Here is a 121896-nt window from a genome sequence, read left to right as displayed (position 1 = left end):
TTTATACTGATTTTGCAGGCACAGCTGTGTTAAAATGGTTGTGTTACAATGGCAAGTCCCTGGAAGAGAGCAGATGGAAGGAGGAAGCTGGACATCCAGTGACAGATCTTCCAGTGAAAACACACTGCCTTCCACGCAACTTACAAGGGCACTGGCTGGCCAGCAGTGGTATCGCATTTATGGCCATCTTCTTTATCAGGCCACCAAGGTCGATCACCATCCAGTCCTTGTGCAGCACATGAGACCACAGGAGACTCTCACTTGGTCCCCTGGCTTAACACAAATGTAACTCATTCACCTCTGCCTGAAGGGTTTTGGTGGTGGCAAAACCTTACCCTACACCAGCTGTTTAATTCCAGATATTTCAGGGCGCTTCTAAAAATATTTAGTAGTAACATCTACTAGATCAATGGAGTGTTGCCAAAGTACTGGAGTGAGACCAGTGCTCCAGCCAGGCAACAATCTGCCTCACGCAGTGACAGAAAGCAATGCTGCCTTGGGAACCCACACAACCCAACCACCTTCAGCTGTCCTTTCTTCTTCCACTTCTGGGCCCTGCACCAGAAAGGATTGAAGGCTCCCCAGTAGAAAAGTGACTCTTTGCCCGTTGGCAGGGAGGTGACTTCTTATGGCCACCAGTTGTGGAAAGGCGGGATTTTTGATAGAGAGCAGCTGAGCGCTGCTGAGGGAGGGATCACCAAAAGGGATCACCTTTTTCCCGTACGGCCTGCCGTGAGAAAGAACAAGCCTATTCCCCCAGATCCGGCACTACGTGACCCTCAGCGGCACACGGAGCGAAGGCCCGGCCCTCGGCCTCCCTCCCAAGATGGCGGGCGCCGCCCTCGCCTCAGCGCCCCCCGCCCCAGCGCGCGAGACCCGCCCGCCACGGGCACGGCCGAGCGCCCGCTCCGCTCCGCCGGGGGAGGGGCGGGAGCGCGCACGCACGTGAGCGCCGGCGGCTCTCCGGCAGTCGCTGTATCCCGCGCTCCCATTGGCCGCCGGGCGAACCTTTCACCTTTTACCCGGCTGCGGCCGCCAATCGCCTGCGTCCTCTCATAGCGTGTGGGGATGCGGGGCGTGCGGACTGCGCAGGGCGGAATTCTCGGAGCGGGGTTGCGCCGCGGGCGCTGGGCGGCCCCCGTTGGTACGGGCGGGAGGGGCGGGGGCGGCGCTCCGTTTGCGTAGCGCCGGCCGTAGCGCAGGGGCAAGGGAGGGAGGGGGAGGCCGTCCCGGGCCCAGGTGAATGGAGGGACCTGACAGCTGCGGGGACTGAGGCGGCGGCGGCGGGGAAATGGCGGCGGCGGGAGCACAATGAGACGCGGCCTGTAGTAGGGAGAAGCGCCGGGCTGGGTCCGGTCCGAGCAGGTAGGAGATGGCGCGCCGGGAGCTGCATGGCGGCCGAGCGCGGGTGTGTCGCGCCCGCTGGCCGCAGCTCCCGCGGCCCCGGCGCCGCCGCCGCCGGCGGGGTGGGATGGCGGCAGCGCGTCCCTCCCTCCCGGGGCCCGGGCGGTGCTGCCCCGCCTCCGCCCCAGCGGCCGCCGGCGCCCGGGCCCCGCGATCGGCCTGGGCAGCTCCCCCGGCGCCGGCGGGGCCCGCTCGGCCGGGCCTTGCTGCGGCCCCGCTCGGCTTTGTCTGTGAGCGGCGCCCCCCGGGCAGCCGCGCCGGAGCCTCCCGGGGCTCGGGGCCCTCCCGCCGTGTCCGGGAAAGCAGTGGCGGGTGGTGAAGCAGTTCAGACTCAGCAGTGCTGATGTTAAAGGCGGTGTAAAAACGTCTTGGCTCTTCTTTGCTTCCTTTCCGTCCTTTTCCAGGGTAAATTGTAGGCAGCAAGATTAAAGGCAGACCTTCTGCTGTGTGGATGTGCGTGAAAAGTGCAAGGTTAAGAGACATATGTTTTTGCACAGGACTTTGTTGCTGTGTTAGGTAATATAGATGTAGCCCGCATGAGTAGAAAATAGGGGTGGTACTCATATATAATAAAAAAATGGTATTTTTTGTGTGCATTACGCTTAATCAGAATTTAGTGGTTCAATAAAAGTGACTCTCAAAGTGAATAGTGAATCTCGGTTACCTGCTGACAGTCCAGAGGATGTTTCGCACTTCAGATCAGCTTTGAGTATTTTTGATGTTAAGATTTTGGTCTTCAAATTAGGTGGTTGGCTCAAGTGGGGAAAGTGTGTAGGTTGGGAGATTGTCTTCCGTTTTCTTTCCGTAAACGTGTTAATCAAAAGTTACCTTTGCAGACACTCAGTTTGCCCTGTTTTACTGTATTTTATGTGTTTTCTTTAAATAAGTCACTCTGGATGCTCTGTTGAAATGCTGACTGCACGTGCGTGTTCTGTAGGTGGAGGTGGTGCTTGTTTTAGCAAGTTCATACAGACACTAACTGAAATTCATTTCATAACTATTCCTCTCTTAGAAGAGTCTTTCTTATTGCCTATCTCCACACTGTGGTCCATGAACTTTGAAGATGCTACTAGCAGTTTTCAGCTGGAAGGTGTTTTTTTTTACATGTTTAATAATTGGGTTGTTACTTTATTAATTGGTAGGGTTAAAAATATGTATATATTTATTCAGAAGCATTGACCCTGAATTAGCTACTGCTGTTCTTCAAAGCATCCTGATAATTCCGTTCTGTGAAAGTGGCAGGTCAGTGCTTGGCAGCCACAAAGCAATTAATACGAGATTTAGCAATTAATTGAGAAGGCAGTGACATCAGTGTGTGATTGTATAAACCTGTTCTCAGCCCATGTGTTTAATATTAAATGCAGTTTGGGTATTTTCTCTTTATCTCCCTTCTAATTTAGAGAGGTTGTATTAGCCTAGGAGAAGTGTAGATGGAAAACTGACTAGGGCTTTTCACATGAGGAAGGACATACCAGTGAAGGGATAACAAACATCACAGAGGGAGTCATGAAGAAAGTAGAAGAGGGAAGTGTTGATTGATTGTTTGCTTGTTTCTCCTGTTTTTGAAGGATTTCTGTATCCTACAGACTGAACACAAATGCGATACTCCTTTACACTGTGTGTAACTGATAGATGTGGTGCATCAGTCTATTTGGAATGCCAGAAGTTTACCAGACAACTGAAACAATTAATTTGTAGTGAAATTCATCCCAGGCTCTAAAAAGCAGAGGATCTTTTCAGTCTTGGCAAACACAAAGGTGGCTGGTCCTTGGAAGGTACTTCTGCCTGCCCTGCAATTACACAGCTCCATGCATGTCCTCCACTTGTTACTGGTAGGGGGAAGCCAACCAAGCTGTTTTGTCTGTTATATTACACTAATGTTTTTCTTTTTCTAGGAGTTATACTTTTTTCTTTCTTTCTTTTTAAAAATACATTGTTCATCTGTAGCATACAAATGGAAAAAACCTAAAACCTGCCGTTCAAAAACAGATGTATTTTCATGTTTTTTGGTGGTTTGTTTTTTTTTTTGTAGACAATACATGTTTCTCCTTTCCCACCTCAAAAATGTGCAAAGTACTTTGCCACTTTTTCAGCAAAGTGTATGGATTTGCTTCAGCACAGGTGCTCAGAGTCTGAGTGTATCTGATCTATTCTGGCTTTCAGTATGAACTAACTAAATGTGCATTGATCTGTACTGAATGCAAATTACTGCAAACCAAATGAAAACACATGCATTCTTAAAAGAGCAAGGAGTTATTAAGCAGAATGGATAAAACAGCTGAAATAATTTGATTTCTCTTCAGATAAGCTCTAGAATAAAAGTGAGAGCAAGAATTCAGGAAGATTTTGAAAAGGATTCTGGGGCTTTAGGGTCGATGAGCATTACAGTAAGTGCCAAGACTACAGACAGGTTTTTACTTTGGGGCATAGGTTAATTTATTGATACCAAAGGGGGTTTTGCCTTTTTTGCTTTTATATATTCGCTATATTCTTTACATATATATTTGTAGCTCTGTAGCCTTTTATTATATTTGTAGCTGGTATTTTGCCTACTCCATTGGACAGAAAGACAAAAGAAATTCCCCAGTGGCACCAAGCCCTGGGGGTCCAAGGTTAGATCCTCCGGGAACTGCGGTCAAAATGACTTCTCCAGACACATTTTCATGAACAAAGTTTAGTTATTTTCCTAGGGGGAGTTTCAGAAAAGGGTAGAACCAGGGGGGAATTACCTCATCACCTATGTCTCTAATTGGGGATTCTTGTAGGTTATGCTAAGTTCTAAACATACAGAAATTGTATCTGCTTTATTTTATGTGTGCATCTTTGGCACTTTTCTTCCAGCATGTTGTGCACCATAAGGACCCTTGTAAAGATGACCCCTTTTTGTCACCTGTGTCTGGTTTGTGATTTTAGGGCCAGTGAAAAGGCATCACTATCAGGCAGCAAGTAGAGCTTCAGAACATTCTGAGATAGATTGTTCTGTTGTCCATAATTCTCTCTGACCTTTTTCCCTCTCATGTAGGTAATACAAACTAGGGGGTATGCTGAGCCTGGTAGGTTGTTGGCAGAACAGCAAGGTGGCTCCTGTGTCCCAGTGCCTGACTGTGACCAACCACCAGCCATCTGTATCCCATCACCTTCATGTGTTCAAATAAATTCTTCAGACTGATAGAAGTTTGGTTTTATTTATATAGATATTTTTAGGAAGTGCTACTTTTAAAGAAAGTAAAAGTATAATTAGAGTGTTGTACAAAACAGAAGCTTCTGTAAAATGGTTGGAATGTGCTTTTAGAATGCTATATCCTGAAGGCTAAGAATAGTTGGAGTAGATCAGAAGGCATGATTTTGCTTTACACCTTCTTGACGTCTATTTTTTCATCCTTTAGCCTTTTGTGAGTACCTTATGTATTGTGAGAAACCAGAAGAGAAGAAACTTGTTGTATAGTAAAAGCTAAAAGTTCATTTTTTAGCTGAAGTTACAGTCTTTTTTGGCATTTCAAGTTTTGGTGTCTAAACTGTATTGACTGGGGGGATATGGTGGCTTTAGGACTGCTACTAAAGTAAACATTCTAGAAGACTTAATCTAGAGAACAAAGTAGTGCCCACTTTAATGTGTGCCATATAATAATATTAGGTAAACTCTTGGTTTTGATAGTTCTTGCATGCTTAGCTAGTAACATAATGCATGTTGAGTAGTATATTTGGAATTCCCTTGTTATTTCTGCTCTGTATTGCAGACTGCATTAGTTCAATCAGTTTTCCATTGTATTTGTTACCTTCAAAATCATGCAGTCAAGAAGCAGAGAACTGAAACTTGTGTCAAGGAATTTACTTATTTTGCTGCACAGCTGGAGGTGTTGAAAGGCTGTTCTCTGATGGGAAAGAGAAGAAAGGGCAATATTTTCCAGTTTCTCCTGTTGTAAATACTCCTGGATCCAAGAGACTTCAGTGCTGCTTGTCGTGATCTTTCCTGAAGTGCAATACACTTGCCAGTTGTGATCTGTGTTTTGGTTGGCATGGGTGTTACTAGTGAGTTCCTTCTTACCAAGACAGAAAATCAAGAGTTCTCTCTTGATCTTTTGTAGTAGAAAATCTTGGTTTGCTGTGCTTTCTTCTCTTTATGTCAGGGACTCAGTACTTCTGTGATGTAAGCTGGCAGGATCAGTTTCTGCCCATGTTTTAAATATTCTGTTATTCTTTATAAAGGATTCATTCCTTTGGGTTCATTGAATGAGTGTGAGAGATCTGAGGAGCACCAGGGTGGTTTCTGACTTGAAGGGTTGGTTGCTGGAAACAGGTGGTCAGTTTGGGACTGACCCAAGCTGGCCTTGGGATTTTTCTTTGTTTGTTTTGAATATCAGTATCATTGTGTTTTTTCATTTGTGTAAATACACATATAAACATAAAAAAAACCCGACCCCAAATGCATGTTTGACCCAACCCCTTATTGTTAGTTATTAAAACCTGATTTCTGATGCCTGTGTCCTCTTTGGATTCTGATTCTTGATAATTTGTCAAGCCATGTAGCAGCCTTTTCCTCAGCTGAGATGCTAGTAAGTAGCTGGGTAGCAGTAAAGAAATTGGTCGTAAATATAAGAATTTCATGATTCTGTTTTTGAAAACTGAATTGGAGCTTTAGGCCTGCCCACTTATTGATTGCATAAATCCCTTTTTCTGAGGAAGTGAGGTAAATAGATTTTGCTTTTTAAAGTTCATTTTTTTGATTCCACTGAGGTGATTTAGCTATGCAAGCATGTCTGGGCTGGCTACCTTTGCAATTCATGTTTCTCTTTCGTTTGCAAAGTCTCCTTGGTTTCTGATCTAGACCAAATTCCTTACAGCTTTCTTTGAACTGTTACTCGCCTTTTATCATCTTTCTGCTCTATATTTTTTGTTCAAGCAGAAATTAATGAAAAAGGCTTAGCTATCTATCTGAAGGTGAAGTTGCCTTGTAGTTTGTAGTAAAAACTTGTAGGGGTGGTCAATTCAGACAGCACTCAAACCATAGAAGACTTAACTTCTCTCACTAAATTTTGGCAAGTTAATTCAGGTGTTTTTGTTTTCACCTCCTCTTTTGTGTTTAACTTTCAAGTGCATAAATAAAAGGCTTTTTTCAGATATTTATATTCTGCATACCTTAAAACATTTAAATGTATTGAATCTTACTTCTTAACTGGGGCTTTATGAATTAATAATATTAATTTATAGTATATCTTCTTTATTCAGGATATTAGTGTCTGGGATCAATCTTAAGTAAGACTTTTAACTCCTCACTGAAGCTGTGTCTTTCTGAGCAGGCAAACTTGTTCTTTGCTATATCTTCATGGTCAATGGCTACCAGCTTTGTTTCTGGAAGAAGACATAAAATGAATGTGCTTACAATACAAGCAAAAGTCTGGTCAGTTGTTTTTTAGTGACCCACAACCTTTGCCATCTTTCAACTAAAGTCAAATACCCGTATTGTCAACTTGCTACATAACAGAGGTCAGATCCCTTCTTAACGACGCTAAAATTTGTTTGGGGGCAAAAAAATCTATGCTTCTCCCTTTGCCCCTAGCTTCTGAAGATAATTTTTCATGGTTCTTGCTGTCTAACATAGTGCTATCTCAATGACCTCCAAGACTGTAGAAACTAAATTACTATTGGAGATAGATAATGAGCATAAAAAAAGAATACTGCTTCTTATAACAAAAATACCCCAAACAAGCACACATGTAAACCTCTGTTTCTGGTGTGTGTTTTTTGAGTCCTCAGGATGACATGTGTGTTCTTGTCATTTGTTCTTGCTGCTTATACTTTGCTGTTGGTGTGAAACAAAGCAAGAGGAAAATTGGAATCTGAATGTTTTCTACCGGTTTAATGAACAGAGTCAGCGTGAATGGCAGAGACTGTAAGGGGGAAGTGACAGAAGCTTGTTACTGAGAGCCATGGGATTATCTTTGTATCTTTTTCATTATTTCTACAGTTACTGCCAGCAAGATCTCATGGACAGCCTCACAATTTTTTACAACTTGTTAAAAAAGCGTGTGAGGCAAGTTTTTCTTTTCTTCATTGTTCCTAAAGAATATTAAACTCTAAAGAGAGATAGCGAGCTGTGAGTGATAGGGCAGCAAGAAACTGTCTGTATACTTTCAAAGATTATAAATCAAAAAATAAAAACATATCCAGGTATTTCCAGAAATGTATACCCAGTCTATCCATAGGTTTATATAGTGAATAGATAAGTTGATTTGTTTACTGTGCAATCAGTCACAACGGCTCTGAGTTAATTAAATCTTCCACCACAGAAGTGTGGCTGTGCCACCTACTGAGGGATTTGAAAGCAATGGGTTTGAGGCATGATGGGTGATGAAGCTCTGGAGGAGAAAGTGTGTAGGTTTTAGGAAAGTAAAGCATTTTTATCTTCAAGTATTTAATTGAAAAAAGGATTGGAGGAATGCCAAAGACATTTATGAGCTCCGTGGGTCTTTGAAAGATGTATGATCAGCTTCCAGGAGATGAGCAATTTTCCCTGTTGTAATCTTTGCATAGTTAATGCTTTGCTGTGTTGAAGTTAAGAAGGTAAACCTGCCTTGATTAATAGTCAGTTATCTGGAAAATGGTCTTCTAATGACTATGTGTTGCCTAAACTGAGTACAGGATGAGTTTTTAGTGACAAAACTCATGATTCGTTGAAACTCTCTACTGGCCAGTTGTTATCTCAGCTGATGAGGATCTGCAAGGAATTACTGGACAATTTTGGGGCATGTGTGACTGGCATAAGGATGAAGCAGGTGCTGATTTCTGGCAGGCATTTGGAATAGTGTGCCACAAGTGCTACTAATGTGTTCATTGTCAGCTGATAGGAGTTGTTCAAACCCTTTATCGGTTCATCCTTGTACTGCAGTCTGCTGCCTGTAGGTGTTTCCTCTGGCACCATTTAAATAATTTTGGACCACACAGGAAGAAGTTTTGGGGTTGGAATTTTTACTGATCTCTGTAACACAGTTCAGCAGCAGTTGGCAATAGAGAAAAGAAGCTGGTGTCTGATTTTAAATTGCACAGTCAAAAACCTGTTGAATCCAATTTCCTTGTTTTCTGTAATGAAGGCATTCAAGTGGCTGTCAAAGTGGATGGCAACCTCCTCCTCATGGCAGCTCTAATACTCCTCTGATCCATAACTACTTAATTCAAATTGCTGAGCCAGTAGAAAACTTGCCTTGGTCAAGGAAAAAAATACCACTTGGTTGTATTGTCCTGAGCTATTTTTCTGCCAGAAAGTCAGACAAGTGTCAAAGCTGTTAGAGAAGGGAAGGAGCAGTGACAGTGGAGTTCCTTCATTGAGCACTAGGTTGTCATCAGATTGGATGTACAGTCTCATGAAAACTAATCTCAAACTACTACTTCTCACCAATTAATTAAAATAATTCTACCATGTTTTTCTCAACTTTATACTTTCTCACTTACTGTTAATAGCTACTGTTATAAACAAGTGTGCTATGACAGTAGTTTTGTGGGTTTGTGCATGAAAATCAGTTGTGGTAAATCCAGGATAGGCACAAAGTGAGGGGAAAATTATTCTATGAAAGTTAAATAAAAAAACAATTGTATTAACAACTTCTTTAGTTGTTACTAATAGTACTTCTTTAGTTGTTACTAATAGTACTTCTTTAGCATGTACTATTCTGAGATATGAACTACTTTTTAATAAAAGTAATAATATCAGTGCAGTAATCAAGATGGAGCACTTAACAAGACTAATTCATCTAAGAAACAAATTATTCTGTGTGATTTCTTTCATTCTGTTATGGTCTGAGTCGGCTGTGGTTGCAGATGACTTGGGAACAGTTGTGGGGGCAGCAGGTGGATTGAAGAGAGAGTGAGGGTGATGCTTTGGGGGTGTAACAGTGCTTGTACAAAATGCATGGTAAGCTGTCACCAGGAAGCCTTTATTATGCAGTGTTTTGTCTTGCTGCTGAGTGAAAATGAAAAAAAAAGTGATAAAATTAAAAGAATCTTTCCTGTGCTTTGTTTACATCAGGAATTTATTTCTTCTCTGATTGTTTTGGAAACATTTGTACAACCAGCTGCAGATTTTTATAAGCATATTTGAGGAAGTAAAAGTGAAATACCGATCTGGTGAAATGATGGGATGTAAAACCTCTGCACATGCCGCATTCTTAATCCTACTAAAAGAGGAGTAATAAGGTCACTCTTCTCAGTGACAGCTTGCTCATAAGGATTTAAGGCACTCTTGCTTTTCAATGTACTTTATTGCTTTAGTTGGTTAGTCTCAGTTTCTCTAGTGTCTTGTCTGCAACAAGGTCAAAATTCTTAAATTAAAAATCACATACCTTTAAAATTTTATTTCAAAACTACCTTCCTATTACAAGTCTTAGAAGCCTAGATGTTGGTTTTTGGGATTTTTTTTTTTTTTTTTTTTTTTTGCTTTAGTGGTTTGGTTTTTTTTTGGGTTTTTTTTTTTTCACCAGTCTTAGTATGTATTTGAAGTAGCTTGAATTGTAAATTAGGAAATTATGAAAAAGGTAAATTCTTAAAGTCAGTAGTTAAAGAGAAGTGAGAGACTACCTGTTCTGTGTTGAGAAAGCAGTGCTGAGGAAGAAGAGAGAAATCTCCATTGAAAGTTAGGCATGTAATCTGCTTAAGTCATTCTGGAAGTCATCAATTATCTGCCTCTTTAGGCATCTTAATGCATCTATGTATGCCTACTCAAATAAGCTGCTCATTAGCTGATGAAAGCAAATGATTAGTCAATGAAATTGAAAGTCACTTGTATTTAAATATTTATTCTGAATAATTTCAACTTCTATTATTATAAATGTAGTATAAGTTTGCATTAATTGAGTTATAAATTCTTTCCAAATACACCAGAGTATGCAGGGGGAAAGTTGTTCTACATAATTCAGTATAACAATGAATAAGGGTAATGGTGTGATTGCTGCAACGTTGATGGCTGTGATGCTATTCTTCTGCTTAGTCAGATGCCTGTGTTGTGAATCAGCCTAAATGTTATCAATATGGATGCAGTCATTTCTAAGGAAAACTATAAAAACAATGTAAGTTCCCAACTAATAGGATAGTTTTGTAATAACCCTAGATTTAAGTTTTCCTAGTATAAATCTGGGATGCTTACCAGTATGTATCAAAATTGGGGATGTTAATACCTCTGATTTAATTGGATTTGCTGTATTGACATGTTAATGGTGGAGTAATTAACTTTAAAATGCTTGATTATTCCTTCTTGATAAAAGAAATTATTTCATATATAAAGAGTTACAGTAAGGTTTTGGGGTTTTTGGTTTGTTTTTTTTTTTTTTTTTTTAAATCTGAAGTATCTCTGCTTTTCCAAATCTTTGATTGCATTCATGTCTTTTTTGGTTTGCTTCTAGAATCTTGCACTTTCCTTATTCCCTCATAACTAATTCAAGTTCTTAGTCGCTTGCATGCTCTCAGTGTTTCTTCTGATCCATCCAGTCTGACTGTGTGTTCATTACTGCTGCCCTTCACTTCTGTGCTGCTTCGTGGATGTCTTCAGAGAGTCTGGGCTTGATTGATCTCTGGAGAAGCATAGTCTGACCTGCTGGAATTGGTCATCTGCAGGGTACTGTGAGAATAAATGTGGGTAAGAAAGTACTCTTAATGCAGTGCTCATCATTAAGTGCAAGAGTTGATGCAGGTGCAGAGCTGCCCAGACTGCAGGAGTGATACAGTGATAACTGTGTGAGTTGGGATGTGAATTTGAATTTTGTTTCCCTCATTCAGAATGGAGGAGATGTGTTCTACTGCTTATCTCATTCTTCTGTCCTTTCAGGTCATTCCTTGTCAGCCACCAGGAATGTGCCTGCCAGGCTGTTGCTGTGTTCTTATGGTAGACCTTAATAGATCCAAAGCAGGAGCTGAGCACAGCAGCAGCAGAAAGGGAGGTAGTCCAGGCTCTGCCAATGCAGCTGCTAGGCAGCCTCACAGAATTTGGCTGCATTTTTTTTCTGAAAATTGAGAACTATTGAATTAAAAAAAACACCTCAGAGGTTTTGCTCATACTTGCTACATGTTGGCTACTGTATGTTGCTGCAATCAAGCTACTGTACTTCTGGTAATTAGATGATACCAGGCATAATAATTGGTGGTTTGGCAACATCAATGCAAACTACAGCTAATGTGGTAAGAACAGGAAGGATTTCTTTCTTTCACTTTGTATTTTCTGGTTTTTAAAAACCAGGATTTGTGGAGCCAGTAATCTTGAATACAGCAAAATCTGCCCTGTTGTTTTTGATAGGAGTCTCTACTCAAACTTGTATGTTTGTGTTCTGCTCTGAAATGCAGTTCACAACTGACTGAATTGCAGGACTGTGTTAATACTACAGAAGAAAGGAACTCTCTTCAACTAATGGCTGTGGACTAGGGTCCTGTACATATGTGTGTCTTTTTTAATGTAATATTGTGTCAATAATACAAACAGGGACTGGAATGGAAACGAGTTTAGGAATATATTAATTCTGAGTTGTGCTTAGTGGAAAAGTTAATTGACAGGTTTACTACTAAAGTAACTTTGTTATATTGCTTCCAGAACCCAGCATAGTGTCAGAAACCTTCAGTTGCACTATTTACAGGGATTTAACTCCTTTAAAACATTATTTCTCAGGCCTGAGTAGTTTTAGATAATAATATAAAAAATTGAATTAACAATAATTTAGTTTCTCTTTCCTTCTAAATTGCCTCTATAATAATTTTAAATGAGTATTCAGTAAATACTATATCCAGTATTTACAACTGCTTTAATGTCTGGAACAATCCTGTCATTTGCATATCTGGGAATGCTTTTGTATATATGCCGGAATAGCTCACTCCATTCTGGAAAATTAAAGATAAAAAGTTTCCTCCACCTTCATGCCTCCCAAATATTTTTTCAAATGATTGCTGTAGCAAAGCAGCTTATTTCAGGTTTTAGAGCTTTTGTTAGCATTCAATGAGCAGGAACAACTTACATATATTTTTTTTAACCCACATAATTAAGAGTATCCATCACTATATTGTGTTAGCAGACCTAATGTAGAAAATTGGAGTAATACTGCTCTGAACTGTAATCTACGTTTGGCATAAGGAAAAGATACCTATCAATATACATTCAGAGAACTCTCTCAAGTACACCTATTTTCTCAATTTATTCTTTTTTGTCCTGAATTTGTTTTGCTACTGAGCAAGATTGATGGATGAATCAGGGATGGGTCTGTTTTCTGATGTGGATCTCTGCAAGGTTTAGTGGTGCTTAGTTGCAGCAGGATTGGAGCTAAGGGACCTTTATGAACTGGTTAAACCACCTCCTCTTTTAGCAGTGAAGTGTGTTTGACCTTGTTCCAGCTTTCGTGGTTGATCATAATATGAAAAGCTTTCAAAGAAGGAAAGAAAATACAAAGCTTCTCAGTCAATATTTGGACACCTCTGACCCCACATATCGGGGAAAAGAAACTGTCCACATGGCATTTTGTAGATCTTAAATATTTTTATTTTTCAAATTCAGTTAGGATTCCTTGTTTACTCCTAAACCTTAGAATTTGATTTAAGGCATCTATTAAAAAAGAAGCTTTAATTGAAGATAAAAACCTTTGGAGTTACTTAGCACAAGAGGAAGTCCTCAAGTCTGTACAAATCATTCCAGTTTTTCCTACCAGTAGCTCAGGACTGACAGTACACAGAACAAACATGTCTTATCATGTAGGTATTTTTACCACTTTGCCTTAAATAAGGGATTCAGCACTTCTGTCGCTATCTTTTTGCCAAGTAAATTAAATATTTTTGATTCAGCTTCAGTGTTGTGTGTGTTGTTTTGGAAGGTCAGCAGTGCTCCAGATAACCTGTGGTATGAAATTGCTATATGAGGCTTGGAGCATTATACTGGTAAAATGTAATATTTATGGCTTCTCACCACTTTTGAACCCCAGCCAGTGTGGAAATGTTTGCTTTATTGGACAATATTGAAAAATAAAGATTGCATTAAAAGATCAAAGCTGTTAATTGGTAAGATCTGCTGAAGTCTTATATTAGTTTAACTGTAAAGAATGTGAAGGAATGCTCATGTCCTTGTCTAAGTGTATGTATTTACATACAGGGAAATAACTATAGCTTCTCCACTTTGGAATTGAGTCACATTATTTTACATGAGGCACATTTATTCTGCTCGTGTCTTGTGTGAGAGCCCTTGCAATGCTCTTAGTTTGCCACAGAGCATTTTCATAGGACTGTAGAATTCCACATGATTTAGGGAAAAGACCCCTAAAATCCAGCTATCAATGTAAGACTGGCCAGTCCACCCAAAGCCACGTCCCTAAGTGCCACCTGGACACATTTCATTAAACACCTCCAAGGGTGTTGACTCAACCTGGTTAGCATCCTCACCTTTACATATTCTTACATATTCCAAAAGAAAAACAAAGACAAACCCAACAAGAAGCAAACAAAACAAAAATAACAACCTAGTGGGCCTGTCTTTGAAAGTTAATAAACATATTTTCTTCCAATAAAATAATCAAGTATGTGTTTTGGTTGTTGTGGGTTTTTTTTCTCTTTGATGAATTCTCGACAGCTGAGGAGCTTTGAATGTCCTCTAAATTTGGGAGGAAAAAGGTTTCTTTGTACTACATATTTGTATTAATTTAATACTGACTTCACCCCAGCTTCACATTAAAGAAAATTTCAGTAGTATGCCTACAAGTTCACTTCAGGGAAAGGCCACGTGAAGCCCAGTAGTGTCACTGGTGAGAAGTTGTTCTTTTTTCGGATGAAATTGAAAACAGCAGAACATAAAATGTGGAGTAAATAATGTGCTACTCAACATATAATACACATTTTAAGGTTGCACTAGGAAGAGTTGGCTTAATTCACCATTGATGATAAATACTTTTTTATTTTGTTAGTATTTTTATTGAAACTAGGGCTAGAATTTGAGCACCGGTTCTTGGGTGGTACATAAATTGATATGGCTGACTGCAGTAGATGTGATCACTCATTTTAGAATTGCTAGAAATTATAGAGCTTGATTTACAATCCAAATGTTTGCTGGCCTTGCATCGAACAATTAAGGACTTCAGAGAAAGCCTTTTGTAATGTAGGGAACTTGGTAATTTTGGATGTTGTGGCACAGTGGTAACAGTGAACTGTTGAATACCCCTGTTTTGAGGAGCTTGACTTTCAGCCCCATGCAGAGAAAGGGTTTATGTTTATGCAAATAATGGGATTGAAGTCTCCACATGGGGTTATATTCAGGGGGCAGCTGCTGCTTTTACTTATCCAAAGCAAGAATAATTAATGCTTTGGAACTGTACTTGCCTCACAGCTTGCCCCCAAATTGGGGAAGAGAGAAATCCCTGCTCTAATGTCTGCTTAATTGCCTTCCTGTAGAAAGACATAAGTGCCTGAAAAGCTTGAACATAACCTTTAAATTAACTAAATCGCCACAAGTAAATAATTTGGTACCCAAGTAAATGACCAAATGATAAATAAATTCACAGATATGGTCAGCTATCCCTACAAGTGATACTGATATTATAGTTACCCATGAGTTAGAATCTACACATTGAGCTGCAGTTTTCCCATGCAGCAAAAAGCCCTCAAATATGTGGCATAATTTAATTCTAATTGCTGTTAAAACCAATGCATGTGTTTCAGAGTGTTTGTGTAGTTCAGATTTTTTTTTATATTTAGAGAGGTGTGTGCCCTGGGTATAATTTTTTTCCTGACTTCCATGAAGGCTTAGGTCCTTGGATGTCAAAGAATATTTTGCTTTCAAATTAATCTGAGGCAGTAGGGATTTTGTACTATGGTTTCTGATGTAACTTTATCGTTTGTACCATAATAAACCAAAGAAAAATAGTTGAAATATTAAGTTGCTGAAATAACAAGGAAGAAAAGGATAAGTCCTGTTCTGTAGTCACCCCTTCCCCCCTGCCCTCAGCTACCAGCTGTGATTATAGAGGCAAGATGCTAGCCTAGATGTACTTTTTCTTCCCAATAATAAATGAAGTTTTTACCTTACCCCCTAAAGATCATGCAGGACTTTGTTCCTGCTGGAATTCAGTTGTATTGCCTAAGAATTATTCACTAAATAAACCATGTGATTTAGTGAGTTCAGTTGCATAGAACTTACTACAAAATAACTTCATTTTCAAGTTGTTAACAGTCTCCATAATGACTTGATTGCTCTAGGTACTAGTTGTTTAATTTCAAATTGTCAAAGATGTTGAAGAGCAAGAACATTGATAGTCTTTCAGATTCAGCCTGTTGCTTAGTGTGACAGCAAGTGTTACCCTGTAAACTTCAGTTATCCTTTTCCTGACCATCCTTTTTGAATAGCAAGTTAGGTATCCTATGAAAGTGATTATTTTCAAGGACTGAATTACAATCCTATGAAATAAAAATAAAACCTGTTGATATATTTTGTGTTCTTTTAAATATTTGGATACTTGGTTTTTGCATTAGTAATGTTCCAGTAGCAAGTAGTCAAGATGCTTGAAGATCTTGGCTGAGATTTGCAGAAGTAACTTGTGGTTGCTTGCAGATTTCTAGAGCGCTGGAGATTTGCACAAGTGCCTGCTCTGTCACTTCTTGGATGCTTCTCCTGATGTCTTTATAGGAACTGATTTCTGTTTTTATGTTAATGCTTTGAGTATTTGTTGTGTTTGTGGTGTATTTCAGAAGAGTGTCTGTCTGCTTATCTTAGAACTCTTTCCTTCTACCTGTTGATAAAATACGTGAATATTGAGCCTTTAAAAGGTGACATTTAAAAAAAAGGGGGAGCCTTGCTGTTTCACAGAAGGCATTGACATTGCTAAACATCAGGTTTCTAAAATGTCGCTAATTTTTCCTTTTTGTGTTTTTTGCTTGTTTTTAACCAGATTCTCAGAAACTATAGAGCAAAATTAAACACACATATATATGCATGTATATATGTATGTATGCGTATATACATATATATACACATATATAATATTGCTGATTTTGTTCCTTCTGATGCGGTGCGTAGTGCTTTGCGGGCCGTGGCTGCAGCCCGGGGTGCCGCTGTCCCTGGGCAGTGCCCGCGGCCGCCGGGGAAGGATCGCGCCCGGCTTTGTCTGGGCGGGTGCAGCAGCGCCATTGAGATGTTAATGGCACAGACGCGGCTGTTTTGTGCTGGACCTTGACTGCATCTCAGGAATGTGGCCTGTCTGGTTTTAGGTTGGCATTCAAACTCCTGCCTGCCGATCAATTGGTTCAAGCCCGGGTCTTTGGCTTCCGTGTGCCGAAGGAAGCGGTTGTGCTGGTGGAGAATTAGATTTATATTCTTTTCTGGTTCTCAGATCTTACCTGCTGCTCTCTGTGCTTTGTGCTTGCCATCTGCCATTTGGCAGTAAAGTAAATTTGCTCTGTTAAGCCACGCATGCGGCAGTAGCTTTACTGACAAGGGTTGAACCTTTCTTTCTGTTCGTGTTTGCTTTTTGCTGGGGTGTCCAAATGCTGCGTTGTTCCCTTCAGCTTCTCTTGCAAATATGTAGAGTGTGGAGTATATTTCTATATTTTTACCGTGGATGTGGCAGTTTTCTGTTGTTGTTAGGTTATTTTCTGGTTCAATGGAATATATATATTCTGGTTCATGTTTAGAGGCAGTGAATAAATGAATAACCTAGACATAACAGGAACATGCTACAATAAATCTAAGTTCTACTTACTGCATCTTAGAAGCAATTTGCTGTATTTTTTGCTTAAAATAAAGGATATATTTATGTATGCTGCAAGCACAAATTTTACGTATAGCCCAGGGAATTCATTTTTTGTCAGTCTATTTTGTACATGAATGCAGTATCCATCAGATTTTCTGTGCTGCATTCCTTTTGTATTCTTATAAAATAATAATTGTTTACTTTGTTTTCTGGAAAAACATATGTTCTTTCAGATGTCTCTCTTAAATGTGTTGAATAATAATTTTCTTCTGGATTTTCCTACTGTGTTAGGTGAAACATGCATGGAGCACAGGGGAGAAAAGTGTGAATGTAATTTGCCTTAGCTAGCAATTACTTCAGCAGATAAAACAAAACATGCAAATATCTCCTGAGCACGTAAAGCTGATCTTTCAGACACTGACTGTATCCCTGGCCAAAAAGGGGAATATGATAATTAGATTTTGAAGGACCATGTGCTCTTGCTACAGTGCTAAATATTAAAATGCAAGAAAGCAGACTAACTACCACATGGCGCAGTTGATTTTAATGGCAGTTCATGGTAAAATGCTCTCTCTTTATGTTACCTTTTAGGTTACCTAGGGTGAAACAAAATTACAGGATTGGAGACTCTGGAAAAGCTCAGCATCAGCGTTTGAGGTAAAAATGAACATACTGAACTAATCTTGGGAGTGTCCTCTTTGTTAACTTTATGGAATTGATTGGAGGAGAGATTTTCATCAAGATCCATTTTGTGTTTAAGTTTTCAGTATTGATTTTAAAAAATTTGGCTTCACAATCTCTTTTTAGGTCTGGCAAAACTCACACTTTCAGGTGTATGTATTGTGCAATTTTCTTAAATTTTTCGCTTTAAGAAGACTCTTGATCTGCTGAAATATGGTATTTTTGCTTTAAAGTCTAGTTTTACATATGTGTGCACATATATATAATATATTCAGTATAAATATACAGTATTTGTGTTTGGCTAATATATCTAGAAATTCACTGTCATGAATTTATCTGTTTCTGAATTTTACTTCTGTGGTTAAATCACCATCTTAAGTGCACTGTATTTTTTCTTTTACTAAAAAGACCAATATACATCAAGAGAAATGGGTGCTGCTTTTTCATGAGTTGACTGTATTTCTTGCAATTTTAAATTGAAATAGCTTAAAGAAGTTTGAACTCTGGTTTTTTTAATGTCTTAACTCAAAGTGAAAATACATGTGGATGGAAAAAGCAGTACAGTTATAAAACCAGCAAAATTGTATCACTCTACTCATGTATTTCCCACGTGAGCCTAGTAATTAATGAAAGTAACCTAGAAATAGGACTGGGGAAGTATGTACACATTTAAACTAAATTATCTTTTAAATTTTAGGTTCTGATAGTAAATTAAAATAATTCATGTTCAGAGTGAACCTAAGTGATTTGTTTCTGTCAGCAACTTGTGTTGTAGACTCAACACACATAAATGCTTTTAAGCAACTGAATTAACTGCAATTAATCTTGCTATTGTAGTTCCCTTTTCAAATAATTTTTATGGTTCATAGGTTTTTGTTCTTGTTTTTTTTAATAGTCAAGGCTTACAAATTATGTGATTACTCTACAAGCTGATATCATGCTGTCAAAATGCAGTTCAGGAAGCATAAACACAGAGACTGCGGAAATTAAAACGGTAAGACCGAGCTTTGTGGTATGGGAGAAGCAGGTTTTGATGTAACATTGCACTGTGTTCTCCTGGCTTGTATTTAAAGATGCTTCAGAACCATAGAGTAAAGTAACTTCCATATGTGAGTTTATAGAAATTGACTGAATTTCTTTGGAAAGAAAAACGAAAGTAGCTACTTCATTTTATTAGTAGAAGTTTAGATGTTTACCATGAAACTCTTGCCCTGATACTTCTTATGAAGTTAAATATAATCAGAAATCTATTCAGTTTTTTGTAAGGATGTTTGTGTGCTCTTCTTGTGGATCTTATATTCAAATGTGATTGTGTTGGTGAAATATGATCAGCTTAAAAAAAAAAAAAAAGACTGGGCACAAGGGGTTAGAATTAGAATTGAATTCATATGTTGTTCCAGGTAGGAGATACCAAGTAAATGGTAAGGAAAAGATATGACAGGTAAATTAAGGTCTTAGTTTCAATAGTATGCTTCAGTTTGAAATATGAGTACAGCAAAAATAGGCAAAGAGGCTATCTGATTAAAACTACATAGCAGAAAAATGTGCTTTGATAACATAGGGAAGACAGAAATGTATTTTGTTCTGCTGTGCTCGCCTTGCATCTTAGATTCATATACTTCATGTTTTATCTTTTGTCATCTGTTAGGGAGGTGAAAGGAGTCTGCATAGCACCAGTTCTACACTGCTGATTAAGCAACTGCATAGTTAGGATTGTTGCACTGGCCTTGTACACATCATTTTAATAAATGAAAGTTTGTTCCAGAATCTGGCTGCAGGTCTCTATTCTTTAAAGCAGAAACATCTCATTTCTGAATGTTTATTCTGAGTGCCTCATGCACTGGTATCACTGCAGATGTGCTACAAAACTGGTTTTTGTTTTTACATTGCATTGCTTTACTTGTAAATGCACTGCAGCCTGTGTGTGTCATGCTGATAAATACTGGCATAATCCTTTTGCATTTGTGCAGCAGCACAACTTCCATGTGAATGCTGACTTTCTGGCTCTGCTGGTTGAGGTGGACTGAATGCAGCACAAAGTGTTTATTGGGCTTTTGCCCCAAGTCCAGGTTTGGTCATACTGAACACTTCATGAAGGACTTAAGGGGTTTTCTGAGTCTGCTGAGTGTCATGTTGTACTCCATTTCTCTCCTACAAGCAGACATTTAGGAAGTGTCTGCCAGGAATTTCACCTGTTAACTGTGGTACTGCTTGTAGAAGTGCTTCAGAATCAGCTCATCCAAATGTAGAGCCTCAATTTAGCTTTTGTTTTAATAAGCTCTGTAATGAAACTTTTCCTGGACAGCAGAAAGCAGCTGTTGTTGTGCTGGTATGCCTTGGTAGGCTATTAAAGACCAATGTGTCACTGGTTATGTATCAGAAGAATAGAAAAAATAGAATTCTTGCAGTCAAAATTAATATTCACAAAGTATATTTCTGATTGTGCTAGGGAAACCAGGGAAGATGGTCCTTAAAGGAATACTTGTATTTGAGGTTTGTAAGTGTCTACACATTCCCTTCTTGGAAAGGAGCACATCTGAAATACATTTTTTTTTTTTTATTTAAGAGTATTGTAAGACCAAATGTAAAAATTGCTGTTAGGCAATGCATGGGATAAAGATCTTTGAAGGATGAGAGAGAAAGAATGTCTCATAAGATATGTTCTGTGTTAAAGAGAGCACAATACAAAAGAGATTTCTGATTCATCTTACTGAGTAATATTGACAGTTGTTTGATGTTTGAATTGTGGACTTTTTCTTTGGCATGTAAAACTGAGAGTGTTTGGTTTGGGATTTTTAAGTTCTCTTAAGAGAACTAAAGTTGCCAGAGTAATATTAACAAAATCAACTGCTTTTTTGGAAGAAGTAGTGTGCTTTTCTGGGCTGTCACTGAAAAAGTCAAATCCTTTTAAAAAGTACACTTTGTTTGAAAGAAAGCTTAGAAAGCAGACAACATAGAAATATTGCAAGTTCACCAATTCTTGCCTTTGAATGCTTACAATGTAAGTTGGTATGGAACATTCTCAGTGACATTTTACATTTTGTATATTAGCATTTACATTCATTTTCAACTCTGTATTTTGTATTTGTAATATTTTACATTTTTTCTTTTTATTTGGTCCTCCTTTACCCAAGTAAGAATTCTCTGTGTTAGATCATTCAGCAAGTTAATATTTCATGTAGCACTTGAACATAGTGCGATAAAGAAATTGCATTCAGACTCTTCAAGTGTTCATGTGAGAGAATTTTCAAGCAGCAAGGTTCTATTAATATTTTTTTATAAATTGTGGTTTATTTCATTTAGAGTAAGTGGATTATTTTTACCTCTTGAGGCTAACGTGTTTTGGCTGATGCTGAGAGTGTTTTTAGAGGATAAATTAGACATTCCAGGACAAAGATGAAATCTTAAAGCATCAGAAATAATGTTTGTATCACAAGGATTATATTCCGTACAAATTTACAAATCAGTATAGAAAACAAATTAAATACACTGCAAATGGCAGTAAGAAGTTTTTGTTGTTAATTGGAGATGATTATAGTTTGCATTAACTTGTGAATACAGCACAAGCTAAGCTCATGAATGGTGATAAAAACTTGAAAGTTGCATCCCCAGGACACTGCTCTCTTCTCTGTGCACCTCACTGCCATTCCAAAAATCTTTTAAACTGGCCTCCAAGCAGGAGTGGATCCAGGATGTCTCATTGCAGGTGAAGCCTCTGGTTGGTTTGGCTTGTATTCCCTAGTGCAGTAAACCTTGAATTAAACCTTTTGTGTGCCAGGGGATGGCTTCAAATTGGATATAGTCGTGTGACTGAAAAACCTACACCACAGCTCCAGATTTATTGAAGACTGGAAAAAATTGCTGTTGCATGTTGTTAACTTCATTTCCAACATTGTGTATTTTTCTGAAAAACAGTTCTTTAAACGATGGAATAAGGGGTTAATTTTGGCTCTGCAGTTCACGATCTGTTCACATAAATGTGCGTTAAAACAAGGACACTAGGTTGTGAATTCTGCTCTTAAAACCCTCAAGATTGCTGGCCATGAAACTGGAACTTTCTCTATTATTTAAGTAGACCAAATAAGCTTGAGCCTTACCCAGCTTCCATAACTAGTCGAGAGTCACAGGAAGTATGATTTGTTTCAGGTGTTTCTCACTCCAAGTTGAGCTTCAGCAAGTTCTTACAGTTTGTTGTTCTGTCAGGTTTCAAAATAATGCAGTGAACAAAGACTGAACCTCTTAAAAAGTGTCTTTATTACCCAACACTGGCTGAGCAGGACTAGTTTGACTTTTTGTTACACTTCACTGTTAGCTGGTTTCAGTTAGCTCATGTTCAGTTTTCTGTCCCTAGATTCTGAACATATGTGCTTACCTCTCAAATGTTTTCAATTTAAAATCTGTTCTTCAAGTAGATGTGCTCTTTTCCTTTTTATTTCTAGATGATCCTGTTCTGCTTTTCTTTTATTGAAGAACTTGATATTTTTCCTTGCTATTGAAATAGAGACTCTAGAATGATACAATTACTGCATTATTCTGGCTTACTCCCATAATAATGTTGACATTGATCTTGTCAGATGTTATATACTTCCAATACAAATCATAGAAATGAGGGCCAGGACTAGGAAATCTTAGTATAGCAGAAAGAAACATTGATTTGGGTGGATAATTTTTTCTTTTTACCTGACTTTGCTTAAATTCCCTCTCTGTATATGTTCTTTCAAATATGTTGTGACTCATGCAGGCTCTGCCCAGGTATGATTGCAGTGGCCCACAGTGCTGTTTTGGTACACAGAAACCAAAGTTGTAGTTTAGAGTATATGTTGTTTCACAGTCTTTCCAGATAAAGCTGGAGCCATAGGTGAGCATAAATCCTCTTACTTCTTACAGCAGGGTAGCTGAACTGGTATCACAGTTACTAGGTGCATAGCAAAAGAAGTGAATTATTTGTAATATTGGATCCTGTACTTGTTTTGTATTAGCAGCCTTTTAAAAACGGTTGGTTTTCTCTCCTTAATTCCCTTCTGGTGTTGTGATATAGCTATTTTATATGTTCCCAAAGTTGTATTTATCATTTGAAAAAGAAACACATGGCAGGTGGAGCAGTAAACAAAGAAGAGGAGCTGCTCATCTAAAGTGATTTATAAATAACTAAAGTGGCTGGGCTTATGTACAAGAATGATTGAGGAATCAGGTTCAGCTTTTACTATGGAAAACGTTTGGTTACCTGGTTCATTCTAGCAATTATTATGACAGTGAGGTCTCATTTTAAACAAAGCAAACATTAGTTGTTTTTCACCATTTACTCTGTGCAAGTAGAGAAGTATGATTGAGACTGTTTCAATGAAATCCTGTAGTCATGCACAAGACCTTTGTGTTCTTCAGACACTGCAGGGGGTTTGAACAGTATGAGCCAAAACATCTTTAGTTGTGCCAGATTAGAACACTCTATATAAAGTTGCTGTAGTTGCCTTGTTAGAACCTCCATGTGCTTGTATGCATTCTTTGAAATGTTTAGAAACAATTTAAGAATCTACAGGAACTTTTTTTGTATTACAACTGAAATGAATAATGACATAATACTGATTTTGTGATTTATGTAGACTGTTCTTCTTTATTTACAGCTAAACAAAGCAATATTGATCCATTTTATCTGTTTAGGTAATATGAAATACTTGGGCTCAAATGGTAGCTTACATTACAGGAGTGAAAAGTAAATGAGGAGGTTGCCATGAGTTTGGAGATCATTCTAAAGCAATTGAAAAAAACATAAAATGTCAGGCATGTTCTTTACTATGTCCTGTGGTAATGCACATTTGTTCCTTTTGAGTTTTTTTAGGATTTTAAAGCTTCTTCTCACTATGACAGTTTTGGTGACACTCAAAAATATCAGACAGTATTCCAGTGGTATCAACACACTTTGTATATTAAAGAGGAACATTTTGGATGGAGGGGGAAGTGTGTTTATTGCTGATCCTACATTCAAGAAGTTACATATATCCTTGTTCACTTAGTAGCATGTACTACTGAATGTTTGTCTACAAAAGATAAATATGTTTTTACAATAGAGCTGTGTGTATAATGTTATTTCAGCTTAACCACACTGTCCTTCAGGGCTTCCCCTGCCACTTAAACAAATTGAGACAAAGCTTTATCTGACCACTTACTGTAAAGTGCAATTACTTCTGACTGCAGGGGGAGTGATCATGTAGTTCAATGTATTGCCTTCTCTTTATTTTACAATATTTACCTGAGATGGAAAGTGAGATCATTGGTTTAATCTCTTTTTTTAGGGCTTCCTATAATTATTTAATACTAGTTTAATATCAGTGTCTAGATATGGTCCAGATTATAATATTTAATTTAAAAATATTAACATATAACAGTGCAACAGTGTTATGAATACTTTTCTTAATTACAGAATTACATTATTACTAGGATTGGATGGGACCTCTGGAAATCTAGTCAGTGCCCCATTTTTTATTTAATTGTACTGCTTCCTTTTTTACTCTCTCTCTTCAGTTATTTCTGATAACCATTACTGGTTCTGTCTTAGATAGCATATTGTACTTCTCTTATTTTATTCCTTACTGCACATCTGCAAAACTTTAGCAACTTTCCTATTGTATAGAAAAACAAGAACATTTCAATGCAATAAAATAATTAGCTTTTCCTCATGCCTTTTTAATGAATTATTAAATATTAATACATCATCAGTTTTATGCATTTTTCAACACATATTGATGCTAAAATTAGTATAGAGCTTGTAGGAATTTTGAGGGAAACTAACTTTTGAAGATACTGATTTTTTTAATAGGGTATGTATCCAATTTAAGGAGGGATAGTATTCAAAATTTCTTAGATTTCATGTAGTATGTTTCTGTGTACTTCAGCAATATTTTTCTATATCATCAGGCCGTAATCACTTTCCCAGGCTAAAGGTTTTTATGTTGTGGGGTTTGTTTGTTTGTTTTACTTGGCAATTTTTTTGTTTAGTCTTGTTTGTTGTAACCTTGATAATTCCTGACAAATAGCAGATGTTGTTAGCACACGCACCCTGATGATAACTTCATAGCCTCAGTAGAAGGTGTTCTGTAGTGCTCAATTGTCATGAAGTTCTGAATGCTTTGTTTGTTTATGAATTACAGTCTTCTTATGGAAGTTGGTGGTTAACCTGGTAAGGATTCCATTCTCTATTAGTCCTTACTATAGTCATCAGCAATTACCTATAATTCTGCCAGTTCTTAAAAAGAATCTAATCAGAATCTGATTATTTGAAAATACTGACATTCTTCTATAGTTTCTGTTCTTTTCCTAGCAATTAGAATAAAATTCCTGTGTATTTATAGCTTTAATTTGTCAAAGGCCTTTTTGGTTGGAAAGAAAAGTGGAAAATCTGATACTTGTGCCTGTGCTGTAGATTTCAGTGTTTTTCTTTCCTGAAATAAAGCTAAGACAGCTTTACTTTTAAAGCGTAAATTTAAAATGAAATTCTGTCAGACCATAAATGGAACTTCATATTAAAATGTAAGTGTGTAAATCCAAATGCCTGTAATGAGCATTGTCTTATAAAGTACAACTCCTTTTGAATTTCTGGGGTACTTTGATAAGCATACATCTTCAAGTGGAGAAGTGCCTGTAAATTTAAAATTAACATTTTCTGCTGAAAATAGTATGAGAAGAAACACTTCTGTAAGTAAAATCAAGTAATGTCCTTTTCTTGATAAAGATTTTCTCTTACTGCTTGAGATTGCAAGTGTATCTAATGCCATTTCATTTTCTTCTCATAGTAGGCTGTGCTGGAACAAAAATGCAATGAAAGAAACACTGGATGAATGAATGAAAAGCCCTGCTTTGCAATCCCTCAGCATGGCAGGACTGCAGCTCATGACCCCTGCTTCCTCCCCAATGGGTCCATTTTTTGGACTACCATGGCAACAAGAAGCAATTCATGATAACATTTACACGCCAAGAAAATATCAGGTACTAGTGGTAGTACTAATACAGTAACATCCAAAAAAGTACAATTGAATCCATTAATTAATGGAAAAAGAACAAGAGCAGGTGGAGAATGTGGTGTGATGCAGACTGTCAGGATGTGTCTCTCAGCTCCACTTGTTAGGAGCTAATTCTTTAGTTTGGCTTTGTTTCACATTTGTTATATCCCCTCTTCCCTCTTCTAAGTTTGCTCTAATGAGCAGAACAGCTTTTAAGCTGAGTGTTCTCCTGCCACTCTCTGCAGAATGCTGCTAGGGACAAATAAACTGTGCCTGACGATTGAATGCATACATCATGTCTCCTTCCACCTCTCACTTTGTCTTCCACATGGTATACTAATTTTGATTTTTGGTTCACATCCTGTTCAAAGCAGCCCTCTAAAGTCAGAGACCTCATCAGGGTACTCTGATTTTTCACCTTCAGGAAAACAGTTCTAGAATACCAGTTCTCTTTATACTGCAGAGGTGCCCAGAAGCATTTTGTTAGCGTTACTGAGAAACTTGGATCACCTTCAGCTAGTCTGCTTGCTTATTGGGCTGAATTGATGTGTGCAATTGGATTTAAAAGCTGTAGTTTCTTTCTTCATGCCATGTATATAGCAACAGAATCATCTATTAAAAAGATACATGCAGAAAGCTACCTGAGAGCAGATTGTGGTACTGAAGGATTTTAGATTTAAAAGCTGGGCTATATATAATGTGTTAGTATTTTTGAAGGCTTGTGAGAACACATTATTATGAAAGAGATGTGTTAATTGTATGGCACTTGAAAGATTTCAAGTGATACTTGACTTTATCTATTGACTTTATTAAATTTATTTATCACTTTTGTTGTTTGTTTTTTTTTTTTTTTTTTTTTTTTACTTTTATTGAGTTTATATACCACTTTTGTTATTTTCTTGTCAGCTTTTTCACTGCATTACTCTAAGTAAGGACATTCTTATTTTTTAACCTAGGTTGAACTGCTTGAAGCAGCTTTGGATCATAATACAATAGTCTGCTTAAACACTGGCTCAGGGAAGACTTTTATTGCAGTACTACTCACTAAAGAGCTGTCCTATCAGATCAGGGGAGATTTCAACAAAAATGGAAAAAGAACTGTGTTCTTGGTCAACTCGGGTAAGAGGAAATATTCCTAAACACACTGCTAATACTTCCGTGGAATATTCTGTAACAGCAGTTCTTTGAAAGCAAAGCTGGGAGAAACTTTTGTGTAAAGCCTTCAACAGCAAGGATGTGATACCTTTTATCTTTTGTTTCATTGTCTTTTTAATGTAATCTGTTTATGTATATAACATGTTCTGTTTTCTAGTTTGCAGTTAAGACATTGAATCTGAAATGCAATTTAGTTAGCACTCTGTTTCATTAGTATGGTTCTTCATAGAGGCAGTTGCCATGTGCACATGGTTTAACATTAGACTAAGCTAAAGAACACATTATGAAATGTGGTGCTAGGTTATGTGACACACATCATACACATCATACAAATTAAAGTATGAGAAGACCTTTATGTAAATGAGATTTATTTTTTTTCCTTAAGCGAATCAAGTTGCTCAACAAGTGTCAGCTGTCAGGACACATTCTGACCTTAAAGTGGGAGAGTATTCGAGTTTGGAGATAACTGAATCATGGACAAAAGAGAAATGGAGTCAGGAATTCTCTAAGCATCAGGTAATGCATTAAGTAAGAACTATAAGCAAAGCAACAGAGAGGTTGGATCAAAAGTGATTCCTTCCAATTATGCATTCAGTCTTCTTTAAAGAGAAATCCAGCATATTGGTATATTTGAATGTTAATTTTGAGGCAAATATATATAGGTGTTTTCAGGTTGTTTTTAAAAAGCCATCTCTAAATCCTTTCTTTTCAATCTCCCTGACTTGTTCATTATGTCAATTGCAGAACAGATTTTGAGTATGCATTCCGTACTTTAAATACTATTAAAATTTTATTAAATTTTAGGGGTTTGGGGTTTACTTTCTGGTAAAAGCATTAGTAATGCTTTATGGAATATGTCTGAGGAACTCTGACAGAAGGAAGTGTTACCATACTTAGTAAAGTTCAAAATGAGTGTAAAAACTACGTAATTTTATCAACAAACTCAATTTTTGTGTGTCAGTGTACAAGAAATAAGTTTTTCTTTAAAAAGAATTCTGATAGCATCCTGCTTATATTACTGCTGCAGATAGTTAAGAACTTATGAAGAACTATCTTTTTTGCTGGACACATGATGATGGGACACATATAAGGACACTAACTTAATTTATTAGGATTATTTAATGATACTTGTTCTGTGTGGTCTGGTTGCTGTTGAGATTGTCTGTTGTATTCATTTTTTAACTAAGCACGTGCCTGGAGAGATACAGACATCTATAAATACACCCCCATCCAGAGAGATGGCTTTCTCCAGTAGAGAATGTTTTAGTCTCTTTTGTCCTGGTGTAGGTATATCAGTGGGGATTGGTATTTGCCAATGCTGTCTCACAGGACCTGCAGAAAACTTTTCCTTCTTCACCTTGACCTCTGATAGCTTGTACTTATCTTGTACTGACATGTTTTTCCTTTCAATCTAGGTTCTGGTTATGACATGTCATGTTGCTTTGACTGTTTTGAGAAATGAGTATTTATCCCTGTCAAATATTAATCTTCTGGTGTTTGATGAGTGCCATCTTGCAATCCAGGATCATCCATACCGTGAGATTATGAAGGTGCATTTATTGCATGAATGTTTAATATACTTGGTTGAGGAAGAAAAGTGAGTGGGAGAGCTGGAGAATTGGAAACCAAAAAAGATATTAGTGGAACCAATGTTAGCATGTTACTGGGACTGTGAAATTACTGTATTAACACATCAGTGATACTGTGTGGTTGAAGAATAATGTATTTACTGTATATTTACAGTGGGGATTAAAGACAAATCTGTCTTTAACAAAGAAGCTAAATTTAATGAATTAGGGGAATTTTTAAAATTCATCAATAAAATATTTGAGTTAGGGAATGAGATATGCTAATCACTTTTTATTATTTTTTAAAATGCTTATCTCTAAAGGTATTAGTGGGGCTCTTTCCAGAATATTATTGGCTCCATGTTGTTTTTGGGCATATAAGTGAGAGATACCTGCATAATAAGTATCTTTCCAAATTTCTTTTCAAACGTATGTACCTTTTTATATGGCATGGAAGTATTACGTTATGTATTGTAGGTATGACAAGAGTATTCTGTTCAATGCTAACTGTTTCCTTTTTTCCATGTTGTAAATACTTACCTTTAAATGTGATGGCTGTTTAACTTCCAGTCAGTAGAACAGAAAATATTAATTCAATGTTTGGGTCCTTTTGCAACACCTGCTATCGAAATAAAAGTTTCCAGCCTAAGCATCGTAAATTTCCAGGTAAATTAGCAGGATACCTTTTGTAATTAATTTAATTTGATTTGATTTCACAGATCTGTGAGGATTATCCATCATGTCCTCGAATTTTGGGATTAACAGCTTCCATTTTAAATGGGAAGTGTGATCCTGCTGAGTTAGAGGAGAAGATCCAGAAACTGGAGAAAATTTTGAAGAGCAATGCTGAAACTGCAACTGATTTGGTGGTCTTGGACAGGTGTGTTTTATAATGATTGTTGCTAAATTGATGCCTGCATTTTCATTTTAGATAGAGGAGTAAACCAGTAGCAATATTTAGTCTTCTAAATTTTAGAAAAGTTTGTGTGTATATGATGCTGATATTCCATTTAGGATGGAGATAGAATGTTAAATGGCTTTAGAGTATAAAGGTTGATTGGTCTTGGTAGGGAGCGATTTTCTGTTGTTATAAAACAAAAGATACAACAAAACAGATCCTCTAACGAAAAAACCCAACCCAAAACAACCAAAAAAAGCCCTCAACACACCACCAAGCTAAAAACCTGACATTTCACAAAATACTTCTGAACTTTTAAAATGCACTCTTTTGTGTGGAGTGTAACTGTTCCACATCCAGTGTATGCCATAATGTCACTATTTAGGAAAATGTGGCAACATCCACAGTACAAGGTTCTCTTAATGCAAGAGAAGTTGCCTTTTTTATTTCCCCGGAAATGCATCGCCTGGGTTTTAAAGGCTAATGAAAGATAGAGGAATATGAGAGGAGCTAATAAATACTTAAATAACAGAGCAAGTGAGTTACAGAACCTAGAATCCTGTGAGTGTTGTTTAAACTAAGGGTGGTGATAATGGAACAACCTGTTGTAGGGGAAAGTAGGGTGAAATGATTCCTATGTAGCATGTTTTCTTCTACCACCTGTACTGCATTGTTGAGTTTCAAGTTAAGTTAAAGGTTGAAAGTTATGGAACAGGTGTTTTGTCCATGCATAAGCATTTTAAATGCATTTTTTTGAACTTGTCTGAACCATTTCCTTTTAAGCATTTCCTGCTGCCATTCAAGAATAAGAATTACTTTACTTGTGTCAATGTATTTAGAGAGATAAATTTACATTATGTAGATTGGTTTTCTTTTGTATCGCAAGAGAGTGCACTATTGAAAAACAAGTGAAGATGTTGGTGAAGTAATTAGAATTTGCTTAAATTTTCCAGTATTTGAAATGAGAATAGCAATATTAGCCTTCTTTTTAGGAGTGTATTAGAACAGCATCTAGATTCAAGTAGTTCAGTATTTTGGGAGGTGGAGGTTTTTCTGAAGTGTTTAACTGTATAATTTTTAATTATTGATTCATGGTGGGGAAGGAAGTGTTCTTGAATACATGTCATGTTGCTGTTGTGTTTGCTGTATAACCTTAAGAGCTGAAATAGCTCTGGCTTTCAGAAGCTGTGTTTAACTTGATCTTTGCCCTCATTCAGATATACTTCTCAGCCATGTGAGATTGTTGTAGACTGTGGACCATATACTGATAAAAGTGGGTTGTATGGAAGATTATTAAAGGAATTGGATGAAGCACTTGCTTTTCTGAATGACTGCAACATATCTGTACATTCAAAAGAAAGAGATTCTACCTTAATTCCTAAGCAGGTAAGGATATCAAGAAATGTGAGAAACCTGGGAATAGAAACCTTACTACTGTTTTTCTTTGCCATGTATGTTACATAACTGAAACCTCCTTAGCTAGCCATCCTTGATGATCTGAAACAAAAAGACTTCTGATTTTTGTGTTCATTAACATGCAGTTGTTTCCATTAATGAGTGGGGCTTCAATATCAAGCATTGATTAGAATTCCATTTAGTTGAGATTCAGATTTGCTTAAAGCATTAAAACAATTTTGCACCCTGATGTTGTAGGTCCTTATCTCTGAAATCAGGAATTTTACATTTTCACAATCTCCTATGATCTTTGAATAATTCAGTACAGAGGAAATAAGGCTTCAGCAAGAATTTGGACTCTTCCCTGTTGTATTAAAAGTTGGTAAAGGAAGAATTTAGGCCAAAATTCCAGCCAGAGATGTACAGTGTCTGTAATTTATCTTAGAACAATATTGCACTAGTGTCACACCTTGGACAGAATTTGAATCTCAAGTCTTACTTGACTTCTCTGTGTTTGCCCCTGTGTTGTCCTTTGGCAGAGGATGGTCCATAAGGTGTGGAGTGTTCAGCAGGAACCTCTCACACAGGGGGTCCAGGTACCTTTTTTAGCCCTGCTTGGCCTTCCTGGTTTGGAACTGCCTGCTAAATGCCAGCTGTGTAGGGATTTAAGTCTTTGAACAAGAAGTCAGTAGTGAATCACTACTGTGGCTATTCCTGTAACAGTCCATGAGAAATTTGGAGAATGTATTTCTTTCTTCAGCCCAAAATATTTCCTTTAGCATTCTCAGAAACTGGGGACTCTGACACTGTCTATAAAATATTATTTGTGCCAGAGGGAAAGATGGTACATAAGGCAGCCTATCACAGTGCATGAGAGTTGGAAGTCCTGGTTACTTTTGTACTAAATTATAATAGGCTAAAATACATAAGGAATGCTGGCTGGAGGCAATCTTCATGACTTAGAGAGTTCAGAAGAGTTGATTAACTGCTCTGCATCTAAAGCCTGTAGCCCTCTGTGCTTGTTTTAAACCAGTAGCTCTCTGGAAGATGGAGACACCCATATTAAGAAAAGAAACAAGTTTCAGACTGAGGTGCTTTATGTCTTGGCAGTGTAGAGTATTAAACCTCTATATTGCAGTTACACCTAGTCTAGATAGTTTTGCCCTCAAGTCTTAGAACTAATAAACTCCACAGAGGATAAGATAGCATCAAGAGGATGATAGCCTGTTCTTTATTTCCTCACAGAAGGGAAGAAGGAAGAGAAAGCAGCAGCTGAAAACCAGTGTCCTGTTATGGTACCATTGTAGTTCTTCTGGTACAATATAGGGCATCCAAATGATAAGTCCTTTTTGTAGTGTTATCAGTGTACCCCATTTCTGAATTCCTAGTTTATTTTCTGACAGCTTCATTCTTCTGGAGGAAACAATCTCATAAGATAAGATTATGATGGTACTCTACTGCCTATTCTGTTTCTATGAATAGGATATAGTTTTCTCTTTTTTACTATTCCACCCACACATACTGTGTTCTGTTTTTCCTAGGCTAGAATTCCTAAGGCTACCTTAAGGCCACCGTGCGACTTTCTGATTAAATACTTCTGAAACCCTGCCAGCTGTCAGTAGTAAATAAAGTAAAAAATGCCCAGTAAACTGTTTATTCTATAAGTTCTGTGTTATGTAGTAAAGATAAGAATTTTTGCTTTGTTTATCTAGCTGCTTCAAAAAGTATTCTTTTTAGTATAAATTTCAAATTGCAGTTGTAAAAAATGACAAAATTTTGATTAAGTTTGGGGTTTTTTGGAGATTCAGAAATGTACAATTTGAAGTTGATTGGTAATAATTTTAAGGGGAAGGGGGGAGGGGAACTTGCTCCATTAGAAACACCAAATTTCCCAAGGTCATCTAAATAAGAAAAACAGACTTCTGCATTTTTTTAAGTAGAAAAATTGCCATAATCCTTACAAAGACTTTGCTGTAAGAGAAAAAAAGCCCCTAGTCTTAAATGAATAGTTCATGAATGTACTCTTTGAACTGATACTTGAATTCATTTGTTGTAGATATTGTCAGACTGTCGAGCTGTGTTGGTTGTTCTGGGACCGTGGTGTGCAGATAAGGTAGCTGGGATGATGGTGAGAGAGCTGCAGAAGTATATCAAACATGAACAAGAGGAGCTGCACAGGAAATTTTTATTGTTTACAGACACTTTCCTAAGGAAAATACATGCACTCTGTGAAGAGCACTTCTCGCCTGCCTCACTTGACCTGAAATTTGTGACCCCAAAAGTAATAAAGCTGCTTGAAATCTTGCGCAAATACAAACCATATGAACGGCAGCAGTTTGAAAGTGTTGAATGGTATAACAATAGGAATCAGGATAATTACGTATCTTGGAGTGATTCTGAAGATGATGATGAGGATGAAGAAATTGAGGAGAAAGAGAAGCCAGAGACTAATTTCCCATCTCCCTTTACTAATATTTTATGTGGAATTATTTTTGTGGAAAGAAGATACACAGCAGTTGTTCTAAATAGGTAAAGCTTTTTATTTAACAAAAAAAATATTCTGATGGAGAAAGGCAGACTTAGCTGCCAGGATGTTAATATCATGAATATGTAGGGGATTTCTTTGTATTTTCAGAACTCTTTTCATAAAGTTGGTTTAGGAGATCATACAGAATACTTCTAAAGCATATGAGAAGAGTGTATGTCTTTGAAAGTTGTACTCAAGGACTTGTTTCAGACCTGAGTTTTTAATTTGATTCCTTTAGAAAGCAAATTGTTAAATACTGTACTAAACCTGTAAAATAAGCATATACTGATTTGTTGTAATTGGCCTTTAGATTTATATTTTCAATGGATGTTGAAAATTTCTCTAGCCTACTGAGTTCAGTACTTCTGGAAATCTCACCATTACCCTACTAAATCACAATATTATATGATCCAAGTCTAGAGAAAATCAAATTTACCCTTGCACAAATATCTCTCAAGATTTACCAGTACTGCTTTCACAGTTGATGTTTATAAAGCACCTATTTAGTCAAACACTGAGTGCTTTCTTAAAGTCTCCACCAAGAAAAATATGAATGTGGGAGTATTTGCCAACTGGCAGTATTGTAGTTCCTTATCAGTTCTTATTCTTGAATATGATACATGTTAGTTATGTATAGCACTTAATTTTTAAAAGCCATTTGCCACAAAATGTGAATGACATGATTGATTCACCTATCCTGGTTTTGGTTTTCAGGTTTTTTCAGGTTTCTCTGATAGTGTAGCAAATGTCCTGTGCCAGGTGTTCATTGCATTCTGGGTACCTCTAAATCTGACCCCTCTATTGGTACATTTTTGCTTGAGTTAATAAGTGCATAACACATCCTTTGATCTGCAGACTTGCCTATGTCAACTTCTGTCAACTTTTATCTTTTCTCTTTTCCTTTTTTGCATTTTAAATATGGTCGGATAAATCTGCAGTATGAGGCAAACCAAGCTGTTCAGCATAATGAACATATTCTGTTAATATGTCCTGAAGAAATGACATTAACAGTCTTTTGCTGAGCTGAAATGAGTATTTCATTACCCTATAGGGAATGAACAGAATTCTGAAAACTTTTTTCTTCTCTGTTCTGTTATGAATGTGATTTAAATCGTACTGGTTTTCCACTGTGCATTCATTCTTGTATTCTGTGATTTATACAATATCCGAACTGCTGTTGAACCTGACAAAATACAGAGTCTAGATTGAATAGATGATCAAATTCTGCCATCTTTGAGCTTTAGGCACCTTTTGTAGAGGTTATTGGCAGCAAAATATAAAACTATATGTAACTTTTTGTCCCCTTCTGAAGGCTAGCTGCCAGACTCTCAAAATGCTCCTTTACCTCATGTAGCACCTGATTTCAGAACACATGATATTGTATTGACCATCAGAATGGAAGCCTTTGGTGTAGAAGCTCACTGTAGGCCTTCTTCAGCAGAGTGCATTTGATTTCAAGAGCCTCTGCTGATGACAGCTATACCTAGGCTATGTACAGGGGAAGGACTCTCTACTGAATGAGAAAGTCATGAGTGTTTGAATTAATGTATCATAGCTACTGCCAGTAATGGAACTGAGTTCAAACAGAAGTATAATTTTTCTTAAAACACAATTATTATGGTATATTTAGAATACCATTTTATGAAATCTAGGTTGGGCAAAATTGATGGCATGAGTTGTACTTTCTGTCTTTATTATTGCACTCGGTGGAGTGGCTCGCTCAGTGTTTAAGTTGATGTATACAGTTCAATTCTGATGCCTATAAGGTTCTTTTCAGAATAGAAGACATTTTCTAAAGCCCAGTTCCCTTCCATTTGCATTGTAAGTGCCTCTTAGCTCCCTTAAGAGAAGGGTTTGAAAGCAGAAGTTTGAAAAGCAGAAGTTGTGTTTGAAAAACACCACCTGTTACCTACCACAAATAGTTTTTTTTTAATCATTAGTTTGGAGTCCTGTATGTTTCTCAGGAACTTGGCTAAGATTTGCAATGAAGTGTTTATTCAGATGCTTTTTATTGTCTATTTCTATACAAGTAAACTAAAGTACGAATGTTTGAGATGTTAAGTAGGAACTCAATTTGTATGACCTCACAGAAATGTCATATCGAAAAAGAAATAAAAAAATATTTCTATCCAATTATTAACCCATACTTTCTTAGACTGTGTCTCAAGAGCCTGGACTGCATACAGAAATCTAACTCCAAATACAGAAATGTAACTCCATTTGGCCTTGAACTAGCAAAGCACATTTGCACTTCAGCACAGGAGGGTCCTTCTAGTCTTGTTTCCTTAAGGATGGCAAGTTGTATGCCTGTTTTCTGTCCTCTTGCCTATCTCTCTGTTCATTCCAGTTTTAACAGATTGCAAAAGAGGAGAGCCTTCAAGGTTTATGTTCCCATAAATTTTGTTTAAAATGGGTACTAGGAAAGGGGGCCAGACTTGAGTAGTTTCCCAAGGGTAGAAAGAGCAGGGAGAGCTTTGCATTTTCCCTCTGTTTTGGCAGCAGCTTGCTGGGCAGATGGTAGGCTTATAGCTGGGGGCTGGCACAGCATCCATCTACTTCTGTGTGAGACAGAAATGCTAGAGACTTTTTGGGGAAAGGTTTGAGTTACTGCTGGAGGTGTAGAGAGAGACAGTCTGTTCTTTGGCTGTGGGGAGCATCTGGTAATGGACATGATAGATGTGTTTTGAGCAGAGTAGTAGTGGGATGGCTGTAGTGACACATGCAAGGGATTATTTGTTGTATATAATACCTTGATTTTTATTGGCTATCCTGTTCACAAGCCTGTTGCAGTTAAGTAATTCCAAATTCTGTTCATCCTGAAAACTGATCGACTACTGATGCTTCAGCATACTTACTTTGATTGCACACTGTAATTGTGGTTCTAAATCCATAAATGCCTCATTTTTAGATTTCATGCATTATTTAGGTGAGCTATCTTTTACCTTATGTGTGAAATCAGAACAATGCAGAAGCCAGCCTTTTCTGCTTCTATAACATAAAGGATAAACTGAGTGGAAATAAAGTGAGAGCATGAGAGTTCCTCACATCCCTGTCAATTACTCCTTTAAAAGAATTGTATTACATCCTCTATTTGGGTTAATTTCACAAGTAGTGAACATCTCACTCTGTAGGCTGAGCATCACCCCTGAGAAAAACAGGTCAACATTTTGTCACCAGTGTACTTGAACAGAATGTATATTCTGATAGTAAGTATAATTACAATCTTACATTTTAACCTAGAAATTAACATTTTATACTGAAGAAACATACTTTTGTTGAGGAAGCAGATACAAATCTTCTAAAATCAGCTAGAGCCTACAGAAAAAGATTAACAAAGTAATTTTGAGTAGAGTGCTTTAACAGCAGAGAGCCTTAATAGATTGGTTTAAAAATATGGAGTTTTAGCATGATAGGTCTGAAATGTGTGTGAAGCACAAAATGCATGAGCTCTCCATGTGTTTCTGTATGCAGTCTATCTTGTGATAACCTTACAGTGGTTTTTGAGAAGACTGCAGTCAGTTTACGTGTTAACATGACTTAATTGTCGTGCTTCCACATTTCCTTTTAACATAGGTCGTATAAATAATAGATTTTCCTCCATTTTGTAGGTTGTGTAACTTCTAAAAACATGTGTAATATTTTTAGGTTGATAAAAGAAGCTGGCAAGCAAGATCCAGAACTGGCTTACATCAGTAGCAATTTTATAACTGGACATGGCATTGGCAAGAACCAGCCTCGTAACAAGCAGATGGAAGTAGAATTTAGAAAACAGGAAGAGGTAACTTCAAGAAAAAAATTAAACTGGCAATACCCTTTTTGTGTGTGTGTGTGTGTGCCTTTGAAAACAAAATAAATCAACAGGCAGAGTCTGGGGCACAGTCACTAGAAGTTTATAGCTTTTTTTGGACAATAATGCTTACTTATTGGAGATACAGCTGTTTGTAAAACAAAAATATGTTTGGAGACACATTGCACAAACAAATTAAAACTTCATGTAAATTCATGTTTATATCTAGTCAGATCATTATCTAATTTTTCTGCATTGTGTTAGTGGTAATATAATATGTTACAAATGTAAAGAATGTCAGGCTTACTGACATTTTCAGTAGTTCAGCTGATTTTAATATTTATCTTTTCTAAATGTGAATTTGTTTAATTATTAAATGTTAAAATGTTTTAAAAAAACCCTGATTTTACATTATTAAAGCTCATCCTGGCTGGGTTGTGCTCCAGACACCACAGTATTAGTATTGTTTCATATATAGTATAAATATCAGAAGTGCCAGTTCTAGAATGAGCTCTGTCCCCTGAGGATGCTTCAGCCCTCAGGAATGTTTAGGAAAAGATGATGTCCTGAAAATACAATTTGTTTTTTCATTAATACCACAACTGAAAACTTCTAAGTAAATAAGGGGGATCCTCTCCATTCCTAGGGGTTATAGTAGCTTCTTAGACACCTGTGATACCTAATTTTATTCTTAGAAATCTGCTGGTTCTGATAAATAGTCTTGTTATGTTTCTGAAAAGATTCTTTGTAATAGTTTTGTGTTTCCATGTCTGGACATGTTTTGGGAGTGTTTGAGCCACTCATCTTGGTTTTATTATCTTTTGTTGAATTTCATGATGGAAACAGATCTTGTAAAATTTGCCTTCCTTACTTTTGCAGGTTCTTAGAAAATTTCGAGCACATGAAACCAACCTGCTTATTGCTACTAGTATTGTGGAAGAGGGTGTTGACATACCCAAATGCAACTTGGTGGTGCGTTTTGATCTGCCCACAGAGTACCGTTCCTACGTGCAGTCAAAAGGAAGAGCTAGAGCACCAATTTCCAATTACATTATGTTAGCAGATACAGACAAAATCAAAAGTTTTGAAGAAGATCTTAAGACATACAAAGCCATTGAGAAGGTATGAGGTGAAAGGAATGGGCCTAGGATTTTTTAAGTGTATCTTACTACATTTTCAGGGAAAAATCTCTCATCATGTTCTTTTCTTGAAATGTTTAGATCCTCCGAAACAAATGCTCAAAATCTGTTGATGCCAATGAAACTGAAACTGAACCCATTGTTGATGATGATGATGTCTTTCCACCCTATGTATTGAGGCCAGATGAGAACAGTCCAAGGGTTACTATTAACACTGCTATTGGACACATAAATAGGTAAGAGATATATTCACTTCTTACTTCATATCGTTGACTGAAAGATTTCTTAGTCGATCTCGCAACATGGATGCATGGGGTATTATACACATTTACTCTTAGGCACCTTGACAGAATCTTCTCTCCTAAAAAAAGTGGTCACAGAGGTTTGAAGGGATTATTTGCTTTCTTTGTCTTTATCCTACCAGAGGTTCTAGCTCTGATAACAAATATAGTGACATTGATTCCTGTTTAATTAAATTCTCTGAAAACATTCAGCTTCAAAATGTGTAGTAAATTTGCATTTTTGCTCTTGTCAAGCTAGTTTTAAAAATAAATAAACAAACTGTTAAAACAGTAGTTAAATCTTCCAGTTCTAATATTCACACTATTCCCATCTTTACAAACAAAACCACAGTAACTGAAGTCCACCAGACAGAATGGGAGCTACTCAAATATCAACTCTGTAAGGGAATGGTAATTAGAGAAGGTTCTCAGTGGAAGACAAGACAAGGAAGATGATCGAGGGAGCTATGGACCAGTCAATGTAACTATAGTCATGTGGAATGCTGTGGACAAAGTCCTTGTGGCAATGGTTTTTAGGTCCATAAATAAAAAGGGGTTGGCAGAAACCAAGTTTTACTGAGGGATTTTTATCTCTGGTGTCATGAAGTGGTTGACTATGAAAAACAGTGAATGTCATTTACTTAAGTAAAGCTTGTGATGCAATTGCCAAAGTACTACCTTAGCAGCTAAATTCTGGAGATGCAGATCACTTTGATGGACTGTCTGGTAAATAAAGCCTTTCAAAGCAGTCGGATTTGAAGCATGAATGGCAGATGGTAAATGGTTCAGAGGCTGTCTGGCAGCTGGGTGTATGTGGCATTGCTTCTGGACTGTTAAGAGATCCCGCACAGTTTAACATCAGGCTGTTGTTATTTAATACCAAGCTGGGAGAGAGGGAAGTCAGTACAAGGGAGGAAAGGCAGGAGGGGGAAACCATGATAAACAGGAGGAGTAAGACAACAGTAAACTCAGGAGACATAATGGGAACCCTGGGACCTGGCAGGAAACAGCCTTGTGCATCATTACAAGGTGGAGTGACCTTTCTGGAGACCAGGTTTGTAATAAAGGACTTGGAGGTCTTCTGCTCAGAGTTAGTTGAATGTGAGTCAGTAGTGTACCTTTACAGTGTACATCATCTTCTCTAGCATTCATGCCAATACTGTGAGGTTCCACTGAAATGTGTTCAGGTTTCAATTTGCACGTTTTGATGATGTGTAAAATGTTTTGTCCCCTCAGGTACTGCGCTAGATTACCAAGTGATCCATTTACACACCTGGCTCCCAAGTGTAAGACCTGGGAACTGCCTGACCATACATTTTACTCTACTCTCTACCTGCCAATCAACTCACCTCTTCGAGCTTCAATTGTTGTAGGTATTTGGGCAAGGAAAAGCATGGAAATACATAAATATGTTGGGCTAAGAATGATCTGTGCCTTTTCTAGATTTAGTTGCATTGTTGGTAATGAAAGCTAGATTTTTCTGTACAGTACTCTCTAACTGGTTTTAGATCACTGTGTGTTTTTGTTATAATTCATTTTTCATCAGTTACTTGTTATGCCAAAGGCAAAAATATTTAGATATTCTCCCCTGTACATTGTTGTTTCATGCACTTGTCCTTTATTGGTTTTGATCACTAGTATAGTTGAGTTCTTGTAATTTTGGTTTCTATGGAAAAACAAGCCTGAATATCTTCACAAAACTGCCATCAATGTGGTTTTTACAAAAATTTTGCTTGCTTGAAATGTTTGTGTTACGCTAAACACAATAAGTAACTTGCTAGTAAACCACAGTTTTTACAAAGTGTTTAAATGTTTATAGGGCCCTCCAATGAGTTGTGCAAGACTGGCTGAGAGAGTTGTCGCTCTTATATGCTGTGAAAAACTGCACAAAATTGGTAAGAACTAGAAAAACAACCTCTTTGTTAAAGTGTATTTTACAGATGAGAAGTTGCATATGATATGGACGTTATATATGTACATGCCCTTCTCCTGTAGCCATCTATTGCCACTTGCTTTCGCTTGCCTTGTTTTGTGATGTGGTCACGTACTTAGTAATTTAGCTTACACTTGTAAGCTGAAGTAAATTTTCCAGGGAAATCTGGTTGCTTAACAAATTTCATATTAAACAGCAAAATGAATATTAGTACAAGAGATGAAGATTTGGGCATTGAGTATACTTAATAGGGAAAAAAGTCTTGTTCTATAGAGGATACTGATTATAGTTCAGGGATCGCATCCTGCCGCTGAAAGAAAATGGTTTTCTATGTGAATTGTGACAAAATGTAAAATATGCAACCCTAAATTTATTGGTTTCTCTACTGTATTCTAAGACATGGTCCAAAAATAGAACTTTGTAGTTCAGCTTTTTTATCTAGTAAGGATAATGGAGCATGTTCTTAATTGTGGAACATTTTAAAGATAATTCTGTGTTACTGGTTTTTTTTAATGAAGTATGGAAGTATTTATGTATTTTTAAGCAAAAAAGAATTTCAGGCCTGGGATTGGTATTTTTTTTCTGAGTTAAACCATTTGAACACTGAATTCATACCAACAAATATACCCAAGAATGGCACCCTGATGGCAGCTCTACCCAGTGTTGGAAGTGCACATTCAACAGCAGTGATTTACTCTTTAGAATGATAGAGAAATATAAATTTTCTCTCTTCCTTTGTATTACTCCATATGAGTGATTTTAAAGTAAGTGTGTTAGTCAGAGATCACTTTTGGGCAAAAAGAATTTTTGGATATTTTCATTAAAGAATTCAATTTTTAAATTAAATATAAGACTTTTTTTTACTAAAAATAAGCATTTGTTTTTCTCAAAATTCAGTCTTTATCACTCTTTCCGCAAAGTTGCTCTTTTGGAGCCTTGCAGTAGTCCATGTATTTTAAAACTTTACATGTGAGGTGTTTTCACAAGCAGTTTCACTACTGTGTAGTATCTGAAGGAACCAAGATTTGGTTGTTCATAATGCTATTTCTTTGTACTCTGTTGTAATATTCAGGTGAACTGGATGATCATTTGATGCCAGTTGGTAAAGAAACGGTTAAATATGAGGAGGAACTCGATTTACATGATGAAGAAGAAACCAGTGTTCCAGGAAGGCCAGGCTCTACAAAACGAAGACAGTGCTATCCTAAAGCTGTTAGTATCACTTACTGCTGTCCAGATCTCTGATCTAATACTTTATGTACTAATAAGACAGAATTGCCAACTCTTAATCTTAGCTGATCAGAAATTTTTACAAGTCTTGTATTTACTTTGATGTTCTGATTCTATGGAAGCCTGCAGTGCTGCCTGAGTTTATGGTACCACATGCTTTGGAAGCATGCCTGTAAGCTCAGAGAACATTCACTTTCTGTAGGGCTTGTTGGCAAACACTTATTTGCCTAGTGTGAAAATAACTGTGAAGAAAACAGACCTGCATTAATAATCTGTAAAATCTGTACCTTGTTACTGGCTTTCAGGACAAATAATTGAACACTAAGGATGTGCCCCAGGCTTAATACAGAAATATGTTTGGGGTTTTTTTGGATGCCTGGTTTACTGGTTGAACACAGAATTTCATATTTCCTGGTTTAAATCTTAGAATATCAAATAAATATACCTGTATTTTTTTATTACTTTTAAAGTAGTTCTAAATATTATAATTTATAATATTATACTTGATCTGTTGAAAGAAAGTACAGCTCTGTGTTAAGTAATGTATTCACAGTCTGTTGCAACAAGTTTCAGCTACACCAGCTTGTAAAATTGGACTTCTTAAATGGTATTTGGGGGGAAATTGGAAATACTTTAGGAGAAAATGGAGAAAATAAGCTTTGTAAGAGTATTTTGCAACTACTCTGGAACCTTCCTTTTTCCTCTGCAGTTGTTACAGGTTCTGTCTAAGGTCCTTTGAATAGGACAGGTAACTCAGAATCTGATAATCTTTGCATTTCACAAAGATGCACAGTTTGCATTTTTGCACAGTATTTCTTGTTACAAATGCTTTTCTCTGTCCTTTTACCTCACCAGTGATTGGAGTTGGGGTGATTCATAAAATGCAAGATTATGATGTCTCATTCAGAGGAGTTGATTTGTCAAGTGATGCATCATTCTTTCTCAGTTATTTCTTTTTTAATAGGGAATCTAAGAATACTTTCCTTTGCCTTTGTCCCAGCTTCTCACATCTGGAAAAGAAGCTTTGGCAAATGTTTAAGGTCTGCAAGATCCTCTTGGGTTTAATGTAGTTATTAAATTTATGAGTAATTTTCCATTAAGCCAAGGCCATAGTTTTACTGCAGTGTAACTTTAAAATCCAGGACTACATGTATTGCACTTTACTTTTAGATAAACAGGAGGATAATTTTGAGACCTGCAAAGTAATGAATTTCTACCAAACATGAAGCATGGTTTCTTAACGTCCATGACAAATATGAGCAGCAGAATTAAAAGTGCTTGTGGCTGTTGCAAGTATTCACATCTGCCAGCTAGAATTGTAATGAGAGAACTCACATAGTGTAGTACCTGGATGAAAGGGCAGTGTATTGAATTTTGCTTGTGTCTTTGTCCCAAGTGTATCAAAACATTTTTGATACTTTTAAATAATTCTGCTGGAAAAAGAATCTGTGTTAATGAAGATGTAAGTTCAGTCAAGCTTTTTTTTTTTTTTCCTGAGTATGTACACTTTCCTTTTTTTTTTCCTGTTCTACTGTTATGTTCCAAAGGTCTTGGACATAAAATGTGCTCTAGTGTTGCTGGTTAAATGCAGACATTTGCATCAAAGCTTGTTTCAATCTGCCTAAAGTGAGGAGAGGCATGTTTTGCCTCCATCTACTACTGCAGAAAGGAAGGTTCTAAGCATACCTGAAAGCAAGATTAAAATACAAGCAAGTTTAAATGGTGTGATCCAAAGCCATAATACAACTTTATAAAAGAGGAAGGAAAGAGAAAGTAGCAAAGTAGGAGAATGCCCAGAATAATTATGAGAAGCACAGGAAAGGGGCTGCCACTACCCTGGTGCTGGCTTACAGAGTGTGATGTGTCTCTCTGGTGAAGTCCCTCCCAGAGCCACAGTAGCAGGACCAGCACAGGGGGGAAGGGGGCACAAGCAGCCAGCACCTTACCTTAGCAATCTTTTGAGGCTGCTTGTGTCCAAATGCACTTAACACCAATATACCTTTATTTGAGGGAATGATTCCATGTGAAGAGGCATCTTCAACTTTGGGGGCAGACATTTGAGCTCCAGTATCGACTTGAAAAGTTACAGGAACTTTATGGGGACTGATAGGACAGGTTGTTAGTAATTCTCCTTTAGAATTTTTGGTAAGTTGTCTTGTGAAAACCCAGCTCACCTACTGAGGGCAAAGGAAATCTCATGGCTGTTATGCCAGGCTGCTGCCCAAACATTTTTGATTAAGAAAGAAAACACTGCTTGAGCCCAGAAAAATTTTTTTTTGTTCCTTATTTTTAACAATGTGTTTCCAAATAAACCTAAGAGGACTTATCCAGAGAAAAACAACTAGGTGGACTTTGCTGATTTTTGTCATGTTAATGTTTTAATTTTTTTTTTCCAGATTCCAGAGTGTTTGAGGGATAGTTATCCCAAACCTGATCAGCCCTGTTACTTGTATGTAATAGGAATGGTGTTAACGACTCCTCTACCTGATGAGCTCAACTTCAGGAGACGAAAGCTATATCCTCCTGAGGATACTACAAGATGTTTTGGCATATTGACAGCCAAACCTATACCTCAAGTAAGGAACTGTTTCCTTGTTCTGCATGCCTTGCAACGTGTTATTTTCCATATATACTTCCTCCCCACCCAACAGAGTGAAGAGTTGGAAATGCCCATAAATTATGCTTGTATCAGGTAATCCTCAGAAAGTAAGCAACATTGTCCATCCAGTCAAGTCACCACTTCTTTTTCTGCCTTTAGAGATGGAATCATCTATTTTTGCCAAACTTTTGGTTTAGAAATTTAGTATTTAGCATTGGCAAATCCAAAATTTCCCTCCTTTCTTGTATGAGATATGATAGGAGTAGACATACCAGCTATGGAGGTGGCATGCACTGTACTACCTTATCTATACAAAAGCTAAGGTAACAAATTCTCTCAGCATTCCTAGTCTGCAGCAGCAGCAGAAAAAGTGGGCTATGTTAGTTGAAATTGACATCTCTTGCTTCAGAAATTTTTTAGTAGGCATTTTCTCATGGTGAGACTCAGCTGAAGAAGATTTTTTCAAATGGTGTTTTCTGCTGTCCACATAAGAAGATGTTAAGGAATATTCCTGGTTTTCCCATTTCTCACTTCATAATAGAAAATACTTCCTTTTCTGCTTAGCTTTAATAAAGAGAAGAACTGTAAAACACAAGGAGAACTATTGAGAAAACCAATTCAGTCATTCTTTAACCTTCAGAGTCTCATCTGTAATTGAAGGATCATCACAGTTCAAAATTCTGATCCTGTTTGTTCCGATTTGCTGTAGAGTCAGTCAAGCATTACCTCCGAATCCACACTAAGCAGACAGTACTCTGTAAAGGAATCCCACTTTGGATTCTCTTTTGTGATTTCTTTCAATTTTGTTCTTGTCTAGATTCCTCACTTTCCTGTGTATACTCGCTCTGGAGAGGTTACAATATCCATTGAACTTAAGAAATCTGGTTTTACTCTGTCTCTGCAAATGCTTGAGCTGATAACACGACTCCACCAGTACATTTTTTCACATATTCTTCGTCTTGAGAAACCTGCACTAGAGTTCAAACCTACAGAAGCTGATTCAGCCTATTGTGTTCTACCTCTAAATGTTGGTAAGAACAAAAATTTTAAAATTTGCAGCTTGTCAGAAAAGTTCAGCCTAGAAAACTGAATTATGCATTTTCCTTTTTAAGTTGATGACTCCAGCACTTTGGACATTGACTTTAAGTTTATGGAAGACATTGAGAAATCTGAGGCACGTACAGGCATTCCCAGTACACAATATACAAAAGAAATGCCTTTTATTTTCAAGTTAGAAGATTACCAGGATGCAGTTATCATTCCACGGTGAGTATTCTACATAGTGTAGGTGTGTATCTGTTGTATTTATACAAATACTTTTAATAAGGGCATGTTAGTAGTATCTGCAGCAGAATTGCTTTTAAAGAACTGTATGCTGTTAGTCTGAAGGTATGTGGTAGCATTTCAAATAATTTAAAGATTTTTAAATCAGTAGTTAATCTTATATTAGTAGGATATCCACAAAAAAATGTTGCCACAGTCTGGCTTTAATTTTAATATTCTGCCTGTAATGCAAGAACTTCACTGTCCTTGAAAGGCTTGTGAATTTACCTTGTTATGTATTTAAGGCTTTGTATTTTAACTTTATTTAGGGGATGACTTGGTTAAAATGCCAGTTTAGACATGAGGTAGTACAGTATTTGTATGTAGAGGAACTCAGAGGAATTCTACTGATGCAGAATATCACTTTGGAGACCAGATGCTAAAAATCCAAATTATCAAACTTTATTGTTAGGTGTTCTGAATTAAGAAATTATCATTTTCAGCATTACTGTTGTCCAGAGCTTGATTTTGTATTATATACTGAAGACCTAAATCCTCCATTTAATTTAAATGTTTATCTTGTAGAGGAAATTTCACAGATTATAGATTGACTTTATTCATCTTTGTCTTAAAGCACATTTCTCATTTAGCATTTGAGTTAGCTAGATAAGTGGTTTCTACAACAAAAAGAACCCTCATTAACCAAAAAACTCTAGTGCACTGTTCAACTGTTAATCTCTTGACTATGTTAGAACATGAAGAACTTAACAAAAGCTTTAATGCCAAAATATTATTTTTTTAGATACCGAAATTTTGATCAGCCTCATCGATTCTACGTAGCTGATGTATACACTGATCTTACTCCACTGAGTAAATTCCCTTCCCCTGAATATGAAACTTTTGCTGAATATTATAAAACAAAGTATAATCTTGACCTTACCAATCTTAACCAGCCACTGCTGGATGTGGACCACACATCTTCGAGGTAACAACAGTCATATTTTGTGTCTGATGTTTGTAGTTTGACAGTAAAGTGCCTTTTTTTTTCTTTAGAATATGGGATAAATCTGAGGATTTGTGTCTTCCAAAATAGTTGCTGGTTTGTTTTTTTTTTATTGAGAGATACTTAACTTGTGTAACAAGAACCATGAATTGAATCTGGTTTTTCCCAGAGATAATGGTGCTGTCACTTCACAGCGCTTTGAAGTTGAATACTAAGAAACTTAAGAAATTTAGGCTAGAAAGTTGTAGTCATTAATTATGTACTTACACCACAGTATTTTCACATGGTTTTTAGACTTAATCTTTTGACTCCTCGCCATTTGAATCAGAAGGGAAAAGCACTTCCACTAAGCAGTGCTGAGAAGAGGAAAGCAAAGTGGGAAAGTTTGCAGAATAAACAGGTAAAATAGAAGCATCGAATTCAAGTGGACTCTCTTAATCGTTGTCTGATGGCTACCTTTACCAGCAATATTCTTTTCTTCCCCCTCCTCTCCCAGATACTGGTTCCTGAGCTCTGTGCTATACATCCTATTCCAGCATCGTTGTGGAGAAAAGCAGTTTGCCTCCCCAGCATCCTTTACCGCCTGCACTGCCTTTTGACAGCAGAGGAACTGAGAGCTCAAACAGCCACTGATGCTGGTGTAGGGGTTAAATCACTTCCTGCAGATTTCAGGCATGTATTTTCTCAATAGGTATTTTTCAGTATGATCTGTAATTTGCAAGAATTTGCAAGGTGGAAACAACTATTACTGTATGGTTTATGAAACTGGCAACTCTTGTTTAACTCATAACACTTTTCAGTGAAACACAATTGAAAAATATTTGCTTGTGAGAAGTGAAGTTACATGTTGCAGTCACTGTTCTTTTCAAAAGGCTGTGGCTTTTTTAAAACATGTATGTGCACGTAGAGTCTTCTTGTGTTCTGCTAATATTTTTTGTTAATAAATCTCCTGTTTATCTTTACAGATATCCTAACTTGGACTTTGGATGGAAAAAGTCTATTGACAGCAAGTCCTTCATCTCTCTTCCTAACTCCTCTGTAGTAGAGAATGAAAATTACTGTAAGCACAGCACAATTGTAGTCCCTGAAAATGCTGCACATCAAGGTGCTAATAGAACCTCTTCTGCAGAAAACCATGACCAAATGTCTGTGAGTTACAGAACATTGCTCAATGAGTCACCCAGTAAACTCCAAATTGATGTCTCGGTAGAACTTGCAGCAATTAATGGTGTTTCTTATAATAAAAATCTTGCCAATGGCAATTGTGATTTAGTTAACAGAGACTTTTGCCAAGGAAATCAGCTGAATTACTGCAGGCAGGACATACCTGTACAACCAACTACCTCATATCCCATTCAGAATTTATACAACAGTGAGAACCAGCCCAAGCCCAGCAATGAATGTACTCTACCGAGTAATAAATACCTTGATGGAAATGCTAACAGATCTACCTCAGATGGATGCCCCATAATGGCAGTGACCACCAGTACTTCAAAAGCTATTAATCTTTCAAAAGACAGAGCAGATTCTGAAATGAGCCCTTGCAGTGGGTACTCCTCAAAAACTCTCGGTCCTAATCCTGGTCTCATTCTTCAAGCTTTGACTCTCTCAAATGCTAGTGATGGGTTTAACCTGGAGCGGCTAGAGATGCTTGGTGATTCATTTTTAAAGCATGCCATCACTACATACTTGTTTTGCACTTACCCTGATGCTCACGAGGGACGGCTGTCATACATGAGAAGCAAAAAAGTGAGTAGAAACAATCCATTCATACTGTGTAAAAGGCATGCTGTAACAAGCCATATAAATTACATTTTCGCTGGAAGGTTGAATGGGAGCAGGTTGATTTAATTCCACAGCTTTGTTCATTACACGTTGAGTAGCATGCACATCAGGAATAAAAATTCAGGTCTGTGGGCTTCATGTTGCCGTAACTATGATTGATTGAAACTGTTTTCTGCAGTTCAGTTTGAAATATGAACCATCTGATTACAAATTGAATGAAACTAAAAGTTCTGGATTAGTGAGAACATTTGGTGCACTGAACTTCTAGAGCTGTATTGAATAGAAGCTCTTAAACAGCAATGCTTGAATGAAGGATTGAATTAGCAGCAAAGAGCCTTAGTTTGCTTCTTTACTTGAACTTTCCTTTGTTTCCTCAAGAAGAAACTTCTCTTGAAATTTTTAGTGTCTTACTTAAAAATGAAACAACAAAGAAATCTTACAGAACTGTTGCAAAATAAAACTTGTGGAAGTATTTTAGAGTAAATGTAAACAGTAGGGAGCAGAGTCTTTAGTTCTGCTGCTGCTAGAAATATCCACCATAAAAACTTTTCTTTGTTTTTTCTTCAAAATGAATGTGATAATTTCAATTAAATGCCAGAGCATTGACTATTGACCTCTAATAAAATGCATCACTCCGAAAAGGAAATGATTGTATAATTTTATCTTGGAAAATAAGGAGGGCTAAATAAGTTGCACTGTTCAAATAAAAGAAGTAATTGAGTATTCAAGTTCAAATTTCAAGAGTTTAAAACATGCAAAGTGCATTTAAAAAGAGAAGAAAAGATCAATGGTTGTTAGTTAAAAAAGAAAAGGAAATATATTTGTATCTGAGAATGCTTTTTTCCCTTCCCTTTAAAATACTTATAATCATTTTAGAGGCTATTAAAATAACATCTGGATTATGACTCCATAAGTGTTATATGGAACTGTTTTAACACTTTTTGCTGCCAAGGTTTAGGTCAATCTACCTATAAATAATATTTTTCATTCCCAATGTAGTCTGAATGATGATTATTTATGCTGGTAATAAATGACACTTGTACAGGTACTATTTACTATTATTTTAAAAGTAGCAATCAGTTTGTTTTGTGAGGAGAATGTAATATATTAAATTTCTTTAACTGAAACAGTCGCACCTAATATGCTTGGCCTCAGGAAAAAAAAGAAAGGAAGATGTGTATCTTGCTTTGTTTGGTTCTACTGTATTCAAAAACTGAACCCCCTTTTAAGAGTTGGAGAAAATGCATAATAATATAAGATCCAGCTTGACTCATAACACTTTTTTGGTCCTTTTGCCTTTTAGCCTATTTATGTATATGTATGTCCAAAGGTTTATCAGAATGTTCTTCTTAAAGGTCAGCAACTGTAACTTGTATCGCCTTGGAAAAAAGAAAGGACTGCCAAGTCGCATGGTGGTGTCGATTTTTGATCCCCCGGTCAATTGGCTTCCTCCTGGTTACATAGTAAATCAGGACAAGAGCAACACTGACAAGTGGGAGAAAGATGAAATGGTAAGAATTTATTTAACTGTGTTGACAAGTAAACTTTTGTGTGTCTGTATTCTTTTGGCCCTACCTCATCCTACCACCCCCAGTTACTTTGCTGTTCTCAGCAAAGAGAAGGTAAATCCAAATTTCTAAAACTTCTCTGTATGAAAATTAGAGGAAAACTGATTCTAACCAGAACCTGAAGTAAGGAAATTTATTACACATCATCCAGTATTGAGTGTAGGTATTAATGGAGAAGCAGAGAAGAAAAGCTTTTCTGCTGATATTTAGTCTGCTCCCAGGAGTTTTTCAGAAGTTTCTGTTGGAAATTTTAAGTGATATTGCCACACTGCTTTAGCTGTAATATGTTCAGGCAGAACACTGTCTGCTTTTTAATAATGAGTTCACCTTTATAGAATATATGAAAAAGAGTTGATGTTTTTCATAGTGCTGAGGCGGATTGAAGAGTAGAACTCCCTTGAGATAATGTTCAATATTGATGGCTAGTGGCTGCACCATGGGTATGACTGAGAGCTGCTTCTCAGGTCAAGTACAGTGCAGGCTTAAGCTCTCTCACTGTCTGACATCCTCACTGTCTTGTCAAACTCTTCACAATGAGAAATCTTAATGAGGAAAGGTTCACACTATTTTCTGACATTCTAGGAGTAGGAGAACATGTTCACAGTGATCACAGCGTCAGTAATCAGTAACACGACCTTGAAGTATTTCAGACTGGTTTGGAGCTCAGGGGAAGGAGGTGCAAGGACATCTTTCATTTTCCCAGTTCTGAAGACCACACTCAGGCTCTAGAACCACCAGAGGGCACATGAGAGTACTGTTAGGTGGATGTGCTGTGCAAATAAATGTTTATTGCAGAATAAAACAACCTGATTATTGTGGTTCTATACTGTGCCAAGATTTCATTTCAGAGAGACTTTCTGCTGTACCTTTCTGGCAAATGAGATAGTACATTTGGGACTGGAGCTAATTGTTGGTTTCTAGAAGGTTTCAGTTTTCCACAAGTTTCAGTGGCCGCTTCCACTGTGATAGTCACTGTTTATTTGTATATAAAACATATGATTTCAGACAAAAGTGCAGAGAGTGACACAACTAAATAGTGGGGGTAGGGATTTGTGCCAAGTAGATATTTTGCTTTTCTGGTTGCAAATTTCATTCTCCATCCATGGGCTGATGGTCTATAATTGAAAATAGAGATCTCATTATGACAAATTATTACTAAAACATAGTAGTCAAATGTTAGTATTTATCAAGCTTTATTAAGGGGAAGAATCTTTCTTCATTCATGCTGATTTCCAAAAGAGCATTTAAAAAGCACTTAACCTGTATTTTGCATCGCCTTTGAATTGGCAATAACTTGCTGAAAATTAGTCAGGTATTATTTAAGAAAAAAAATCATTCTTCTGGGGTTCATAGTTGATTTTTAAAAAAAATGCTAATGACAGAAGAATTAATGATCAGAATTGCTTTCTGTTTCCTTTAGCCATTGCTCATCCTTGTCCCTTAGAATTTTTTTCTAATGTACAAGAAATAATGTACAGACAATGTTAAGATAGTTCACGTAGCTGTCCTGCTACTTACAGTTTCATTTTAAGAAACTTGTGAATGAAACCACAGTAAAAATTTATAATTTGTTCTATTTTTGTAAAACAGATGCCAGAATCTGTTTTGGAGCATCCATATAGATGTGTCTCATTCAGAGATACGTCTATTTTATTTCAGTAGTAAGTGTGACGGGTGGTGTGTAACAAGAAAAAGGCAGCACTTGTCCTTGTTGGGACTGGTTAAATTAATCTTATTTTAAGTTTTATATTTCTGCAAGTATCTATAATAACTATCTCAAATCCAGTTTTGATATCTCTTTCTGAGCAGTTTAAGTTACAGAAGTCCCTGCTGTGTGTGTGAGAGATAAAGAATTGCAGCAGCAGGAATTCTTTCAGTAGAATCTCTAAACTAAGAACTTCTATAGCCACTTTTTTCCCCTCTCCTCTGATAACTGAACCTGACTAAGCCTGGTCCGTCCCAGTGAAGAACACTGAGATCTGTTTGATCCTTAGGCAGTTTTAAGTGCTGCCCAGTGCCCCCTACAGCTGCCACCCATCCACACCTCTGGATGGGTGTGCATTTTGCCCAAAGGGTAAAATCCCCCATAGCAGCATCTGGTTCACACATTTGCAAGATTGCAATATGACATGCATAGGTTCAGGGCAGATAGAAGCTGTTTCACTTGATCCAAAATGTTGTTGGTTTTCAGAACCCAGTCCAGGAAAGTGCTTTGAATCTGATCTTGCTCCTATCAAATTCAGTGGCAGAATTCCTGCTGACATCAGTGCTGCTGTGTTGAGCCTGTTAATAGTCCTTTTGATGTTAGGGAGACTACCAGTGCATTTAGCTCAGCACCTTTAAGTGCTTTCCTGGATAGAGGCCATGACAAATTGTAAAGAATTATATAGTTTGGGAATATTTGTGTTCAAGTTTTAATTTATGTCAGTCCATACCAATTTGTTCATTATGAGGAGGGAAAAGACATAAGATGTCATTGATTTTGCTGTTGGGGGTGTATATGTAAGTATTAGAAAATTGATGACAATTCTTGCCTTCTCTTTTGTTAGTTAGGGCTAGAAGTATAGCTTGTGAAAAAAAACCAAAAAACTCAAGAAAGCCCCACTGAATTAATTTTCTGTGTAGAAAGATGTAGGAAAAAATCTTCAAAATTGCATTGAGGATTTGCATACGTTTGTAATAGCCTTACTTAGCAGCTTGAGAGAAGGATGCATCCAGAACTTTCTTATACTTCCTAAAATTCGTTAATTTAGAATTTTCTGTTGTTTACTTTGGTGTGCAAGTGTACAGTGTTTAGTGGCTATAAAATTCATTGTGTGTCCCTAACGTTCAAGTACAAGCACAGGTTCCCACAAAATGCAGCATGTGCTGTGTGTAGAACACGCACTGCTGTAGGTTAGTAACAAATAGTTTGTATTCCAGGACAATTATTCCAGTCCTTGTTTTGTGCATCTGATCAGACAATGTACTTATGAACATAAAAAAAGCAGTGTTACAATTAGGAGATACTTCTCAAATCCTGTTTTTCTGATCTTTCTGCAGTAAAAGTGTCTCATTTCCCTCTTCAGCACCCTCTTTTTTTCTGTTTTTTCATAGACAAAGGAAAACATGTTGGCTAATGGTAAACTTGATGATTATAATGATGATGAAGAGAATGAAGACCTAATGTGGAGGTTGCCCAAGGAAGAAACAGACTTTGAAGATGATTTTCTGGAGTATGATCAGGAGCATATCAAATTCATTGATAATATGTTAATGGGATCAGGGGCTTTTGTGAAGAAAATTTCACTCTCACACTTTGCAACCACTGATTCAAACTATGAATGGAAAGCACCCAAAAAGTCATCCATGGGTAATGTTCAGTGTTCATCAGATTTTGATGATTTTGACTATAGCTCTTGGGATGCTATGTGCTATCTGGATCCTAGCAAGGCTGTTGAAGAGGATGATTTTGTAGTGGGCTTCTGGAATCCCTCAGAAGAAAACTGTGGTGTTGATGCAGGAAAGCAGTCCATCTCCTATGACCTGCATACAGAGCAGTGTATTGCTGACAAGAGCATTGCAGACTGTGTGGAGGCCCTGTTGGGCTGCTATCTGACCAGCTGTGGTGAAAGAGCTGCTCAGCTTTTCCTGTGTTCATTGGGGCTGAAGGTGCTCCCTGTAATTAAAAAGACTGATTGGGAAGGCACTCTGTGTGCTACCAGCGAGAACTGTAACAGTGAGCAGAAAAATCTTTCACCAAATTCTATTGCTGCTTCTGTAGTTAATTCAGAGCCTTCTCTGTGTAAAGACCTGGAGTATGGCTGTTTGAAGATTCCACCAAGGTGTATGTTTGATCACCCAGATGCTGAAAAAACCCTGAATCACCTTATTTCTGGTTTTGAAAACTTTGAGAAGAAAATAAATTACAGTTTTAAGAACAAGGCTTATCTTCTTCAGGCATTTACTCATGCCTCTTATCATTATAATACCATTACTGGTAAGTTGTTTTCAAAAAGCTCTATAGTTTTTTCTCCATACTGCATATGCAAGAGAAGTAATATCTTGTGTTCTCATGTATAGACTTTTTTAGACATCACATGTTACAGTAGTCTTGGAATACAGTGTCTTAAAAATAGTGCTTTGCTTACTGTTTAGAGGGGGATGCTTGTTCAATTTGTATCTCAGTGATTATTCATATTTTGACTTGATGCAGATAAAGTATATTTGCTGAGACCTCATCAAGTTTTGAGAAACAGCATCAGTGATAAATGCTCTATCACTAGCTGTGTATGACTGACATTAGATCTCATTTAATGGAAATAAATTCTGGTAGAACTCTGGAAAATTGCCATGTACTTCAGGAAATAGCAGTCATATTTTTCGAATATATTTAGCAAATTTGTTCTGTAATTGAATCCCAAGAATGTTACACTTTGTACTTCTGAAGATGAACTGTAGACTACAGCTTTTATTAGCTGTTTAATCTGTAGGAGTGCAGAATGGGGAGACTTCCCTTTGAAGCTGTGAATTCAAAGTCTTAATTTAAGTCTAGGCATTTCATTGAGTAAATATTTAAGGTCAAAATTTGGAGTAATTGTCTAAATCAGACTAAATACTAATTTCAGATTAACGTTTAATGTTTCTGTCCATGATCTCATAAAAGATTTTACAGCAGTAGAAGTTTGTATTTCTGTGATCTTTAATTGCTCTTGCTTATACTAATTGATGTAATATTTGTTCATTCTAAAACCTGCATGCATTTTCTACAATAATATGCAATCAAAAGCAAACCATGGTAAAATTCCAGCCCTATTTGTAGTGACTGGCAAATTTCTTTGCAGTCAGCAGTCTGAATTTTTCCCATAGTGAATTGGACCCTTATTCCAATGAGTGAGAAAGCTGTACTTTCATTAAAGAAATAAGTAATTTTTAAATGCTACTGCATTGAGAAACAATTCTGACAAAATACAGAAGCACTCTTTTGGTTTTTTGTTGTAGGGGATATTACCCACATATGTATTTACTTTTTACAAATATTTCACAAAATGTATTGAAAGTAAATTATGTATTTATTTTTAGACATACATGATAAATATATATACACTACCAGAAACCTTGAGGCATAGTGTCCAGTTAAAATTACATTGTTGAAACTGTAGGAAAACTTCAGATTTCATTTCTGTTTACCAAGTGAGACAGCTGTGAATAGCTGTTACCTGTAACTTTTTCTCTTTAAGGCATAGCTAGCAGTAGAGATCTGGCAGTGTCATAGGTTCAGCTGGAATAAAAGCAACTTAGTGCTAGTCAGTTCACTCTCATGGTAACTTCTTACTCGTTTGTCTTCTTCCTTTTCAACCTACCTACCTGTATTTGCGTTCAAGAGGGTTTTTGCTTTTGTTTGTTTTAAAAATAGATGTCCTTAGCTCTCTGTTCCCATGTCCCCTGGCAACTGTCAAAAAAGCAAAGGCTTGACATTTTTAATTTCCAGTTTAAAAGACATATCCTAAAAAGGGATCTTTTTTGAAGGTGTCTTAATGTGTGGCAAATCAGACCAAAAATTCAGATTTTCAGATTAAAAGCAGTATTCCCTTGCTTTTAATACATTGATTTTTATATTAATTGGGGTTATGTTTTAATTTTTTTTAAAGTTTTAACTGTTACAATGCTCAGATCAGCCTGCTGGCAGAATCTCATAAATTTACTTTCTGATGTTTCTCAGCACTTGATGACCTTGAGTAAAAACATTATTTGATTATAAACACAGCTGTTTTTCTAGCCTACCAAATTAACATTTTGTTCAAAATTGGCTTTATTATTAGCTACAGCTCCTTTTCCTGATTTTTTTTTTAGTATTTCATTAGGAATCTCTTTAAACACAAGGATACTTCTTTTAAAAAACAGATTGTCTTCTCTGACCATTGGTTAGTTTGTGGAATTTACATGGCACTGTACCAAACTTCTTATCCAGAAAGCCTGGAAAAAACGTGTGTCTTAAACTTAATTGTGGTGTTGTACATTCTTTTATTTCCAATGCTTTAAGATTGTTACCAGCGCTTAGAATTCCTGGGAGATGCAATTTTGGACTACCTCATAACCAAGCACCTTTATGAAGACCCACGGCAACACTCTCCAGGAGTTCTCACTGACCTGCGATCTGCTCTAGTCAATAATACCATTTTTGCATCATTAGCTGTAAAGTATGACTACCACAAGTACTTCAAAGCTGTCTCTCCTGAACTGTTTCATGTTATTGATGACTTTGTGCAGTTTCAAATGGAAAAGAATGAAATGCAAGGAATGGATTCTGAGGTTAGTGGAAGTAGAAGAAATATGTTCAGTATCTGATTTGAAGCATGTCATTGGATTTCTTAACATTTTTGTAATGTTTTATGCATAGAGCAGCCAAACAAGCAGGCTCCCAGTAGTAAAAGGATGCAATCTGCAAAGTAAAATACAGCCTTCAGAAAGTATAAAATCAGTTAGAATTTACAGCACTTAATTAATTTGAAAGCCATTTGCCTCTAGGTTTTTCTGTGGCACTTCATTTTAGTTGTTGTTTTTGCTCTTGTGGTGTTAGAACAATGTGGGGCACACACTTAGCTTGCTGCTTTCACCAGCTGATAGGAAGCACTGCTACAACATGAAATTGTGGTGAAGAGTTGCTAAATCAAGTAGTGCTGACTCAGGGTAGGCTATCCCTACAACACCATGAACAAAACTACCTTGGCACAATGTTGGATTGTTAAATATAGTACACTGACAGGAGATTTCTGCTGTTTTTCTTATGACTTCTACTGGAGATGTTGCTGTACTATACTTAAGTATGTCTGACATGCTCCTAAAGGCATTCTGCAAGCCAGGGAAACATTATATGCATCTTTCAAGTGAGCTACTTGAAAAATAGTTTCACTGAAGACCTGCAAGTTCAGGGAAAAGGAATCTTGCGAATCCCAAAAGAAAGGCTTACAAACACTCTGGAAAGGAGATAGGTTCAAATGAAATGCAATTGAAAAAACCAGAAAATCGGGAATTTTCATGTCTTCAAAAAATAGGCTGTGAGGAAATCAGCTGCATTGCAGAGCACCAGGTCATATTTTGTGCTGTGCAGGAAAGCTGATGATAATGAACTTCTATTTTTGGGAGAATGTGGTAAAAGTAATTCATCTACATAAGATGGTTAGGAAATCTGTGAGAACAAGGATCTTGTGAGTCAAGTTCTAATCAAGATCTGGAAGACAGGGACTACTCATTATCCTGCTTTAAAAGTGTTACCCAATAGGTGTCCATAATAATTTGTCTTCTGAAAAACTGACCAGTCTTTTAAAAAGTATTCTGTCTGACAACATGCCAGCACTAAGTAAGCATGTTATTTTTGTATTTAGTAGGGTTTTTTTTTCCTGATAGACAATTTAAAACTTTAGTAATCAAAATATTTCAGTCACATATGTGTTCACATCCCTTGCACTCTGTTGCAAAGTGAAAACCATGTTTTAAGGGAAAAATTCGTTAAACATGAAATAAGAAATATGCCCCTGAAGTTCAGATAATAGAAATTACCTTACATTAGAAGATCAAACTCTTACCTCTCTTGTTTTATGAGTGAAAAGGCTAGGAACTTATTTTCAGAGCTTACTGTGTTGGTTTTTGCCTTGTTCAGTTTTTGCAAGTATGCAAAAAGAAACTTTCACCAAAGTTGCAACCAAATTGTGTGATAGCTGTTTCAAATAAAATCCTTGTTTCACTCTCCCTCCGCCTGCTCCCTATCTTGGTCTGGCACTGAATTACTGAAACTCTTATTTCATCGTTTCATGTAAGACTCTTTGTTTCTGCAGTTCATGCCAGCTAGACTGCTTTCCATGTGTATCTCCACGTCATCTGCTTTTCTGTTTTTTCAAATCTCACTCATGAAACATCTGTCCCTTGCCTTACAGCTCTTAGTTTTTCTCTTCTTCTGTTATTTCAGTATAATGCAAAAGTGCTTCAGTTTACATTTGGTATGAAGTGCCCTATTCAAAACAGTTGGACTTGGTTTTTAACATCAAAATTCCCGTTTGTATTGCTCTATGTGTCAGGTCTGACTACTTGTTTGATTTATTTCAGGTAGAAATATTGGGTGGAACACATTTATGAAGTATTATGGTCACTCTCTTAAGAGAACTGGATTGGATTTTAAGCCCCAAACTGAGTGAGAGTGTAGCTGCTGGGGAGAAAACTGACAGAAACTTACTTCTCTTCAAGCAGAGTAGCATAATGGTCAAATCTTTGTTTTCAAGTTACTTTGTTTGGAGTTAGGCAAATGTATATTACGTGTGTTTAAAGTGTTTTAGTAAAGGATTAGATTAGCTCAAGACCTTTAAGACATACACTGAAAGTTTATTTTTGATAATGAGAATAGATTATTGTCTTAAATTGGTAGCATAGAAGAATACACTGCCTGCTGCATTAAACACCTAAATGTGTCTTTTAGCTCAGTCTGGTGGTGGTGTTTTTCAGTTATTAATGTCTTACTTTACTAGTGCTTGTTTCATGCTTGTCTTGGGGGGTAAGTAAGGTAAGGAGAGGTACATGCAACTTTCACCCAGAGACTGGACTTAAAGAGATTTTGGAAGTCTCTTTTTGGGAGATATATGATGCGTTAACTCTTCCTTTGTTATGGGTAGCTTTCTGGTATTAACTGATGGAAGTCTGCTTCTAATTGGGAAGAACAGACCCATGGTGAAATCCTACAGAATTATCACAGAAGGAATTCACAAAGTATGAAAGTATCCTGTACACAATGGTATTTGGGATTTTTTTTTCCATATTTGAAAAATGATATAACCAGCAGCTTGGTTTCACTGGGGAATAAAGCAACAGTTTTGCTGTGGAAGGTTGTCAATTAGAGAAACTTAAAGGAAGGAAGCATCACAGGATATAGGATGTAGGAGATCTTACACTTCTGAAGATCTTTGTTTTACTGTAAGTGAAGCAATCATTTCTTTCTTTCCCCCTCCCCTTCTCTCTCCCTCCGTCCCTTGTCTTTTTTTTAATTGCCAACAGCTCAGAAGATCTGAAGAAGATGAAGAAAAGGAGGAAGACATTGAAGTACCAAAGGCCATGGGGGATATATTTGAGTCCCTTGCTGGTGCCATTTATATGGATAGTGGAATGTCTTTGGAAATGGTTTGGCAAGTGTACTATCCAATGATGAGGCCACTAATAGGTATTGCCCTTTCATAAAATTACTACTAATAAAGTGCCATCTGCTATGAAAAGAACAAAGCTAATCTTTGTTTTTCACTTTTTTTATCAAATAGAAAAATTTTCTGCTAATGTGCCCCGTTCCCCAGTGCGAGAGCTGCTGGAAATGGAGCCAGAGACAGCCAAATTTAGGTAAGAATATGCTTTCTAACATACACACTGACAGAAAGTGTTTCTAAATTGTGCTTCATGAACTACAGAGAATTTTTAAATGTCACAAAGTACTTGTAATTTCTTTTGGACTAAGCAGCTAACCTAATCACCATTGTGTACACTGTTCTTTTTTTTTTTCCTTGCATAGCTTTCTGAGAAATGTAATGATTTCTGTTTAATTTTACTGCTTTAACTTCTGTAGAAAAAAGAATGTAGGTCTCTAATTTCACATTACCTTGCCTTGGCAGTAAGTAATTCTTGTGTATATTTTTGCAGTCCTGCGGAGAGAACTTATGATGGGAAGGTCAGAGTTACAGTGGAAGTTGTAGGAAAGGGAAAGTTTAAAGGTGTTGGCAGAAGCTACAGGATTGCCAAATCTGCAGCTGCGAGAAGAGCACTACGAAGCCTCAAAGCAAATCAACCTCAGGTCCCAAACAGCTGAGACTCCTCTTAAAAATAAATGAAATGGGGAAAAAAATAACATACAAATAAAGCAAATTTTTAAAAGTTGATGTTGAGAGGAACAAATTGGAAGACAGAATTTAAAGTTTGTTTGATAACAGAATAAATAACAAAACATTTAACATGTATAAAATTTTGGAACTAATTGTAGTTATAGTTTTTTGCGCAAACACAATCTTGTCTTCTTTCCTCACTTCTGCTTTGTTTAATCACGAGAGTGCTTTAATGATGACATTTAGCAAGTGTTCAGAATAATTGTTGTCAGGTCTTTTTGGTTTACTTTTCTTGTCAGTACAGCTTTGCTTAGTATTAGAAGGCCAGGGAGCTTATGCCTAATGCAGTTGCTAGATTTATATATATAGTAATCTTGGAATTCTTCAATCTGTGCACTAGTGCCAGTCATAAAGCAGTTGATAAACTGTACTGGATGATTGGGTATAAGAAAGATTAAGTGTGCCAGTATTCTCCTTTTTATTTTCCTTTTTTTTTCTCTCCATGTCATCTTTTTACATTAAGATGGCATTCCCAATCATTATTGCACTTATTTGTTAGGGACAGATTTTAATTGAAATGGCTGGCATACTGGTAAAGTGAAACTTCGGTTTCCTTATGCCACACAGTCTTGCATAAAAAAAGGTTCTTGCCTTAAAAATAAATAAACCCTCATTAATAATCTTTAATTTCTGATCTTTTTTGGAACAAACTGTTTTACATTCCCTTCATTTTCTTATGCATTTTACAATGATACAGCTCTATATTTACAGTACAACTCATTACTATAGCTGTGACTTATTACAGGATTATAATAGAAATTATATTCATATATATGTAATTAGGTTATTTTTAACAATTCTGAGGAGGTGGTTAGTCTACAGTTTTTTTTATACCATAAACAAAATATGGTCTTTGGCTAAAATTCCAATTTTACACAAACCTGCAAGCTAGATAGTTCCAATACTGGAAACAGCAACAAATAATTGCACAGTGCAAACTGTCACTAACAAAACAACCTTAGACATATCACACCTAAGATATGCTGCAGATTTTATAGTCAATTGGTTACGTATTTAACAAACAGAGCACCTTTACACTTAGAGATATTTCCACGTAAATTTCTTACTGTACTTTTCAGAATTGCATGCATATTTCATCTACCAAAGCTGTGCTGTTAAATAACATGAAAGTTGATGTTTGAGATATAACTGCCGTACTTTTGATACATCTGTGATTTAGGTCCTTAATTTAGAGAAACTAGCTCATTGATGTTTTGGTCTACTGGGAGCGTGGGGGGAAATCATACTTGTATTTTTTAGGCTTTGCCTATACTTCTTTAATTAGATTTTTGTAGGCACTCTTCACTTAAATACCTCAGTTCTTTTTTTCTCTTCTTTTCCTTTTTATTTTTGCATGCATTGGGTTTTTTTCTGTTTTGGTGCTATGTTTATATATTATGCTTGAAATTTTAATTTTTTGCACTGTAACTATAATACCTCTTAATTTACCTTTTAAAAAAAGCTGTGGGTCTTGTATTCCCACCAGTATCAGTAGAGGTTTGCTGCAATTTTGCCCTGTTAATTATGCTTGAAGTTTGAGAAAGCAGAGCAAGGTGTTTTAACGTTTTCCAGCACAATAGTTTGAACTTGATGCTGTGTCTTATGAACTAAATTACAAACAAATACTGTATTTCCTGCTTTTAAACCCTATTCCTTTCCTCACAAATGCACACTAAAACAAAACAAAAACTGTCAGCTCTTGCTTTCTTAACAAAAAAATAAAGTAAATGCCTTAGTGACAAGGGGCAGACATTAAGCTTTTCTGAAATACAGTTTTCAAAAGTTCATATATTTGCTATCTCAGTCACTTCTCAGTCTGAGAAAAAGACTGTTCTTGTATTTGAAAGCTGCTTGTTAAAGGAGTCAAACCAAGAATTAAAATACTAGCTTATAAAAAAGTCTAGTATTTGGTACTTCAGTCATAAAAGGAGGTATAAGAACAGCAAGTAGATGACAATGGTGATATGGAACAATAAAAACATGCAGTCCAAATTCTCAAATGTAAATTGCTTTGCGTTAGCTGTTTAAAAAAGGTCACTGATTTAAGCTGTAGCTTGCTCTTTGTAGTAGGACTGAATTTTCTTAGTGAAAATACATGATTACTCATGTCAACAATTCTGTGTTTCTGGCCTCACATCAATCAGCAGATTAAATCAGACCATCTAGAAAGTCTTAAGTAGTTTTAGTTGCATTATGAAAAGCTAAAATTTCAGTTATTCTTTGAATGCCTAAAATTCTTACTGATTGTTACAAGGTTATAGATTCTCAGGGGTTTCAGGTAATTGTTAGCAGTGAAGTGGTTATGGAGTGTTTGGGTGCAGACAAAATCAGCTGAACCTACTCTGTGTTTCAGAACAGTTTAATGATCACTTTGTTACTAGATAAAGCGTATGAATTGGACATCTGAAATGTGTAGTGGCTGACTATAAAGTAGTTGCTGCTGCTGATGCATTTTTAAATGCGTTTTAAATGCCGCCATTTTTTCCAGTGTGACCTCATTGAAATACTTTTTATCCTTTGAGGCAGAAAAATCCATATTAGTTTCCATGTTCCACATCTGTGTGTTTTACCCTACAGTTGATATGATTTTGGTACTGGACAGTATACGCTATTAAAGACCTAAATCTGATCATTTGAAGGTTGGGGTAGAAATCACTTGACATGCTATAAGCACAAGTGTAAGCGGACTGTTGCAGCCCATCTTCAAAAGCAACCACACAGGCTCATCATAAATGGTGTGGGGGTTAATTGGCATGAACCTTGGGGTTTTTTATCTAAGTCCTGTTATACTGTACTTTAAACAGTCCTCCTAACTATGCTGCGTTTTTATTTTTATGGCTTTTTTTTTGCGCTGTTCTGTTCATGTAGCACAAATAAGCATTGCACTTGGTACCATGCTTTACCTCATTTCAAGGAAAAAATGCTTAACAGAGAGGAAAAATGTGGTTTGGCCTTGCTGCTGTTCTGATTTAATGACTTTGAAAAAGATAGTTTTTAATGCCTGCAATGTGTCATTTACTTGCACAACTTAAATAGGTCATTTGTAACGTCTGTGGCATTTTTACTGTACGTGGAAAAAATACAACAAAGATGTGCAACAACTCTTGATTGTATTTTAAAGCTATTATTTTTCTACTGCATCATTTTACTGTTACGTGAAGTAATTAAAATTAGAATGACCTCTGATTGACACTCCAGTAATTATCTCTGAACAAACCAACATTTTACACATATAATGTAATTTCTGGGAGAAGACAGCCCCTAGTAATTTGGTCAACCTCAACTAAATCTGTCCAGTCTGAATATTCAGTGCTCAGTAGTGACTTCTGAAGTGTTTGTTCAGCTTGATGCTGCTAAAGTTCCATACAAAAAAAAAAGCCTAGTATTTTTAAGTCACATTACACAGTAGTGTGTTGCAACTGCCAAGTGCAGAACTTGAACAAGAACCAGTTTCAGTGCTGGGGGGGAATAGAGTGGTGGCCCAGGGATGAGGTGCTGGATCCTCAGCTGGTGCAAATTGATGTTGTATCATTTTAGTCAATGGAACTGCATTCATTTACATATCTGAAGATCTTGTGCTTGTATGTATGTTTCAGAGTTTCATTTTTCCTCCTTGTGAGCAAATACAGAACCATCAACTGGAAAATGTGGGGGGTTTATGTTACTGCATATGACATAACATATGCTACATATTCTATGCATTTATCTGTACAGAACATGAACTCTTTGTATCCCGGTCACAGCAGCACGTGCAGTCCAAAAATGACAAATAGCATTGTGGTCTGCTGTGATACTGCACTTGACTCTGACAGTATTCTGGGTTTGTTTTAGATGGGGTTCCCCATGAACACATTCTCACAGAAATCTCTGTATTTTTTATATGAATGAAGCAAGAAGCATTTTGATTTTCGGTACTTAATTACTGACATTGATCCTTTTTCAATTGCTCTAATATTCAAGAAGTTAATTTCTTTACTTTCATATTAGATTTTAAACTTTAAACACTACAGTTCATGACCATCAAATGTAATCTAAATATCAGCTATAACTCAATATGAATTATGTTAGCAAATATCTAGAGGTCATTGTAGTATACTCCACTAGCAGTTAAAAATTTTATCAAAGCTAACTACAATTCTTAAAAATAAATTTCATCCAATAAAGTCCTTGGGGTTTTTCCTCTTTTATTTGAATGGCAACCACAGACTACTTTAATTGCTTTGTAGATGCACTCAGAATTTACTGCAGCAGCAAGTTAGCGAGAAAAATGTTTGTGAACAATAATTGGAAATTGCAGGCATTTTTATTGTAAATAGTGTGACTGAAAAGATGGTTAAAATCAAGTAGAAAGAATAACAAATATAATTTGATGGACAATAAAATATTTACCATCACATGCTGCAGCTGTCTTTAAGGGACATAAAATGTAATTCATTCATACTGTAATCATGCTGCAGAAGTTTGCAATCTGCACCTTATGGATCACAATTACCTTTAATAGTTTTTTGTAATAATTGTAGCTGAGTATATCTCCAATAAAGTTATGGTCTGTTCACCTTGTATTGTCGTTTTGCTTTTTTTAAAATTCCTGTTAATATGTCCATAAATCTTCCAGAGTTTACAAAAAAATTGCTGTTCAGTCCAAATTTTTTTTTTTAATGGGAAAACATTTGTGAAAACAATATTTCTTCACCTTGTTTAAAGACAAGTCTGCTTGTCTCTTTCCTCTGATGAATGAACTGTCTTCAGAGCTATGTGAAGACTCTTAAGGGACACTCATGTTAAAAATGATGGTGTATATGGTACAATTTGATCTCTGTGTTGACTGTTATACCTGCAAAATGTCTCTTGGAGCTGGGAAGCCCCAGAGCACAAGGGTTCTGGAACACAGGTTTGCATGACTGCCACATGGTTTAAAAATGTTATGTTAATTTGACCTAATAGTCTCAACATTAATAACGTCAATTTCATTATTTTTCATTGGTTTCTGTTAGTATTCTGCTTATCCTGAAAATTGGCAGTGTGTTTGTAGAATGTTTTGACTGGCACAGCAGTGTCACGTATCTTTTATGGAGACAAGTCAGACCTACCAGACAAAGATCAGGAGTCTTCCTTTCTGAAATCTTCACAATGCAGCAGTCACTTGTTTGGCATCTGCAGTGAGCATCTTTTACTGCACATTTTGTCTCAAGTTATAGAGAAAAGCCTGCTAGGCTGCTGGTAGGCATGGTGACAGCTTTTTCTTGGATTTGGAAAAGGTGCCTTTAAGGGCCAGGCCCTCCGTTGTGTGGGCTAGTAGGGATGACAACACAGCACCCTCCTCCCCAATTCTAGCAAGGGAGTCAAATGAGAAAACTTTCCCCAAATTTTCTGCAGGAAAATTGGTCTGAAAATAATAATACTAAAAATTGTTTGAGGATGCCATTATATCCTGTTAATTGTGGTAAAATGAGGTAAGGGATGGCCGCCTCATCTGGTGTCTGCAAGAAAGTGATCCATCCCTTTCCTTGCTGAGTAGCACTGTGAAGCAGATGGAGTTCTCCAGAAAGTCAAGGTGCAAGAGCAGTAGAGGTTCTGCTTCAAAGGCATCTCTTTTAGTAGAAACTTCAGTATCCTTTCCAGTCCTGCATCCAAGACATTTATGAATTTGAAGAGCAGGGCCAAGGATGGAGCTTTGTGGACCCCAACTAGTCACAGGTCCCCATTCTGATGTCAACCCTTTGTACCTGACCTGTGGGCCAGTTGCTCACCCAGCTGTGTGCTGGACATTTTGTCCAGAAGAACTCTTTTGAGAGAGAGTATCAAAAGCTTTACTGAAATCCTAAAAGATTACATCTACTGGCTTTCCTGTATCAATTATGTAGGTTACATTGTCATAAAAGGAAATCAGGCTTGATAAGCAGGACTTCCCGTTCGTGGAGCTGTGCTGGCTGTGACCAGTGAGTGACTGTGTTGCCTTTCAGGAGTTTTCAATACCTCCCTGAATAATCTCCATAACTTTACCAGGCACTGGAGTGAGACTGACAGGCCTGTAGTTTCCAGGGTCCTCCTTGCCCTTCTGGAAAATGAGGACAACATGCACCAGCTTCCAGTCAGCTGGGACCTCTCTGGATTCCCAAGACTGCTAAAAATTATGAAAGATTCTGAAATTATGATGTCATAAAGACAAAATTATGATGTCATTTTGTGATGACATCAGCCAGCCCTTTGAGGATTCTTAGATTAATCCCATCAGGCCCCATAGGTTTATAGGGATCCAGCTGGAGCAGCAGATCCCTCACAAATTCAAGGTTGACTGGGGTTTGACCATTCTCAGTCATTGTCCTCCAGCTCAGGGCACCTGAGACTCCTTTAGTCCATCACTAATGCTGAGGACAGAGGTAAGGAATGCATTAAACACCTCTGCCTCATTTCTGTCCCTGTTTGTGAGGTGACCATCCTGATCCTGGAATGGGCTGATGCTGTTTCTACGCTGGCTATTGCCATGAATATATTTGAAAAAACCTTATTGTCCCCCATATTTCTGTCAGCTTCAACTCCAGCTGAGCTTTGGCCACATGGATTCTCCCTCCAGTGGCCAGCAGCATCTCTGTGTTCCTCTATGTCACCTGACCTGGCTTCCACTGGGTATGCACCTTCCTTTTTTTTTTTTGCCTTATTTCCAAGTCAAGCCTTCTGCCTCCCCTGCTCGACTTCCAACATTTGGGAATTGTGTGTTCTTGTGCCATTAGGGGGTGATGTTTAAAAAATGACCAGCACTGATGGACCCCAGCACCTGCAAAGACATTGTCCAAGGAGATTTTACTTACTAGTAATGTGAGCATCCTGAAGTCTAGAGTTGAGGTTTTGCTGGTGCTTTTCCTCGTGTCACCAGAGATTTCAAACTTCATCACTTTGTGGTCACCAGTCTCCACTTGGTTTGTGGGATCCTCTCTGCTGACAAGCAGCAAATCAAGGAGGGTGCCTTTCTGAGTTGGCTCACTTAGGACCTCTTTCACAAAGTCATCCAGGTTTTTTAGGAATCTTCCGGCCTGGGTTGTACCAGCTGTGTGATGCTCCCAATTGATTCCTGGCAAGTTGAAGTTCCCATAAGGACAAAGGAACTTGACTTGAAAATGACACTTTGTTCCTCAGAATAATTTGTCATTGCCATTGTCCTGGCTGGGAGGTCCATTAGAGACTCCCATGATGACATCCACATTATTTGTTCGCTTCTTGATTCTTACCCAGAGGCTCTCAACTGTGCCATTGCCAGCTGTGATCTCCATACATTCTACCATCCCTTCTATTACCTGCAGTACCACTGCCTGCCTCTTCTGCCCTGCCTGTCCCTCCTGAAGAGCCTGGAACCATCTAACAGGCCATTCCAGTCACAGGACTCATCCCGCCAGTTTTCACTTATGTCAAATCTCTGGGACTAGGCCAAAGCCTTCAGCTCCTCATTTGCTCCTCATGGTGTGTGCATTAGTGTAGAAACATTTCAGGTGTGGTGCAGCTTAGCCAATGCCTGGTGAAGCACATTGAGAGATCCCGTTAGTGCTCCTTTCCTCAAGTTCTGGCAAATCATCCCATCACTCATCACTGGTGAGCCTGGTTTTGCCCCTTTCCTTCTTCAATGCCAGTTTAAAGCTCTGCTCTCTGTCCTTCTGACAATCCTCAGTGCTCACCTCATAGGAACTGAAGAGAGAACACACCTGTCTATCTGTGGAAGAGTCTACAGGTACTGGTTTCTCATCTCCTTATTACAAGAAAAAAATGTGTTTCATAATTGCATCAGTTGAAATAAGATGCATTTGGTTAGCTGTTATTACTCTCAACTAAGATCATACCAAAAAAAGGAGTTTGAAAACTGAGAGGAGCAAGTTTTGGACAATGTTTGTCTGAAAAGAGGCAGTAACAAAGTTCATCATAACTCTAAATCCAAAAACACAGAGTGGGTTTGGTGAATGTATGGGCTTCCCTTAGCACTGCTGCCAGAGTCCAGGTGCAGGATCTGTTCCTTAGAGGAAATCTCCATGTCAGTGGACACAGGCAGTACTGACATGTAAGCACGTTTTATTTTCCTCATAGCAGTGATTAGGTCTTTCCTTATTGTAGAATGTGAATAATAATTTCATTTTGGTGAGTAAAATAACCAAGAACCTTCCCAGTTTTATGGAAACAGTATCATTTACTTTGCTGCTTAACCATCTCCACTTACCTGGCTTATACTATACTTTTAACATGACTTTTTATGTGTATTTTATTGGAAGTCTCATGCTAGCTTTTAAATTGAAGTAATTTTCTTCTGTTAGCTTGAAAATTTCCTGTAGTTCTGAGTTCCTGTCTGGCTCTCACTGAAGTCACTGGGAAGGCATCCACTTGGGGTCTGTAACTTGTGTGCATTTGAATTTAACACAAAGGTCCTTCAGACATGATAAGTGTAAATTCCAGATGTCAAGCAAAAGGTGAGAGACACAGGGATGTGCAAAGGCAGCCTCTGCTGTTCTGCTTCTATTTTTTCAAGCTTTTCAATAAAATGTGGCACACTCCCTAGCTGCCTACTCCTGAGATAACCCAGTCTCTTCTCCCAGGTAACAAGTGACAGAACTAGAGGATACGGCCTTGAGCTGTGTGGGTTGTTGGATATTAGGAAAAAATTCTTTACTGAAAGAGTGGTCAGGCACTGAAACAGGCTGCTCAGGGAACTGGTAGAATCACCATCCCTGGAAGTGTTTAAAAGGCATGGATGTGGCACTTGGGACATGGTTTTGTAGTGAACACAGTGCTGCTGGGTTAATGATTGGACTTGATGCTCTCTGAGATCTTTTTTACCCTAAACAACTCAATGATTCTATGACAATTCAGGCATGCCCTCTGCAGACAGTGTTGGGGCTAATTCCCACCCATTTCTGTGCTGTCAGTGGAGCTGCAGGGCACCATTTGGTTTTCCTGGCTGAGATCACCCTCTCAAAATGAGGTGAGTTGAATGAGAATGAATCCTCTTCCTCCCTAACCTCAGGATGGCACACAGGTGATGACATGGATCTCACAGAGTAGCCTGAAGCTGGAAATGTTCTTCCCGGGTAAGTGATGGAACAAAGAGAAAAGATTTCATCAGAGGGCAGCATGGCCAGGGAATCACCTGTTACTCCAGGACCACTCTCATCTCTTGCCAAAGTGAGGGTCATCCTCTCTTCTTTACAGCCACTTGGCCTGAAGCAGGGGAGATGGACTGCTGCAGCTGTGCTGGCATTTGTAATAAACTGGTGCTAAGTTGCAGACTTACCTAACTGAGGCACTGAGTTCCATGAGGAGGCTGCAGAATCACCAGTCCAGTCCTCAACTGTATATTCCTTTTAAAAAGTAGTTTCCACAGAAGTGCTTGAGTGGCATTTTCACATCACTTGTAGGGTAAGGCTTTTAACTTTACTTAGCTTCTCATCTATACAGCAACATCAAGAGAAGAGCAGAGGAGAGCTATTTGTATGTGTTGCCTGTCTCACCACCATCATTAGGCAAAAAGCAGCAAACACCTCTTGTTAAGCACAGACATCTGCTCCCATGTTCTTATACCACAGCCACCTAGGTCAGTTATCTTTACTTTTGTGTATTCATTCTCCAGTTACCACCTGACTTTAGACAAGACCTGTCTGTCTAACGGGTCTGAATGGAACCCTCCCTGAATTCAGTAGAGCCTCGGGAGCTTGATGGTTAAGATTAGAGAGTCATAGTTTGGAATGAAAGGGATCTTAAAGTGTAGTTTCACCCTGCCCCACAATGGTCAGGGACAACTTCCACCATCCCAGTTTGCTCATAGCCCCATCCAGGCTGGCCTTCAACACTTCCAGGGACCAGGCATCCACAACTTCTCTGCCTATTCCAAGATCTGCCCTATTCTCACACAACCACACCAATTTATGCTATTTTGCAGCACCAATTTCAAGTTAAGAAATTATTGCTTTCAGGGTGATTCTAGCTGAAATAGCAGAGCACTATGTCCCTGCCAGCAACACTCACCACCTTTTTCCCAGCTTTACATAGTACATGTGCTCTAGGCAAAAGAGAGCTCATTATACAAACAAGCATGGCATAGGCAGCTGTGCTCCCTGTCTGGCTGCTGTGCAGGGCTGTGCCAGCAAAAACCTCACACAGAACAAGGGCAAATCTTCCTGGGACTCTGCCTCAACAATGGTGTGGAAATTGCTCCTGGTGGAGATGGGAAGGGATCTGTGGAACATTTAGTAACCACCTTTTGCTGGACCAAATGCCTTTGTTGGATTTTAAATGTTGCTCTTTCTGTGGAATCTGTCAGTAGGAAGGTTCCTGCACAGAGCACTGAATATACTGCCTGTCACAGAGGGCTGAATTCCCAAAGAACTCCCCTCTTCTCAGCCGGTACAACAAGGCAGAGAAAGGCAATGAGACCTTTCCCATCCACCTTGCAGGGCTGAATCTAACACACATCCTTGTGCATGCACATTGAGAGGGAAATCCTTATTTTCCTCAACATTTAATTGCAAGCTGTTGAATTTAATGTAAAATAACCATACAGCAACCTCTGTGGAAGGTTTCTTGTAAAGTGATGTTGGTTTATTGGCAGGTAAGCTAAGGTGAAGGGTTACTTAATGCAGCAGCTGAATAAATCACAGCGGAGCCTTCTGGCACATAGGCTGTACTAAACTAGATGCGAGTACATAGTCCATACTAGATATACAGCAGCTGTTTTTCTATAGGATACTGTGTTGATGTGTGTCAGGAAATCCCAGAAACTGCAATCACTGAGGCAAGGAGTGATGGGGGACCTGCATAAACACCTGAAATGTATCAACAAATAGAGAAAGGTGCAGACTGAAAATATGCTGGAAGAAATGCCAAGATTCAGAGACACTTCAAATATACAGAGGAAAGAAAACAGACCTGGGCAACCCAGCAGATAAATAACACCCCAGAAAGGGGTGAGCACTGTGGGGAAGAGCTGGGCAGTGGTGGAAACAGGCAGAACCAGACTAACCTAGTAGGCAGGGGTAAATCCATTGGTAGTGATTTAAGCCAGTTTTAAGCTTCTCACTTGATTTCCTTGTAAAGCTAAATCTAATGATTCAAAGTTGATTCCTTGCCTGGATCAAAGAGGGTTAGAGAAGGTCCTGAATGAGGGTGAGCTGGAGAGACTTGGGGCTGACATGAAGGCATAAGAGATGACTTTGGCAATTATGGTAGGTATGAAGGAGATGAAGCTGCAGTTGGAGCCAGCTGAGGAGCACAAACATTTTTCAGTGGTGTAGGTAGCAGCAGTCTTTGACAGGCAACTTCTAACTGAGTAAACAGCCTAGCAAACATCCATGCATTTCCTGACCTCTTCTAATATTGCATTATTTTTGTACAATTTCATCCCGTTGCCCACCACAGAGATATCTATCAGCACGCTCCCATTTTCCTGTGGTTTCCTAGAAACACAGCTGGGGTTATCTCTGGGGGATCTGGGCACTGCAGGTGGTGATCTTGGAGACAGAGCCTTCAAACTTTCAGCTCAAGCCCTCACCAGCCAGAGCTGCACCACGGGGAGCTCATCCCTGTATCTCTGTCCATGGCCCACTGCCTGAGGGCTGGAGCTGAGGGCTGGCCCTGCAGTGATGGCAGGATTGCTCACAGGGATGGTGGGATTGCTCACAGTGATGGTGGGATTGCTCACAGTGATGGTGGGATTGCTCACAGTGATGGCGGGATTGCTCACAGTGATGGTGGGATTGCTCACAGTGATGGCGGGATTGCTCACAGTGATGGTGGGATTGCTCACAGTGATGGTGGGATTGCTCACAGTGATGGCGGGATTGCTCACAGTGATGGCAGGGTTGCTCACAGTGATGGTGGGATTGCTCACCAGTGATGGTGGGATTGCTCACAGTGATGGTGGGATTGCTCACCAGTGATGGCAGGATTGCTCACAGTGATGGTGGGATTGCTCACAGTGATGCAGGATTGCTCACAGTGATGGTGGGATTGCTCACAGTGATGGTGGGATTGCTCACCAGTGATGGCAGGATTGCTCACAGTGATGGCAGGATTGCTCACAGTGATGCAGGATTGCTCACAGTGATGGTGGGATTGCTCACCAGTGATGGTGGGATTGCTCACCAGTGATGGTGGGATTGCTCACAGTGATGCAGGATTGCTCACCAGCGATGGCAGGGTTGCTCACAGTGATGGTGGGATTGCTCACAGTGATGGCAGGGTTGCTCACAGTGATGGCAGGGTTGCTCACAGTGATGGTGGGATTGCTCACAGTGATGGCAGGGTTGCTCACAGTGATGGCAGGATTGCTCACAGTGATGGCAGGGTTGCTCACAGTGATGGCAGGATTGCTCACAGTTATGGTGGGATTGCTCACAGTGATGGCAGGATTGCTCACAGTGATGGTGGGATTGCTCACAGTGATTGCAGGGTTGCTCACAGTGATGGCAGGATTGCTCACAGGGATGGTGGGATTGCTCACAGGGATGGTGGGATTGCTCACAGTGATGGCAGGGTTGCTCACAGTGATGCAGGATTGCTCACAGTGATGGTGGGATTGCTCACCAGTGATGGCAGGGTTGCTCACAGGGATGGTGGGATTGCTCACAGTGATGGCAGGGTTGCTCACAGTGATGCAGGATTGCTCACAGTGATGGTGGGATTGTTCACAGTGATGGCAGGATTGCTCACCCATGATGGCTAGGGCAAGAATGCCCCAAATTGTGCTGAGTCCTGCCACAGCTGCCTGTGCACCTCCCTCACCTGCAACTGTGATCGTGCCTTTTATACGATGCTCCTGAGACCTGGGTATGATTTTCTGTGCTCCCCATCCCCAGCCATCATCTCTGTGTGTCAGTGTTTTTAGTGACTGAGCACAATGTGCACAATTCCTCTGCTCCCCTAACCCTGCTCCACCCCAGAGGCAGCTGTATTTCCACAGCGAATGAAGCAATTCCTGTATGCATGATTTTAAAGTGCTTTGGGACCCTTTGGAAGAGAAGGTGCAATTGTACAAGAACAAGATATTATTAAAACAGGAATCTGTGTAATAGGTGATAAATTTTGATACTGTATGTTTAATATAATATGACGGTTGTAAATCCAGTGAATTACCATAGGTATTTGCTGTGCTGTGTGTTTATGAATTGTTTGGGCAGGTGTTTTTCAAGTCCCAGTTTTTCACACAAAACGTGAGTTATAGGACAGTTTAATAATATTCCTTACTAGACTCCAATATGCTACAATTAGCTGCAGAAATGTTATCACTTGATGGTTGAGCTTGGTGGCTGATTAAGTTCTTGTATAAGAAGGTAAATTAAAAAAGCAGCAGAGAGGAAAAGAGACCTGCACAAGTAAGCTTTTAGATCTGCCTTTGATCTCTTGCAAGCAAATATCTTTTAAAGCTGCAGAAATCAATATTTTCAGTGTTGTTCAACCTGTATTTTACATGTGCTTTCACATAAGTTAGAAGCAGACTATTTGGACTGCAATAATGAAATAGTTCTCTAAAAGTTTATATTCAATAGTTAAACTATTTATATTTATTGATGTGAAGGGATATCTGTACTGCACATGTTACTTGGATCAAACCTTGTAGTATAGCTTTTAAATCAGATCCAAAATAATGTAATTCGGGATTACATACAGTCAGAATTTCTTATTTTTATTTTTTACTGACTTCCACATAAAAAGGCTTATAAGAACTTGAAAAATTTTTTCCAATCTCTGAAGAAGAGAGAAGCTCTATTTCACTCTCGCATCTGTTTTTGTTCCATGAGCTAAATCTCAGCCTGATCTGATGTTATGCCAAGCAGCACAGTATTAAACTATGGAGAGGTAGGGTTGAGGAGAGCTTTAGAGGCTGAAGAGCATCATCTCCATCACTGTAGGATTTTGTGAGTGTAAACCAGGCTGTCATTAGTTTTATGAATGCTTTTTGCTGGTGTTCTTTGGAGTGTGGAGTCCTTTGCTTGCTAAGCCAGTGTTTCAGCTCCAGAGGGGTGGATGTGACTCCCACACCTCCATGGCCATTGCTGGCACCTTCCAGAAGAGCCGAGCTCATGGCTGGGTGTTGGAGGTTCTGTGCTCCTGCTGCTCCAGCTGATGTCCAGAGGGGCTGAAAGTCCTTGGTCATCACTGCCCAGCTCTCCAAGTCCCACCCCACCAGGGCCCATGCCCTCCTGAGTGCCAGGAGCTGAGCACCACAGCATCAGGCCCATGGCTGAGCACCACTGGGTCTCACTGGTGTGAGGCTGCAAGCTGGTAGCTGGGATGGTGATGCTACAAGCTGGTAGCTGGGATGGAGTCTCACTCACACATTTTCTTTCCCCTGAACGGTGTAAGGAAGGCGCCTGCAGCCCGCCCCCTCCCCACACCGAGCCTTGTGTATGTGTAAAAGCTGCCCTTGGCCCCAGATGATATGTTTGCATTTCATAATTGATGCTGAACTCGAGGCAGATACGAAAGGACGATTTTTTAAACAGATGTTGCAGGTCACTTGTAAGTTATTTGTCAAATAAGTTTCAGAGCACAAGCCGCTGCTTTTGCCATTGTAACCAAAGGCGTCTGCTGTTCAGCAGCAGTAATTACAAAGCCAGGGCAATGCAGGGAAAATTCATCTTATTTAAAAGTGTTTTAGTGTCACCAAACAGCTTGCTATGCCATTAGGTGAGTTTTGCTAGACACATTCAAGTTGAGGATTTTAATTTGTTTGAAGTATTCTCTAAAACAGAATTATGTTGGAGTTTACGTAAAATGAGAGAATGACATGAAAAGTTTTAACTTAAGCAGCAAAATATAAAGGCTAATCTTATTTAAAAGTAATATGTGTGTCTTGATTGAGTGCCCAGATACACTCAACTGGGACATTTTAGTGGAATCGGTTCTAAGCTGTTACACTGAGTTATACAGCGTAGGTTTTCCTGAGCTCACATTGCCAGACCTGAAATACTCTTGTGGCTGCATTTAATAAAGAAACGAAAGTCTTGGGTAAGGGGATATGATTTTTTATGACAGAAGGAATGCAAATAACTTTTAGTCTCATTGCCTAGACCGGGTTTGGTCTGATTTGATGGAGTTTAATAATGACTTATAACCTGTGCTGACAATGTGCAGACCCGCACAACGTCATTTAACTCATTTATTCTGCTTGCTGTAAAAACAAAGAGATGGCAAATAAATATATGGAAAGTTCATTGTTTGTCAGAGGGCCCAAGCCAAAAGTTTTCAGTGACCTTTTAAAATATGGTCCCAGGCTAGTACTAAAATGTCTGTCACTCAGCGCACACACTTGCACAATTTGGCCTTTTAACCCGTGCATCTTGTTTTTCTCTCTTTCAACTGGTTGTATGAATTTCAAATCAGCTGCAGCTATTTAAGTTTTTGCATTGGAGGATTACTGTAAATTGCAGTCTGACAATTACAATGTACAGCGCACAGGAGAGTTATTAATGGATAGGCCTACTGATGGCCTTTCAGCGCTGACGAGGGCCTGGTGTTCCTCAGCCCTAATTAGATCCAGGGGTCGGGCTCTGTGGATGAGGCAGGGGAGGGGGCGGCCGGGGAGCGCCACTCTATCAGAGGAAGATATCAATTGATCAGAGATAGTTACTATCGGCAACGTCTAAATCTCTAATTCACCTTCTTCTTAATGACTTGTATTGGCTTAAGAAGCTAAGTCACTTGACAGCACGGAGCTCGGCTGACAAAGCTGTGCAGGTGGTTTTAATAGAGGATTCCTGTTGCTTGAGATTTCACTAAAGACGGAGCAACAGTTCAACAGACACAACAGAGGCCAGTAAAAACCCTGCTCTGCTGCTCTGCTCTCTGAGGGTACCACTGGGGCTCAGGCTGCTCTGAGCCACCACTCCCATTTGCACCGCACTTTTTCCCTTTGCAGACCTGAACAAGGGCTTTCTCTGAGGTTTCAGTATTTATTTTAAGGAACGAATCTTATGTGGGCATAAATTATATGTGACAAATGAAAACCCTTTGGAGAGGGAGATTTATTTATTTATTTATTATTGCCCTATGAAAAATGTTTTCCAGGGCATAATGTTCCTGGAAAATGAAATATACTTTTAGGACAAAGAGAGAGTCTAACGCCCAGGAAAAACCAGTAAGCTTTGTAAAAGCTGAAGACAGCAGTTGTTTGCCAATGATAAACCAAATGCAAACCAAGTACTTAGATTAGACATGGCTTCATGAACCAAAATGTCAGCTTTTTAATGAAGGAACCCAAGAAGCAGTGGGTTTGTGCTTAGATTATCACAGTGTAAATCCAATAAGAGACGGGCACCTAACACCCCAAGGCACTGCTGATCCAGCCCTGTTCCTCTCCAGAAGGATTACAACCACCTGCTGGGAAGCTTTCCATGCAGTAAAGCTGGTAGCCAAACTGATATTCACAGTATGTCCCAGAGACTTTTTATTATTATTATTTGGATGATCTATACACATGGGAAATACAGGTTTGAGTCTGTTAAGGCTCTTTTTGGGGGTAAACATTTGTTTAAAATCTTGTTCCAATCTCTTAACACATATTGAAGTAAAATCTAATTGAGTAGATCACTGGCATAGGCAGAACTTTCTGTTGTTGTTCTTGAGGGAGAGCTCAGCAGAAAAGTACATCTGTGGGACTTTGCATTGTAGCCTTGAGTGGAAACATATTTATCAGCACAAAGCCTGCTATTTTAAGCTCTTCTGGAACTAGCAAAACTGATGGACATTTCTTCTGATTTCACCACCAGGTTCCTGACCTCATTCCCAATACCACTTCTAGGTTCATGTCAAGGTTTCTACTTGTGAGCCATTTTATTTCCAATGAACTTGCAACCCAACTCTGTAAGCTGTGGCTTTGCAGCTCTTAGGCTGAGGACCGCTGGCCTGAAGTGTTAAGAATAAATACACCATGCACCTGTAGAGTGCTGCTATCTCAAGATCTCTAAGCGCTTTCAAAACTTGCTATTTATGATTTATAAAGCTCTGAGTGTTCTATCAGAGGAGAAAACAAAGGCAGGGGAAAATAAGTAACTCACTCAAAAGCAATAAATTGTTAAATGGTTTGTGATTTGCCCAGCCCAGTTTGTAGACTGAGCTAGAGTATGGATTGAAATCCTGATTCTTTGATACTAATGGTGACAGAATCACAAAATTATTTAAGTTGGAAAAGACCTCCAAGATCATGAAGTTCAATCTTGGACTGATCACCTCCCTGTCAACTAGACCACAGCACTAAGTGCCATGTCCAGTGATTTCCTGAACCACCTCCAGGGATGGTGATTCCATCACTTCCTGGGCAGCCTAATACACAACTCCTTCAGAGAACAAATTCTTCCTGATATTGAAACCTCCTATGGTTTGAGACGGTGTCCTCTTGTCCTATCACTTCTTGTCTGGGAAAAGGCACCAATCCCCACCTAGAAGCTCTTTTCAGGTGGTTGTAGAAAGCAGCAGGGTCCTTTCGGAGCCTCCTTTCCTCCAAGCTAAACACCCCCAGCTCCCTCAGCTGCTCCTCACAGGATTTGTGTTCTGGACCCTTCCCCAGCTCTGTTGCCCTCAATGCTCCAGCCCCTCAATGTCTTTCTTGTCCTGAGGGGCCCAGAACTGAGCACAGCATTCGTGGTGTGGCCTCACCAGTGCTGACAATCATGGGGACAATCGCTGCCCTGGTCCTGCTGGCCCCACCATTGCTGGCACAGGCCAGGATGGCATTGGCCTTCTTGGCCCCCTGGGCACAGCTGGCTCGTGTTCAGCTGCTGTCAGAGGGCACCCCCAGCTCCTTTGGCACCAGGCAGCTTTGCAGCCACTCTGTCCCAGCCTGTGGCACTGCCTGGGGTTGTTGTGGCCAAATGCAGCAATTGGCCTTGAACCTCTGCTCTTGGCCTCAGCCCATCAATCCATCAGACCCTTTGGCTTCAATGTGCTCAGGAGCGTTTTCTTTTGCTTTACGTAAGGATGGTACCCAGAAGCCCAAGTCACAGATAATTACCACATAATTATAAACTTTTGTCATTAAAGTGAGAGCTGTCATTTTGGAGCTGACTGACCCAGATAGGTGTCAGTGTCATCCTGAATTTGACGTGGATGTGCCAGAAGAAAGCTAACTGGAGAATGGTGCTGAGGAGGAGGGCTGCTTTTCTGTACAGTGAAGCAAAACAAAAGAATGGTGACAGCAGTTGTCTTCAACCCAAAATGTTCCTATTCTGCCATGAACAATGAGGGATGCCCAACAAGTACTTTTGGGACAGATGTGTAGGGGACCTGTTTGTTAGAATAAATTGTTTTATTTTAGAATTGCCTGTGCTTATGCCCTTAGACTTCTGCTTTTTGTGTTTGAAGTTATGTGGTGAAGGGGAGGTTTCTTCCCACATTTTTAGAGTAATCCCTACAGTGAAAAGATATTACTGACATCTTTGGATGCTATTATTTAGTCACAAACTACTGGCAGTGAGGGCAATAAGCAGTGTGGGTCTTCAAGGTCCCAGCACATTCAGAAAGGTGTTTTCCTCCTGTCATGTGCCTTGTGTCATCTGCCAGGTATTGGTGCTGGGGCAGGCCTGTGTCTCCACCACATTGTCTTCAACTGCATGTGAAACAGACAAAAATCAAACTTCTCACTGAGGAAGAATTTGGTACCAAGAATCAAGCACAACCTGTTCTCTTGCTGTCTGTCTTTTTTTATTATTTAATTTTTCAAGTATGGTTTGGAATATTTCAATTTATTTTGGTCTCCTGTTTGGGAAACTTGGTGAAAGAATTGTTGGGGAGGTAAAGAGCGAATCTTGATCACTTAGACCTTAAAGGTGACAGTTTTGGCATGTTTTGAGGGCTTGAAGCAGGGGGGGCACATTCTTTGCTCATGTTAAAAGGGGAACTTCTGCTGACTCAGTCAAGCTCTGTTCGTTTTGGCAGACAAGATAGGGCCCAGTGGTTTGCTCTGTAATGGTTTCCATAAGAGACATCTCAGCTCACTCCCAGTACTCTGTGTGGTGTGAATCATTGCAATCTGTCAGCAATTTTGAGCAAGGCTGTAAGCACCATGAGCTGATCAGCTGAGCTTTGCAGAGAGTCTCTGTCTCTCACAGTCACTCACTTTGCTCTGGCAGTTCATCTCTTCCTACAGGGCAGTGTAATGTGGGAGCTGCTGGTGTTAGGCAGCTCTTCCCCCTTGTGCTTGCCAGTCATGACTGTGCCCCACCATGTAACACTTCAATTCAAGCATGCTTGCTCTGCTCCATGGCTTTGAAGGTAGTTCAAAGAAGCAAGCATGCTCTCTTCCTTCATTCCCATGAGCTGCTGACCTTGTGATAAGCTGGTCACAAGGGAGTTCATGATTGGTGGCCGAATTCTATCATGGTGCCCACGAACCATGATCAAAATATGATTTTCTCTGTGGATTGGGACTTGTGTCTATACTTCATGCCTCTTCCCCAAGTAAAAAAGTTTGCTAATTCAATCTTTAGTTCATATATATCTGTATATACTCATTTACGCACACACGCTGTAAGTGGGTGTGTACGTGACTTGTTCTCCTATGACTTGCAAGTCAAACATCTGATGACAAAGCAAAGGAAACCACCAGCTCTTCAGCTTCTGAAGTGAGGCACTGCTGCAAAAAGTATTATAATGAATAACTGACTTCTGTCTTAGTGGTGCCTTCATCTTTTTATTCCTTTTTAAAATAAAGTCTGTTTTGACTGTTCTGCTGTACTGTTAACAGACGGATACACTCAAAATGTTGGCAGTTAGGTTCAAGACTGGATTAATATACGTTTGTTATTTTAATAGCATATCCAAAGGCAAATATTCCTACTGGACTCCACCCTTCAGCTGTGAAGCAGATTGTAAATCAGTCCCTTTTTTGTTGTTTTTAAAGTAGTTTAGGGGCTTTAAAATGGTATTTAACATTATTACAGTCTGCTTGAATATTGTACAATTTCTAACTATTTCTTCTTTTTTTTTATATCCACTTTCCTGCCACTCAGAAGCTTCTAAAGAAAACAGTGCAGTCACTGCTAATGCCAAGGTGTAGCAAAAGTGCTTATACTGTTCTTGATGACTGTTGTCTCCCAAGTATTTAGGTGCTATGATTTTTGGCTTGCTAGGAAAACCCAACATTTACAGAGGGAAAGAATGAAGGCTGGGTTTTCAGACTTTGTCTTTAAGGCTGGAATGGGTAAATTTGTCATTTCACCATTCCCTAGGAAAGCTCCAGTAGGCACAGAGCCAATGGTCCTTGTCCCCTTTGCTGCCATCCTTAATGTATCCCTAAGACTGTGGAAAAAAATATTCTGCCTCTGGAAATATGGAAGGAAATGGCTACTGGATCAGGAGCCAGCAGTTCTGACACACATCAGACACATCCATCAAGCACTCCATGGCCTGTGAAAATTATATCCTAAAATATCCCTGTTCATGTGTTTCTATTTTGAAATTTCAGTCTCTGGGTTTATTCTCTTTCCTCAAAGTCAGAGCAATGTTACCTGGGTGTTGGAGGAAACTGGTTTGTGAGCTGATCTTAGATTCTTGACTGATTCTAAAAATAGGGCCAGCCTATCCATTAAGATAAGACTGAAACTCTGGTGACATTAAGCACAGTTATAATAGCTTTGGTGTTCTGGTCTGCAAAAAATGCCTATCCTGTCTAGCAGGGCCATTGTGTTGGTCTGGTCTCTCAGACCTGGGTGAGAGGTTCCAGGCTATCAGATGTCACCTCCCACCACGCCTGAGCAGCTACTGTCCCCAGAGGGAGAGAACAAGTGAACATATGAAGTTTCAGAGCTCTTGTGATAAAGCTTGAGTACCCTGGAAAGCAAATCTGCTTCTTGCTCACCTCGTTCTCTTCTGATTTCATGTCCCTATACTCTCTTGTGCTGCTTGTTTTCCTTTTCTTTGCAAGGCTCCCCTTATCTGGACTCCTGCTGGATCTCATGTTCCCGTTCACATCCTGCCTCTGTGCTGTGGAGGGATCAGTGCAGCCTGTGCTGGGACCCTCAGCCTCACTGAGGGGCCAGCATCTGTGCACAACATGCTGTGCAAGCCCAAGGCTGCTGGCTCTGTCAGTAGCATGTTTAGACATTCCCAAATGAAAGGACTAAAAGGTGAAAAAGATTATCATTTTTCAATCCCTGTAATCTAATCACTGTGTAGGCTGACATCCAACCTTGCTTTCCTGCCCTCCCAGCACTGTGTTCCTGCCCCTGCACACTGAGCTGGGCAAGGGAACTGTTCTCATCTCGGCCTGTCTTAAGGTATTTTTCTGTTTTATGGTCATGTTAGCTTTAAGCTGGATCAGGTTCCTCATCTGATCTACTGCATAAAAATTTCAGGAGCTGACACAGATCTCCTGTGCCCCTGGCTGTGAGTTTCTGTGAGACCTGTGGCCATGTGCTCCCAGCGTGTGTCCCATCACACCAGCCATGGCAGTGCCACCAGGAGCAGCTGCTGCCCTGCTGCTTGGGTTACTCAGTGAGCTGATGTGTCAGTGTAGAGAGTGGTCCTGTGGTCCCAGCACAAGGAACTCGTTGGAGATGGTTGGCAGTGGACAGGTGAGGGAGAGCTGGGCCATCTCTTTCAGGTGGACAGTGGGCCAGAGTAGGTGTGGTGTGAAACTGGACCTGCATGAAGGCAGGAATCAAAGCACCAGCTCAGCATCCTCATGTCAGACACAAGCAAGCATTTAACAATGTGCCTTGAGGGTGGGACAGAAGCAATTTACTCAATACTTCTGCAGGTAACAGTCAGTGTGCTGTGGCTGGCTCCCTGCTCCCTGTTCACCCCCCCCCCACACACACACACAGACACACAGACACACACAATGACTTCTTTGTTGGAGTGGAAAAATGCTCCACGGGGAGCTGCACATCCCAGAATGCAGCTCTGCTTGTGTCCAGAGCTGTGATGGATCACTGTGGGGAACCTTAAATCTCTGCAGCGCTCAGATCTCTATCAAAAATGAGGGCAGCTGGAGTACGCTCCATTTAATGTAAGCTGCATGTATAGCTGGATTCCTTACCACCTTGTCAGTGCCACCCCCAGCTGCCAAGGCCCAGAGCCCCTGAGTCCACTGAAACCAAAGGGAGGTGAGCATTTTCTTTGACTTGGATGCAGGTATTTTAAAGGGAACATGGGAAATAATTAGCACATAATTAACCTGTGGAACTTTCTGCCAGGAAGTATTACTGAGGCCAACCGCTCTGCAGGGTTTGGAATTTATATGAATAATAAGAGGTTCAAAGTGGAAAAGGTATCAGCCTTCAAAGTAGGGAGGAGACCATTAAACAAAGTGAGTTAAGGAGATGGTTTTCTTATGAATAGATTATTTTCTAGTGGTCTGTTGTGGGATATCTCTCACATTCCTGTGAACTCTCTGAGAATAACTACTGATGAAGACAGTAGACCACTGGTCTGATCCACTCTGTCAAGTACATTTCCTATTAAATACACAGTATTGCAGATGTACTCTGGAGCTATTAGAGCAGCACTCACTCTGGTTCTTTCTGTGCTCTGGAAAATAACTGCTTGTTCAAACAATGTAAAAAACAATATCTTATTGTGTCCCAGATCTGTCACTCTTGTAGATTGCCATTATACAAATGGTTCATTGTCACTTTGTCTCACTGGCAAGTTGTTCACTAGAAATGAAAACATATATATATGGAGGAAGCCAGTCTGTTTGGGGGGTGAGCTACATGCAGCTGTCAGAACAGATCAGACTGGGAGGCTGCCCTGCCAGGAGGGACCTTTGCAGCTGTCTGTAGGTGTCTGGGGAAAGAACATAAGCAATGGAGTTGGTGAAGAGTTATCCTTCCTGGCAAACCATCCAGTCATGGGGCTTCATACCTTGTGGATTCCTAGTGGAGCTTCAGGTTATGTCCCCACCACAGGGATTAATACAAACTTTTAAAAATTTTTATTTCTTCTTGAATCCTTTTTATAATTTGGCCGTCACTACATGCTGTAGCAGTGTCATCCCATGTTGTCTCACTTTCTGGGTAAGAAGGTGCCTCCCCTTGGTTGTTCTGAGCTTGCCTGGCGCAGCCCCATGGGATGGAGTAGAGGGAAGAGTCTACACACGAGATACTATGGCCCCATGGGCATTTTTTGTACCTTCTTCTTCCTGCCTCCTCACAGCTTTTCACCCAGCAGGTCCTGAGGCATCCCAGAGCCTCTGCTGCTCCCTTACTCTCCTCTTCCAAAGAAGAGCTGAAGCTCCTCTAATCAGATGGGCTCAGCAAGAAACACAGAATCACAGAATGTGTCCAGACAGCTCTTGAACACCTCCAGTGAGGGAGACTCCACAGGCTCTCTGGATATTCTGTTCCAGTGTGTGGTCACTGCACAGTAAAGAAGTTCAAAGTACTAATAGAGTATATTAAAAGTTCTAATATGGTCTCCTTTTGCTTTTGTCTGTCCACACGTAGAAACCCAAAGAGGATTGCAGCTCACGAAAACTGTCCAACCCAGCTTGAAGCCAGCAGCCTCAGAGCTCTTGTAAAGGATGGGAATGTGCACACCAGATCTCCATGGGCTCCTCAGCCTTCTGCTGCCATCACTGCCCTGTTATCAGTACCCAGCAAGCCAGATAAGAGCTACTCCTGCTGCCTGCTCAAGCCACAGTCACACCTCCAGGCTGCAGTATAGACACACCCTGTCTCAGAGTCTTACTCCACATGAGTTCTCCCAGTTTTAATAAATTTGCAGTGAAATATTAAACACTGGCATATACATTTTTTTTGGCAAAAAGAAGCAAAAGTTGGAATCTGAATTTAAAACTGTAATGCAGCAAGTGGACATGAAGATTTATGGGCTTAACAAACACATACAACTTTTGGGACATGCCTAGCAGACATCATGCTTTTAAAATGTCACAGTTCATGTAGTTGTCACTTCAAACACTGAGGAAGCTGGCACTCCCCAAGTGCCAGCAAGCTCTGACTGGACAGTAATAAGACTCAGACGTCTAAAATTAAAAACTGTCCCAGAAAATGTATAACTTCTTAAAGACCTCATTCTGCATGTTTTATAGCACACTCCACTTTGCAAAGAAATGGTTGTCTGATCAGCTAAATAAAAATGAGATGTTTCCACTATACCTTCAGCAGAGGAAGCAGAGCTGTTTGTAATGGAACAGCTTCCATGGGCAGTGTTTTGAGCACTACTGATTGAAAAATGTCTTCTCCTTTGAGGTTTGCTTGCCTTTCTCTGACAGATGTCTAATCAATGATTCTGAAATGTGTTTTACACTGTGACCCTTCTGAACATAACTGATGAATAGGATGTATTATTTTGCTTCTGCAGTTATTAAAAGCCTCATTTCAGTTCACAAGTCACAGTTTTTCTTTCTGCTACAGCATTTTAGTTGTGTCAGCTTGGAAACCTCATTGCAGCCTGTTTCAGCAAGCAGGGTACCCTGACCTAACTGAGACCTCTGGTACAGATAGGCAAAGTTTGTACCAGAAGCACAAACTTTGAGAAAAGACAAAGCTGCTGCCATTCCCCTCCTAAGAGCAGCTGACAGGCACCCCTACAGAAGCAAATTTCTCCTGCTGAAATGTGCCACTGGTAAATGAGCCTTTTCTTCAGTTCTTCAGAAAGTTAAAATAAATATTAAAACCCATAATGCAAGAACAATTTTTATGAGCTCCAAGCAGACTTCGCTCTTCAAAGAAACTTGTCTGTGTTTGAGTTTGAGAACTTAAACATACAATTTTTCTGGTGAGCTGAGGCAGGAGAATTCTGGAGTGAATTTATTCTATGCTAGCAGGATATTCTGCTGATGCACAGCATTAAATAATTATAGATCAGATGTTTTAAATGTTATTTTCCATATACCTGGGTGCAGTTTTACAGCTAGCTGTTGCCTCCTCATCATCCTAGAGACGTACTGGTTGAACTGGATTTTCCCATCATTTTGCTTTGTGTTTCCTTAGGTCAGTCAGGTCAGTTCTCTCATCCAATGGCCTCAGCTCCTCGAGTCCTGCTGGGAGCACAACAAGGCACAGGTACACGTGGCTGAGCTCAAAGGAAAGAACAGTTCATGCCCTTTCAGGAGCAGGCTCAAAATCACATTTTTCAGAATTCTGATGCAGATGTTGAACACTAATTAGTGCACTGACTACCTTGTTTCACTGAATTCCTTGTTTCCCTTGATGCCTCCAGTCACACTTCCAAGCCAAAGGTTTCTATTGGGTATGGTGGGACTTTACACTTTGACTTAATTAAAGCACATAAGAGAAGCACAGCTAAGTCTCATCTATAAACGTGGAACCATGCTAGAAGCACATTAGGATGAACAGTTCTGTTGTAGTTTCCTCTTTTTTCTATGAAGAGTTCCTTTGGTGAGGCAAATGGAAATAAAATGGAAAGGAAAAGAAATATTCTTCCCTATGGAGATGAAGAAGAAAAATAAGAAAGCCCATTAAAACCCCAGTTTAAAAATTAAAAAGACAAGAAAAAATTCCTGCACTTGCCACCACAGGACACAGCAAAAATGAGTGTTGTCTGTCAATATTAGTCAAGTTCCTTTTCTTGTCTCCCTTCCAAGAACTGAAGACACAGCAAGAGCAGTGATGCCAATGCACATCTCAAGTTTACTCATCTCCATTCTTTCCTCTGCCAAAGTGCCTGGCTCTTAGAAAAAGTTCATGAAAAGTTCAAGGATTACTAACCTGTACACAGAAGGACTGCAATAAGAGATTTTAATTAAATTCCAGAGTTGTTATTGAGTTGGAGTATTGTCACAACAGACAATTATTGGTTTGGAGAATTTGGGGGTTTTTGACATGCAGCAAAAATCTAAGTAGGGCAAAAAGAAACTTTAAAAAAATGAAGAAAGGAAGAATCTCCAGTCTTTGGGTTATCAGATCCTTTTTGCCCAGGGTTTGCAGCAGGCATGTGGCGGGATACAATGTGGTACAGTCCTTGTTGAACTATACTATACAAATACTGGCCCAAAAGAAATTTTGTGGATAACTTTCTTCATGTTTGGGTGGGCAAGACTCCTAGCCTGTGGCTGCAGCTGGAGTGCTGCTGCTCTAAGGATGATAGCAATTCTATCAACCAGGGACACAATGCACAAACCCACAGCTGAGCTCACAGGTTTGCCTTCCCTGGAGGGGTTACCAGGAGAGTCCATCACAGGCCTTTTAACAGCTCCCCAGGATTCGGAGCCACTTCTATCAGACTGAGTCCCACTGCAGGATCCTTGAGAGCACAGGAGTCAAAAACATGAATTGTCCATGTATGACTGCATGTGCTGCATGTCCTTCCCTTTCAGCCCATGTGTATCACAAGTTTCCTGCTTCCAGCCTGGCTGATTAGGTGTGTGGCTGGAGCTGACCAGCTAGGTGGGATGATTTCTCTAATTGCTCTTCTGGGAAGACTAAACTATTTCCCTAGCTGTGTCCAATGAGGCAGCCATGTATTTGACACCCTCTCTTTACAAGGAGATGACAGGGAAAAATATTTGCTATAGGGTGTATTGGATGGATGGATTAAGCAGAAATTTGGAGATGGAATAAGCAAGATATTTAGTAAAGGTACAAATGTGTGTGTTGAAACTCTTACATTAAAGGCCTATGAAAGATTTGAGTTATTTTATTGTGCTGCACTAGATACCAACACAAGAAGCAAATGGAAGAGTGTTTCATTGAGAGTGCTTTGGGTTCCCACAGACCAAAGGGATTTTGAAGCTGACCTGAGGTGAGAAGAAAGACTTTGGAGGAGCAGGAGGTCTCTTGCATCCCAATGGGCCTCGTGGTGTCATGAGAAGTTTTCTGGAGGATCTGCAGTCCCTTCTGAGAGCCCATGGGGATGTGTGCTGGCTGGGATGCTGGATAGGTCATGGAGAATGTTTGCACTGGCACATCCCAGCACTGAGCTCTGTTAGCTCACACTAACCCCCACAAAGAGAGGACAAAACAAGCTGTCCCAAAACATGGCCCCTGCTACCCTCTGCTCAGCAGTGTACATTTGTCATCACAAGGCATTGAATATTTAATATCTCACAAGACTTGTCTGGCTTCCAAGGCCCTTACGTCATGAGTGAGATGCAAGGCTTTGCAAAGTGTAGAAAAACCTCTTTAATCCCAGGGACAGCAGTCCCAGATTTTCACATTGCTGCCATCATATGTTTCTCCTGAGCCCAGAAAAAGTCAGTGATTTCTCTGATTTGTCCATTAAGCTGTTCCATGCCCACAGGATGTCCAGCAGTTCTTGGTCCTCCTTCACCAGGTGGAGAGGCTGTAGTTCTTGCTAGACATGTCCACTGAAATTAATGCAGAAAGTCACCCACACTCTTTTGAGTTGTGAAGCAGTACTATAATAAAAAAAAATATAGATTTATGGACAGGACATGCTTGCATGGTGTATTGGTAATAGCTTTCTCCTTGTAGAAATATATATTCAAAAAATATAAAAATGTTGAGCTGTCAAAAAATGATTGAAGTAGCAGCTAACTATTATTTTTCAGCGTAAAAAAGTGCTCATTTGCCACTGACTGTCTTCTCTTGATGTAGTTATCCCCAATCAGGCTAAAAGTGCCAGAATTACAATATAATGTCTGCCAATTCAGCCTTACAATGGCTAGATAATTATAGAGCAAGAAAATACTATGTCTGGAAGGGTGTTAACTGAAGAGCAAGGGGGCATGTAAATAAACTTGACAATGATATTGAAAGGCAAGAAAAAGACACTACCGGATAATAGCATTATTGTGTGCAGGAGTTATTTACATGCAAGCAGAGCTTGTCACAAGTAATGAGAATTAGAGGAAAGCCCCTGCCCTTGGATACCAAGCACACCATAGAATTCTTTGTCTCAAGAATTCCAACATAGAAGCTTAATTTTCTTTTTGTGCTGCAGAAAAGTGGGGACTGCATCTTCTGACTGGGCCTAAAACCTGGTCACAGTGTCAGCTTCCTAATATCAGCTCTCCAGGCAGGTTCCTCTTCAGAGGGCAGTCAGCTCCAGAGTACAGTGGGAGGGGGAACATGGGGCATGGGAAAGTGCTGGGGTTTTTGTAGAAACCATGTGGTTTTGGTGGTGATGGAACTCCAAAGAAATAACCACAAGAGTTAGCTACACCAGGTACTACTCTGGCCTTGCCTTCATCATCAAACAGTGCTTACAGGAAGATAAGGCAAAATTTCCATGGTTTTCATCAGACACATTTATGGCTTCAGAAGATCTTCAGCCTCTTTTATGTGTAAAAAATATTAAATTGCAGCAGAAAATCCTGCATCTTTCACCAACTTAAAATAACAGCTACTGCAAGGCACTAGTAGAGTTTGCCTATATCTGACCCTGCTCTGTCCATTTTCTGAAGTGATTTAACATCTCACTGTACAAACACAAACTTTCTCTGCTATGGCCTGTCCTGAGCAGAACTTATGGCTGCTGCAGCTTATTAATTGTTTGAAATGTAGATTAGGACAGATAGCACACTGTGCTAGCACAACCCCATTGCATTCAGTCTGCTCTGAGCATGGACAGAGCGAGGCAGTGTTTGCCTGGAAAACACTCTGTAAATGTTCTTTTCCCTAAACTAAAAGGAAGGCTTGTACAGCATCCAGCAGAAGGTCCTGCTCTGGGACAAGGTCTTTTATCTGCACTGAAAAATAAACAAGAATCTTATCCATAGCTAATAAATACCTTCAGGATTTGGCCCATAGAAATGATAAATGGAATAGGTCTGTCAGATTATGAAGTGTACATAAGACTTCTCAGGTTTTTTTTCTAGCTGTGGCTGTATGTTAATGGAGACACGATGTCAAAAGCTACCCAATATTATGATATCCAGTATATTGCATAATGCCCCACTGTGTTGGTAGGGGGAAAAAAAAGAAAGCCTGAATAATCAATATTCCTTAACTTCTGAATGAAGAAATGTAAATTTCTAGATGACACAGAAAACTTTGGAAGTGGAAGCAAGCTCATTATTCAGGTTGAAAAGCAGGAGAGCAGGCAGCAGTTGCCCTGCATTTTTAAGCAAATGAAACACATGGATTATTTTTAAGTCACTGTCCCAATTTTGTGAGGATTCATTGCTGTTCCTGCACAGGAGAGATTCATCCCACTGCCTATTCCCCCTCTCTGGAATCACATTGTCTCCCTGTAATTTTCCAACAAACACTTCAACATGAGAAAAATAATTTTACTCCCCATTTTTCTTCTTTATTTTTTTTTTTTAATGAAGGGTAACATGTGGGAATAAGAGGGAAGAAGAGGCTGTGTGAGGAACCAGCAGGTGCCCCCTGGTTTGCCAGTGGCCAGCACAAAGTGTGCTGGCTGGAATCTCACCTACAGGTTTTTGAGCAGCATCCCAGGTGGCATCCTGCTGTGTTCAACATCCTGTGTGAGAAAAGCTCTGCCCCTCTCCTTAGGAGCCATTTCCCTGCTGAGTAAGTCTCACACTGACAGCTGGGAGGGAAATTGCAGTCACCAAACTCATCCCATTAAGAGCTGTTTTCCATCAGGGCAGTCACAGCTCAGCTGTGACCAAGGCTGATGTTTGCACTGCTGGTGGAACGCTGCCTGTAGGTGTGTGCAGGGGTCTGGTGGTGAAACCACTGCCTGGATCACCTGGCTCAGCCTAGGGAGAGCTTTCAGCACCCTGCCTGCTGTCCTAGACATCTGCTCACTTCTCCCCACAGTTCTTCACAGCCGCCTCTCAGTTCCTGCCTCAACTGTGGTGCCAAGGCTGCCCATGTGGCTCTTTGAGCTTAAAAAGAGCTAATTGTTGCAGGAAAGGGAAAGAAAGTAGATTTAAATCAGATATTAGGAAGAAATTCTTCACTGTGAGGGTGGTCAGACACTGGCACACGTTGTCCCAGAGAAGCTGTGAATGTCCCATCCCTGGAAGTGTCCAAGGCCAGACCAGACAGGGCTTGGAGCAACTCAGTCTAGCGGAAACTGCCCCTGCCCATGGCAGGGAGGTTGGAATTAGGTGATCTCAAAGGTGCCTTCCAACCCAAACTAATACCTCATTCCATGATAAGAGCAAAGTTTGAACATGAGTTTCCACCTGGGGAATGCACAAATACAGCCTACCACAGCTGTGCTGCATGGAATACCTTCCAGCCCTTCCCTCTAATCAGGTTTCAGATGTCTACCTAGGGATACGTAAATACTTCTGAATCTGGCTTGAAGTGATAAAAGCACCTCAAACCCATCTATTTTCTCTGCAACAGGCCACATCCTCCCCAGCTCCCTCATGCTGAGGTAAAGCAGCAGTGTCCAGGTCTCTTGCTGTCCCATATTGTCTCTCCCAGTATTTCATGGACCCTTCCCAGGGGTGCTGCTTTCTCTCCCTGTGCCCCTGTGTTGCTCTGTGCATCATCCCAAGGCAGCAATGCAGGGGGCTGCACCCTCCAGCCCCACACAGGGCATTTCTCCAGGTGCCTCTGAAATCTCAAGCAAAGCATGCCTGTTCTGCCATGGGGGTCACCCCCTCTCCTCCTCCTTTGCTGTTGCCTCTTTTTCCTTGCCTGCCCATGGCTGGGGCTGGAGCCTCCTCCCAGCCTCCTGAGCAGCCTTGCCTTGGTGGGGCACCTCTCTTAGTGTGCTTTCTGGTAGGAGACCTTGAACACTGTACAGCAGTGCAGGCTGTTCCTGGTGGTTTTATGCACCTGTGTAAGATTAGAGGGGTGCCCAGAGCTCAAAAGCATCATTCAAGGTAACTGCAGGGCTGGGATGAGCCAAGGTCTCAGAGATTTCAAGGTTTCACATTGATATCTCCTGGTGATGCTCCCAGCAACTAAGTTCTTTTCAGCTCCTGTTTCCTTCAAGAGAATTGTATTGCTTTATACCCTTCAAAAGCTGACTATATTATGTATTAAAATGGCAAAACCACTGATATCCAGGTGGATCTCAGCTGCTAAATCTCTTGGCCAGGCATCTTACTCTGAGCTCTTCCTTCCCATCTCAACCACACCTGTGTGACCTGGAGGAGTCAGGTTTGTGGGCACTGTATAAACAATCCCCTTGGGAGTCTGTCTTCTTTTCCAGGCACTTAAATACTTACAAGGCTCTGGCCTTGTTGCACCTTGTTGCTCTGGTGCTTATTGGTACCTCAACAAGTCTATATTTCTTCATATTTCATCTTTTTCCAGGGGTACCCAGAGTTTGGTAGTACTGAAGCTGATGTCTCTGCAAATTCTCTAACCAAACAAGCTGGTTACCAAACACACTGAGAAAATTAGCAACCTAATAGTACAGTTCCTTTATGGCCTTTCAGTGTGTCCTTTCATTTCCATTCATTTGGAAATAATGTGATTAAATGGCAAAGATAAGAACCTGTGGAGTCACCAGGCCAAACACATTCCTGGTGTAAGGCTGAAGAATTTACACTTGGGACAAGTTTAGCTCAGTGGATTTAGGTATGCCTCTGTTTTCCACCTCAAAGAACTCTCAGCTGATCGGAAACACATCTCAGGACAGTCATGCTGCCATGAAATGAACCCACCTTTCATGTTCTCTAAACCTGAAGACACACTAAATGTTTTGTGTTTCTTGTCAAACAGCCCCCAGAATGCTGTATCAACCTGCATGGTTAACTCACCCATGAAAGCTGAGGTAGCTGACCTTTTAGGATTTCTGCCTCTTCAGGCATGCCCCAGTGAATGGAAGAGAGCCAGGGCAGGGGGGATAAATGCACCTTCCTTCCCAGAGGGGTATAGCACAGAGAGCTGTGGAAAAGGATTCCAGACTTTCAAAGCATCTGAGCCTCCCTGTGGAAGGGAGCTCAGGGGCCACAGAGAATGAGGAATGCCCTTGAGCAGGACTGATGTTGTTTGCCTTTGGGCCAAGCACATGACACAAAAGCAGATTGCAGTTACCTTTCTGTCCTCTCCTTATCATACTGCCCCTCTGTTGTGAGGCCAGTGTGTTTAATCCCAAGGATCTATCCCAAAATATTTAGCTCATTTTGTACATATTACCTTCAAGTAATCATACACCACTGAGTCATACATCATGGGATTAACAATCCTACATATGGTATAAACAGAACCTAAATAAAATCCCAGAAAAAGGATATTGCCTTTTAAATAAGTCCTGACAGCTGTGGAAAATATTATGCCCCAATACAACCCTCCCATACGACATACATTAATATGAAGAGAACCCCAAACTGTTCCTCTGGATATTTTGTAAGGTTTTATTTTATTGTGGATTGGACATATTGAAGTAAGACTATAATCTTATTGTGCTCTGACCTGTGCTTTTACTGCACTGTATAAACAGCAGTTACTATGTTAGATGGAGAAATGTTTACAGAAAGAAGAAATAAAAACAAACGGATTTATTGTGTTGCAGAAATTTGAAACAGGGCTGAGAGGCTGACCATGTGTTTTGTGCTTGTAAGACCTTTCCCTGATGGAAGCAGACAGCTTAAACATGACAGAAGCCCAGCGAGGTCCTGTGCTATCAAGAATAAAATGCAATATCCGCATGGCACCGGCTCTTTCCAGCCAGCCTCGCCTGCAATCAAAGCCCTTGATATGGCTCTTGCTGTTGTCTGTTCACATACTGCAGGTTTGGGGTCTCATTTCTTTAATAGATTTTGAAATTGTTTTTAAGTGCTAGTGAAAAGTGCCAGATTGACAGCTCCGGAGTCTGGAGCCCCTTTTTAACCACAGAAAGAGTTCAGCATGGGAAATGGCCAAACAAACTTCCTTCCCCAGCCCGAGCCACAGCCCCATCCGTGCCCGAGAGGAGAGAAGCACAGGGGGCTGTCCTTCTCCACAGGCTTCTAAAATGCCTTACAGCACTCAGGACAAGCAGCCACCAGCCTTCATGGGCTGCAGAGAAGTCACCAAGGCACCCAAAAAGCCAGTCCACATACACAAACCACTGGGGAATGCGAGTCCGAGTTTTGGGAAAGCCGTTCTCTCTTTCAGAACTTCACTTTTTCTCAAGATAAAAGTCATTTGAAAAAAGTGGACTTTTTCACATCATGATTTGGTTTCTTTTTTTTTTGTTGACATTTTTACTGACAAGGGTATCAAAATCAATGCCAACATGATCATTTAAATTTTTCGTTTTTCCAAATTCTGTGTTTCTGGCAGAAAGGAACACCAATAAACATGTCAGTGATAAGAAGATTGATAAAAAACACCATATGCAAAATCTTCAGCTATAAAATACAGAAATGAAACACTGGCCTGTTTTCATCCCTACAAAATGGAAACAATTTTAAAATTTTTTAGGATTTTTGCTTCACGTTTCAACCAGTCTTGTGATCTTCCAAGTCAAGTCTCCACAGACTTCTCAAAAAGGAAAAAAAGGGAAAAAAAAAGTTTCCTAGGATGAAATCCTGGCCCCATTGAAGTAATCTGCAAAGCTCTACTTGAATTCAACCCAGCTAGAATTTCACCCCTTATTTGTACACTGAGAAAATCTGATCTGGCCTTGGTAACACATAATAAACATGGGACCCTAGGATGCCATTTTTAGTCACTTTTCAGAGGAGAGCTGTGCTTTAATTTATTTTGTCAAGTGTTTCCACTTAGGTTTTTCCTATTAATGCTTCTGTTACCCGCTGCACTGTAAGGTTATACCTCATATAAGTCCTTCTCCCTTAATAGTTGTGGTGCTTTTGTAAATGTTACTCTCTTTAATATGTGATTTCAGAATAATGAGTGCTTGTCAAACTGATTTCTTGCTGTCTTCAAAGAGTTGGATGTGTTAAGCAATTTGCACTAGCAAAAGGCATGATATGACTTCAGATGGCAGCCACACCCCAGAACAGGCTGAATTTTCCAGGACTCCTTCCCAATAATCAGAGGTCAGCTGTCTGGCCATTAAAAGGATGCTTCAGAATTTGTGATACTCCAGTTGAATTCTCTCTCTTTCAGACCCCCGTTGCAAAATGTCTCAGTGTACATGAAAAAATGATTTTCTGAAAATAACTGTACATCAGATAAAACCCTGAAAAATTCCATGAGCCACCAAGTATGACAAGAAAGGTGACACACATCCTCTGCAGGAGAGGAAATCATAGTCCTGGTGCTGTTCTTGGTAACTTCAAGAATAGTTCATAAGATTAAATAAACCAGGAATGTAAAGGGATTATCAAGAAAAAGAATGATAAAGTTACCTGATTATTTTTTTTGCTTTCCTCAGTGAACAGCACAAATCTTCCCCTTAGAAAAACTTTCTTGAGAAGCTCAAGACTAGATGTTCTGAAAAAAAGCTTATTGACAAATACCACTTTTTGGGTGGAAAATTTTACCAAGTAACAGAAAAACAGTTGTATTAAAAATAGTTTTTCTAGAGCTAAAAACATTCAGGTTTTTATGTCTAATCCCTTGTTTAGTCCAGGGCTGGGGCAAGCACTGGCTGACCCTGCCATGGTCCAGCTCCACTCACCCTCCCAGGAGTACCAGGCTCCAATCTCTCACTTTTCAGGCTGTGAGTTGTCATCCTCTCAGTTTATGGTAGTTTTACTTATGGAAATGGTGTCACTATATCACATTAAATGTTGAAAGGAGAAGACATCAAGAAATTGTCATATTGATATAGAATCCCAGGAAAGAAAAGATTTTTCTAGTATATCTATATAGGTATTTTAAATGGCTGTTTGAAATTGCCTGGGGAAGCCTTAGGGAGATGTTTAACTCATTGAATGCAGGAGATGGTAGGAAAATAAACATTAATTACACAGCCTTGTGAATTAAATGTATTTTAGACACATGGGAAACAGGGCTGGGAAGAAATTCAAAAAGTTACTTATTCCAACTTTCTCTGCTGGGGTGAGATCAACTTTATATGTCCTGTGGAGTCTAATCAGCATTTTCCTATGCAGGTGAAGTGATCAGAAGTGTGTAACCTATGCACATGGGCATCTGTCCTTGCTTTCAGACAGCAGAGCTCACACCTTGCTGTGATACAGGCAGAAATGGGTGATTCACCTTGATGCTTAAAAAGCTTCCTCAGCCAGAACTGAGAGCATTTTGCAACACCATTTCTTGCAGGTCTGTTGCAGGATTATGACTGAGAAATATTCAGAAATGTATGAGCTGATAAGGTCTTCAAAACCTGCTTTATAACAAAAATTGAAACCAATGCAACCTATTTATTTTGTCAGACAGAAACTGGGCATGGTTGCAGATGAAAGAGGAACAACTCCAACAGCTCACTGCTGCTCAGAAGGATAGCCTGGGTGCCTGCTCTCTCCTCTGGGGGCCACCAGCACACCCAGAATCCATTATGGGGACAAAATTCTGTGTATCAGATAGGTCTTGATTTTATCAGTGCAAAGGAAATACAAATCAGTGTCTGCAAAGGGAAACTTTAGAAGGCACTGAGGTTTTCTTCACAAAAAGAGGCCAGCTACCTCTGACTGCTGGAACAACTTCTCCAAAGCTGTAGTGGATTACCCAAACTGGAGATCTCTGTTAACATTTTCCAGCTTAGCCGAAGGGTTTTTGTTTGGCTCAGGAATTGCTTCTTGGCCTTTGTTGTTTTATGGCCTTTGTTATATCAAAAGTCAGACTAGATAATCATAACAGCCCCTTTCAGCCACCAGAACTTTGGATCTATTATACAATTTTAGGAAATCCCAGCCCTGGCTCCCAAGAGTTCCATGTGGTCCTGGTGAAAGTCAGTGGGGAATATTGCCTGCTGAGGTATGTGCACTCCCTGTACAAATAGGTACTGTGCACAAACAGGAAGATAAGTGAGCAATTGTGTGAGTATGTGAATGAAACAAGATAATGCACTACAGAGAGAGCGATAAAATGAATCTCTGTGTAAAACCAGCCATCTAATGGAAAAAGCAAGAACAGATGGTGAAATAACTCCTAAACAAGCTGTTGCTTTAGACTCTGGCCATCCACAAACAAGTTGTGAGAATTTCTGATCCATGGTCCAGTGATTAAAGAGATGAAATTCAAAGGAAAAAGTGGGGGAACAAAAGAGGGGGGAAAAGAATGCATAAAACCCCAGCCCAGTTTAAGTTTCATAGTGAAATATCAAAGCAGTATTGAAGCATAGGAATACCGAATGCCAATACTTTATTTTTATGTTTTGCATTTACTGAATCAGTTTCAATTGTATGAAGCTCTCTGCCCTTAAGCCCTATGATATAAATTTTATTGGATTTAAAGGAAACAGATTGGGAATCTGGGACAGAAATATATATATATTTTACCAGTGCAGATTTTATGGTTTTGCCAGAGGAAGCTTCAAAACCATTTGATGTGCTGCTTATGTAGTACTACTCACATATTCAGGAATTGAGGATGGGAAGAAAGAGAGAGGTAGGGAAAGGCAGAGAGATCTGTGCAAAGAACAAGTAAAGTTCTTCCCCTGGAACCAATAAAGCAATCAGAGGCTGCAAGTGTGCCTGGGGACATGAGAGTGAGAGGCTGAAGGAGGTGGAAGCGGTGGAGAGAGGGACTTGTAGCTGCCAGCAAGGCCAAGGAGTGTTTCCATCGGATTTTTCTGTGTCAGTCTGAGTGTTAATGCTCTAACCTCATCATTGGACAGTCGGCTGAGGTGAAGATGGCCATTAACACCTAATTGCCAAAAGCCTGCTGGTAGAAGAGCAGCCAGAGGCCCCTTTGTGGGTGCTGCCCTGGAGGTTTTACCCCTCACACTCAGGAGTTGCTGTCTAGCGCCTTCCCTGCAACCAGCGCCTTCCAACCCCCTGGGGACACAGTGGAGGTAAGGGATGTTTCCAAAGCTTGAGTTGTTTATTCCTGCCTCACAGCTGGCTGCCAAGAGGGAGGAGAAGCAGTACAACCAACACTGCATCTCTGGCTCAAGCTTTGCTCTCCACTGGATGTTGCAGGAGACTCTTGCACTTTGCTCAGGCAGAGGACTTGTATGGAAATTGGCCTTCAAGCCACGCTGGAGCAAATCCAGGAGAAGTCCTGGGCACTAAAAGGAGTCCCTCTTTTGCCTCCTAAATATTTCCCAGGTCTCTAAAATAGAGGAGCCTGGGGCACCCCTTCAGTTTTCAGGAAAAATGTGAGCATTAAATTGAAATCTGCTACCAGTGATCTGTCAACAGTCTTTGTCACCATGGTGGGGAGTGTGTGCACATCATACATTCACATTTTCCAAAGATTGTCTGTCACCTCCACTCCTACCTCCCACCAAGGCCTTCCAGCTGGGATGATGGCTGTACCACTGGAGGACTTAGGCTGCAGCTTCCTCAACTTTAAAAAGCAGTAAAATCCTAATCCCTACAGAAATCTGCTTTACAGAGAGGATGAGCAGGTCATTGGTCATAACTCCTCATTCTGCGTACTTGAGCTGTGTGTTCCTTGAGTTGGCTGCCAGCAGAGCCAGCTGATGGTGCTGAGCCAGCCACCCCACAGCAGCAATCATCCTTTGGGGTGTTACAAGGACAGGGATCTAGTCCCTACTTTACTCTTCCAACCCCTGCATGGGAAAAGGTAGAGAAGAGTAAGCTTCTTCCTGGAGAATGTAAGAAAATGTGGAAGGATGTGTAGAAAGTAGGGGAAGAGCTAATATTTCCCAATGGTTTGGACTATCTTGGTGTTTCCTGGCCATGGGGAAGCTGAGGAAGCCACAAGCCCCTGAATTTCCACAGCTGGGGTAGGTATGGGCAAGAAGATGAAGTCTGTAGCCATGGCTGTGTCAGCTGTTGATCTTGGACACAGAGGAATTCAGATGTCTCCATCATCACTGTTAAATGGACCCCCCTACCACAGGGTGGGAGAAATTGAGTTGTTCCTGAGGGAGAGGAAGCAACAAGAAGCAGAAACTGAATGCAAAATGGGACCCAAACTGCCCTTCTTGAAAGATGCAGGGCTGGACATTTGGTTCTCATGGTCAGTGACAGGTCTACAACCAGAAGTAGCTTTGTGTTTCCTGAGTATCCCTAGAGCTGCTCCAGTCACAGGGGGGAAATGGGAAGGTAGAATAGCCATTGGAAAATGAAGATTATGGAGTTGTGTTTGTGGAGTTACTCAAAAATATTCCAAAAGCTGTGCCCAAAGAGGCAAGACCAGGCAGTTAAATTCTGTGACATCAGTGGGCATCACACAGCTCTGAAATGCAAGGCTAATATCTTAAGTGCCTTAAATTCATCAAAATGACTATTTCTGTAAACATATATACTGCGGAGTAATCTGATTTATTTGGGCATTGGTCATGGCAAGTGTTTACTAATGTCTGTTTATGCTGCCATCAGTAGGTACTGTTTTAAGTCACTCTGCCCTCAGAGTTTACACTCACTCTTACACCAATGTGTCATCATTTATTTCTCACTAAATTTTATGTATGTAATGTCTTTAATAAGAGATAGACCCAGCAAAGAATTTCTAGAAAAATATTTTTCTTAAAACAAGTCCTGAGTTCAGCTGTTGGTCTTCTGTGGCTGTTGTAGAGAGGAACTTTGCTAACAGTGATGTTTTTATGAAAAAAGAGTGGTGAGCAGACACCAGAAAATATCAACAGAAAGCAAAATATAACCATGCAGAAGGGTTCATTAACACCTATCCTGTGGTAATCCAAACAGAGGCAGTAAAAATAACGTACATGAGAAACTTAATGCTGGATACTTTTAATAACTTACTAGAAGTATTTTTGACCTGTTTTTCTTTTTTCTAGAAATAAAAAAAAATAGATTTTTTAAATTCTTTGTCCTTCTTCTGAAGAAGCCTGTATTAGCCAAGAATTGTTTTTCTGGGCTTCTTTCTGGGCTTTCTTTCCTCTTTCAACACTGAAACTGCATTAAGTGTTTAAAAATCCAAAGGAATCATCATGAGATTCTGTTTATAACCTGAAAATCCAAGACCAAGAGTTCCAATAATTCATCCAAATAAACATATTAAGTAAAAAAAAAAAAATTTTTTTAGTTATCTAATTTGAGAACTAAATGTATTTTGTGGAATGATCTGGAACAAAAATAAAAGGGTAATTTCTGCTGTTATTAGTGGGATTTCTCAAAATCACACTGAATATACCCCACAAGTATCATGATAATGTAAAGCCAGAATAATACATTAATGTTTTCCAGTGGTAAAATGTTTTACTTTCTTTAATTTAATTCACTGGACTGTAATATCTAGGGTCTGAAAAGAAGATTATTCCTATCCAGTTTGGAAAATGTCATCCTGTGGTAGAGGAGGGCTAACCATAATGCTAGTAATACCGGACAGAAAAAACAATCATCCATGCAGCAGCTGAAAGAAAACAACTATAACATAAAAAAAAGCTTTACTATTAAATTACAACGTGTAGTAAAACTTACACTCTGAAACAGACTTTCTTGCGCATAATCCCGATTAATAAAATGGTTGAAGGGTTTGAATATTTTCTAGCTGATGGCTCTGACAAGTTAAGGCTAAATATACATTGCAGCAACCACCGTTGCATATACGTTTCATGCACAAATGGAGAAAATAACATGTTGACTGTAATTTCGTAAGACCAGAGGGATCAGTCTCAGATTCATATCTTAAGATAAAATGGTGCAATTACCATTGCAGTCCATCTTTCTGGAATATCTTCAATCAAAGAAAAGTCAACCATAATTGTGGATTTCAGTGGAATATAGATGTAGCAAAAATGTCTCAGACCGCTGTGATTACATCATCTGCATCTTGAAGATCCCGTGCATTCACTCCCCAGCCCAGCACAGCCACAGCTCTCTCTGTGCACTGGGAAGAGCCCAGTGACACTGTACAGATGAAGAGAAAACAAACAAAAGCCAGTCAGGGCTTACAGGGATTAGTGTGCCAACATATGCAGGTTTTCCAGCATCCTCAGGGAATGCCTGTGAGGCTCGGGGGTCCTGACAGTGGTCCCACCCAGGAAGCTTTGCCCAAGAGGGGTGGTGGAGGAACCTGGACTGATGCAATTGCTCATCAGTGGGTCCCTCTAATGGGACCCTCAGGCCAGAGGAGACTCTCTTCCCATGGCCAGTGACTTCTCTTTTTGACTTCTTATCCTCGGGGAGCAAAGCAAATGAAAACAGACCTAGTAAATGAATCCCCCTGTTGGTAAGGCAGGGCTAAGGCACTGTTTCCCTTGTTCCTACTCCTGCAGTGTGGATGAACCTCACTGGGATGCTCCTGTCCTGGCATCTCCTGCCAGAAACTTCTCCCTGCTTTGGGCACAGACAGTTGGACCTGCTGTCTTCAGGACTGTCAGGTTCATGATGGACAGAAGAGAAATGAAAGGCAGGGAGATGGTGGGGAACAAAGGAGAGGACAAGAAGGATCCCCTAACACATTACCATCCCAAGTTTTTGGTTTCTTTGGCATCCCTCAAGGTGCTGTGTATACATTATGTATCCTGCTTCTCAGCCACATTAGACCAATGTGATATGCCCATATGGTGCCACGGACACCTTTTATTTAATCCAGCTTGGAAAAAAATGCAGTGCCACAGGCATCTCACAGACTTATGCAAGTTGTAATAATCACAATTTTAATTTTTCCCACAACTTTGAGGCTTAATAGCTTTAAAATCTTACAAGTTGTAAAAACAATTAAAGCAATAATTTTTAAAATAAGCAGAATGGGACCTTCAAAAGAATGTGAACCTTTAACACTTCATGGTTAAATAAGGGCCTTGTAACACAGTCACTTGAAGGCCAGCCCTGAGAAAACGCAGAAGCATCCTGTGAATTTGTTGATGCTAGTTCAGACAGACTGTTTATTTTCATGATTTCATGGAGGAATTTTAATTTAATGAGTGTTTTATACACTAATGTAAAGCATAGTTTCAACCCTATAATTATAGTGTCAAAATATTTCTGCTTAAACAGCAGCAGCTGACTACAGAAATGTGATTTACATCTGAATTGTATCAGGGGGACACTGCTAAAAATAATCAGCATGTGCCTTTTAATTGAATAAAAAAATTAACAAAGAATATCAATGTATTTCTCAGCCTAAGTCTTTCTGCCTTTCATATAAATGCTTATCTTATTTGCTTATTGCCTTTTCAGGGCTAGGATTTCAAGAAAAAGTGTAGGCACAGAATGGCTGTGTGTCATTTTGCCCACCCGTTCCTCCCTACTGCACACACAGCGATGGGAAATTGCATGAGCAAATTGTCAGTTCCTGTCATTGAGAGCCTACATTTTTTGAAAATCTCACCATTAATCTTTCAGCTCAGTTTTAAAATAACCAACTGCCATCATGAAACAGGTTTCTCATGCTGCTTAAGGCTGTCAGCAGGTTTTGACCAGTTCAAGCCACATTTTGCTCTTGGAATGGGGTTAGAAACCCTTTTGTAGTTGCTGCTGCTGGAGAATTCATCTTTTGAGGTAATGCTTAGGGCAGCTTCAGATGGGAGAAATCTTGGTAGTGTGTTCCCAGTCTGTTTGCACCACTGCTCCACCAGAGATGGGAATACAGCCCTGAGCAGTGTCCTGGTCTTTGTCTGGCCCTTATCCATAAAGCAGGATTATTCTCTGTTTGTCTTATAGTACCTTCTAGAGGCCCTGGGTGAAATGGCACGCGCTGTGCTGGGTGTTCCCTTCACTTCCCAGGCATGGACAGCCTCTTCCCCAGAGGAGCCACAACCTACAGGCCAAGGCACACACAGGAAGGGCCTTTATCCTTATTGTGGAAAAAAAGGACTGATGTTGAGTCTACATCTACATCTACAGTGGCTGGAAGGGCATGGGATCCTTCAGAACATCTGCCTCTGCCATGTGCTGGCTCCCTGTTGGGAATTTCAGCCCTCTTGAAATGCTGTGTGCTCACAGACCCCATTGTAAGAAAGCGAGGAGCAGCAAGCCAGAGCTCCAGGGGCTGTGTCTGCACTCAGGTCAGCAAAGGCAAACCTGGGAGCACATCATAGTAGACCTGCCCTCCAGTCTAGAAAACTTCCAGAAGTATGTGATTCTTATCTATGATGGAGCAACAGATATTTTCCCAAGATGTTTTGTTTCATTCATGCAGGAGAATTTGGAAGAGAAGTTGATGATGTTAACTCAAATACGCATGCAGGCCTGTGGTTGTCTTGTCTTCTACAGTTGCTCCTCCTCTTCTCTGCTGCCTGAGACTTTGTGGGTTTAGGTTAAGCAAATCTGTCCTGCTTTTTGTGCTCAGAAATGGTTTGAGGCAGTCAGCTTTGCTGCAGGAAGCCTTCACTCTTTTCTCTCAGCCTTCACCTTTAGGCCATGTCTTTGCCCATTGCAGTACTCACAACCAGCACTGGCTCCTGCAGTCACACAGCCTCAGCAGGGCCCTCCAGCAGTCACACAGCCTCAGCAGGGCACTCCACTCCAGCAGTCACACAGCCTGAGCAGGGCACCCCAGCAGTCACACAGCCTCAGCAGGGCACTCCAGCAGTCACACAGCTTCAGCAGGGCACCCCAGCAGTCACATAGCCTCAGCAGGGCCCTCCTGCAGTCACACAGCCTGAGCAGGGCACCCCAGCAGTCACACAGCCCGTGTCAGCACCCAGGGTTTAAAAACCAGCAGCCCCCTGTGAGCTACTGACATCCCCATGGCACCAACTGAGTTTCAAACACTGTCAAAAGCAGCTTTGTGCTCTTTGGTTGCTATTTTCTAGCCTAAGAAGGCATAGTTATGGCCTTGTAGAACCAGTATGTGATCCCAACTGTATCTGCAAGTTAGAAGGAAGTTTCTATTATGTTTCTATTGAATTGTATAAACATTGCATACGTGCATTACACACTGCATATGGGCATTGAGGTATATGATTCCATGCACATGTCCAGATGTATAAATATTGTGCTTCCCTTATTTGATGAAGCATGAATTTGGAGTCCTCCAGAATTCAAGGCTTGATACTGATTCTCATCGATCTGCTAGCTTTAGTTCATTTTCTTCCTGAAGCACCAGATGCTGTCCGATGCCAGCAACGTGATGGGAAAGGTTTTTCACAGGGTAAGATCCTGAAGTTCTGCTGTGGCCTTTCCTGACACGAGGATCAATGTATGGATGAATCTGCTGTTTGTATAAATTTCAATGTCTCTGCGGGAACTGCAAACACTCTTTTTATTTTTTACTAAGACTCCGCTAAATTGTCCTTTGGATTTATTTCAAAGAAGGAAAAGGGGGGAAAAGGCAGTAAAGATTGCTCTTCTTATGCTTTAGTTGTTTTTTTAACTCAATTATATTTTGACAATTCTGTATGAAACTTTGGAGTATGTCTTTGTTTAAGCAGTATATCTTCCATAGGAATAGTCAGTTAAATGTATATGGCTAGTTTCAGGCATAACAAGCTTTGACAAGGGCATTTAGCGGTTGTAATTCAAATCTAATTCAGAACATCTTAGCGCTGGACCTGTCAAGCACTTGAAATGCACTGTAGCTGCAAAACCAAAGGATATGGTCCCAGTCGTGCTCTGTGTGGCATCAAGCTGATGTGTCAACAAGAGCAGTTACAATTACAGGTTCTTTCAAGCATACTAAACTAATTTACAGTACTCTGAAAATGTGGGAAAAGGCCTTGCTAACATAAAGGTGCATGGGACTTTTAGACTGCAGAGGCAAGGCAAGTGGCATGGCCATTTCATTCAGGAGTTTAAATTCTGTGTAGTTTTGGTACCACCTTTGGGGGGTTACATTTGTAACTAGATATTCTGTAGATAATAATAGATTTGCCTTGCAGCCATCAAATACCCTTGTCAAATCCCATTAGAATCACATTGTGCATTTATTTGAAACCTCAGTCTAAAATTCATGCATCTGCAAAGTGAGGATGGGGCTCTATTTGCGCTGGCACTGACTGGTCCTTTCTGTTTGTCTTCCTTGTTTACCTGGTAAACACCATTTCCACTGGCTGCAAAATGCTTAGGCTTCTGCTTACAGGGATTAGAAAACTTAGTGCAAAGGGAGAGGTTTTCCCAGAAGCAGATCTGATCCAAGGATGTCCCACAAAAAACAAGACAGAATTACAGTAACCAACATGTAATTTTAACATCACGATATAAAAAGACTTGATTTTAAAGTGCACCAGTGATTTAAAGCAGCTGCACATATTTAGAGGGCATTGCTTTAATGTGCACACAAAGGCTAATGGAAGCTTTTACAAATGAAAAAAAAATCAGGTTTTATGATTTATCTACTTTTTATGCACAACATTATAGGCCTTCCCCCCAGGGACTCATAAATGTGATTTTTACTTCCCAAATTACAAAGCTAGTCAATTATTTGGGAATGAGTCATTCATTCAAAAGTGTCTGTAACGGGATGTGTTAACCATCAGGAAATTTTACACCAATTGGAATTATAAACACCAGGGTAAAAAAATCTCTTGGCCAACCAGCTATGTCTATTTGTGAAACCGTGAGCAAGGAGCGCAGTGTAGCTTATGCTGGAGAAATTCTGAGAAGCTGACTTGGAGGGGAGAAAGGGGTGGTGAATTTTTTTTCCCCTTTTCCTTTTGATTGTATAAAATGTGTTTATTTTATTTTGAAATAATGTAGTTAGCAAGTCTGCAGCAACTTGCAGTCAAGGCTCCTAAAGCACCTTATAAACCTCAGTCGATTAAGCTCGCAGCCATGTACAGGGTAAGGAACTATTAGCTGCATTTTATGGAACGAGAAGCTGAGGGCAAGAGGTGCTGCTGGTGGGAGACACACAGGCATTTCCTTTGGTGACCGAAACCACTCCTTCCCTACCACAACTCCATCAAGGCCAACAGGAACCAAAGGGGCTGGTTTTAATTTGCATCTGCTTCCCTCTGTATCTGGCTGTTTGCCCCCAAAGACTTGCACTGACCCATCCAGAAGTCATCCCTGGGGTTAACAGCAAGCCCCAAGCACGGATGTGACTGATGACTCCTGCCTAAACTGATTATCACAGAATCATAGAATATGACAAGTTGGAAGGGACCTGTCAGGATCATCAAGTCCAACTCCTGGTCCTGGACAGGACATCCCAAGAATCCCACCATGTGCCTGAGAGCACATTGCCCAAATGCTTCCTGAACTCAGTGTTGCCAAAGGCTGTATTGTTGAAACATCAAATTCTTCTTTTGGCTACTGTAAACTCCTGCTGCATCCTAGGCCAAAATTAGGAAGCCACTGGAGATCTTCTTTAGTCACTAGGTCTCCAAAAAGAGCAGTAGTCAGGGAGGAAAGAGGAGAAGCACCTATGAATAGATAGGTGTGTTTCTGCTGATATTTCCTCTGCTCCTGCTGGATGCAGAGGAAATCTATTAATTCCATCCTTGTCAGTGCTGCATCTCTTTTCTAGGGAAGACATTCAACCTTTGTTCTTGAAAAAAGTTCATACATGCACTTGCAAGTAGGTGAATTAAAAGTGAAGGGTGGAAAATTAAGGTTAATGTATTTATAGTGCTACTATTTTTAAAGTATTACTAGAATCTAAATCATTATTTCTCTTTTTTTCTCCTAAAGGAATTTGAAAGTTGTAAATAACTTCAATGATGGAAATATTTGCCCTGGTTCAGCACAGTTGCCCTGCTTTTGTGGCATCCTGGATTTTTCAAAACAATTTCCAAAAAAATGCATTTTAGTACAAAGCAGATTAATAGTTCTTACATATAGTCAGATGATACAACATCTGAAATTTAAATTTCAGCTCCTCATACACACTCAAACCCGGTGGGGACCCTGGTTCCATATGCAGAATATCCAAATACTAATGTAAGGACAGAAGCAGGGTCATGGAAATCTCAGTAAGGAGTCATCCCATAGCAACATCCTTATGAAGTCATACTACTTTAAGCATAAGCCATAAAAGGGTAATTCAGAGTTGAAGAAATGCCCCCCAGGGCCTTGGTTAAATAGTGTTAAGGATGGGGAGAGCTTCAGGAACAGGAGCCACTGCCACAAATCCCATGCATGGGCAGATGCTGGACAGCGAAGGCTGTCCCAGGACCCAATGCAGGAAGGGGTGCGGCAAGGGCAGAGCTGCCTGCCACCTTCTGAGCTGAGAAGAAAACAGATCTTAACTCTTGCTCCCACTCCCACCACCTTCATAAGGTTCATTTTCTGAGGCTTTGCACAACACCCTTTCTCCTTTCTTTGTACTTAAGTCAGGGCCATGGGAGTGCAGAACCAAGTACTTTGCACCAGGAATTTTCTCACCGTGTCATTTCTGCTGGCTGGTTTGAAAAACTGTGAACACATGGCTGGCACAGTGAGCTCTGTTTTCTTTTCTCTGAAAATATAAGAAAAACAGAACAGCACCTCATGAATCCTCAAAAAACTGGCTGTTCAGAATCTGTGCTCAGATTGGAATTACATGATGCAAGTCCACCAAAATTACAGAACAATGTATGATATTCTAAGATAGCTTTAAAGCCAAAGTGTGCTTCTAAATAATCAAGTTCCTTCCATGTGCTGTTTACAAGTAATTCCATTATTCAAGCAAAGCCTGGATCCTACAAAGACTTAAGAATTGTGTTGCCATTGAGTGAGCAGATACATTGCCTTCAGAAAAGCTATACACAACATAAAATTAAATATAAATGTAAGTTCACAGCACAAATTTCTAATTAAGCCAGTTATGGGTTGCTGAATCAGGCCCTGAATAGTTTGGCAGTGCATAACGAAAGCTCCCCACCTGTAAATTACTTTCTGTGAAACACTTTAACCAAATTCCAGACAAGTTGGAAGATTGAAAAAGAAGGTGGAAAATTTCAGAGAAAAATAGATTTCCCTAGTCTTAGCTAATACTTCAAGACCTTATCTGCTGCATAAAGCTGATAGGCCAGTGGCTGAATTTTTAAGTATTTTTCTGACTTTTTTTTCCCAGAGAAATCTAAAAAACGTCAAGTATTTTGGGTTCAGGTATTATTTACAGTGCAAATCAAGAATCCTTTTTTTTTTTCACCAAACTCATATGCCAGGAATCTGACACAGGATCTGAACCACAACGACTGAAAATTAAGGAAAGCAAAGGCTATTCTCTTTGTCATCACACTTCCACTTATAGTGATATGCTCTTTTGTTATTAAGCAGGCCCAATCAAAACAAAAGGGATACTGTTTCTTTTATGAGTAATGCACTAACCCACCAGCAGAAAAAAATTCACATAAAATGTATGGGTTCGGACAGCATAAGATTTATTACGATGGCTACAAAAATTATTCCTTCTTAACAGCACTTAAATTGTCTAATTATTCACAGCTGTTTTCAATTTGTTTCAGGTTCTTAATTAGGGGGTAGAGTCCTCTGCCCAACGCCTGAACCAGCACTGTCAAAAATGGCTAGGAATGGTTTCACGCTAAACCAGCCCGGCCCTGAGGCTGATTAGTGGAAACCACTGCAAGGTAATTTGTTATTCATACTTATCCATCTGCCTCCTGCTGGGCTGAGATAAAGAGATACACAATTTCCTCCTTGTTTGTATCATTATTTTAGTCCATCACGGCAATCAAGGCAAGTCTGGATGGAAAGAAAAAAAAAAGTGGGGTTTGCTGTTCTTTTAGGGAAGCATTCCTGGACAAGCAGGTATGTTTGGGGACCAGCACCTGATAATCTTAATTGACCTCTGGATTTGAGGTTGGGCGATCTTTGTTTAAATTTAGCATAACAGCAGGAGGCTGTGTGCCTGAGGGGAGCAAACAGATGTGCAACCTGCAGGTAGGAGTCACTCCCGGGGGTTTAGGCTTCCATCAAAGACAACTTTCCTGAAGGATGTTACAGCAGGGTGCAGCTGGTCCCTGCCGATTTTAGGGAGCTGTGCTGTATTGCTGAGAAGAACACATCAGTTCTATTTATATGTGTTGGACACTAAAAGTAGACAATTATGCATGCTTAGAAAGATCAGAAAAAAATGTTCTTGTCAAGGTGCCTCAGATCTGTCCTAGACATTTTCTTACCTTTGAATGCTTCAACCATATTACAGTTTTGAGAAGTCAAAAGCCTGAGGCTCCATGTTCTCCCTCTGTGAGGCTGCTGTGTGTTTTGCATCAGCAGCAAATCTGTAGGTGCAAGTTCCTGCCTTTGCATGCAGGGGTCTGTGCTTGGGCTGGATGGATGGCTGGGCACATACAGTAAAGGGAGCTCGAGCCTGTTCCAAAGGAAGTCTTACTGGTTTAAATGGGAGTAATAAATCTTTCAGGTCACCAGCTGCACTTAGCTGGCCTCATTAAAATTCAGATCCTTAGTATCTGTGGGCAAGTGTATGAAAAGGGGTTATGGGGTGAATTGGTCAACAGATTTTAGGTTTGTTTGTGCTCCCTGTGGACTCCCCTACTGAAAAAGTCCTGAAGAGTTTAATAGGAAAAAAGAACCTGTGTTATTTTTTTAAAGTATCCTATAGGATTTAATAGGGAATTATATCCTGGCTATGGACATTTTTTCATGGTTCAGATAACTGTAGGAAAGACTGATTTGTGCATTAATGCATTTTTCTAGTGTGTCTCAATTATAGAAACATCTGCACTAAGTGAACTTGAAACCTCTTTGATTCCCTGTGCAAATTCTCACTATTCAAAAGTCCTCATGTTTTCCTATTTCTTGCCTTTAGCTTAATAGTTTCAGAGTGGGTTGCAATAGTATGTAACTGTGTAGCTTACAAAGGAAAGTTGGATTTTTAAGATGTAATTGCTTAAAACCTTCAAACCCCATATTCAAAAAATATAGCTAGCTCAGCACTGATTAATCTTCTGGATGTTATCATCAGCATCTGTTATCTCTAGAGGAGATAAAGACTTTCAGCCTGAGCAGCAGAACTTGCTCCATGCAGCCCTTTACTGGGCTGGAGAGGTTATTTGAATGCATTCTAACAGTCATGGCTGTTTAATGGAAGGATGGAGTTTTGCCTGTTTCAGCCTGGAAAAGAGTGATTTTTTTTAATTATTTTTTTTATTTTTATTACTCTCTGCTGTTATTTACACCAGTGCAAAATTAGCGTGAGCTTTTAAGGCAGGCTGTTTCACAAGGTGTGGGACAGCAGACAATTTTTTTTCAGCTAATTGGAAAACGAAATACTACTATCTTAAAACACATTGTTAAGTTTGTTAAGTCCTTTTCCAGGTTCATATAACAAGTTTATAGCAAGCTGTTCTTACTCTGGGTGTGTTGGGCAGCACAGGAAAACTTCTGCAGCTCCGTGCCGTGGTGGATGGTTTTGATTCACTGTTCACTGGCTGGTACCCCCCAAAGCACAGCTGGTACCCCCCAAAGCACAGCTGGTACCCCCCAAAGCACAGCTGGTACCAGCTCCAGGCCAGCAGCAGCAGCTCACTGGGTGTGAGGACATGAGGCCTGTTCTGACTGCGAATGGAGCTCAGGGGCAGTTCTGCTTTCCAGGCACCTTTGCACACTCAAAATGCGCTCACTGGTGTTTTCTTTGTGGAGAATGAAATGCTTTCACCATGTTTTCTTGTGTACCCTCCATCTTCTAGCTGGAAGTGAGCTACAAGCGAGGGGTCTTTGCTGTTGTCTCACTTGGTAGAAAAGCAGTCCACTTCCTGAAAAGTTTTATGTCCAAGCAGGAAAAAGAAAAAAAAAAAAAACAACTGACAAATTATTGCAGAAACCAAGACACTGAAATCAATAGCTGTTATTACAACAGCAAAGAAGGTCATAGTGGGTGACCAGTCACTGGTGGATCCTATGGCTCTCCTTTTAGAAATATATGAGGAAGACTTCCATTTTGATGGAGAATCCAGGGACAGACTAAGCAGGTTTCCCAGAATCATCAAGGAGTCTGTGCTATTCAGAATTGAAGTTCATATCTCATGTAAAACTTTTCTGCATTTCTTCAGCTCTCTGAAGTAGCTCTGCTTAAGCCTTCCCACCACCTACACTTTAGGGTCACGTTGGCACAGCTTTCTTACAGAGGCACTCACATCTGCTGAGTCAATGCCTGTTAGCCATCACAGTTTAGGGGATGTCTGCTGATAGAGACACTTCTTGTCTGTGAATATAAGGGCTAATTCCCACTGAAATCAGTTGAAGGTCCATCATTATTATGACTGACCTGGAGTAAAGAATTGCTCAGATTTGCAAACTGAGGTTGTACTGTGACCACTGCTGTTGTTTATCCTCTGTTCAAGCTCGGCATTTCTCTTATTGGAGAAATGGCACTAGCAGCTTTGATATCTGAGAATGTTCAGTCTGGTTTTGCACTTTTGTGATGGCAACCTGAAATCAGTCCAGTAAACTCAAAGCATTCTGGAGAGAGTTCAGTAAAATTTGGACCAATATAATTTTATGCTTGTATGAATCATCCTGGTGTTTTGTTAAGTCTTAACTTAGTTTACATTTTAGTCATTCACTGGGACACCAATAAAAAAGAAATAACCCTAAAGAAAAAACAGCTGGTGACTCAAAATCAAATCCTGCTAATATTTCTCTCCCAATAAAATTGGTATCACTGATATGAAGGCAAATTCTTCACATTATATATTATATGACATACTATAATATATAATACAATATATACACACACATAAACCCCTAATGCTTTAAGAGCTAGGATTTAGAAAATATGTAGTGAAGCAAAATTACATTCGGTGTTGGGCACCTTACTACCAAAAATATCTAGAAGAACTGGAAGGACTTCAAAGAAGGCATGTTAAAGTGACTGGGAATCTGGGGGAATTGGATTTTGAGGAAAGTTTTAAAGCACCTAAAACTTGTATCTAGAAATTAATGAGACAGTGACTCAGAACTCTGACTTGCATCAGAACTGGCACCATTTTTGGCTGGTCTATGAAGGCAAATTGGAGACAGGGCTGGTTTGCATTAGGCTGTAAAATGACATGGTTTTGCTAGAGCTTCACAGGCAGCTGAGTCATCTCTTCAGCAGGATTGGAAACCTCGAAATGTGGGGCTGGAAGTGGCAGTGGGGAGCCAAAATGCCAGGGCACTGCCTGAGAAGCCTTCTGCACCTTGAGAGGGCTCTCAGCACCTCCCAGTGCTGGCAAAGCGCTGGCACTGGTGTTGGGAACCTGCACCCTCCTCCTCATCAGCCAGAACTTTGCTTTTTGGGGGCACCAGTGCCTGCAAGGCTGAAGAGCTACTGCACCTTGAACTGCTGACAAAGTCCAAGTCCCACTTTACAGACACTATTCCTCAGATGTAGTATCCTGCAAATGTCTGACAAAGACATGGGAGGAGTGGATTCACCTGCTCAGGGACACAGAGAGGATTTCCAACAGAGGTGGGCATCTAGCTCAGATCCTTAAATCCAGGTACGTAGCCAAAGTGCAAAACCTCCTTTATTTGTAGCACAGCCAGCTTAGAGGAAATACTATATATATATATATATATATATATATATATATATATATATATATATATATACACACACACACACACACACACACACACATACATATACATGAAATCAGAAAAATAGGAAATTCATAAAGAAAATTTATTAATGGTAAGATATTAAATTTTGTAGGGACTGTTTGTTCTTCTCCCCATTACTGAATTTTATTTTTTAAACAGACAATTTTGGTAAGAGCACATTATAAGCTTTTTCTCTAGCTCCTTGGAAAGGTTCTTGTGGAACACAAAGGGTATGGTTCCTGTTACATGAGGTTTTTTTATATTTAGATGTAGCAAAATCATGTTACAGGAAATCACACTGCTTACTATGTTTATCTTTGTCCTCTCAGACAGGTTGGCTGATTTAACACACCTTTTTCACTCCAGATTAAGTTCCTTTCAGGTATTATCTAAAAAGTTAGGTATAGTTCCATAATGAAAAATTACACTCCATTTTGTGACTGATTAAAATAAAGTCTGCTCTTGCAAGAACATTAAAAAATTATTTAGAAGTCAAGATATTGCTATTTCCATTTTAGGTGTGAGAAGATCCATTTCTTGACTGGAAATTTATTAAAAAGGAACTCTGACTTGCATTTTCAGGCACACGAGACACAGCACATCAGATGCTGATACCACTTCATTTCGAAGGACTGACTGATAAACTCTTCAAAAACCAAGGACTTTGTGTGTAAATTCTTACTGAATCAGATCACTTCTGTTTCCTCCATATTTGGAACTTCCTTTTCTTATTTTGTTTAGGAAAATCATACTTATCCCACTTAAAACCATTTCCTTTTTCCTCTTTGCAAAGCGAAAAAGCAGAGATGTGAATTAATGAACACAAAAGAGCTATACTGCTGCTGCAACAGCTTATTGTTGAAAATCTTGAATCCTAATTAAGGGACAGAAGAGAACTTGACCTTTGGGAAGTGATAGCCTTGTAATATTTTATGGATATAATTATTTGGAGTATGGCAGCCACTTTTGTGTTTGTAATTATAAGTGAAAGGTAAAATATTATTAATGTAAGTGAAACATGCTTCAAGCAAAGAATAAAGCAATGAATCAAGTTAAGTGAATTTTTGAAGCATGTGGGAAGGATGTGCTCCTGCTCCAGGATGGTTGGTTTCTTGCAAACAGGCTGTTAGGTTGAAACCATATCTGTGGTTTGTTGTTTCATGGAAGAGCAAGATAAACTGGGGAGACTACAACAATAATGAAAAAGCAGAAATCCATGAGGCAGGTTCAGTGAGCACTTCCTCAGGGAGAGGAAAGGCAGGAGGGATGGATTGCTAATGACTGGAAGCAGGATGTTTGATGGCATTACCAGGCAATGTAAATACAGGCTAATGGCCCCATCCTGAAGCACCTCTTTGAGGTGCTGGGTGAGAGGGTCAAAACTGACCACAGCCAGCAGCAGCAGCCTAGGCAGGATAAGACCTGAAGTTACAGAGAACACAGAGCAGGATTTCACTCCCTGACAGCACTTGTGGTGGGAAAGTGAGATCTGGTCTCCAGAACACACAAAATCCAGGAATTCATTGCCCCATTAATGTTTCTGTCTATAGTTGCCTGAATTTCATAGGCTTTGTACTTTAAAAATTCCCATTCTTAGAGTTATTTAGGGAGACATTCAGGTCTCTAAATACAGCTGGCTTCCAGACACCACTCCATAAGGACATGAGTTTCTTGCAGGAGCCCCCTGTCATTGCTGCTGGTCTTGTGCAAGTGTCCTAGGCACTCTCAGGGTTCCAGGATGGCACTCAGCCCCTACAGCTAGGCTCCAGGACTGCTCCCAAAGTTCCAGCAGGAATTTCTGGCTGTAAGAGCTTGGTTTCAACTTATTTCAGTATTTTGTCTCCAATGTCCCCACTGCATTTGTGCAAGTGAAATATTCCTGGCTTAGTCTTCTGAAGACTGGAATTCTCCCTGGATAGGAATTGATTGGGATGTAGCAATTTTCCCCACATGTATAGTGATGTTAAACATTGCAGTTCTGTGAAGAGTACCTATGGTTACTGTTGTCAGAAAAAGCAGAAGTGCCAATGTGCATTGGAACAGAAAAGAGTAGTTCTGGCACTAGCACAATTTTATATAAAAGTCTTCTTTATGAGTCTTGAGGCCAGTTCAGGTATTGTTTGTGTGCACGTGCCTGGTGCTCTTCCCGTGGACATTAGAGCACATTCCTTCTTGCCATTTTCCCTTCAGCTGCACAGCTCCTTCTTCATGTATGGCAGCTTTAAAACAACACAAAAAGTACTCTTTAACCCTGCTGACCTTTAAGCACATGACCTGTGAAAACATCGTCTTCTTTCTATCTACCATACTCTGTATATTCAAGCACACATTTGACATTTATGTTTTCCTGAGGCAGTAAATTTTCCTTCTGCTGACATAGAAGTAAATGCTTTAATCAGAATAAATCTGACTCTTTAAATCAGCTAGCTACATCTATAGCAAATTAATTACTAAAAATGGCTGTGCTTAAGGAGTCTGGATATTTCTAGTATTTATTAAGAGCAGGACTTTATTTTTTCTACAGCTTCTCAAGAGATTTGATTTCTGCACAAGTGAATAATTTCAGCTCACTTCAATGGAACTAGTATGTGAGTTAAATACTATTAGTCTGAGTCCCCAAATTAATGTGAAAGCTCCTGCTTTCCTTCCCAAGGGAAAGCCAGGACGGGACAAGGATGAAGGGAGCCATCTTTAACTCCCGTTGTTTACAAAAAGGACATTTCTGGGAGCAGGTGCTGTTGCAGAAGGGGCCCTGGGCTTTGTGGTCAGCCTGGGGCTGGAGATGGGATATCCCTGTGCCAAGCATGGAGCTTGGGGCATGGGCTGTGCCAGAACATCTCTCTGCTGCCACCCCCACACCAGCCTTGGCTCCAGGCAGTCACTGGGCTTACCCAGCCCTGTCCTACTCATAAGATACTCTGCAGATACTCCCTGAGTCCAAACTGAAAACTGTAAAATGCTTTCCTGCCATTTTGAACAGGAAGCACATCTGGCCTCCATAACAATTGTCAAAATTAAAGACCCTTTTAAAAATTCATTTGGTTGTGAAAGGAAGCTATTTGAAGGAAATGACAATCCAAACTCTTTTTGTGAAAGGATCTTTTAATGACTTTCAAAACCTGCTGGAACTGTCTAGGAAAACTTAGAAATACAAATGTCAGAATATCTATTGATCAAAGCAAACTCCTGTTCTTACCGTTTTTAGTGTCTTTTACAGATTTATATCAATTTTATTGAGACCCAAACAACCCATTAGTTCAGACTTTTTAATGAAAAAATATATTTTTCAATTTTTACAGTTTTCACAGCATCTTTTCCTTAGCTATGACTGCTGCAGCTCAGAAAGTAATGAATTTGGCCAAACCTCTTTCGCAGATGAAAGCTATAATGGGAAATAAAAAGAAGAGCTTTCTCCACCCTGACAGACTCCCATTTAGCCCTCAAACACTGTAAGAGGAAAACAGGCTGTATTTAACTCCCCCTTGCTCTGGCCCTGCCTGTAACTTGGTGTCAGGCTCTTTCCCAATACACTGTTGAACGTCCAATTTACAGTGGAAACGTTTTCCCCTCAAATTTCCTGCTCCTTGGTTAGAATGATGACCCTTGGTGGCTGGGGGTGTGAGGAGCTCTGTCCATGATGCCCAGCAGCCCTGAGATGTGTGAGTGACCCCTGTGGTGTAGCAGGGCTGGCTGTGGGGCACACACCAGGGGCAGCTGTATCCCATTGCCACTACATCACACAAAAGCTGCTGCAAGAGGTTTTCCTTCTTTTCCCAAGTTACACACCTGTGAGAGGAAATGCCAACCAAAATTTTAGGGTATTCACTGGAAAGCTGCCATTTGTCATATGGAAAGACACCAGTTTTTCTAGGCTGAGGCTTATATGGTGCAAAGGTGGAAAGATATCATCATGGGGCTTTTCTCTTTGCCAGATTTCATATGGGAAAGTGAGGTGTGTCTGAACCCATGCCAGGGTGTCCTGCACTTGCTTCTCATTAAGTCTGAAAGCTTTGGGCCAGCAGAAAAGCCCAGTAGCACTGGGGCAGCAATGTGGGCAGTGCCTCTGGAGGCACACTTCCCTGCTGTGGCTTGTGCTTGCTGTCACTGCTGCAGCCAGTGATGGCACTGATACTTCAAATGGACATCATTCAACTGAAAATGTTGGCCCTGGGCCTTCAGCTGTAGTGAAATCTGGCCAAGATGGTGTCTCTAGGGTAAAAGTGCCATATCTCTTTGAATTCACGGGGACCCTAAACAATTCCTCACTCAACTCACAGAAAAAAGACCAAAAAAAAGACAAAAAACCAAAACAAAAATCAAAACAAAACCACCAAAATAATAAACTAAAATAAAACCCAAAACAAAATCAAAACAAACAAAAAATACAAAGAGAAAAATAATCAGAAACAAAATAAGTAAAGAACACACATTAACTGGATAAAAATCCCAGCAGTTTCAAGCTCTTTATAAGTCTAATGAATGAGTGATTAGACGGTTTCTTGCAAAATCCTGTGAATTTATTCAGGGTTCCCCCTCATTCTTACAAAGAAAAGAAAGTCAAAGATTAGGCCACTGATCCACCAAAGAGTTCAAAGCCTGCTGAAGGGTGGGAGCTGCCAAATTCATGAGGTCATGTTCACAGTGAGATAACTGTCCAGATCTCCTTCTGAAAATGTGTTTCCTTTCTGGTGTGCATGTGAAACCTTTCAGTTTCTCAATTGACTTTAATTTTTGGTCATTCTAAGCTTACTAGACTGCTCCCTCAGACAAAGATGATATATAAGTTTGCTGAATAGATAGTTTTCTTACTTTCTCTGATCAGAAAAAGTCTCCCTAAAATAAGCAATACTGAGACAGCCAGTGCTGCAATGTGAGTAACAAAAATGTAATCAAATAATGTTCTGAATTCAACATCCATAGGTGCAGAAGGGTCCATGAGCTGCCATGAATAGCATCACTAGCTTGCTTCCTTTTAAAAAGGTTTAATCCACACTCTCAAATAAAAGCAAATTTTGGGTCATTTTGGTCCTAACCTTTAAAAATGGCATCTAGCCTATAGAGTAATGCACAAAGTAAAGCAAGAAAGTGGATGGATGGATGGATGGATGGATGGATGGATGGATGGATGGATGGATGGATGGATGGATGCTGTGAATTCTTGAGGATATCAGAAATGGAGCAAGCAGTAATCTTAGCTACTGATGGATTCTGTACCTGGTCTGTGACACAGCTCCTGGACAGGCCATTGCCCCAGCACTGTCCTTGCAGTGGCATTGCAGGTTCCCTGAGCAAAGGGGAGGAGAAAAGGCTGAAATGTAGTGACAGTCACAGGACACAGTAGGGTATCTGAGGAGTACCTGAAACAATATTTGATTTTAACTTTCAATTAACTGTCTATCAGGTTAATTGAGCTTGTGAGGCCAGAGACAGGCTGCTCTCAGTAAATAGCTGGAGGAATTTGCATTCTCCAACAGGCTTCAATAGGACAGATTTGGCAGCTGACTGCAAGTGACTTTGCTAAGGCTGGTATGCTGCAAGTCACTTCTGCTGGTTTAAAGCAGGGTGAAAGTTGTAGCTCTAGTTAGGCTGTGCTGGTCTGAAGCATTTCCAGTTTAAAGACTCACTGAATAACTCTGAGGACATCTCTTGGCATATTTAATCCCAAAAGATACTGAGATACTGTAACACACTAATGTAATTTTTATGTACAAGTAAGGTCCAGACCTGGGTATTCAAGTACCAAATATCTACTGAAAACATGTAAATCTGTCATTTAAGTACCTCAGAACACCTTAACCTGAAAGAAGAAGACTTAACTGAATCAAAGACCTTCACTAACAGCAACAGGAGTTTTGCCAGAGTAAGGACCAAAGGATTAAGTCTTAACTTCGAAGGCAAGTAGTTTTCAAACCATCACTAACTGGATGGAACTGCTTGTTTGGAAAACTCAGAGCCCATTTTATATAGCAGTGACAGAAATGTTAATACCATTTTTCCTTGCAGGTCAGTGGCAGAACCCCAAGTATTAAGAAAACAGTTTTTGAATTTTATCTATGACTTTAATATCTCTTTGTAGATTTGTGAGCCTGCTGAATTTGCCTGTCTGTAGTCATTATTAGATAAAAAATAAAAGACTTAAAGGTAACTCTTTAGGTTAAAATTTATAACTTTCAAGTGATCATCTGTACCCTGTCATTTTGACTTCTTAAGCCTGAAGTTTGCAGTGCCTCAGGCAAAAACATTGCTGGTACCACACGTCAGATAAGATGCAGCCTGGCTTTTTTTATATATAATATTTATTGGATATTGGGCATTGCTAAAGGGGATCTTATTTTAACTGAAGCCAGATTTTCTGTAGTTAATAGAGTTAGGAATGGTGTATTATTTTCCAACTTGGACGGGTTATTAATACTTATAAGTTGTGAACATGGAAAGAATTCCCATAAATCTGTGTAGCGCACTGAATCTTACAGAAGAGATAAAGATGTATGAAAAGCTGCTGAATGCCTGCACGTCACATCAGGCCCTGTTCAAGGACCTGACTCTGCTCTGGGGAGCCCTGGAGGAGAGGATGCCTGAGTGGGCCTGTCAGCAGCTCCAAGGACTGCTGGTCCCAGGGTCAGCTCTCCTCATCTCCAAATGCTGCTCTCCAGCTCTGCGTGTTTTCCACATGTGTCATGATAGCCCTCTACTCCCCAAAAAGGTATGGTTTATCCTCCCCAAAAGTGGGAGGATTTAGCAGGACTACACAGAAAAATCGAAGAATTGATGACTGATTATTTTCCTCCCTCTGTTTTAACAGATAGAGTGGGCAATGTGTTCCTTCTGTGTTACTTAAAAGGACAAGGATCACTCTCAAGTTGAAAGGGCTCACTCCATTTAACCAGAGAGACCATATCAGACCTCAGTGTCCTATAGCAGATTTTGAACGTAAAGAAAGCCATATACACCTGTCTGTCCAGAGCTGCTCTTTTCCCCTTGCTGAGCCGTATGAAATTAGGGATAATTTTTATTCTGGCTTCTCTTTTCAGTTGTGCACACACCTCCCTTGCATACACAAGCCTGGCATTCATGCAAACCAGGTGCATGCAGAAAAGAATTTTGCTCTGAATATGTATTGAGCCAGCAGTTACTAAGCTCTCCAAATTCTTCTCTGGAGTGCACAGAGCTTTGTGTAAAACCTGGGACAGAGTCTCATTCTTAGCTTTAATTTCTCAGTTGTCCTATTCAGGAAACAGAGGAGATATTTCCCCAACATGACCACTTTGCTGCTGCTTCAGGCAACACAGGTAGTGCAGTGCCCTGCTAGGTGCTGAGGGCCATTGGCCCCTTCTGAAAAAACACTTAAGCTTGTTATTGAAATCAAAAGAAGGACTCACTGGCTTCAGTGTGACCAGTGCTTTTGCTTTCCTTGAACAGGGTTGGAGCATTCAGCTCCTTATTGCATCCAGTACTTCATGATTTTGTTCCAGCTCTCTTTCCTTCACTGTCTGTAAATATGCATGTAATGGTACTCAGCCTGTAAAGATTTTATAATGCTACACATTATGCAAGAGAAAAACTCAGCAAAGTGAATTATAAATGTCAATGTATTATTTTAGGAAGTGTTAGTAGAAAAATAAATGTGATATATCCATTCTACTTGCACAATGGCTGCTACCATCATTCATTTACATCTTCTGGGCAATTATTGTCACTATGCTGTGCAAGGTCACACTGGTAATCCCAGTTTATGGATTTAAGGCTAAGGAAAGCTAAGTGACTTCCATAGGTCACAAAAAAATCAATGGCCATGCAAAGACCCAGGTGTCCTACTCAGGCTGTAACTTCTGAAATGCCTTAACTTGGTGCTATAAATAAGCTGGGTCCCAGTTCTGCTTCCACCTACATTCCTGTATCTCTGTCCCCTCCATGTACATGTCTCTGCTCCATTCTCTTGTAGGAACACTTCCAGTTCAGCTTCAGGTTCTCTGCTGACAGATCTCCTGTTTGGTGAGAAGATGATGGATTAGCTCTCCTAAACTGAGGTTGGATAACTAAAGCAAGGCTTGCAGCATCCCTAAGTGCACAAATGAACAGCCTCCTCTCAGAGAGTTATGGTTTTGTTCTACACTAATCTGGAGGTGGTGTCATGTGTGTCTGCACATGCACTAAACACTGATCATATCTGACAAAAAAGCAAAAATGGAAACCTCCCCTAAGGCAAGGCCCCCAAATGCATGATTAAGACACAGAATGTGTGGATGGTCACATGGCTCACACTGGGCACCCTGGGACCCACAGCAGCAGCTTTCTGCTTCTTAGCACCAGCAGCTTCCAATACACAGCAGTGGTGTGGAGGGCAGGTTGTACCTTGTGCTTTCTTAGTGTCCTACACAAGGAATGCAAAAATCCAGTTTCAATCAAAAACTGTCTTTGCAAACATATTGGTTATGAAAAATGTAACTAGTTGGTGCTAAAGATAGGACATGGGTCTGCCTAGACCTTTGGGACTGCTGCAAGTACTGTTATGACCTGATGACTTTGTCACATCCAAACTTTCTGTGGTGAGGAGCTATAAGACCCATCTGACAATGGAATTTCTCTTCTTAAAACCTTCTTTAGCTTGGTGCCACAGTAGTTTAAAACATAATGGGTTTTTCCATTTTGTATCACATCAAAGATATAAACACTGACCTTTCATTTTGTGTTCTGATGGGTTGAAAGTACAAGAGCTGTCTGGGAGATGTTACTGAAATATTTGCCCTTAACCAAGATGGAGCATCCACACAGCTGTATAACTCGGATCACCAGAGGTTCTCTGTGTGACATCACCTCTGTTGAGTCTTCCCTTCCAGGGAAGTCTTAAAAGGCACAATGCCCTCTCAGTGCTCACAAGCCCTGTCAGGTTAGGCTGTGGTGGCCAAGGAAGTAATTTGAATGATGCCTGTGTCAGCCAGAGCAGCTACACCTGATGGGAGTTTGAGACAGTTCCCAGACCAGCACAGTAATACAAACTGAAATAGATGTTGATATTTTTGTTTGTATACTAGGCTGTGAACATTGAAGGCTTCTGGACAGGAAAACTGCTTGATATTCCCATCTCTCCATGGGTGGAGAGCTTGGCCAGGTATGGAGCAGAAATTTTATTTGCCACCACTTGACCTGGCAGAACCTGTGGACCACAGGCTGCTCCATTCTTGCTGCACCACATCTCATCTACATCCATGTACTGGGAGGGAGAAACAGCTTCTGCCACCACAAAAGAAAGCAGCATTGTGAACTGAGCATGTTTTGATTGAAGCAAGCCCTTATGAGAGGTTTTCAAAGCACCTGGACAATGACTTCATTGCTTCGGTGACAAACTGGACTGCTTCAAAGGATTGTCCATGCAGAGGGCTTTGAATCTTCCTTTCAACTGGCATTTTTGACAGGGTGGATTGGCCTTTGATTCTGGATGTGTTCTTCCCCTGATGGATGCTCAACTCTGTGCTCTGGGTTTGGGGCTGACAAGTTTGACCAGATTCATGTTCAAAGAGGGAGGGCAGCTGGGAGAGTACCTGTGTGTGCAGCAGGCTTGATAAGGTGCAGAGGCACACCTTGAACTCTGCTCAGTGAAAGGTGTAGTCCCAGACTGCCAGGAAGGCTTTAATGACTCCCAAGAATTTACAAAAGGAAACTCTGAGAGTATCTTTATTGGGATGGGTCACTCATTGCAACCACTGAGATGACAGGTTAGCAGGACCACCTGGATAGCTATCAAGCTTATAATGTGTGCAATTGCTGTTGTTAACAGTAATTACCTCTTCTTCTGCAGCTGCAGTTAATTTTTAAAGTGCTGATCATCTAATTATACAAGAAAACCTTAGGACTCCAGCTTACATGTGGCAGCAGCTTAAAATCAAACCTCTTCAGGGGAATTGCTGCCACCAGGGTGTACTGCCCAGCACTAGAGGAAGTTGCTGTTTTTACACGAAGGGAAGGTAGAAAGCTTGTGAAGAGGCTTTACAAGAGTCTCCCTTTTTTTTTTCTAGCATACTTTGATGTATTTTGGAAGAGGCTAGGTTTAGATTAGATATTAGGAAGAATTTCCTCACTATGTGGGTGGGGTGGCACTGGAAGAGGGTGGCCAGGGAAGCTGTGGATGCCCCATCCCTGACAGTGTTCAAGGCCAGGCTGGATGGGGCTTTGATAAACTTGGTCTAGTGAAAGACCCCATAGCATAGTCTTTAAGGTGCCTTTGAACAGAAACTAAGGTCTAATTTTATGTGCTACCACCCTCTCAAACGAAAAATGGAAGGACATCAATTCTGCACCTGAAGCAGTGTGACCTACCCAATGCAATGGAGTATTGTGTATGAGGCAGAGAGAATGGGAGGCAGGAAGGCAGAGAAGGGAAAGCCAGAAGGAAGCAAGGCAAGAGGTTGTTGTTGAGCCCCTGAGGGGGAAGTGACAGTGAACTGACTCCAAGGCAAGTTTGTAAATTATGAGCAAAGATAGCACATGCTGTTTGCCTCTCTGTTTGCATTGTTCACAGAGATGGAAATTTATGTACAGTCACGTAAATGAACTAGAGTGCAGCAAGAAATATCCCTGAATTTATCTTCCATTTCTTTTCTCTAATAATTGCTTCAGGATCTCAAATCCCAGAGGATAAATATATGGTTACTCTTCTGTTCCTAGTGGTTAGATAGTTTTTAAAGAAGGATACTAAATATTAAAAGACAGTTGTATACATACGTGCGCGCTGTCTCGGAGCTCGTGAATGCATATGTGTTTTCCAAGCCCCTTCCCAGATAGAATGCCATTACTCCATGAGCTGTACAATGATTTCGTTATTGAGAAAGGCAATCCCTTTGTGATTTGAATTGTGCCTGGAGTTATTAAAAAAAAATCAAACATGGTTTTAATTGCTGTGAAGGTTTTAGTTGCTTATAGCCAGGAATTTAG

At 39.7% G+C, this 121896-nt stretch overlaps 1 protein-coding gene across 3 annotated transcripts; it reads left to right on the top strand.

Annotated features, from left to right (window-relative positions):
• Nucleotides 1-1111: 1111 nt before the first annotated feature.
• DICER1 (dicer 1, ribonuclease III) lies at nt 1112-64349 on the top strand. Of its 3 annotated transcripts, none has more exons than XM_058025773.1 (29): nt 1112-1144; nt 17685-17750; nt 18670-18768; nt 25562-25754; nt 26725-26887; nt 27309-27439; nt 28339-28473; nt 29211-29371; nt 30607-30775; nt 32841-33313; nt 36957-37089; nt 37978-38220; nt 38319-38473; nt 39755-39887; nt 40338-40413; nt 41524-41663; nt 44078-44257; nt 45098-45311; nt 45393-45546; nt 46346-46528; nt 46841-46946; nt 47043-47218; nt 47512-48295; nt 49687-49842; nt 52996-53878; nt 55922-56190; nt 58921-59083; nt 59178-59253; nt 59551-64349. In XM_058025773.1, exons 4-29 carry the CDS (start codon nt 25611-25613, stop codon nt 59714-59716), a joined length of 5766 nt encoding a protein of 1921 aa, XP_057881756.1. In that variant the 5' UTR covers nt 1112-1144; nt 17685-17750; nt 18670-18768; nt 25562-25610; the 3' UTR covers nt 59717-64349. The 3 variants fall into 3 exon arrangements, with proteins under 3 accessions (XP_057881756.1, XP_057881757.1, XP_057881755.1); XM_058025774.1 differs by lacking the exon at nt 1112-1144 and adding an exon at nt 1258-1365 and having other exon boundaries at nt 25565-25754; XM_058025772.1 differs by lacking the exon at nt 1112-1144 and adding an exon at nt 1259-1365.
• Nucleotides 64350-121896: the final 57547 nt, after the last annotated feature.

This window comes from Melospiza georgiana, chromosome 6 (assembly GCF_028018845.1).
Source record: "Melospiza georgiana isolate bMelGeo1 chromosome 6, bMelGeo1.pri, whole genome shotgun sequence".
NCBI classification, from domain to species: Eukaryota; Metazoa; Chordata; class Aves; order Passeriformes; family Passerellidae; genus Melospiza; species Melospiza georgiana.
This window is presented reverse-complemented; position numbering and strand designations above follow the sequence as displayed.

Excerpts from the sequence above, each read along its gene's own strand:
- DICER1 (XM_058025773.1), top strand. The coding sequence starts at position 25,611 with ATGAAAAGCCCTGCTTTGCAATCCCTCAGCATGGCAGGACTGCAGCTC. Across the intron at positions 27,440-28,338 it reads AGGAATTCTCTAAGCATCAG|GTTCTGGTTATGACATGTCA; the intron begins GTAATGCATTAA and ends CTTTCAATCTAG. Across the intron at positions 38,221-38,318 it reads CATACAAAGCCATTGAGAAG|ATCCTCCGAAACAAATGCTC; the intron begins GTATGAGGTGAA and ends TGAAATGTTTAG.